The sequence below is a fragment of the Argentina anserina genome, chromosome 3, assembly GCF_933775445.1.
Source record: "Argentina anserina chromosome 3, drPotAnse1.1, whole genome shotgun sequence".
Lineage (NCBI taxonomy): Eukaryota > Viridiplantae > Streptophyta > Magnoliopsida > Rosales > Rosaceae > Argentina > Argentina anserina.
The window spans coordinates 6,921,329-7,054,205 of NC_065874.1; the positions used below are offsets into that span (position 1 = coordinate 6,921,329).

A 132,877-nucleotide genomic window follows, 5' to 3' on the forward strand; every position below is an offset into this window, starting at 1 on the left:
GGTGGATAAGGTTGCATGCATTTCTCGTACAAAATTACAATCCTATAAATGCTGTGAGCTTTCAAAGGAATGCAAGAAATCCACCATAGTGGATGTGTTCTCCATCCGGGGCTCTAATCCTAGTGATCTGGAGGGGGGGGGGGGGGGGGGGATAGAGAACGAGTTTCTGAAAGGTTCACTCTCCTAAACCAATTATTTAGAGTTATTTATATAGCCGCTAGAGAAAACCCTAAACTCTTCCAACTTCCCCTTTCAATCCTACAGATCTAGCAACTTACCACTGGCTAGGGTTTGGTCAATTATTTCCCAGTTCACATAAATTTGGACCATCGATCAGACATTATTGACTGATCAGACAATGAGATTTGAGTGATCTCTTTAAACTGCTTATTTGTGACAGTGACCATGCACCTTGTGTGAGTTGGACGGCTAAAGAGTCACATGGAAATTATTATTTGGATGGCCAATGCAAAGTTCAAGAGAGTGCATGATCATACCAAGCTACATTTTTACCAAGCTAAATAAGATGGACTGATGGAGTGCTAGCTGCTTTGGTTATCGACAAAACAAAAAAAAGTTATATCAAGGAATGTTTGAAAGGACGATCATATACACTTTGCTTTAGGGTACATTTTCAATCTCAATCACTTAAGTTTGAGTAGATACAGTGTGTAAATGATTAAACCTAAGATGAACAACTTATTTAGTGACATTCATGACATTATAGAGTATAGACACTCTTATCACCCCTAGCTGCTGCTAGATTTGAAATCTTATTATATGATGATCACATAAACCTATTGACTTGATCATGTAAGTTAGTGGGCTGCTTTATCTTTCAAGTTTTGGCCGGTGATGGATGTGCGTAGAATAGAAGAATTAGCCTCCCGGCCGCTCTCCATGGTGTAGTGGAAGACAAACTTGGATTGGACATAAAGCAACTATATATATATATGATTGTATTTACTATTAATGTGAGTCTCCTGAGGGTTTTATAGGATCTATTAATCTACCACACAAAGATTTATTCAATAATAATTGTTGCCTTTCTGGCCATCAATATGATGACCAATGATTAACGAACACCAAATTTGGGTCTTAGACAGGGGGAGTGCCGATCACCTGGTCAGCTGTTAAGCACCAGGTGACACTCAACAGCCGTCCGATCTGACTGTTTGACAACTGTTTAACTAGATCAGACGGCTGTTGAGCGTCACATGATGCTCAACAGCTGACCAGGTAATCAACAACGTAGACAGAGGTGAACTAATGATCTAGCTTTTCGGGGAATGGAATCAGTTCAACATATATTGCATAATCAAGATAACATGAGTTATGCAATCCCCCAACACACACATATATATATATATACAACTATTTTTATTTTTAATGTATCGAGCAAGATTGAGTGAAACGTCACGTGTTTATTTTCATTTTTTATTAGGAATTTGATACATATACTTTCTTTTTTCAAAAAGAACAATACAATTCTAAGTTGTGATATCGGTTTGTTTTGCATTGTGAATAAGACAAAATAATATAAGTGAAAATCATGTTTTTCATTGGATGAAATTACACAGGTCAAAATCGTGTTTTGAAGGTATTCTATTTTTGTGTGTATATATACAGACATATTATAATGCGAACGTCACATCAACATCAATACATCATATTGAGGGGATGCAGGTGTAAACGCTGACGTTACATATTATTATACAAAGTAATTTTTTTTCTTCTTCTGAATTTGTTTCCAACGCTATGACACGATCATTTGTGAAATCACACCCTTATTGAGTTGTTACTTAACCTCTTTTTGTAATGCTATTTGTCGGCATTACTAGCATGAATTAATATCTGTCATTATATTTGGTCGTATGCTCTCAATTTTTGTTTTCTCAATGGAACTATGAAAATTTTAAAACCCTGATCAACCCAAAAATCACCAATGTCATAAAAATAGGCCATCAGATCAGATTAAGACAGAAAACCGAAAATGAAATGACAAGAAAAAGACTTTCAACCTTCAAATCCCCAGTCGAGTTGGTTTTGACTCTTTTGGCTTATTTCCACAGACAACTGAAAAACAGAATAGAAAGCGTCGCAGCCTCGCAGGGCCACACCCATCTCTCTCTCTCTCTCTCTCTCTCTCTCTCTCTCTCTTAAATATATAAACAAAATCTCTCTCTCTCTCTCTCTCTCTTAAATATATAAACAAAATCTCTCTCTCTCTCTCTCTCTCTCTCAATTCCCAGCTCTCCCACTCCAACTACTCTCATTCTCTCTCTCTTCAATTCTCTGCTTCACAAGGTCACTACAGATCTGAGACCTCCATGGTCTCCACCCACCTCACCTCAATTTCCAAGCTTTAACATGTAAGCTACTCCTCTCTTTCTATCTTTGGTTGCCCACATAATGTGGTCAAGAAACTTTTGGAGATTACAGTCAAGATTGAACCTTTCGTGTTTCTTGAGCTAATTGTAAAAAACCCACATTTTCTCTGCACCCAAATCGATGAATTTGATATTGAATTGTGAATTACTCTGCTTTGCTGCTGTGTCTACTTGGTCTGAGTTGCTTGTTTTGGATCGTTTTGCTTCTCTGTGGTGCCAGTGGTTTGTATTGGATTGCGGTTGTGAAATGCTCTAGTGTAGAACATAGCCTACATATAGCTATAATAGAGCTTTAATCTCGATTCTCGAGTAGTTATGAATCAGAGTCTAGGTCTTGTTAGTCATTGGTTTACAATAAGGAACAATGAAGCTTAAATTATGGGGTAGCTTAAGGAGCTGGAAACCCAAAATGTCTGAAACTCTGAATATATAAGCATGATTTTAACTGTTTAGTTGCTCAGAACTAAGAGCCATAGAACAAAAAGAATGCTGCTCTTTACATTTGTACTTTGTCAGTTAACCTAATACCTATGGTTTTCTTAATGTAAGGGCGGAATGCAGAGCAAAGTAAAACTTTACTAATTATGATGTGTCATCTTATGTGATCTGACTTTATAGCGAAAATTTTGAATGCAGACAAGTTTGTGTGGTTTAGCTAAGCTATGGCGAAATCGAGACAGCATTTCTCTAGCCAAGATTCGTCATTGTCACCGGCTTCTGTGAGATCAAGAGAGTGGGAGGGTCCATCGAGATGGACCGAGTACTTGGGTCCAGAACCCACGTCTCCCATGACTTCTAGGAGCTCCAGGAATGCAGGTCCTGATGGACAGGTCCAAAGTGCAGGCGTTCCTCACAAAGGTTTAAACATGCAGTGGGTAGTTCAACTAACTGCAGTTGGGGAAGGTCTTATGGCTAAAATGTATAGGTTAAACCAAATTTTGGATTACCCGGATCCAGTTGGCCATACATTTTCAGAAGCCTATTGGAAAGCCGGTGTGTTCCCCAACCATCCCAGACTTTGCTTGCTACTTTCAAAGAAGTTCCCGGAGCATTATAGCAAGTTACAACTTGAACGTGTAAGAATTGATTGTTTGTTTCCTTAATTATCAGGTTTATTTTGTAAGTCAGCCTTAGTTGACTATCTGAATTCAATCAATTTATTAACTGTCTAGACAATTGAACAAAGTACTCCATGAATTCTCTAATTTAGCCCTTGAATCAATGGCAGTAGAGTTACCTGTGATTAATCTGGTACAACACTAATGCAGGTTGATAAGGCTGCCTTGGACGCCTTGCATGATAATGCAGAGCTTCATTTACAAAGCCTGGAACCTTGGATTCAGGTAGCTAACAAATTTCAAGAGCTCGTTTTATCTTATATCTATATATTGAAAGTGACCGGTTTAGATGCAATCCATTAATCTATTTTTGTTTTTGTTTTTCTGTCTCAATCAGCTGCTTCTTGACTTGATGGCATTTCGAGAACAAGCTCTACGACTTATATTGGATCTAAGCAGCACTGTAATTACCTTGTTGGTGAGTATCGTGATCACTTTGTGATTAATGTGAACTATAGGTTATAAATGGGACAAGGAAGTTGACAATAATTTTTCTTACTCTATATAATAGGCCAAACACTTCAATTCTCCAGACGGATAAGATTGATGTAATCTAGTAATGGTTTTCCTATATCTCTGTCTCATTTACTCACTGATCGTGGGACAAGCGTAGAGCCGTAGGCTGAAAAATAAAAATATACTTGTATGTAGGCTAAAGTTAACTTGTAAAAGCAGGTTTATCTGATTAGTTAAGTTTATCACTCAACTTTTGTGGAAACCAGATGTTTAGTGCTCGTTAAATTCAGACTTACGTAGATAGAAATACATAATATCCAGCAGGTAAATATTCAAATCTTTTAATTCAGTTTTTGAATGGAATAATCTTGCTGTGTATCTTGTACTTTTTTCTTTCACTGAGACATACATGAAAAATCCTATGAATGATATAGTGCGGAAGTAAGGATGGTTGATTAAAACATCCCAAATACACTTTTGGACTAATTAAAAGTTAAATACATGGATTTTGGCCATATTTCACAGGGAGTTTTTACAGAATTAAATTTTCCTTTTGTAGTATTACAGTTTAAGCTTCTAGACAATGTATGTTGACAAAAACTTAAGCTCTGTTTCTACATGACATCTCTAATAACGTGGTGCAGTATTTTGCAGCCTCACCAGAACTCACTTATACTACATGCATTTATGGATCTCTTCTGTTCATTTGTCCGTGTTAACCTATTCTCTGAGAAGGTATGTTAACTTGCTATACTTTCTTTTTAGTATCTAATTTTTATTTATCGTCCATTCGTTGAAGAAGTTTTAGTTGATTTGTCTTAACTCTTTATGCATTTAGTTATGTAATGAAGTTTATAGCTGTGCTGCAATTCTACTAACACTATCCTTATAACAGATACCAAGGAAAATGATGCTACAAATGTATAACCTTTTGCATGCAATATCAAGAAATGACCAAGATTGTGATTTCTATCATCGGTAGGTGCTGTCTATAAGTTGATACATTTCTCTGAATCATTAAATATGCAATTCTCTTTGAAAGATTTAACATATGTCTTCCCATTCTCTTAAATAAGCACATGATATTTCATTCAATGATTTTGATATATATGTAGAGTAGAGGAGAAGAGGAATTTTAAACATCATGATTGAAATCCATAAAATGTTAGGTGGTGGTTATTGTGTCTTCCAAAAATTATTCAGGCTAAGATCCTTGCATTGTTATATCCATATGAATACAATGACGTCTTTTACTGTTTATGGAAATCTTTATTCTTATTAATTCTAATAAACCATCAGGCCTTATGTCAATTCGTCTGTTGATTACAGGTTGGTTCAATTTATAGACGGTTATGATCCACCCTTGAAAGGATTGAAAGAAGACCTAAATTTTGTGAGCCCCCGTATTGGAGAGGTTAGTGTGTCCTAGAATTGATGAATGTGGTAGACCCTGGTAAAAATAAGCAGTCCCCAGTTCAAATCCCTCTTTGTGTAATTGTCATTATTGTTCTTGCAATTCAAAAGAGACATCTTGTAGGAACCTTCATGCTTGCATCATTCATAGGCATCTCCTGTAATAATTCGGAGTTTGTTATAACCTCAAAATCATTATGTGGGTTATTTTTAACAATTTTACTAACAGTTCTAAATTTCTAATCATCGTCATTAAAAAAAAAGGAATAGTGGAATATTATTGTGAAAGAATCATTATCAACGATCTTGTTATTCCCTTCATACAAAGAAGTTTCCATTAAGAAGATTATCCGAGTAAGAACACGGTAAACAGATGAAGCGAAGGTGGATGTTGTTGAGGGAAAGTTAACTTTATAAAGTATTACATTGCTTAATAGATGTCATGGCCCTGGAGTACTATGGCAAAAAGTACTTTAAAAATTTGTGTTGGTTGTTGGTTGATTAAAAGTAAATTTCAACTTAAGCTTTAACAAATTTAAAGTAAAATTGTGTTGGTGTTTCACCAATAGATAAGCAGTCACTTGGTGGGAGCTTGTTTAAATCGTTATAAATACCTTGAATTATGTTTCTACGTCTTACGGTCCAGTGTATAGTTACAACCTCATAAGGTGGAAGAAAAGAAACTCTTTGAATGATCGACTCTGTTTCTGTTCAGTACATGAAGCATTATTTTGAGCGTCATTAATAAGAATTATGTTGGAAAGGCTTGATCTTGAATATTTAATACCATTCAGGTGCTAGAGGCTGTGGGTCCTATTATCTTTCTATCAACAGATACAAGAAAGCTCAGAAATGAGGGTTTTTTAAGTCCATATCATCCTCGATATCCAGACATCCTTACTAATTCTGCACACCCAATGGTACACATTCTCATTCTGATTAACTTTAGGGTTGGTCAACATCTGCCATAGTTGTTTATCCTATTTCTGTATTGGCTATTTTGAATGTTATGTTTAATGCACTGTTATTACAAACTACACTATATAGTCCTCTTCATGCTCTATCTGCAGAGAGCTCAGGATTTAGTAAATGTCACCTCGTATCGGGAATGGGTATTATTTGGGTACCTTGTTTGTCCAGATGAGCTTCTTCGCGTCACTAGCATTGATATTTCTCTGGTAAACACTACATTATGCAAAACTTGTATTTACTCATGTTAATATATTGAATTTAGTGGGTAGTGATGCTTTGTATTTGGCATGCCTAATGTTCTACTATTTTGTTTGCATTTTATGGCATGCAGGTCGTCTTGAAAGAAAATATAGTTCTTACATTGTTCAGGGATCAGGTGAGTTTTTCTGATTGTGTTCTGTCCTTAAAACAGCTTCGATAATTTTCATTTGAAACTGTTGCAACTTCAATGCGTGCAGCACATACTTTTGCATGAAGAATATCAGCAATTTGTCCTGCCACGTATTTTAGAATCAAAGAAGATGGCAAAATCTGGACGTACAAAGCAAAAAGAAGCAGATTTGGAGTATAGTGTAGCAAAGCAAGTTGAGAAAATGATAAGGTATGTACACAAATTGGAGCCTGCATATAACAAGCTGAACGCGGAACTTGGAGTAGATGGATAATTTGAGAAATTAATGCTTTTAATAATTATACAGACAAAATCTTGAAATTACAGATGTAGGCCGTCTCCTTATTTGCATATGATGCAAGATAACCATTGAATCTTTGATTACATATGCAAATTATTGTCGTGTTAACACTATGTTTAGATTCTGTTTGTGAGGTGATAGAGGATTTAATTAGGATGGCTGGGAGGGACATAACAACCAAGCAAACACATGACACCCTAGTACTGGTCAAGATCCCCTTTTCATCATACCATTTTTCTGTAAAAAGTTAATAACTCTTTAGCACGTACAAAGTTTTTCCCGTAATCATGAGTTGTTTTTATTCCTCAACAAAAGAACTTTCCTACTGTTTGGTGATGTATGTGGACATTGTGGTGCCATGTGCATTGAACAAGCTAATTTCCTTAGTTGATGCAGTGAAGTGCATGAGCAAGCATTACTATCATGTGATGCTATCCACCGTGAGAGGAGGATATTACTGAAGCAAGAGATCGGAAGAATGGTACTTTTTTTCACTGATCAGCCTAGTTTGTTGGCCCCAAATATACAGGTATATAAGCTTCTCTAAATGTGCTAAAAGATATAGCGCAGTTGCATTTTTTTTTTACTTCAATTGTGTTGGTTTTTTTCTGAAGTAGCTTATAGAGCCCGAGTTGAATGTGTTATTACAACAAAATGTGTCTGATTCACTGGGTTAGATGCTCCTACTGGTATATAAGTTAGTTCATAACAATGATATATGTAATGGGTTCTGGAGAGGGTGGGAATTCTGGGAATTTCTAACGGACATTATGTAACATTTGGAGAACCCTTATAATCTCGTACAAACACATTTAGTTATTTTGCGACTAGGGTAGCATTTACTCTGTAAATGTGTGTTTCCGGTATCATAAAAGCTGCTAAATTGCTGAGCATACAGTCTTACAAACGATGATAAACTTGTCATCTGAAAGTAGTTTTGTGGTTACGTAACTAATATTCTAGTGGTTTTGTAATTATTTAACTAGTGTACTAGTTTGAGTTACTTTGTAAGTCTAAAGCCAATTAGTTGTAGTGATAACAATTTGATGATTTGATGCGTCCTCAGATGGTGTTCTCTGCCCTGGCTTTCGCTCAATGTGAGGTCCTCTGGTATTTCCAACATGTTGGAATTGCATCATCTAAATCAAAAGCCGTTCGAATGGTGTCAGTTGAAATTGTAAGCCAAGTTTCATGTATATGTCCAAGTCTGTCACAGTTAATTTAACCTTTTTTAGTTCCAACTGAGAATAAAGTGCTTGACTGCCACTTGTGATTTCGTTTGTAGGATCCAAGTGATCCAACTATTGGGTTTTTGCTAGATGGAATGGGCCATCTTTGCTGTTTGGTACGCAAGTACATTGCAGGTTAGATTGAACATGATTGATGCCATTTAGTTAAAAAAGAATTATGGTAGCTAATTTCCATTTAAAGAAATCCCTGTGTTTTTTTTTCCATACATATACATGCATATATACAGATGTGTGATTGTGGGCGTGCACACTATTATACTACAGCTTTTACAAAGGCCTGATCATAAATAAGAATTTTTAGTTGTTTGTCTGGTTCTGGATGCTATGTCTTTCAACTTATTGAGTTTTGACCAAGTCACATACACGCACAAAGGCCTGAACTTGATATTAAATTGATTGTGTTTCAATCTATCACATAGGTGTTGCATGTAAACTCTGTGCTTATCAGCAGTTCTACAGCACTTTTCGCTCTGCTTTAATAAATAACTTCTCTGGCATATGTATGGGCATCTCACAGCATTAATTGTAGACTATTTTAGTACGGAGCACATGGATGTGCTGGCATGATTTATTATCAGAGTACTATTTCATTAAAAGTTTGTATATTTATTTTGTAATTTTATATGCAGCAATTCGAGGTTATGCATTGTCATACCTTTCTTCCTGTGCTGGTAGAATCCGGTTTTTGCTGAATACCCCAGGGATGGTGGCTCTTGACTTAGATGCAAGCTTGAAAAGTCTTTTTCAGAAGATTGTTCTGCACCTTGAAAACATACCAAAACCACAGGGTGAAAATGTTTCTGCCATTACATGTGATCTATCTGTAAGCTACTCTCTCTCTCTCTCTCTCTCTCTCTGTAGTTATTTTCCTTTTTAATATAGAATAGAAGTCTTGTTCTAGTTTCACATGTCCTATGATGCACCACAGTATATGCACCAGATTTTCTTTTTGTAATCCACATTATAGTCTAGTTTTTGCAATCAAGGGCTTGTAGTTTTCGTCAGGTAGCATACTTAATGACTCATCATCTGTTGTACTGCTCAAAATAAATGTTCTTACCGATGCCCATGACACTTTATATATGAAATAGATATCATTATATCATTATTGAGGTCTCAATTTGCAACTTCCAATCAGGAATTTCGCAAGGATTGGTTATCAATATTGATGATAGTCACCTCATCCCGATCATCTATAAACATAAGACATTTGGAGAAAGCTACAGTATCTACAGGAAAAGAAGGCCTACTATCAGAGGGAAATGCCGCCTACAATTGGTCCAGGTGCTCTTTTGTACTCTTTAATTGGGGTTTGAGGGATTTCACAGTCCCTTTCTAATACTTTTCAGTATAAATATTCTTATAAAATCTATGAAGCAAGAATGGAAAATTCTAAAGAAAATTTGTATTGGTGAATACCAAGTGTTTTAGAGTCTCTATCATTTTGTTTCTAGTATTAGGGCTTATGGTAATCGTCTTCTCTTTATGATAATATTGCATGGAAGATTAGCTGCTCAACAGCACTATGCAAACTTCCCTAACGTATTGAGTAAAGGCATTACTGTAAACCACAGAGTAAAAGCTAACTTGATATTTGAAGGCTAGAACCTGTGTCAGTAATCCATGCACAGAGGTTCAGAAAGATTCAATTTGTGACTAAATGTTGCTAGGAAAATGGTTCTGCCTATAATTGATCAAGCTGTAGTTTTTCACCTCAATACAAATAAATTGGCCTTGAAGGTCCTTGCGAAATGTACCATTTCATAAGACAGATTGACAGAATAGCAAACAGCCCTTATTTTTAGTGCCCTTGCAAAACTAACTATTGTTGTCTATTGACCATTATATGATCATGTAGTTTCTCAGGCAATACTTGGAAATTTTCTTTTTACATTTGCTGAAGCAATAAACCTCTTTCATCTTCAGCAAGCCATGATTATTTCATTGCTGTATACATATTATGATATTACTGTATCAAATTAATAATTATTGCTTATGTGTACTTTATTACACTAGATGCGTCGATGAACTGGAATTTCAGTTATCAAAGCATGCGAGTCTCAAGAAGTTGTATTTCTACCATCAGCACCTTACAGCAGTAAGCTCTTGCTTTCTTTGCTTTAACTGGTTTGCTAAGCTTCTTGCAGTGTCAGTAGTAACTTGATTGAAGTAAATAAGAAAACTTGTTCCTTCTCTTAATTAGGTTTTCAGGAACACTATGTTTGGCCCAGAAGGGCGCCCACAACATTGCTGTGCATGGCTTGGCGTTGCAAGTAGTTTCCCAGAGTGTGCTTCCCCAATTGTTCCGGAAGAGGTAACCTATAATCTGAATTCCTTTTGCCTTCTGAATATTCATATACTTGCATGTTTAGAATTTTTCTATTTATCTGTCTCAACATGCTAACGCTATTAGTTTGGCATGCATCCATGTTGGGACAAAAACAAGTGTCGTATGATGTTAGTTTTAAACTGCATTCTGTTTAAATACTTGCAAAGTAGAACGCTGATCTTTTCTTTTATGAGCTTTTATCTCTTCAAGGTAAAAGGTGATAAAGATGAGCTGTCATCATTTATTAATACCAAGTAGGGAAAAAATGAGAATGCTATCACCTGAATGCGTTTCGTGCTTGATGAAACAAGGGCAATTGGATGTTCAGGCTCCCTGAAACTTGATAATGATTGGTAGTCACTAATCGGTCATGACCAAAATTATGATGTTGTCTCATATTCATACTTCACAAAAGAATTTTTGTAGCGTACTACTTATATCCATGATTAGATCCTCAACTTGGAGATGAATGCATGAATTCAGAATTAAATGATTTGATTGAATCTTTAATGCAAGCAGTTGACCAAGATTGGCAGAGATGCAGTCCTTTATGTTGAATCTCTCATTGAATCTATAATGGGGGGATTGGAGGGATTAATTAACATCCTTGATTCTGAAGGAGGATTTGGTGCCTTAGAGACCCAGGTAGTAACTTCTCATCTGATGTTATGATAAGAAAATAGTTGAAATTGGTTTTGCTCTGTAAAATTGATCTTGTGGGAAATCTCAGCTTCTTCCAGAGCAAGCAGCTTCATATATGAATACTGCATCAAGAATATCAGTTGCTTCAACTAAATCTCCAAGGGGAGCACCTGGTTTTCCTTTGCCCGGCCAGGAGAGTCGTCCTGAAAATAATGCTTCTATCAAGATGTAAGTTATCAGTCATTTCTAATTTCATATGTATAATATCTTCAAATTCTATTTATGAGTCCAGAGTTGAAATGATTGCCTCGCAGGTTAGAAGCTGCCGTGCAGAGATTGACCAACTTATGCTCTGTTTTGAATGATATGGAGCCTATATGTGTTCTAAACCATGTATTCGTCTTAAGGGAGGTGAGGCGAGCTTTTACATATTTTCCTATATTTAAAGCTTTTACGTACAGCTAAAATACATAAATAAATGACCACTTGACCATGTCAAATATTGTATTTAAAAAGCATTCATAATTTCTGCTGTCTTGAGTCCAAACGTCGAATTTTGACAGGATGCAAATTTGCATCTCTAGACTTCAACCAAACTCTTTACTAATTTTGGAAATAGAAGATGAGCTAGAGGTTTCTGTTGACATGCTATAATGGAATGAATGGGTCTACTTCTTATGGCTGTAAATTTTATATTCTTCATTGTTGCTTTATTCCACCTCAAATTGTTGAACCTGCCTAAATTCACATGATCATGAGGTTGCATGAGATTGGTTATCAGTTTGTGCAATTCTCCACAATAGACATGCATTATGATTTATCACAAGCCCAAAAAACTGGTTCTGACCTGAAGTTTCTTACTATGTCATACTCCACAATACACATGCATTATGACTGTATTAAAGTTTCTTACTGTGTGACTAATATTTACCAATTATTATTCACAGTACATGAGAGAGTGCATTCTTGGGAACCTTAGGAGAAGAGTGCTTGCAGTACTGAAAACTGACAATGACCTCCAACGGCCTACAGTTCTTGAGTCACTTATTCGCAGACACATCAGCATTATCCATCTGGCAGAGCAGCATATTAGTATGGACTTAACTCAGGGGATTCGAGAAGTTTTGCTCTCAGAGGCCTTCTCAGGACCAGTTTCTTCTTTGCATTTGTTTGAAAAACCAGAAGAGCAACATACAGGGTCAGCCACTGAAGCTGTCTGCAACTGGTACATTGAAAATATAGTCAAAGATGTATCAGGTGCTGGAATCCTTTTTGCTCCAATTCACAATTGCTTCAAGAGCACAAGGCCTGTTGGTGGATATTTTGCTGATTCAGTCACTGATTATAGAGAACTAAAGGCCTTTGCTCGCATCTTTGGTGGGTATGGAGTTGACAGGCTAGACAGATTGCTGAAAGAACACACTGCTGCACTTTTAAATTGTATTGATACATCACTGAGATCAAACCGTGATGTGCTAGAGGCAGTTGCTGGTAGTCTGTATTCTGGAGACCGAAATGAAAGAGAGGCTTCAATAAAGCAGATAGTCGATATAGACACGGTGATTGGGTTTTGTGTTCAAGCTGGGTTGGCCCTGGCTTTTGACAGATCTCTAGCTGAAGCTGCTGGTACAGTACTCTTTGAAGGTGCACCCTTAATACATTCATTATTGGCTGGAATATCAAAGCATATACCTGAAGAAGTACCTGAAAAGAAAGAAGTCAGGAGATTGAGAGGGGTGGCAAACAATGTTGGTGTAGTTGAAAATCATGATTCCCAGTGGGTGAGATTGATCTTAGAAGAGGTTGGGGGTGCAAATGATGGGTCATGGAGTCTGTTACCCTATTTCTTTGCCACCTTCATGACATCTAATATATGGACTACCACAGCCTTCAATGTGGACACTGGGGGATTCAATAACAATATACATTGCTTGGCAAGGTAAATTTATGTTTTCTCATATCTTGAAGGCAAATCATTTTCATGAAAGATAATATTAAATGGGGTTCCTTAATCCCCAGTCAATTATATTCAGTCCTTCACTTGGCATATATCTCAGTATGTTGCTCTTTTTGCCAATAGATTAACATCTGGTATCAATAAATTTTGCTGGCAGGTGCATCAGTGCTGTAATTGCAGGAAGTGAGTTTGTTAGAGTGGAGCGTGAATATCAGCAAAGACAATCTCTCTCAAATGGCCATGTTAATGAATCAGTTGACTCTGAAATACAAAGTCGTTTGTCAGCTGAAGCAAGCATAAAATCCACAATGCAGCTGTTCGTCAAATTCTCTGCAAGCATCATACTGGATTCTTGGAGTGAAACTAACAGGTAAATTAATTTACATCTCTTTCACGCCATAAGTAGATGCATAGAAATGGCCATGCATAAGAACATCTCTTCAGATTTCCATAATAAACTTCACCTACTTGGCCATTTTCAGTCTGCTAACAATTTCAATAATTTCTTTCTGCAGATCTCATCTTGTAGCACAGCTAATTTTTCTGGACCAATTCTGCGAGATCTCACCTTATCTTCCAAGAAGCTCTCTGGAACCACATGTTCCATATGCCATTCTTCGTTCAATATACAGTCAGTACTATACGAACTCTCCAAATACACCACTCGCATTACTAAGCATATCTCCCCGCCATTCACCTGCTGTATCGATCTCACATGCATCTCCTGTGGCACGACAACCCCGTGGCGACTCCACTCAGTACGATTCAGGTTATTTTAAAGGATCATCATCCCATGGCCAAGAGCATAGTTATGATGGTGGAAGTTCACGTACTGAAAGCAGGCAACAGAACTTTCGTCGTTCAGGGCCTTTGGATTATGGCTCAAGCCGAAAAGTGAAGTTTGTGGATGGCTCAACTTCAGGGAACACTGGTCCCAGTCCACTACCAAGATTTGCCGTCTCAAGGTCTGGTCCAATATCATACAAGTAGAAAGCCGAGTGAAACATGTGTTACTAGGATAGTAACTTATCTGTTATTTGTGTTATTATTAAGCAGCAGTTATTCATAAGTTTGATAGGGCAGATGAGCTAGTTCATACAAATTTTGTCAAAGTGTGTATCTAGAATCGCTCAACATGCTTTCCCACTTATAAATATAGTGTGGCCTTGATGATGATGTAAATTCTTTGCCATTAGTAAGATTTGGTGTGCATTCTCTATTATGGAGCTGTGCATGTACATTGGATGGTTCAGGGCAATCTCGAGTTTTGTTCTCCAAGTCATAAAATCGCCCCTGGTAGTGAGTTATATGAACTTATATCAGTTATTGTTAGCTGCCGAATTGACAAAAGTAAAATCAAAGACTAACAGATGACAGTTGAACCATGACTATGTAACCCGATGACCGCAAAGGGGTTGATGATAACTTGATAAGACAAACTTCCGAGGAGGATAAAACTAAGGCAAATATGGCAGTTGGATTTAGTCATGATGATTTAAAGGGTGCACCAAATGAACCAAACGCCGAGATGGAAAACATATTTGATCACTATCAGTAGTGATCATTGATCAGCCATCCGCAAGAAGCTGAATAGCATAGTTTTCCTGTGGTCAGCTTGTAGCATCAAATCAATTTGGTCAGTCCTGCGGCTGGTCAATGAGTAAAACTTGCGGATGTTAGAGACTTAGAGTTCCTTCCATTCTCTGGGAACTTAAGGAATGGAAGTTGGTGTTTTAAGCGATAGGCGAGGTTTTTGGCAACGAATGTAGCAGCCAAACTCCATGATTTACAAACAGCACCAAAAGCAACTAAATCATCCAAGGAATCCAGTTGGCGCTGTGCAATAGATGTGACAAGGTCCTCAGGATTCTTCCTGAATCAGGCATCCAGGTAGAGTTTTTAGCTTTTCTTCTTCTTGTTGTTCTCGTCTTTCTCTTCATGAAGATTAGTGAAGAAGGTAATTTGTTTAGGCCTTCTTGTTCTCCTTGCATCCGCATCCATGAAGAATTACCTGGTAGTTTGGTAGATGGAGGGAGCTAAATCGACGGTGCTTTTTAATTGGAAGGGGGACCTCGTGCTGGTGGATTTATAAACATATCTTGTTTACTAATAGGGTTCCTAGCTGGCTTCTTTCTTTAACTTTTCCTATGAGAACTAGGAATCGAGGATAGGAACACTAATTTAGGAACATTACTACCAATGCAAGAAACCACTGTCATATCAGACATCTTATTTGTATATTGAATAACAGCTGCTTCCACATATTCACACAGTGATATAATCCTTCTCAATGCTAAGTATAACAAGTCTGTACAACTTACGGAAGGGGCATATGATAATAAATGCCCTACAATTACTTATAGTACAATTGAAGATGTAGGAAACTGATCTTGTTCAAGCTGGGAATTAACTTTGAAGCATAAGCCACTAGAAATTCAGCGAAGGTGATGCCTGCAAGATGAATAAGACTGTTATGAACTCTTCCAGGAGAAACCAGTAAAGCTGAAAAAGAATACTAAGATAGGGCAAAGGTACCGGAGAGTTTCTTTTGTCCCACGTCGAATTTTGCAACGTATTGTTGGAAGCCCAAGACGCTGGTGAGCTTCATAGCGATGACAGCCAGAGAAACCTACCAGAATATTGTACTAACGAGCTAAAATTACTTCAAAATTTATGAACTGAGCACTACCATGGTTTGTAACATAAGGGAGCAATAAAGAATATTTAACTCTTGATGAGAACAATGACAAGTGCATACCATAATAAACTCCATCGACCTCAAGTACATCAATCTGCAATGAAGAAATAATTAGCCATACAAAAAGTGATTTCGGGATGTGCACGCATATATGGATTTACCACACCATCTGCTCAGAAAGCAAAACCTCTCAAGTATTACACAACATGCTAGGAGTTCAAAGTTAAAAGATCCACTAGTAAGAGATCCTATCTTTTGTCTTTGGTCTGGCATCCTAGTATGCACATCAGATTTTACCAGCATGGACCAAATTCTTTCAGTTTCAAACAATGACATACATTTTCCTTTTGGTAGAGTAAGGAACTGTGGTTCAAAACCAGTTTCAGAATGAGCAATCAGCCAAATTATACATGAAAATTCACTTTTGAATTGATCTACAAACCAAAGTGAGGTATAGCAGATAATTGCACTCACCCCATGTTAGCATCAAGTTCCTAACCTGTATGTTAATAATTTTTACATAATTGGATCGAGGTGGGTGCTGGAACACTAACTGTCTAACTTAACTGATAAATGCTTTCCCATAAACAACTAACGCGGGTGATATTTTTGTTCCCTTCTGAATTATTGAAATGCGGAATTTATCTCCTCTGTTAGCATTACATTACAAAATACATGAAGCCGATATGTAGATATGTAATGATGATGTCCTAACTCAATAGCATAAGCAGTACATCAAATGCAGCCAGATATTTTCCTATATTCGAAATTGATAATGTCAGGCTATGAGTGCAGAAACTTCACTCCCTTATCATGTTCACTATCAGAAACCACCAATACTCCAAAGTTCACAATGAATCCAATACGAGAACGATGATCAATAAAAAAAACATACACAACCCAATAGAGCAAATTACGAATTGGGATTGTTACAAATGCTTACAGGTACTTGAAGACCAATTTCACTTATGCTATCCATAAGTTCTTGAACCTTGACCGGATCATTAGCTCTTGTTCTCATCAAAGGCCTCCTTATCTTATCAACAGGAAGCTCCAATATCACAGGACCACCACCCCCACCACTACTTGCACTATAACTCAAAGGAGGAGACCCTGAAACACAAAATTCTGATTAAAGATCAAACCTTTATCACAAAACACTACCAAATAAAGCTGACCCATCAGTTTTTCTTCTACCATTAGATGAAGCAGAAGCTGAAACAGTTAAGCTTCTCACGCTATTTGGTACTTGCAGAACAAAATTGGCCATCTTGATTATCCTAGGCTTCACTCTCTTGTCTGTTTGTATCTTCCAGATAAATGGAATTGTGACGGTGCTAAAATTATAAAGGTGAAAGAGTTTTTGGGTCAACACCCAACTAGTTCGACTGTTCTACATATTAGCTAGTGTGCGCTGACTGCACTCTATAACACCTCTGGACCCTCATTTCACTTCTCTAGCTCCGTGGGTGTAAATACCTGATTTCAATACTAAAAGAGTGTTCCTTGTGTGTTCCCAATGGCTGAAGTTACCTCCTTGTCACTCTTGCGGTAGTCTCACACTGTTTATGTCATTGATTTTATTGAGTTGTTTGTGTTAGTCTTTGTATATGAATGTTCTGGTTTTGGATTTGGTTTGAAATGTGGAACAGGAACTGTGCAGCTACAACTGTGAGAGCTTTTTGTGACAGTGAAAGGCTCTGCTCTTTTGTCGATCTCTTTGTTGTTTACGGTCTCGTTTACAGTTTTAAATTTCATTGGGCAAATTGAGATTTCTGGAATTGATTTGTGTTTGGCTTTTGGTAGACCGGTACTTTTCATCTGTGTATCTGTTATATTATCTTGAAATTTAGGATTACGGAAAAATGACCTTGCCAAAAAGCTTGTGTCAATGTAATCAGTGTTGAAGTAGTCTTGGACTTTGGGGGGGGGGGGGGGGGGGGGGGGGGGGAGGAGATGTTGGCTTTAAGAGAAGAATTATGGGCCTTTTTGTTCTAGGTGTGCTTACGTTCGGGTTTAATTTCCCTTCTAGCAAAGACGGCAGCCTTTCAATGAGAATTGTTTCCTGCACATGCAGTTTCTGTCAGTTTTCACAATGTAAACATTCAAACCAGAATGCCAAGCCTCCACAGTCTGCACTCTTCTGGCTATATGGGGTATGTTGATGTTTTGGCCTACTGATACCCTGCATGCAGACTATAGGTTCTATTGTAAGAACAGAATGTATGTTCATCTGTTAGGTGCATGATAATGATGCTCTAACCAAGTACCTTTTAGTATCTTGCTTAATGCATAATTTGGTACGTAAAATTTATGAGCTATATTCTTAAAATGTACGTGCTACCTTCCACAATAAAACGTAGGCTTCCCTGTTCATTTCACAACCAAGCAATTTCCCGCTCCGTTCCCGCCGCGCTGTGTTTATACTTGTCACACTATCCCCAACAACCACACATCTGTAAAGCTTTATGAAAATAAAAATAAGCACGGGTGGTGGTGGTTGTAAATGAAATGTGATTTTTGCCCTACACCTTTCTGTTACCTGCTCCTTTCCCTCTCTCTATCTATCCCCTCCTATATAAGAAAACCAGCCTGATGTAACAAGAACTCAGACATATATATCATCAACCAATTAACTATGGCCGGCCAAAACCCTAAACAACCCACAACTCAGTATCAGCACCATGTTGCCGCCTTGGCCTTCCCTTTCGGAACCCATGCAGGCCCTCTCCTAAGCCTCGTTCTTCGGCTCGCTGCCGCTGCACCCGACACAATCTTCTCCTTCATTACTACTTCTAAAGCCAACAGCTCCCTCTTCTCGCCCACCTCCAAGGCCTCGTCCTTCCTCAATGTGAAAGCTTATGATGTCTCAGATGGGATGCCGGAGGGTTTCGTGCCCTCCGGCCACCCCGAGCAGCTTATTGGCTTCTTTCTCAAAGCTGCCCTAGCCAACTTTAGGATCACGATGAAGGAAGCTGAGGCGAGCTCCGGGCTGAAGATAGGGTGTCTGGTGACTGATGCTTTCTTTTGGTTTGCCGGAGATATGGCGGAGGAGATGAAGCTTCCCTGGGTACCACTTTGGACGGCTGGATCTCGTTCGCTTCTTGTTCATACCGCCACAGACTTAATACGACAAAGGGTACTTGGAACCGGTGGTAAGGATCGTTTTGCCAATTAACCTTAATTAGTAGGTCATTATAGCTCAAATTAAAGAGTTCATGCGTATTTGAAACAGGATCTATATCTAGCTAGTGTGCTATTTGTTACTTACTTAATTTGCTCTCACCGGGTTTCCTCTTTTGCCCACTTTATGCTTAATTATATATGTTTATAAACAAATGCCATTATTACTAGTCATAATTGCCAATTTGGTACTCTAAGAGATATATTAGTGTCAATTTGCTACCTTAAGTTTGATTTCTGCCAATTTTCCACCATAACTTTATAAAACTCGCAAATTTGCTACCCTAAGTATTAATTTTGTCAATTTACTAACCTTAAGCAAAATTTACAACCCTAGGGTTTTCAAGATTGACAAATTGGTTTATTTGGATATATTTTCAAATTAATTCACTTGTTAGGGAGAAGTGAAAATTTGATACGACAAAATGATAGCAAAATAGCTAATTTTAGAAACATGGGATAAAAATTTGGCAAAATTAATACTTTGAGTTGCAAATTGACTAATTATGAAAATCTAGGATATCAAATTGGTAGAAATAAAAGCTAGGGTAGCAAATTCACACCAAGGTGAATCTTAAGGTAGCAAATTAATTGGCTATTAAGCCATATTACTACAGTAAACCTTTTTTTTTATGGAAAATAAAATTAATTAGATCTTCTCTGTCATCCATGGTTAACCCTAATCATCCCTGTAGCCTTTCTTTAGAGCAAGTTAATTGCAAACTGCCACTTTAGACGTAGCTAGGGATAATATTTTGGTGTAGATATTATCGTAGGTTCTGAAATTAAGGCATTTAGAAAATTATAGCGTTACTGCTTGTCCTTCTTATAACTAAATGCATGGATTCATTATGTTTTGTTTGTGGAAATGTAGGTAAAACCCTCGAGTTCCTTCCTGGATTTTCCAAACTTGAGGTCGGTGATTTACCTGAGGGAGTGGTATCAGGGAATTTAGAGTCACCAATATCATCCCTGTTACACAAAATGGGACAAGAGCTGCCAAAGGCGGCAGCAGTTGCAATTAACTCATTTGAAGAAGCAGAGCCGGACGTTGTGAACGAGCTCAAATCAAGATTCAAGAAGTTTCTCAACATTGGACCATTCAATCTAACATCGCCGCCGCCGCCGTTGCTCAAGGATGAGAGCGGTTGCTTGGAGTGGTTGGACAAGCAGAAGCCTGCATCTGTGGTATATATTAGCTTTGGAAGTGTGGTGAGACCGCCACCTAATGAGCTAGCAGCATTTGCAGAAGCTTTGGTTGAAAGTGACTTCCCATTTATTTGGTCATTTAGGGGCAACCCAGATGAGGTATTGTGCAGTGCGGCTGATAAGAGTAGACTAAATGGAAAAATAGTTTCATGGGCTCCACAGGTACAAATTTTAGAGCATACTGCCATTGGAGTTTTTGTGACACACTGCGGGTGGAACTCGATTCTGGAGAGTATAGCTGGTGGTGTGCCTATGATAGGCCGGCCATTCTTCGGGGACCAAAACCTGAACATGAAGACAATGGAGGCTGTTTGGGGGATTGGTGTGGGAATTGAGGGAGGGATCCTTACAAAACAAGGAGCAATTAAGGCCTTCGAACTCATTTTGAGGGGTAAAGCAGGGAATGAAATGAGAGAAAAAATAAAAGTTCTTAAGAGTCTAGCTCGATCTGCTGTGGAAGGTGAAGGTAGCTCTTCCAAAGCTTTTAATACCTTGGTGGATATAGTCACCAAGCGTCCAAGCATGTAAAAGTTTGATAAATATTCTCGTTCTCCACTTTTATTTTTGAGATTTGTCAATGGAGCAATTTTTTAGTTATTCTTTGGCATCATAATTCGGGGCATCAAAAGCTTGTGGGTTGGATGGGGCGGAGCCTGAACATGAGGATCAAAACCTGCTATCTTGAGATTGGAAGGATGATGTATTTTCATCTCCAATTTTCCCTCTCATGATTAGCTACATGAGCCTAATGTTGTGTATTTCTTGTGTGTGGAGAATGATTCAAGGTCAACTTGAAAGTATAACGTCATGGACATTATTGTCACATAAATCTTTGAGATCTTTTATCAGCAAATATTTACGCGCTAGAGTATGATGAATAACACCTTAAATAAGTGAGTGTAAAAACCTTGGTATGAGTACACCTAAAATGGGGTAAAAAAAAAACTCAAATTCAGCATGATCAATCTGGCAGAGCAGCATATTAGTATGGACTTAACTCAGGGGATTCTCAGAGAAGATTTGCTCTCAGAGGCTTTGTCAGGACTCAGGACTAGTTTCTTCTTTGCATTTGATTGAAAAACCAGAAGAGCAACATACAGGGTCAGCCACTGAAGCTGTCTCTGCAACTGGTAATTGAAAATATAATCAAAGATGTATCAGGCACTTGGAGACCAATTTCACTTATGTTATCCATAAGTTCTTGAACCTTGACTGGATCATTAGCTCTTCTTCTCATCAAAGGCCTCCTTACCTTATCAACAGGAAGCTCCAATATCACAGGACCACCACCCCCACCACTATTTTCACTAGAACTCAAAGGAGGAGACCCTGAAACACAAAATTCTGATTAAAGATCAAATCTTTATCACAAAACTCTACTAAACGAAGCTGACACATCAGTTTCTTCCACCAATAGATGAAGCAGAAGCTGAAACACTGAAGCTTCTCAAGCTATTTGGTACTTGCAGAACAAAATTGGCCACCTGGATTATTCTAGGCTTCACCCTCTTGTCTCTTTGTATCTTCCAGATGAATGGAATTGTGATGGTGCTAAAATTATAAGGTGAAAGAGTTTTTGGGCCAAGACCGAACTAGTTTGACTGTTCTACATATTAGCTAGTGTGTGGTGACTGCACAGTATAACACCTCTGTACCCTCATTTCACTTCTGTAGCTTTAGGGGCATAAATACCTGATTTCAACACTGAAAGAGAGTTGCTTTTTTGTTCCCAATGGCTGGAGTTACCTCCTTGTCTCTCTTGCGGTACTCTCACACTGTTTATGTCATTGATTTTATTGAGTAGTTTGTGTTGGTCGTTGTATATGAATGTTCTGGTTTTGGGTTTGGTTTGCGATGTGGAACAGGAACTGTGCAGCTACAACTGTGAGAACTTTTGTGACTGTGAAAGCCTCCAAGCCCAATATCAAAGCTCTCCTTTGTCCTCTTCAATCTCAAAGGTACACACTTCTCTCCCTCTCTCTGCTCTTTTGTCTCTACAAATTTTGCAGTCTTGTTTCTAGACAATTGAGTTTTAATTTCATTGGGCAAATTGAGATTTCTGTTATTGTTTTGGCTTTTGGTAGACCGGTAATCTTCATCTGGGTATTTGTTAAATTATCTTGAAATTTAGGATTAGGGAAAATGACATTGCCACAAGCCTTTTTATCCATCATGTACTTAGTGTTGTAGTAGTCTTCAACTTAGGGGAAATTGTAGGCTTTAAGAGAAGAATAATGGACCTTGTTGTTCTAGGTGAGTCTATGTTCGAGTCAACCCTTCTAGCGTACAGCAGCCTTTCAATGAGAATTGTTTCCTGTACATTTTCTGTCAATTTTCACAATGTAAATGTTGAAACTAGGATGCCAAGCCTTCAAGTGGGTGTCTACAGTCTGCAGGCTATGTGCTGCTTTGGCCTACTGATACGCTGCTGATTAGCAGTTCTATTGTAATGTTAGTATGTTCGTTCATTTGTTAGAGTCAGTGACATTTCAGCGCTTCTAAAAAAGTCACTGTTGGTGCTCATTGCCTGAAAGGAGACTTGTGTTCATAACCATCATAACTCTTCCATTTTATATTTTGGCTGCTTAAGATCCAAATTGTGATTAATTTGAGGAGATAAGAGGGTGTTTAAACTAGTGAGTTAGAAAGATTGATGTTCGATCAAGTTGAGGATCTGTAAGTCTGCCACTGAAGACTTATTGTATCTAACATTTTTTGTTTTCATACGATGTCATTGGAAGGTTTTGTGCTTGCTTAAGTTACTGTAGACAGTGTAGAGTCTAATTCTAATGAATATAAAGCTTCCTGGCATATAATATGAGTTACACATGGTTATTAGGTCCCTGTGTTGTGTTCGCGCTACAAGCAATGAAGAGACTGCTGCCAAGGTAGCTGCAGCTAACGCCGACAGTGGCACTCCAACAATGTATCGTTCTTCACATCATAAAACTGGTTTGATCTCACTTTCAATATTAGGGCATACTTTTCAGTTCAGAAATATTTTATCTAAAATATTGAAACTTGGTGATGGTTCTGATTTGAGGAATGTAACCAGTGAGACGAAATGAATAACTGTTCAATAATTAACTTTGGAAGGACTACTTACAGAAGATTTAAAAGCAATACGTTTTCCCCTATATTCAGATTTGACAAGATTATAGCAAAGGAAATCCCATCAAGCATTGTATACGAGGATGACAAGGTCCTGGCATTTCGGGATATCAACCCACAGGCTCCTGTGCATGTTGTAATCATCCCAAAGATTAGGGATGGGCTAACAGAGCTAGGAAAGGTAAGTTCTGGCCATATTTCTACCAAACCATGATGGTTGTTACATTATTAGTCCTTGAATCAACATAACCAAACCCATTTGTATAGTATATGTTTTGTCAGGCTGCAGAAGCAAAAAAAAAAAAAAGGCTTTCTTTTGATTTATGCATTGTCATTGCAGGCTGAATCGAGGCATGTAGAAATATTGGGTCAGCTTATGTATGCTGCAAAAATAGTTGCTGACAAAGAGGGTATTCTTCATGGGTTTCGCGTGGTTATCAACAATGGTCCAGATGGATGTAAGTCATCATTGTATAATGTTTGTTTGTGCCTTCCCTTCACATTTGTGCAATGCTAGCTTTGTTCACTTTAATCATCAATGTTCTCGCTTCATCCAGGTCAATCTGTTTATCATCTCCACTTGCATCTCCTCGGTGGGAGACAGATGAAATGGCCACCTGGTTGAACATGCGAATTTGATGGACTGTAAGAGTAATCTTATAGTTACCAGATGAAGAATCTGAATACTAATACAATTAGCTGTGTAAGCTTACTTTGTTTGGGTATTGTTTCTCACGGCATAGTTTAACTTAATATTGAAAGATGGTATCGTTTCATAAATTACCCGTTCAATAGCGCACCCCCATCTTGAAATATTTTGATTCCCTTTTACAGTGAAGTGTTAGTGGCCTTAGTACAGTGTATATAGTAGGCTGTACTCATCTCATACTAATAGCCTGAACTGTACTGCATGTAATGTTTGAAACCATGCCTAGAGCTACAGTTAGCTGCTCATGGTCATCGTTGAAATTGGCCTTAGTCGCCTTCCCTGTCCTCACTTACCTTCTGCATCCCTACCCATCTCCTTGGCATTCAAGTTACTACTACTGCCTCACTCACCAACAACAATCTTCTTTTGAACACTCCCATGGAAATCCCAACAAGTTTTTCGACATCTGTAACAAGAAAATCAACCTCTTGATGGGAGCGGCAAGTTTCAACCCCCTTTTACGCTTTGTTACTGCAGTTATACAGTACTTTGAGTTCAAAGGGCTACCGGAGGAACTGAAGACCACGAATTAAAGAGCTATTCAGAAGAATAATAAGCTTGGTGACATGAACATTGTTTATCAAGCTCTATTTCTTAACTTCTATGCAAGCTCGAGGAAGTAGTTGAAGGCTACATGTAACTGAAGGGGTCATTCGTCGACCAACATCACTTTTGAGACCACCAAGTGCAATCCCCATTTTATCTTACTCGATTTCCCTCTACAATATGATTAACAGTGAATTAGTTAAAACAGCCAATCAGATCCAAAAACACCAGAAAGAGAATAGGGAGACGGATATTTCGGAGAGATGCTACTCTTGTTATGAATCCCTCTTTAACAAAAGCCTTGATGAAGGTGAGAAATGGTACACCATCCTAGCATTCTCCAGCGCAGTTTGCTTCTTTAAGACGGGAATATACTGCTTCGATCAGGACATGATCTTGTATTAATGTTGATGAAAACCATTTCTAGCAGCAAGTTAAGTTGCTCTTCGACATCCTTTGTGTCTGATCATATCACAGTGGTTCCAAATTATCTTGTGATAAAGCTTTCTGTTTGCTAATAGATGATAGGTCGGTTCATTCAGTGTACAAGAAAATGAAAGCCACATCTAACTGTCCAAGCAACTGAAAACCACCGATTCCGGTTCGGTTTGAGGAGTTTGGGTTAGGGGGTCTTCAATGATTTCTCTCAGAGTCACGGGTGGTTCTTTCTGATATCAGGAAACCAAATCCCTTTGTCATTAGGAATGAAAACTTCAGTTGGATTAACCAATCAGGAAATCCTTTTCTCATAAGGAATGAATATTTTACTTCTTTCCTCACAAGGAATGTAAATCCTTTTCCCAAATGGTTTAGTAAATTCACTCTAAACCAGGCAGTTTTCTTCTCTATATATACAAGCCTTCTCCTGCCTTCTCTTAATACCGTGAAGGGACATACATATATTGGCCTCCATATAGTTGATGAAGATCCAAAGGTGTGGAGGACAAGTCATGAAGATTTGATATGCAAAAGGAGAATTGAAGTTGTTTTCTAATTGGACTACGAAAAGAATATGGTTTGTTTTTCCTACCATAGAAGTCTCCGCTGATTGTTTCTTCAAGGGTAGTTCAATATATTTGGGAATATATCTTCAAATGTTTTAGTTAAATGGTAATTAGAAATTGTTATAGAAAAGGGTTTTTGTTTAAAGGATATATTCCTTATTATTATGGGTTTTTTCTTTTCTATGTGGGTTGTATTAGGAAGGGATTTGGGTTAATTGTCTAGTGGTTCTAGGATTAAGAGATGGGCTGCCGTATAGAGAGTGATATATAGAGGCAATATGTTGGCTACCCCAATGACATGCACGGACAAAAAAGAAAAGGTGAAAGTAAAGAGAAGAAATTCACATCAAAGAAGAACTTTGTGCTATGAGATTTTAGTGACTCCATTGAAAACCTTCGTGACAACATCGACAAGCTTAATGAAGTCTAAGTACGTGTGATTACAACGATTTTAGTGAAGTTGTATCGACAATTGAAACAACGATCTTAGTTAGGTTGTTTCATACTTGATTGTGACTATCAAGTAAAAAATATTTTTACTTTTTAGAATAATATTATTATTGATTAAGGTATAATCATTGTAATATCGTTTATTCAATAAAAAAGTAAAAAATTTCTACATATTCTGCTGCTATTACTCGTTGTTGTTTTATCTTGTATTTTCATAACGACACCGGAGACCTAACTGGTGGTAGCAGTAATAACATAAATAACCCACACCGGCCGGCAGGTTGTCTCTTATTGTTCAGCATACAACTTTGATTGATCTCAACCATGGCGGACGTTGCAGCAGCCAGTTGCTGTGCAGTTGTTACCAATTTAGTGCTTGGCACTTTCATATTCATTTTGTGTTACTTCCTCATTTTTCCCAATCACCCTGGAGTTCATATAACCGATGCCTCGCTCACCTCTCCTAACACCACCCACCACCACTACGATCTTGCCCTAACCATCAAAATCAAAAACCGCAGCGGTTACTTCAAAGACTACAACAAGAACATCAAACTCGTTGCTTTCTGCAACAACAACCTGTACAAGCCAATCGGCACGGCGGAGGTGCGCCCCTTTGGCCAAAACAGAAGGAAAACGAAAGTGTTTACGGCACTGACATTCAAAGGGGAAGAAGGGGAGGACTTCCAGGCTTGTGGAATAACAGCAAGTAACAATGGCGAGTACGATGACATAGTTGTCAAGGTGTATATTTCCAATGTCTACTATGTGATGGGGCCGAATGTAAAGATAGGCGACAATTGGCAGATGGAGAGCGAGTTCACTTGTAACTTGAAGGTTCCTTTGATCGATGCTGGTGCTGATGCTAGTACTACTAGCAGTACTCCCAAGAGTTTTACGGATACAAAGTGCAAATCCACTTTCGAACTCTATCACTAGAATATAGGGTTGTTTCGACTTTGTATTTTACACATTCGTCATTTCCGGTATTATGCAAATCCACATTCGTTTCTTTTGAATCTAACGCAACTTCATGTTTAGTTTTCATTCATGCTTGGTAAAATTAAGTTTTATTACAACTAAATTGTTACAATATGACTCCATTGATTGCTATATTGGAAGTTGATGTTGAACCAATCTAGGTACTCTGGTCAGTACTTTTACCTTCTGCCACTACAATCCGGTGCAATTCCAACAATTAGATTTCAACTTCAACCCTTGTCTTATATTTTCTGTTGCTTCTGATGATGATATGAGGTGTGATTCATGAATAATTCCTAATATGTAGTTTAAAACTTTCAATTCATGCCATCTTCATTTCTGCGAAAGACCATTATATGTTCGTATCGTATCCAAGGATGCAGGCTTATGCGAAAATTGAATTTAGTTGAAGTTCTGATACCCGTTAAATCACCTTGCATATTAAGTAAAGGGTTAAATCTTCAGGTAGAGCAGCAAAAGATTAACCAACAGGAGCATGTTTAGAGGGTTTTCAATCAGTTATAATAGCGAAAAAGAGAAAATCATATATCTGATGCTTATTCTCTAACCAATATACAAATGAATTACAATTACGTGTAGTAATTTAATTTTCCAATTGCTAAGCTTCATGACCAGAGTAAAAACAACAGTATCTACAGTATAGCCCTGTCTGTAAATTCCATTACCCCTGGCCTTGATTTCAGAACGCCCGTCTGTTGAAGAACAGATATTTTTAGTGATCACATATCTGTTTCTGCAGCTTATAGCAGAGTAGCTTCTCAGACGCATAACAGAATCCCCCATCGATGATACTCAATTCCAGGCTTTTGGAACTAAATTGACGCTCCTAAGAATAGAGTGATCACTCTGGATCTCTGATTAAAAGAATGTCAGTGGCAAAAATGTCATCATAAGCTGGTTATTATCCCAGTCTGGTTTGAGCAGACACAAGAGCAGTCCGGTACATTCAGATCCCTCTTGACAAGGCGTTTGTCACGGTTGATTGACAATTTGATAAAGGGAAGCTTTTGTGCTACCTGGCGCCATATTTCTTTCACTGATCCATTTGGTACTCCATATTGAAAATAATGCTTCACCTGAATCAAGGATTTATACAGAACAATGTTCAGAACAGAAGTTGCCATGTCCGCATTAAATTGTTGCAACTTACCCAGGTATAAGGGCAAAATGAAATAAGATCTACTTCTAATTCTATCTGCCTGGAAAATATATATGAGGTCTTTTAATATCCTGTTTGAGATTGTTTTGCAAAGAAGACGTCCATTATTCATTCAAGTACGAGTCTGATCCTTACAATGACTAATCAATGTGTCTTTAAGCACTTGTATTGAAATCTGTCATCGTGTCATCTCAAATCATACAAGTTTCTTCCAAGATATACACATACAAAGACGCCTAATGGTCCAATTTCAGGAGTCGCATCTCAGATGCCTAAACATGATGTTAATTGTATCTTTTCTCATCCTTCCAACCCCCATATAATCAAAAGAAGAAAACATTTTACTATACTTTCTGTTGTTAGTTCTTATGTTACCATCATCTTTATCAACACTGGTCGAAGGAGCCTGAATAATTAATATATAGCATATTTGAAAACCAACAAAAATGTGATAGCAGGGAGAGCATTTGACAATCAACAGCAAGAAAAGAAAAATTAAACCGCCAAAATATAGAGAAATTTATATTTACCTCATTCAGCTGTTTCTGATATTCAAGTATTCTCTCACTGGTAATCTCTCTTAGCATCGAGACCAGGAATCCCGGCTTCAAAGCTGTATTGGATTCAACAAATATAGCTATCTTCCTGTAGTCTATAACATCTTCAAACGGCAGCTCAATGCTATCACTGATTACCACCGGAACACACAAGCTAACTATAGAGTCAAAAAGCCGGCAAGCTGATGGAGTATCACCAGCAGGATTCAAACAAAACTTCGACGTATGCATCCCATGTGTAGCAGCCCGCCGACTCTCCCTGGATTGAGTTCCATGCTTCACAATCACATCCTCTTCATTCTCAAGCAACTGGAAAAGCAAATCTCGAATCTTTCCCCCCTACAAACACAAAACCCAAATAGCATATCCACATCATACACTATCATCAATCAGTCTTTAACACATATCTCGATTCACATTGTCCTCAAAACCACAAGTAATCCTGACATTTCGTATCGAAAAGGCAACATTTACATACAGGAACAGACAATGTACCTCCTTGCGAAACCGGTTGCCCATGAAGAACAACAAAGTGTTGCGATTTTCGACACTAATGTCGCCATTATAAGTGTTGATGCGGTGCGAATAGGGCACAATGACATCCTTCACCAGCGAGCCCTGGTCCGGTTTGAGCCGGCCGAAGTCACAAACAAGCAAGACTGCATTTTTAACACTATCAAGCACTTTATACAGAGCATTGGGATCAGAGGCCATGATCACATGGTCGCGTCCACTGTTCCTCTTCCAGTACTCCTGCGCCTCCAGCCACTCCACCAGCGCCACCTGGTTCTCCTCGTCGCTGTACGCCGCCGGAAGCTCCCCCGATCCGGCGGCCTGGCGGTTCGTGTTGACGATCAAGCTCAGGGAGGAGAAGAACGGCACGAAGAACAGGTCCGCGTCGTCCGGATCCAAAACCCTAACCACCGGCGACCCGACCCGGCCGGATTCGGGCTGCAATAGGTCCTTGAAGAGGTACCACTCCCCCATGTGCTGGTGGCCGGGGTACTTGAGCGACGAGAGGTCGTCGGAGGGGCGGCCGCCGCGGGCGAGCGAGTGCTGCTGGATGATGCCGTAGGTGAAGCGGGTGGGGAGGTCGTAGAGGAAGACCTTGACGGCGGCGGCGGCGGCGGCGGAGGGGTGAGGAAAGAGGTTGAGGTCGGAGTCGCGGGAGAGGGTGGAGAAGGAGGGGAGGGAGGGGGAGACGGCGGCGGGGGAGAGGAAGGTGTTGAGGAAGGCGTAGAGGACGAGGACGATGACGATGGTGGCGAGGGCTTGTTTGAGGAGGGAGGATTTGCGGGCCATGGAGAGGAATCGGGTCGGGTTGAGGGAGTTGTTGCGGTCGTCGGGTGGCGACGGAGAAGCCGACGGCGCTCTGGGCTTCTTGCCTTTGTTGAATCGGAGAAGCTCAGTCGTGCTCATTTCTTCTTCTTCTTTTTCTTTTCTTTTTTGGAAAAAATTGTATGCGGGTGCGCACTAGTGCTAACGTGCGCTGGGGTCTAAGATTTTGAGATGCACCATAAGGTGGTATTTTGTTTCTAATAACTAATAAGAGTTTGATTGATTCATTTAGGTGTGGCGTGACAAAAAAATCACATCCAATGATATGATAGCTCGTGCTGACAGAATTGAAGTTCTTACTTCTTATTGAAAACCAGAATTGAAGACTATTTGAAGTTCAAGATTCGGAGACGTTTTTCATGTGATTTGTAATCTAAGTTTCAACTAATTGATGTGATTTGGCCGGTGAATATATAGAAATATATACGTATGGGCGGAATGGCGTACAAGGATGACACATTGGAATCGGAAGATATATGCATTATTTCTGTAATTATTTATGTGGTAATGACGATGAAAATATAATTTGATTCCATTCTTTCTAAACAAAAACAAAAAGTAGATCTACCATCTTGCTATCTATTTTTAAACGTACTCGAAGTCAATCTTAGATTCTTAGTGATAATCTCTTAGCTAATGAGATACTTAAATAGGAAAAGTAGTGGCAACACTGACAAACAAAAAACTACAGTGTCTTGGCCGGTATTAGTTTTCTTTCTTGGTGATCAAGGCAAATGTTCACATATCGATTCCATCCAAATGAAAGGTGAATTATACACATTCTAGATATAATGGGAAACTACGTACGTATGTATACCACTAGCATAAATTTTTTTGGGAAAGTACCACTCATTTGAATATTGATGTTTGCACAAGATGAACAAGCTCGATCGATCATTGGAGTTTTTTGTGCTAATTAAGATCCGAATGTACTAAACTGGACCGTGAATTGGGTCGGTGTTGGTTCCATTCATCGCATTAGTGTCGGATTATGAGATATACATTAATCCAGATTCGAGAAGCATCCCTTAAAACCAGTATGATCACGTACATGCATGCAGTTCACTTATAGGGTTGTCATTAAAAATTGCTAAAATTGAGGGAGAGAATGGGTGCATTTCTTAGAACATACAAGTACAAATTATATAAATATAGATAAATTTGGATCTGGTACTTTTTGAAAATTAACCATTGAGCAATTGTCGCATATATATATAAGAAAGGATTGAACGTACATCCACTTTTGCTAGAGAAAAGGAGATCTATCGAGTTATATAGGAAGACTCCAAATGATCGAAGAACACAAAAGAAAGTCGATGATATTCTTATGATCTTATATAAGTCCATACGTATTAAGCCTTATAAGATGTACGTTAACTAGCTGCTAACTGCATAACCATAATCCCAGCGAGCATGCCCTTGCAAGCTGAAGCCGCTCTCATCGATTATTATCACTCTGCAAAAGAACATCTTAATGTCAGTAATTAATATTGCAATATATATCACTAAGAATGACTTACTTGAAACCATTAATTAAAAATAGCGAGGAGGTTGATTACAGAGTGAGATTAATTGATTGGGAATTCGCATCGATCAGGATTGGGTTTATATTATACCATAGAGGGGGGTGTTCAGACTGAACTCGTGAAGTTGTGGCGGATTAGGCGGGAGAGAACTCGAACTAGCCTGGTAAGCTGCAAACTGGGGCTGCATGGAGGTAGTTGCAAGCTGAAGCAAAGGCTGTTCTTCACCACAAAATGGGAATTGCTCCATCAGATGTCGATGCTGCTCAGGTTTTGGCTCCATTTCAATTTGCTGCTGATAGTGGTGCTGATGAGCAAAGATTGCAGCCTCATGCTCCTTAATCTGATAATTATGCTGAACACAACATCAATTAATCACGCACATGAAAGCTCATGCTAATTATTCATTGAAAACGTGAATCAACTCACCAAATGGCATAGTTCATCATTCTGCTCTTCCCTCTGTTTGGTCTAGTTATATGCATATAGGTATAGAAAGACCGAAAAAAAAACATCATTAGTTTAAATTAAAAATGCGATAGGAAGAGATGGAGATCTAGATCTAGGTTTCTCAGTGTTACATACACTTATCCGAAGGTTATGAACCTCTTGTTGCAAGATCTCAAACTGCAAACCCAAAAAAAATAGTTATATATATGGAAAAGAAATAGGAAGAGGTTACTATATCACTATATGTAATTAATAAGAGCACAGATTGTTACATGTATATATATCACATTTGATAGCCAGCAACTTAATCGATGAAAACTTTAGTGAATAATCGAGATGCAATGAGTAATGCTAGTACTAGGACAATACATTCGGTCATTAATTTCTTGAAAATTATATAACGTTATATGTAGCACGCTAAATTAATAGCACATACATTGATGAGTTTTATTTCTATAACAGATGTGTGGATTATCATGCATAAGTTCAAGCTAGTTTGGGCGTACATTGAACAATTCATCCTAAATCGCCACGCCAACAAGCGAATGGACAGATCATGAAATGATTTTTTTTATATAAGAGATCATGAAATGATTGAACTAGTAGTAATCATATATAATAGTAAATGGCAGACATATATACATGAAGTTGGCACGAATTTATAAATGGTACTACTGCACTACTATAACTAAGGTTCTAAAAACCAGTAATGAAGATCACAGTTTGTACCTTTCTAGCTCTAACCTTGTTGACAGACTCCTCTAACCGATTTTCGAGCTCCAGCAACTCCTCAAATCTCACACAACTCAAATCCTCACCAGTATAGCGTTGCAAGCTCAAATGGAGGTCTTGAGTTTCTTTCCTGATTTTTCTCATTTCAGCATTCATGATTTCCTAAAAACATTCATTTGAAGGGTAATTGATTCCAGCAAATTTAATAATTCAAATAGACTATATTTTTTGGATATAAAAAATGTAAGTGGGGGAATAAATAGACTATATTTCAATACAAAAACGAGTTGAGGTTTCTATATATATTATACCGCGTCACTGTTTTGTGGAATACGATTCCCTGAAGCATACTGGTACCTCCTTATAATTTCCTCCATGCTATAAAATCATACGAACAATAAGTTACAGACAAAATAGACCAGGTACTGAATACAACGTACAAACAAACACAACAATATGTATGCATGCATATGCACTTGTTAAAGTATATATACTTGCACAACTACATATCTTTATGGTGTAGTATATGTACATTAATTGTGTTATCTGACTATTACTGGCTAGCTATGTACTATCAAATAAATTAATGATATAAAAGGAAAGCCTGAAATTTGTTAACAAGAAACAGAAAACAAAATTCAACACTGCAGTGGCCAGTACATATCAACTTCTGGGACGTAAATCATAAGCATGAGGAAGTCTTTGCTTTTTGACTGACATACTAATCATGAAACTGACTTGAAATTCTATAGACGATTATATGAGTGAAACCCTAGTTATGATCCCCCAGATCTAAACCAATTTAATTCAAAATCAGCTCATTTGGTCAAATCTGATGAGGCCAAATCTGGGTTAACTGATAATTAAACATAGTACATATATATATATAGTACCGAATTGCATGTTAGACTGTTCCTGTGGTGGTCAGAAAATAAAAGAAAGGAATGTAAAAAAAAAATTTTAAATGTAAAAAAAAAACCTATTTGAGAGAGAGAGAGAGAGAGAGCTAGCATTATGAAGAACAGATCACTAGAAAATCTTCAAAGGACAAAACCTTATTGGAAAATTGAATAACAAAGCCATTACATGAAATTTAATATACTGTATAATTAAGAAAGAAGGAAACAGGTAGCCTATGAGAATCAAAGTAAGAGACGAAGTGAGAATTGTAATACTGAAACAGAGAACCTTGTTGAGTCACTGCAATACTGAAACATCTTCCCAGTGCTGGAGAAGATGACAAGGCCGATCTGGACATCACACAGCACAGAAAGCTCATGAGTCTTCTTCAGAAGGCCAGCTCTGCGTTTCGCAAATGTCACTTGCCTTGTGGTTCGGTTCTCTATCCTTGAAATATGTATCTTTCCCCTTCCCATTTATGCAAGTCTTATTATCTCTCTCTTCTGTTCTTGGTATGAAAAAAAACAGCTCTGCCCTTCTCAGTGTGCCCAAATAGCTGAATAAGATCCACGGAGGAAACAATGTAAAAAACCCCAAGAATTAGTTTCTGGAAATTTAATGTACTCCAGCAAAGATGGGTTCAATTATTAGTAATTATTAAAAAAATGGCTAAAAGGGTAAAGGTTTATACTTTGTTCAGTTGTTGGATGAAAATTAAATGATAAGCTAATTGTATATACAGAAGGGAAGTTCTAAGAGAGAAGCAGACTATAAACAAAGACTTCACTGTAATAAGAACTGGGAACCTAGCTTGTAGCTATAGTTTTCTAAAAACCCTAATGATGACATAGATATGATCAACCATTTCTTATGTTTCGTAGACAGAGAGAGAGACAGAGAGTTGAGTTTAGAAGGAAGGAAGATCTTGAAAGAAGAAAAGAGTTGGAGACATTGCTTTACCTCTTTTCTGTTCTTGCTGCTTTGCTTGTTGGAGGCCGGCCTCGATTTTCAGATTTTGGCAACAAGAGTGAATCATAACCATCTGAATCAAGCCTCTATATTTAGCTACTTTCTAATCCGTAAATGCCCGTCTTTTTTTCGTTTTATTACGTAAACGCCACGAGTCGTTCTTTGCATGTGATCATTCATAGTTGTACTATTTCAGAGTATTGAAGTACTACAGTAATATGTGATACTGGGATTAAAACAGTTCAGAAATTGACAATGAATACTTCAATAACCAGACAGATGTTTCACGCTTTGGTTTTGAGAAATTTATCAAAGAAATTACCTCGATGAATTAGGAAAAGAGACCACTCGAAGTGTCGAACCAAGTTCCTATGCTCCTACATTTAGCAATCAACCAATTTAAACACTATAATTATGTGTTGCGGATTATATGTGTTTAGTTTCACACTCCACCTTCTAATAACGGATGTAACTTCCAGTTTCAAAATGGAAACAACTGTATATACCTCTAATATGGTTTGAAATCGATCAGTGTTATCAAATGATACCTCACCAAGGAGACTACACGTACAATTATAAATGCTTACTATATGCATCTGATAAAGGATGCGTACTATACAACCAATTAACCCAAACTATAACACTTAACACCTATATCAGCAACCACGTACGTACAGTTGCACATCAGTAAAACGTACTCTAAGGTTTTGGCAAGCTCGGCCGGATTATTGCTGCAGTAGTTATATATTTAGTTGATGTACATGTAGCTAACAACACACATCGATCATCAAAGTTAGTGATAGAAAATCGTTATGACTCTAAATCTGCAATTTAGTAAGCAATGAATGTGTACGTTGAGATAAAATTTATGGTCCAAACTAAAATGTATACTGATCCCAGAAAAACAAAACGATCCTAATAATTAGTCTTAGTAAATTAAAGGCTTCAGAGAGTGGAAGTACTAGAGTGGCATAACTGTAATTCCAGGCATACTGCGAATGATGAATCTCTGGCTACAAAGTGGTGGGTAGATCTGCATTTACATGGAAACTGCAAAGGAATACAGAGTAGTACTACTGTTTAAGAATTGCGACTGTTAACTACTACTCCAGCCAGAGCCTTGTGGTCATCAAAAGCCAGCTTTATGAACTTTGCCAAATTCGGAAACCCTAGCCTCTAAAGTACGTAGTGAGACAGCAATGATTTACCTTAAGAAACAAAGAAATGATGAAGAGCTTGGCCCCAACACTTTTGACTGCACAAATCAGTTTCCATGTCCACCAAGGAACCCTAATTACGTTTAAGACGGGGTATTACTGGTGCTAATCACATACTTTACGTATATGGATTACTCATGAAGCATGATGCTTATTGGGAGTACTAAGCTGCTGGCTAATAATTAATTAACGTATCTGCAGGCTGCAGCAATTTGAAACCCCATTTCCTAGAAGATGTGTTCCTGTGGGTGTAAACCATTACCAGCATGATAATCTTTATCGAATATTTTGAATTCTATGTATGTATACCTTTTGACCATAAGAAGTGATCCCCCAACAACTCTTTCTATTTCTTACAACTTCTGTATCACTACTCTTGGTTACTGTCTGGGCTTCTTCTGGTAATTAATGAAAACCAACTAAGAAATGTGAGCAAATTGTATGTCTGTTTCATAATAAATTCAAAAATATGTTCTTTTTTTTTCGATCTTCTTATTCGATCTCTGAAATAAAACCAAAAACCATGTGAAATTCATTATACAAGTTTGATGAAACTCTAATCAGCTAGCTGCTAAAGTTTGAGGGATGTCTGTGAGGGGTTCAATAGTAATTTAATTCCTAGCCCTAACCCTAGTTGAATCAGAGTGAGAGATTTCCAAATTAGGGCACTGGATGGTTTAATAATTGGGTCTTGTGGTTGATTGGTCCCCTACAAATAATGAAAGCCTTTGCCCCCAGACCTTTAGCAGCTTCCAAACCCTTTCTCTTTCACTCTCTCTGTGTATGCAATGACAATATGATCTCTTTTACTTCTTCTGCTAGGTTTCTGCAGAAGATCAGATTCATCATCAGATGGGTCCTCTTGCCATTATGTACCTCAATTTCACCCAAATCAATTACCACCATGTATCCAAAGTCTTGGTAAATCTCATGGTCATGAACACTTGATCGATATGACATCGTTTTTCTAAAGCTGAAATTGACAGATATGAGACTATTACACATCTGCAGGCTAAAGATTAGCATGAGCTCCTCAAATGGTTAAAAGAAACAAAGAGTTGTAATAATTTGTAGAATTGTAGTTTTTCCGGAACTAGAATTAAGCTGTTTCACGTCCTCTTCATTGCTGCAGTCTTCACATGCATGGAATTCGTAGCTCCAAAATAGCCAGAATGCTTTATTTTTTTAATAATAATGTTAAAAATTACTGGTTATGTTCAATGTGTATAAAATGAGAACTTGAGAAGCTATAGTGGACTTGCTAACAACTTAAGATCGACATGGTGTTACAACAAAAAATGACTATGCATGTTTGACTCATTAGCTAGTTCATTTTATGTCACGACCTGGACCGCTCCGCCGTAACACGATATTGTCCGCTTTGGACATAGCTCTCACGGTTTTATTTTTAGGAGCTCAGAAGCACCTTCACAGTGGGTCACCCATCATAGGATTGCCCTGGGCCAAACATGCTTAACTTCGGAGTTCTTTTCTCCTCCGAAGCCGTTGAGCCCCCAAAAAGCCTCGCGTTAAATAGAGGTGGGCATGTACATATAAAGCGCAACACCCCTTCTCCGTTGGCCGATGTGGGATATTACAATCCACCCCCCTTAGGAGTCTGACTGTAATAACCCGAATTTTTAGAAACTAAATGTCGAGTATTTTCAAAGTGTTAAACTTGTGAAATTAATTCAAGACGACAATTGGAGGTTTGCGACATTTCGAAACGAAAACGGAAACGTTCTCGGATCGTTTAATTAGAAAACGTAACGTTACCGCAACGTATAAATCGACTTTTATTCCGTCGCTCGGTTGCGAAAACTTCCTTCACGAAAGTCGTAGAGCTCATCGATACGAATTCATAGACACGTCATGCGTTCGAATCGGACTTCGGACGCGAAAGTTATTAACGTCGGAAGCTCGTTTCCGATTTTGGAAATAGTATAAAAGGAAGGAGAGGAGATTATAAATCAGAAAATCAGCTCGGGTACTGTTCACCCGAGCTCGGGTACTGTTCACCCGACCCAAAAACCTTCTCCGGCCGATTTCTCCACCATCCGACGTCGCCTCGTGTCGTGCCACCTATCAAACTGACGGGCTCGATGAGCTCCATCTTTTGGGCTACGCCTTGCACTCCGGCGACAACCACACGCGGTGTAGCAACCGCCGGAAGTTACTGTTGTGGCGGCGCCGCCTCCTCCGGCCACCATGGCTCGAGATTCTTGGGGGGTTTTGCTTGTCTCAGTCCCAGCAACATTCCCACAAAAGGAATCGAGCCAAATCGAAGTGTAAGTACCCGAATCAAAATTTCAATTTCTAGGATTTGTGAATAGTGCCGATTTCATGTTCTTCGTTGTTTGGACTGTTTAGACTCGGATTTAGACGTTGGTGTCAACTAGGGAGTTGTTGAAAATGTTGTTTAGGTTGTGGTGGTGAAATTTGGTGATGATTGGTGGCGGTCGGTGAACAGTAACGCCGAATGAATAGTAACTGTGAATAGTAACTCCGCATGAATAGTGATCTGTAACAGTAAATGTGAACAGTGTCATGGTAAAACAGTACCCTTTTAAAAAGTGTTTTGGTAAAACAGTAACTGTGAACAGTGGTTTAGTAAAATCAGTGATTAGTAAACATGAACAGTGTTCCGTGAACAATGTTTTATGAACAACATTTAGCTGTGCTGAACTCGTCACCTGATATTTTAAGTATCATTTTCTAAACATTTATCGTGCTATTAGGTGACTGACGAAACGAGTGAGGAAATTACTTTCAGGGTCGTGGAAGTTGCACGCAGGAAAGAATGTGAGTAAAATCTCACTTATTTACGAATCTACCATTGCGGTGATTCCAAGATTTTTGCAAGAGTTTTTAATATTGAATTACGACACGTATACAATATAGTGGATTACGTATATATCGTATAAATGGTAATAAGTACATATATATATATATAGTTTGCTATATTATATACTGTTATGAATTCATTGGAATTGGTCATTTCGAATGACGAGAATTAAATGTTGAGCATGTGATGTGATTTTTGTACAATATGAGGTGTGATTATTGTACGTGGTTTTAACATGACTTTGTTAAAATGTTTTGTCTTCGGACGAGTTTTTGTCTTCGGACGTGTTTATGAAATATGACATGTATACGATATAATGGATTATATATATATTGTATAAATGGTAAATATGTACATATATATATAGTTTGCTATATAATATATTGTTATGATTTTATCGTGATTTATGTCATTTCGATGACGAGATTTAAATATCGAGCATGTGATTTTGATTTGTACAATATGATGTGAGATTATTGTACGTGATTTTAACATTGAGTTTGTTAAAATGTTGATTTGTCTTCGGACATGATTTTTGGTACAATATGATGTGAGATTATTGTACGTGATTTTAACATTGAGATTATTAAAATGTTGATTTGTCTTCGGACATGATTTTTGGTACAATATGATGTGAGATTATTGTACGTGTTTGGCAAGTCGGAACCTAGCCTTTGGCCGGGCGAAAGTTACGATACAGTTAGAGCTCTAGTCTGTCTGCCTTATTACTGCATGTGAGGTAACGGGTGGTTATCTGCTCATGGGTACTCAGATTGTTTTGGATGTTGGGTAGCATGTGGCTATCCAATATCGGCGGTGTATTACGAGAGGGGTAACAGATGTGTACCAGCGTTCTTGGTACCCGTATTATAAATGCATTTGGGTAACCAGAAGGGTTACTTAATTTCTCATGAGCGCTTCTTTTCATATTTCTTTGGGACAACCAGATGGGCCGTCCATTGACTCATGAGTGCATTTATATTTGTTTGATTTGTGGATTTTCGTATATATATTAATATGCGAGTTGTATTTTGATTTTACTCATACGAGCTGTAAAGCTTACCGGGTTTGTGTTTACAATCCCGGTGCACCAATTCGATGGTGTAGTGGATAACTCCGCAGGTGTGGATTAGCGGGAATTGACGGACCGCTCAGAGGACTTGAAGTTATTTATCTCCAGCTTGTGTGAGTATTTTGTGTGTGACTATCTTGTGAGTTTGTTGTGAGGATTACGCAATTCTATTTGTTATAATATTGAATTATAATTTGGGTTGTAATAATCGGTTTAACTGAGTTGTATTTTGAACTCACTGATGATCCGCTGTGGCATTTTAAATGATTTCGATTCGTCGAAATTGTTTGGTGTTTAACGACTTTGAAATTTTGAGTTTTTAAGCTTGAAATTTTGGGGTCGTTACACTGACGCATTCGTCGGCACACTCGCACCATACGGCAGAGTGGCTCTTATACTAAATATCACGACCCGGACCGCTCCGCCATAACACGATATTGTCCGCTTTGAGCATAGCCCTCACGGTTTTGTTTTTGGGAGCTCATAAGCACCTTCCCAGATGGTCACCCATCCTGAGATTGCCATGGGCTAAGCATGCTTAACTTCGGAGTTCTCCTCTCTTCCGAAGCCGTTGAGCCCCCAAAAAGCCTCGCGTTAGATAGAGGTGGGCATGTACATATAAGGCGCATCACCCTCTCTCCGTTTGGGATATTACATTTTACTTCAATATAATCATCTAAGATAAAGATACTGTAAATAACCAAACATTACTTCTTAAATTCTTTTTCACTTTCCACTACTCTACTCTTCCTTTTTCTTCCTCACCCTGCAAGCATTGGCCATCCGCACAGCTAACATCAGAAGAGATGAACAACTAAATTAAAAACGGATGAAATCATGTCACAAACTGCTAGATTCATTCGCTGATGGAGATTACTAGCTAGAAATTATGGCGGCCAAGTTTGTATTGTCAACTGATACATGTAAGGTTTATCTTGCAACTGATTATGCATTTATTCCGAAAGCAAAATGTAATAGTTAACAAAACCGAAAACTAGTGTGACCTAAGCGATCTCTCATGCATTAGAAATCCTGGAATTGATCGAATCCTACCAATTTAGTATATCCATCTAAGTAATTAGCCTAGCACATTTTTTTCACCCTAGGGAGATTGAAAGAATAAAATTTATAGAAATCCAAACTTCGAATCAAAGAGAACCTGGCCTACCAGGTGATCGGACTTAAGCACCTATTATCTTTCTCCAATACATTTTTTTTAATGAAAATGCAACCATTAATCAAATTGAGATGAGAGTACATCAATATCACATTAACAATAAGATACACAGGTCGAGCACCCGGCCTCAATGCCTCATACATATTCTTGTGGCAAGCGATACCCAGACATGGATATCTTGTCAGCAAGCATTTTGCCCGTCTTGGGCATGACATGCCAGTACAAATCGATATTTGTTTGAAGTATAAGTCTGAAATTTGGAATGCTCCTTGGAAGGTATGATATCATCCCACAGAGGAATCTGACTCATGTGTTCTTTGGGGTTTCATACTCAGCAGCTAGAAAAACAAAAACCTGCTCCGTGTTCCATGTAAACAATGACTGCAAATCGATATTTCTTCTTCTTCCTCTTCTTCCTCTCTCTTTTGGGATTCTTAAAGACTTATAATCATAGTCTTACAATAGAGGGTTATATAGAAGGTTACACAATCATACTACTTCAAATTTTTTTTTTGGGTCAATTACTTCAATTGGGTCAGCGCACAAATTAAGCAAGTAAAAGAATCACTCCTACTTCAATTGGGTAAAAGCCTACAATTAAAGCCCTTTGTATCACCCGCCCACTGAATTGTAGCCACGTACGTGGCCTGTCGCCTGTATCCCCAAAGTGAAGGTCATGCGTATCGATTTAGGATCGAGGCCGATTCTCTAATACATGTAAATGAAAATGCATGTAAATATTTGAAATGAGAACATATAGATTGCATACCGTTTAGGATCATGAAAAAAAGTAGTAATTATGTTGTCTTACAACTTCGATTAATCTAAACGCTCTTTTGTCACAAAAATAAAAAACATTGGGGACAATAGTCGCAATACTCAAATTAGTACAAATTGGTGACATATTCAACTCAAATACAGGCCTCCCGAATAAGACCTATAGCTAGAGAAACGTACACAAAATTGAAAACGAAGATATGAGACATCCAACAGCAATCCAAGGATTCAATCGTTCACCTATTCTAGCTGCTTTCCAAGGAATCCCCGCAAACCCGGGTTTTCCTTTCTCAAATATCTTAAGGATATACTTCTTCAAGTAGGTGCAGAGAGTAATTGTGAGCAACAAGAGCGCGAAATACAAATTGAACTCGATAATCGTCGAGTTGAACAAGAGTGTTGCAATGCAGACAGTGTTCAACCCGATGAGAAGAAAATTGAGAAGGCGGACGGTATGCAAGGCCATCATAAGCGCAGCCTCGACAATTCTCCTCCATCTCCTCCTCCCTCCTCTCCAATCTCGTTCTCGTAGCGCCGCCAACGGGTCATTATTCCATCGCAATGTGTACCCTCTCGGACCAAGGAACCTCTCTTCATTCAATATCCCAAACGCATTGAACAACATCACCCCCGCAACCCAAAACCTCCACAAAAATTCTTAGTGCGTCCATCAAAACCATCGGCATCATCAACATGGTCGTCTCAATCCCACAAACCCTCTAGGAAAAGAGAAGTAGAAATTTTCCAAGTGATAGTGAATTAGGAGATCGATTATTTTCTCAAAAGAGAGGTTTATTTATATAGAGAAGTCACACAAAGCAAATCAAATAGGTAAGTAATTTATCACTCCTACTGCTCTTTGGATAAGATATTAAGACAAACCCTTTGCATCACTCCTCCATTCTGAATCCGCCACGTGTCCTCCAAAAATTAATTTTAAATCTAAGTCACCTAGAGTGAATGTAACTAAGCTTTAATTTTGATTGATGGAGTTAATTTTATTTGACTATTAACTGCGGAAAATAGTTGCCGACATAAGCTTCTGCCTTCTGCCACCTATTCTTCTTTCTTCTTCGTCTACCTTTCTTCTTCTTCTTCTTCTTCCCCAAATCTCTGTTTCTCTCTCTTAAAATCTAACCCCCTGAGATTTGAAGCTTAATCCTGAATCGGACGATGGATCTGGCGCCGGAGGAGCTTCAATTCCTATCCATCCCGGACATTCTCCGAGAATCAACAGCAATCCCAAAACAGTCGCCGAAAACATTCTACCTGATAACCCTAACCCTAATCTTCCCCCTCTCCTTCGCCATCCTCGCCCACTCTCTCTTCACCCAGCCGCTCCTCAACCAGCTCCAAGGCCCATCCACCGACCCGGCCCAGCTCCACCACAAATGGACCCTCCTCCTCCTCTTCCAATTCTTCTACCTCATCTTCCTCTTCGCCTTCTCCCTCCTCTCCACCGCCGCCGTCGTCTTCACCGCCGCCTCCCTCTACACCTCCAAGCCCGTCTCCTTCTCCAACACCCTCTCCGCCATCCCCAAAGTCTTCCGCCGCCTCTTCATCACTTTCCTCTGGGTCACTCTCCTCATGGTCGCCTACAACCTCCTCTTCCTCGCCTTCCTCGTCCTCCTCATCGTCGCCATCGACTCCCAGAACCCCCTCCTCCTCCTCTTCTCCGGCCTCGCCGTCTTCCTCCTCTTCCTCGTCGTCCACGTCTACATCACCGCCCTCTGGCACCTCGCCAGCGTCGTCTCCGTCCTCGAGCCCGTCTACGGCTTCGCCGCCATGAAGAAGAGCTATGAATTAATGAAGGGCAAGACCGGCATGGCGTTCGTCTTAGTTTTCGGCTACCTGACCTGCTGCGGCATCATTGGAGGGGTCTTCGGGGCGGTGGTAGTGCACGGCAGTGATTACGGCGTTTTCGTGAGGATTGTCGTCGGCGGGTTCCTCGTCGGGCTTTTGGTGATTGTCAACTTGGTGGGGCTGTTGCTGCAGAGTGTGTTTTACTACGTATGCAAGAGCTACCATCATCAGGGGATCGACAAGAGTGCTTTGCATGATCATCTCGGAGGGTATCTCGGCGAGTATGTGCCGCTTAAGAGCAGCATTCAGATGGAGAATTTGGATGCCTGATAAAGGAACCTGAATGCCTGATAAAGGAACGAAAGAGTTTGATGTGTGTAAGTTTGTTTTTCTCTACTAAATGGTGTAAAAAACAGAGAGGAAAGAATGGGGTAAAAGAATTGAGACAGCGTTATTGGAACTCTGTTGTGTTTCGTATAAAATTTTCAGTTAGATGTTGATTCTAGTCTGTTGGGATTTACATTTTATTGTGTTGATAATTCTGTATGTCACTGCACTTTCAATAGAACAGGGATTTTGATACCATCTTGAATTTGGCCATTATGTCTCTGCTTGAATCTTTCGATAAGTACTGCTACCTAAATGGCTGCTTAGGAAAAGATAAAAGTATGAGTTAATATGTCTTATATATTATTGTAAAGAATTTGCTTGGATACTATCCCTTTGTCATTTCGCATTTATTTTGGAATTTGCTAGTTAAATTTTGGAAACTATTGTATGGATCTAGCTAGTGTTTTACATCTAGTTATGATGTTTTATTGCTTCATTGCAATTCGGTTGTTCATAGGAGGTTTCCATATTAACAGAAAACGATAGTTCTATACCTTCTTTGTTTGTACACACAATCTTAGTGTATCGGATCATTTGGATGGGTGGAGTTAAAGCTGATTCTGTATTAATTTCCACTGGATTAGACTCTATGTATTGGTAAGTGAGTAATTAGTAGCTGATTCCGTATTTATTTTCACCTTGGCCGATTAATTGGACTGGAAAAAGAACAGTTACTGTAATCGTATTGATTGACTTCTTCACCAATTAGAGATCAAATGCATTCTATATTTGAAATAGTAGTGCTTTGGCTTGTAACATGCTTTACCAAAGAAATGTTTGTTGGCATTGATAAAAAATTGTAGAATTATGTATACAGGCTGTATCACATACATCTAGTACCATACTTGTAGGCTTGGGTTATTGCTAATGTATGTGAATATGTTATGATTACTTGTTCAATTCATATGATAATAATTCTTCAAGGTACACACTTGGGCTAGCCAGTTTGCCCATCGAATTGTTTTCACATCAATTCACTGCCTTTGCAGTCGTTATATTTATATATAAACTTATATAGCTTTCCATCAAGGGAGCTTTGTGCTTCCAATGAATTTAGGTCTTGCTGTCATTTAACGTTGAAGAGATGACTTGCTAACATATCTCGCATATCATGCTTTGTAGTCTATACATCCTATCTGACATCTGTAGTCTATACTAAATTATCATGCAGTGGTTCTGTCATCTACGCAGGAATACTTATGCAGCCACTCAGAATATCAACTCCAGTGCTTATCAAGGGCTTAATTGTTTGACAATTTCGAAGGAAAGTGAAGCTTACTAGAAATTTGCACTAGAATTGATTTGATTTTCTCAACTCAGTGGCAGCATACATGGTACTGTGGGTCTGTACGTTTTAACTCGAGTCCCTGTGCATGTATATGCAGTGTGCTACTACCCTTCTGCATCTTAAATTGTCCACATTATCATAGAAGGCTGAAGTTTTCTATTTTATCCAACCCACATAAACTCGCAACCTTATAGATCAGGCTCAAGAGAGCATCAGAAAAGGGGTTTATGCCCCCCTGCTTCAAGTTATGTACCGAGTGAAATACGTAATGTGGTCAGATGTCGTTTCAGAGAATGCGATAAGATTAATCTACTCCGGGTTGGCCTCAGAGTATATGGACTTCTGATACATAAACTGCGTAGAAATGTTTTTACTTTGAGTTGGATTAGGTTAGAGATCAAAGAATCCAACAAAATTTAGTCAGGGAACAAACTTCTCTAAATCAATTACACCTTGTGTGAAAGAAGTAATACTGGGAATTTTAGTCAGGGAACAAACTTCTCTGAATCAATTACACCTTGTGAAAGAAATACTGGGAATGGATCGCGGGAGTGAAGAAGGGCAATGCCGCTTGTAAAGCTCTTTCGTACAGCGCACAGGGCTAGTCTAATGCTTATGTTACTCAATTAAGCTAAGGATTAGCACTGGAGTCGTAATGCTTGTGTTATTTAGGGTTCTCCCTTGAGCTATAAGCATTGTGTTTGTAAAATTCTAGAACATGTATATATTACATGTAATGTGTAGTATGTCAAGATGAATATTACACCATCAAACAATGTACTTATTCCACTGGTATTGCTTTGAGTAACATTACATTAATATGTTGAGGGTATGTTTCTTACCACAAAAGGAATCCACAGAATAAGCTGAGTACCATGTTGAGCAAAGCAGTAAGTGGCATGGTTAAAGCCTACTCTTTGCAATGCCAACTGGTTCATTTCTGGACCTTCGCTCTACAGCTCGGGACAGTTGCTTTACCGCCTCTTTTGGAAGACGGGATGGTTTGGCCAACCAATCTGCCCCATCTACCACCAATGTTGTTCCGTTGATGTATTTCCCTTTAAGCATCAAAGACATGTACAAGGTCAGGTTACCAATAGAGGTGAAATGAAGGAAAACACAGGCTGTATTTAGGATCTTCAAATTCTATATGAAGTTCTAGCTTCAATTGGTATAAAGGAAAATGCATCAGATATGAAGGGTTTGTTATATGCGTGTAGTCATTAGAGATGACATGTTGTCCAATGAGATTTCTAACCTGCAGTAGACGCGAGATATACTGCAGCCATAGCAATATCCCACTTCTGTCCCACTTTTGTTAAAGGAGCAATATCCTTTAGTTTGCTCACTATCTCCTGAGGTAAGAGCTTACTAAAACCAGCAGTATCTTCAATAGGTCCTGGCGCAATACCATTGACTCTTATATCATAATCTGTTCCCCACTCCAATGCCAAGCTTCTTGTAATGCTATCAACAGCAGCCTGGTATAGAAGAAACAAAAAACTCATATCAATCACATCAGTCTTTACACAAGTACTACTTCGTACCTCCCATTTTCAGGGGAACATATAGAGTTTCTACTGATTGGGCAAACCTTTGCTGCAGATACATGAATTTGATACCATGTAGCAGTGTAATGCAAAGTCGCACTTATGTTTATTATTGTTCCACCAACAGATGAGTTCTTCCCTGGTGCCCCCTTCTTGAGATACTTGAGTGCTTCATGACACATAGTAAAGGTGCCTACAGCATCTATATCTAAAACTGCAATAGAGCCAATAAAGGAATTAGAATCAAATTTAACCTTGTTCTATAGGATTCCAAGGGTAATCATGAGAATAGTAAAGTGGCAGATCCGATTATACAATGTAGAATTGTAGATTGGTTTGATTAAATTAATACTTCTAAAGATACAACCTGTTCGAAATCCATTGGGGGATAGATCCTCAGACGGAACAAGGAAATTGCCAGCAGCGGCATTCACAAGGATGTCAAGCCTACCAAAATGCTTCACAGTTGATTCCAACACTCTAACTGCATCATCTCTTTTGCGAACATCACCCACAAGTCCGATAGCCTGCAACAATACAACAATACAGTCTCTCTTATTCTTCACTTTTTCTGACCATTAAACTCAATGCCTGGATCAAGTAAGTATACACTACAAATATTCATCAATCAACCTAATCTAAAAAGAACAATATTGATTTTATAATAGCAGGAAAATGGAAAGAACATTGATCTTGCTATCTCATGATCTGCCATTGCTTTCCTACTGGAAAATACCAAAAGACAACAATTGAGAATACTAACAGTATGCAATGTACCAAGCTAGAGCAACTCCTGCAGTCTCTCTACTTTACTGACCAATTTTAGGAAATCTAGACAAACTAGTTCTCTCCATCTTCATAAGTTTTGCATTACGTCGGCCGGAACTAGCCCGGCACACTCACAGAAGCAGACAAATTCTCATTCATCTACATGCGCACTGTGGTGAATGCAAGATCATATCTTTAAGTTGGTCAATGTCATATGTCAAACAAACAACTTGAGCCACAAACTACAACGATTTCGACATATAAATAGATATTCTTTGTGTATGCCAGCTTAAACAATTAAACTCCATGTACAAATCGGTCAATGTCTACAGATGCATGTATTCACAAACTAAAAACTCTTGAGCATCACTACTTTTTTGCCTACAGTTGAAAACAGCTCCAATGAAGAAACCCAGCAACCAAAACCAACCAGACAGATAAGAACAGCAAAGACTGAAGAGAGCAGAGGAACAAGAATGTTACAGGAATGCCAAGGGACTGAAGGACTTGAACAGCAGAGTCGATGACGTCTTTACGACGACCCATGACGGCGATGGAGGCTCCATGTTTGCCCAACTGAACTGAAATCTCGTACCCGATCCCCGAGGCGCCTCCGGTCAACAACGCCACCTTCCCCTTGAGTATCTCCGCCTTGAATGGTGACTCCATTGCCGTCTCTCACTCTTTCTATTCTTTGACACTTTCTATTTTTGACTTTTTAACGGAGAAATGTGGGTCGTCGATCTTGAATATTATTAGTGGTGCTGTCGTTTACTGGCATTCAATGGGCTGGGCTGGGCCTGGCTGGGCCGTCGGGCACATTACATATCATATTGAACGAATTGATGAATTATGAACGCCGGCCGGTAAGTTTTCTTTATAGAGAAGACTCTCTTATGTATATGAGATTCTGAGACTGGCTCTCAACAGGGGTGTGGTGAGATTGGTAACTGAGTAAGTACTATCTTGAATCTATTTCCAACTTATCAAATTAGGATTTTTATTAGGGCGGGCACGGGACGGGATGGGACAGGGCTCACACGTCTCATCTCACTCTTTTGAATCGGGACGGGATGAAGGTTTTTAAGAATGCATCTCACTCGGGATTAATCCCGGTTGGGACGGGACGGGACGGGACAAATCTCACATTCCTATGAAGTTAAATAAAAACCTATATTTTTACTTTTTCATTAACAAAGTAACATTCAATAATGAAATTTTAATAAAAAATTGCATATTATGTTAAAAATATTATAATTTACCATTACTATTTGAGTTGATATAATTTTAAAGTTATTAAGAACATAAATTAGTTTTATTTTGATACAAATATATAAGAATTTTTAAGTTTATATTAAAGGTGGGACGAGACAAAGCGGGATATAAATTATTCGTCCCACTATTATGAAACGGGACAGGATCGGGACGGGATCGGGACGGGACGGACGTTTTTAGACCTCTGTCCCGTCTCATCCCGTCCCTATGAATTTCGGGACGGGATCGGAACGGGATCGGAATTTCCGTGTTTTATGCCCACCCCTAATTTTTATCGTTGTTCTAATAATAAACGCACACTACAAAGTTAAAGGTAGATGTTCCCAACTTTCGCGCAAGCAACTATATATGAATGTTATATAGAAATTAACTTACTTAGTACAGCTAATTATTTCGAATGAATTAGTTGTTTTTTGATAGACATTTCATATGATTTAGTTTTTGGAAAAAGTATCTGATGAAAAATATATAAAATGAGAGACTTAAATAAAGACAGGCTCAAGCATATACTAAAGATTTTTTTTTAAGTGACTCAATCAAAAGTGACTCAAATAAAGACAGGCTCTCTCTCTCTCTCTCTCTTCTAGCAGCTCTTTTAGAAGCATATACAGATCTCAAGCATATATTAAAGATTTTTTTTAAAAAAAATTATATCAACAAGTTGGTACAATATTGCCAAACTAGCTAGAGACGACTGAAATGCTTAGCCAACCATATTCTATGAAATGGCCGGAAAACGAAAACACACTTGCAACATATTGCAAAAGGAGATGAACAGAACAGATTACAAGCTAGAGTCAAAACCATCTAAATCAAAGATATCTATAAAAACTTCTCACCAGATCTTAGATCCAATTCTCAATAAACTATGTCCAAATGAATTGCCAATAACTGCATCTTTCCTTTTCTAATCCCATGCACGTTCGAAAATTCATATGAGAAAAATGCTACTATCAAGAACCAGCCACCATATAATCAATTGAGGGATAGAGCTATGTTGGGAGCTTGCTAGGTCAAGCAGCCATCTCGATCTATATTGGATCCAACAATGTGCATAATAGCATATTCGAATGGTCAACCACCCCTACGTCGTACGTCTCCACCAATCCCACCATAGAAAACTTTTATAAGAACAATAGAATGAAAAATAACAAACGAGAAAAAACAAAGTGGAACATGGACTAGCTAATAGTCACACAACATATATGGTTGCTATAGTGTTTTCACAGTCCCATGTAGCTCTCATTGAATTGCTTAATTAAGCCAATTGGCACCTGTGTTTCTTCTACAAGTGTATATTTAACTCACTCAGTTTCTTCTCAACTGTTTTTTCTTTTTAAAATATGATGAACGTACAGTCTGTTTCTTCTCCCAACTAACAGGTTTTTACCTCATTGAAAAAAAAAAACTAACAGGTTATTGCCATATATATGATCTCAAATACTTATTTTTTAAGTAGAGAATATGAAAATATTAGATCCAACATAGAGTATAGACATGAGCTAGGTATGCTTATTCGCATGATTGAGCTCTACGTAATAGAAGAAGAAGTGATTTACCTAATAAATATTCATAATCTAACAGGACATTTTTGCCTCTACTAAACACCAAGGATTCAAACATGCATTTAAAACTGGAAGAAAAAAAAAACATAAATAGAAACGAAAACGATCGATCTCATTTTGTTTTTCATCAGTGTACTATCCATTAGTCCTCATCATTATTTGAAGTAGTTCGATTCCATTGTAGTACGTGGATCATTTTTATATAAATGTATGTGTACATGTGCTTATAATAGTCGAGACATCCGATCCACACGGACTACACACTGTGTGGACATTTTCAGATGATCATCGTACCTCGATTAATATAGAAATCGATCACAACTAATCATGCTTAAATAAATATAGTAATCAACTGAGAACCCATCACTGTCTGTATTATGCACAATAATCACACGGGAATAATGTAATTAAGAACTATATATATTATAAATATCCTACTTAATTACTGGAAGCCATGCATAAACGATAGGAAAGACGATATAATATGTATCTCCGATCCATCGTCGTAATGCATTAGTTTTCTTAATTAGTTGATCGAATACGTACATCACACAGCTAGCTTATTCACTCCACATTACAATGATACTTAATTATTTCACGCACACGAAATAAATGTCCCCTTAATTAGTGTCGTTTTAAAATTCGTTTTTCATGCATTTATTATCATTTTTAGATGAAATATAAGTGACTGAGGCCACGTATTTCCAACCATAGATGAAAGAGGTGTGCCATATATATGGTCCCAGAACTCACATGATCGAAAGGAAATTCATGATGTAGCAAACAAACGCAGATATAAATGGCAGGAGAGGACCACGAAGTTGATTGAAACTGGAAGCCATATATGTCTACTACAGTTCATTGAAAACAAATAACATTTATCCATCTTCATATTGACACAAATTCTAGCTCACAGGATTGGCCTTGTATAATTATATATATGTAGTTATGTACACCCGCACAGAGAAGCTATCAGACCAAGAAGAACATATATATGGCAAGGAAAATTGACATACACAAGAGAACTACAACATCAGAGATCTAACAAGCAAAATCTAGAACTAATTAAAAGCATCTAAGTCAGATTGCTGATTGAATCTGAAATATATGTTGCGTACGTTGAGTGTTACACTGTCATTGAATCTGAATATTCGGACCTAGCTATAGTATCTAACTCATGACATGCGAAATAGTAATTTGTGAACATTCGTACCTAATACTAACATCTTGATATGATGGAGGCGCCGACCGATATTCCGGAAATTAAGCTCCTCAGATGGCCATGGCATGAGATGTTGTTCAACAAAGAAGAAGCATTGAGAGGTATCCCATTTTCAATTGAGATCAGATATGACTCATATTAGAGATGGACAGAGTTGACAGTTGAGCACTAAAGAATAATATTAGGGAAGCAGGCTACAGCTAAATTTCAACGTTCAGTACTTCAACTAATTAAGTTTATTAATTAAGATACTGTTTAATGCAGTACGCAAGCAAATAAACGACGTCCTTATCGAGTCTTAAACTAATAATCGTCAAATATGGAAAAACATACATCTGTATAGATTAGAATAGACATATATATTTGGATAGAATTGTGTGATGTCTTCTAGACGTGACTGCAACCTAGCTAATACTAAACGTAATACGATATACATGTCTATGTTAGTCTTACCTGCCACGCAGCTACTGTATGGAGTGACAACTAAATTGATACAGTCCAAGTATAAGGTGTTTATAAAATGATAATATGTGTTTCCTTGGTTATTAAACTTTCAATAAACTTAGATCCATGTATCAACATTTGGTGTCGGTCAGATCTCTTTATATATGTAATCCAAAGTTTATACTTATGTATATATGCATATTTCTCTTAGTGGAGAACTGGTGAGGGCGTGAGGCCACTCTCAAAACTTGATTTACGAACATCAAAATTCTCTACAATAAACATAAACATGTATTCGTAATTTAATAGCTTTTGAACTACCTTCATCGATCAGTACGGTCAACTATATATAACATCCAATTATAAAATTATGCTTACATGCACTCAAAGCGTTATGAAATATTTTTACGTGGTCTGATAATAACTAGTGTACGTGTAATTCATTTCTTACATCCATATCATTTTGCTGTATCAAATAATAGATGATTCGATTATATTGTCGAATAGAACAAGCCTATAAACTATTTCGGATTTCAATAAAAAAAAACTATTTCGGATTTCAATAAAAAAAACTATTTCGGATTCTGAAAATGAGAAGTATGGGCACTCCAGACTAGATCGATATTGCTCCGCGTATATAGGACGTATACATAGCATCACGGTTATTTTCTGCGCTTCTTCATATGCAACTAGTCCAAGTAGCTAGTAATTATTCGATTCTTCTCCCTTCTCACCTCTTACAATCGTGATTGATTAAATTGGCAGACGCAAGTTAAGTGTTCCACATGGAATTTCCAGCTCCGTACGTACAGTCTGAATCATTTAATTTGACATGCATCAACTATCATACCATGATTTTCGTCGCATTTGACAACAAGAATCTAAGAAATAAAATCTTGGATCCGACATATGACTGTCCTTTATTTCTATAGTTATATTTCTACTTCGATGGACGAAGACGTTGGTAAACAATGAATCAGCTTGATTAACTAGTGGCAATTAATTTCATTATTTCATACTGGAATATGCGGAAAATTCTATGCGGTAGTGTTGTATACGTGCAACGGTCCTAATCCACCGTCCATATATTCCACATATATCACATGCATTTCAAGACACTTTCTATCCACCGCTCGATCCGATATGTATGGTATGCAGCGCTACACATCAATCAAACCCTTGAATATGCTAGTTGCTTGTGCATTACAATCATTACACTATATAATACATATTACAGAATGAGGAGATGGTGTTCGTCGCTTCTGAGAGTCTCAGTTGGAGAACGTCCTCAATATCAATTGATGCGTAGTCATGCAAGTGCTTACGTACGAGAATGAGTGAGTTGACTTTGATTTGTGCTATCTTCAGTTCTAATGCCGCTGAATGTGACGAACGTTGAGAACTTTTCTTCGCTTGGTCTGACGTATCCGACTTGGAGGTCGCCTAGTCTGTCCATGTCTTCTTTTGCGTCTCACTACGAGTCACTATCGATCCTTAACCGCTAAGATGAGAGTAAGCAGAGATCGATACTTAAACGCTGAGATGAGAGTAAGCATGTCACATCTTTGAAATTTCGAATGATAAAAATTCAAATTTAAAACCATGAAAATTCTAAAACAATCTCAAATATATTGAAATCATCTTATAATAACAGTGTATCGAAACTGAGTCCACCAGTACGACTCAGTCGACTTGAATAATACATAACCAGTTTATACCTCAGTATTATAACAAATGGAAATGTAAAATTCACTCAATCCTCACCACAAACAAAAGAAATAAATCTTCAAAGTAAGCCCTTCGAATCTGCTAATCCCCACCTGCATAACTATCCTCTACACCATCGAATTGGCACCGGGATTGTAAACACGAACCCAGTAAGCTTTTTAGCTCGTATGAATAAACCAACAGTATAACATACATCGCATATAAAAGAAATATGATAAATAACGTTTAAAGACAAACGTACTCATGTGACACTGGGCAATCCATCTGTTATCAAATATCATTTAAAAATGTGTAATCATGAGTCACTGGGCAACCCATCTGGTTACCCAAAATCATTTAAAACATGGGAACTCATGAAACCCATGTACCTATCTGTTACCTCTCATGCAGTACACCAACAAACATTTGGCAACCCATCTGTTACCCAATATCACTCAAAATATGGGTACACATGCGACTCAGGCAACCCATATGTTACCCCTCATGCAGTACACCGACAGGCACTGGGTTACCCATCTAGTTACCCAAAATCATTTAAAACATGGGTACTCATAAGACACAGGTACCCATATGTTACCCCTTATGCAGTACACCGACAGACACTGGGCAACCCATTTGTTACTCAATATCACTCAAAAATATAGGTTCTCATAAGACCTAGACAACCCATCTATTACCCCTCATGCAATACACCGACATATAGACTAGAGTTCTAACTGAATTGTAACCGACACCCGGCCAAGGCTTGGTTCCGATTACTGCCAACAACGTCCGAAGACCTGAAAACGTTTTAACAAGACTCAATGTTAAAACCACGTACAATATAACAATTCACATATGTTATTGTACTACAACCAAGCGACTCTTGCACAACAATATTTATATAGTCACCCTAATAATTCATTATACCGGAAGGTACGTTATCTCCATTCCGGTCTCATCCGCCACAATTAATCAAGAACATTACCATCTCATAATTTAAATAGAAACTGTAATATTATATAATTATATAATACCACAACCTATATATATGTATTGTATTTACCATTTTCGTACACATACACAACCCACTATATTATATAAATATCACAATTCACTCTTTCAATAATTTAAACATATAAGTCACCGCCAAGGGTAAACTCGTCATAGTGAGATTTACTCACATTCACCATAGTCCATAATCACTAAAACCTTTTAAAATCATTTATTAAAATAGCGTTTCACTTACCCATGAACCGTAGATGATCAAGTTCATGTAATTTAAACCAAAACATATTTTTTGAACAATTTTTATAAGCTAGTGATGCAATGACTATGTTAACAACTCAAACTAAATTGAATAATTATAATACTACTTCGATCATGATGATCATTGTGAGGTTTACTCACCTTATTTCCTGCATGCAACTTCCACGACACCGAAAGCGATTCTCTCACTCATTTCATCGGTCACCTAATAGCATGATAAAAATGCTTGGAAAACAATATGTAAAATCTCAGATGACGATTTTATTACAGCTAAACACTGTTCATAAAACACTGTTCACAATCACTGTTACTGCGCCGCCACCGTTTTATGACCACCACCAATGAACACCAAATTTCAGCACCACAATCTAAATGACATTCCTAACAACTTTATAGTTCACCACAAAGTCCAATTCCGAGCCTAAACACTTCAATTTAACAAAAACCGAAAAGCCCCAATTTGAAACCTATGATTTTTTTTTAAATTCTCCTGGCACAAAACGATTTGGGTTAAATATTTTGGAGGGTTTGTAGTATGGAAGGAGACCTTAAAAATGAGACAAGAATCTCACCGATTGGTGGCCAGAGGAGGGAGATCCGGGAGGTGAAATTTGGCGAAATGTGCATTTTCGAGGGAACTTTCGGGCTTCACCGTTCCCAAACGGCGGCGAGTGGCGCTGCCACCAATCGACAGGGGACGCAGCAACCTTTCAAACGGGACCAGTGTGCCGCTCTATGGTGGCCAGGCGACGGAGATCTGGTGGCCCAAAGTCGGCCGCGAGGGAGGAAAAATCTGGGTTTTTTTTCAAAGTGAAACAGTTCCTATGGACAGTACCGATCCGAATTTATGATTTTCTCCAATTTTTTCTCTTTAATTCCATATTTATACTATTTTCCAAAAATGTCCAAATATCTTTTGATTCGTAACTTCTTCATATAAACTCTGATTTAGGTGTGCCGCGTGTCCACAAATTCGTATTGACGAACTCTACGCCTTTCATAAATGAAGTTTTATGAGATTCCTAACGGATAAAAAATCAACTCTTGATCCATCACGGTAATGTTTATGTGTATAAATCGATCGAACACTTTCATTTTCTCCCTCGTACTATATAATCAGATCACCACCAATTTAAATATTTCCGAACAATAATTAGTAAATAATTATAAATTTCTAGGATATTATAAAGCAGGGCGATAGTAAGTAAATTGGGTGATCTTGCTAAGGACGTGAGGTCTTTAGCGGTTTGAAAGTTGTTCACAAGTTGCCTCGAAAAGCTCTTGAGAGTAGGGTTTGCCCTAGAGGTCTTGTTTAGCAGTTGTATTGATTTGTATGTTGAGAGTTGTTTATTCTTTTGTGCTCTTCACCCCTTTATATAGTGATCCGATTATGGTTTCAGCGATTTATTTATCTTCAAGGATTATAGATTTCCTTACATAGAAAGTTTGATTCTGATTCCAACAATGATTCTCACTTCCTTGTCGACTTTGACAACTCATGATTACTTGCGATCTTAGCGAACAACTTTCTTATGCAAATATGATTATGTGGATCCTGTTAAATAAAAATAATAAAAATTAGTTTGGACCGTAAGTATCGGCTTTTGGGTGAAATCGCTTAGAATTTAACATTTTATTAAATTGGGCTCAAATAGATAGAGGACCATTTTGCGGATCCGGAAGGCAAAACATTGTTCTAGCTAGCTAGCTGTTTGTAGCTTTTGGATTATATTTCAATTAGTTGGCATCTTTTTTCGATTTATAATTCTACCAGGTTAAGTAATTTTTCGAGAACTTTCTACACATGTATCAAACTTGTCGTATGCAAGAACAGTGGAACTCGTTGAATTTTGTTTTAATCGTTAGTTGGCATTTTGTTTTTCTTGGTTTAGAATTCTATTAGGGTAAGTGATTCGAATAATTACCGAAATTTTCGGTTTTCAAGAACAATGAAACTCAATTTTTTTCTTATAAACGGGCGGGGAACTTAACAGTTCATGTAAAATGTTTCCTATGTCTAAATCAATAATTTCAATTCAGTATGGACATTATAACAACCAATCGCTCAACACACTAGCTATTAGTAAATGCCTAATTCACGAAAGTTGTGTGTACATCAAAAAATAACCGGTACATAAATCTACGTGGCGTACTCATTTAATATTATTAGTCTATTTTTATCGTGTTTGTTTCTGATTAGTTATTATATTTAAATATATTTTTTCTCATTTCACCGCGTACATATCTATTACATCATGGAATAATATGATTAGCTGGATATATCATATGACAATGTCACGTGATGTTTCGAGTACACAAAATAATTACTCGTGCACATCATATGCTTAAATGGTAAGTGACAAACGAAACTAGATGATTAATGTGATACAATCGCCAAAAGATGCAATGCCAAGTGGAAGTAACTTTGAAAGGTAATTGAGATTGAAAACAACGATATAACTGGGGTTCTATTGTTGTTTTAATCACATGAAAATGATATACTCAAATTGTCTTAACAAAGTCTACATACGAGTTGTAGTCTTATGATTTTCCTATTGTCAACTTCTCATCCCCCGACTTGATTAAAACTAAAACAGATGCCATATTTGTTACACGTAATCATATGTTGTAAAAGGAAAGACATATATGTGCTGAGTTTTGCCCACCCTATTTTACAATTTGCACACCCCTCACACTTTTTTACATTTTTAATACTTCTTTAGGATTCACAATATATCTATTCCAATACTACCCCTCTTTCTCTAGAAGCTGCAGGTGCAGCACGAGCTTCTTCACAAAGGAATCACACATTTGGATAAAGCTACGGGTGTAGAGCTCACCAGAGAGGGACCGGAGCACGTACTCCCGCCCAATTTGGGAGTAATCGAAACTAACGACGTTGGGAAAAGTGGAGAGCAGAGGGAGGTGGCGCTTGCCACGTGTTAGGGGGTTGACAAGGATGACAAGCCAGTCGTGGGAGGAGCCGCAATGGCGCTTGCGGTGGGAAGCTTCAGGAATCAGGAAGGTGGAGGAAGTGAACTCTGGTGTTGGAGAGGTTGTAGAAGGCGTGATGTGATTGGTTGGGTTGGGATTGGGGGAGCATCAGCCATGAGAGCTAAGGAGGGATGTGGTTTGGAGTTTTGGGGATAGAGGACTGCTAGCTGTGACACACGACTTGGAATCGGAGATAGTCCGAGTAGATTTTGAGCTTTTTGGAGATTGATTCTACGAGCTCCGGTGGAAATTGGGTCCAATCGGCGGCTATTTCCTCCCTAACCTTAACAAATTCAGGTTGGATTTTATGCTTAAAAAAAAAAACCAACCCTAGCAACTGCAGAATAGAGATGATGAGATATTGTGAATGGAGATGATGAGATAAATAAGGGCAATTTGGTAAAACTAATATAGTGTGTCAAAATCAGCCCCCACATTTTATTCCAAACGAAGCAAGGGTAAACAGAAAACACCATTCTTATGCATGTTTGCCCTATAACCATCTCTAACTCATCCTAAGTTAAGGGCTAAAATGATCTTATTTAGTACTTTCCATCTCCAATCTCCTTAAGTTAAAGGCTAAAAGGAATTACGTGAGGACTAAAGATCCTTTAAGTGAATTTTGATTTCATTTGTTTATTCAGTATGTCTCCCACATATAATTCTAATTATCAACTACATCTAATTATAATTATAATTTTATATTAATATAATTAATTTAAAATTTGATGATTAATACAATTTAATTTAATTTTGATGATTAGTACAATAAATTTTAATTTTGAGGATTAAAATTAGATTAGATTGAAACAATAATCTATATGTATGTATGTATATATATATATTTAGTTATTCGATAAAAGAGGTAAATGAATTCGTAATGTCACTATTAAATATATACTATTACGTTAAATATATTTGAACAATTGAAATGAGAATCAATAATAATTTTAATTAAAATATATAATAAATTTATTAAATTAATTTTTTAATTATGAAAATAACATATTTACTTAAACGAAGAATCTGCATTCTCTGATCACATTTTGTGGATGAAAAAAGGTAGGCAGATGTGGATTACTACACACTCGGGTGGATGTGCCCCCAAAATTCAACACAACCAATCAGTAAGGTGGGACCATTGGCCCACTAATGTACCACAAACATTAAAAACTTTATAGAATCGAATTTTACTGACAAGTGACAGCCTTCCCACAGTAGTAGTAACTAATAACCACCATTTCTTACCAGTCACTCTTTGCTTTTTGTTAGTTTTGGACCTTTAGGTACCTCAATTCCCTCTTATTAATATGTCAAATGATCAAGGCCGATTCAGTCAAGTATTTATAGAAAAGTAACAACCAAACAAAGTAAAAACCAGAACAAGTTCTTCTTCTTCTTCTGATTGTGTCTGTTTTCTGGATTCTATCTTATTAATACCGAGATATGCTTTGTGCGTAAAGCTTTTGTCTTTAAAGAAAACTGAGAAAAGCCGCAGTGTTTTCTTTCTGAGACAAGGCTCAGACTTTTGCGTCTGACTGGTAGAAGCAGCCAAAAACCGCCCTCTGAAACCTGCAGACAAGAAGAACAAAGAAGTCTCAGAGCTTCTGTTTCAACCTCCCCACTTGTGTTTTGCTTCATCTAATAGTACATGAGAGCTGCTTAGTGAATCTGTGGCTAAGACCGAGCTGACCCCACTTGGGAGTTGCAGTTGCAGAGCAATAATTATGAGGTCTTTGTCTCTTCCCTCTCTCATTACTTACTTTCAATCTGTGTGTCTTGAGCTGCTCTGTAACTCAACCAAGTCTCTTTGTTGTGATGGGATTTGTTTCCTTTTATCAAAGATGGCGGTTTAGTTAAGTTTCTGAATATGGGTTTGGTTGAAGTTTGAATCTTTTAGCTTTTGATTGATTTTCAGCTGGTTTTGGTTGGAGTCACCAAGGTTGAAGCTTTGGTTTTGGTTCTTTCAGCTTGGTGGGTGTCAATTTATTGAGCTCAGCAAGGGTACACCTCATACTGTTGTCAAATTCTGAATACTGTTTTGATTTTGAATTGTCGTTTGTTGTTTTGAAAAGATGATCTTGACTTGGGACATATCAGCTTAACATTCATTATTTGTTCTTTTCTTCTTTGATTATCAGATTCTGTTGAGTAGCTTTTATTCATAGTTGTGATGGGATTGGATTTCAAGTGAAGATCAAAATCTGAGGATCTGGGATTCAGTCATCTCTCTAGTGATTTCATATTGGTTTTTATAAGCGTATTGGTAGCGGAAGCCAATTTGGAGAGGGGATATCAGAGGAATAGCTTTGTGAAAGTCTGCATAGGGAAGAATCATTTCAAGTAGTCCCAATGAATTTAGGAGTGGAGATTAGTGAAGAAAATGATACCAACAAAGGCAGTATGTGGGTTTTGGATCAGAAGCTTGACCAACCCATGGATGAGGAGGCCGGAAGGCTTAGAACTATGTACAGGGAAAAAGTACTATCTCTCTCCCTCTCTCCCCTTTGTTTCTATGTACTTATGTTAGTCTACCCAGTACAAATATAATTTAATCAACTTAAAAGAGCACTTCCTCCTTGTCAATACATCAACATACAACCTTCAGTCTGGTATGTAATCCCAATTGGAAAGCTTTCAAGTGTGATACTAGTGACTGTAATAGTTAGGCTATATAAGTTGAGTCTATAAACATGTTTTCTTAATTTTCTTGCTGATGCAATCTTTATTTCTCCAGACATTCTCCTCGTTATTGCTTCTTCGGTTTGCTTTCCAAAGTCTTGGAGTGGTTTTTGGAGATTTAGGCACTTCCCCCTTGTATGTTTTTTACAATACATTTCCTCACGGAATCTCTGATCCTGAGGACGTGGTTGGAGCGCTTTCATTGATTATATATTCTCTTACTCTTATCCCACTCATCAAGTATGTGTTTGTTGTTTGTCGGGCAAATGACAGTGGGCAAGGTAAACTGAATTTTGTATATGTTAACTTTTGTTCCTCTTGAGGCTCCATAAGGTTTACTGTTTTACAGAACTTAAGGTTTCTGTGGTGCAGGTGGAACATTTGCTCTTTATTCATTGCTGTGTCGGCATGCAAAAGTAAAAACTATTCCCAATCAGCATCGGACCGATGAAGAGCTTACAACATATAGTCGCTCTACTTTTCATGAACAATCGTATGCTGCAAGAACGAAGAAGTGGTTGGAGGGACAGGCAGCAAGGAAAAATGGTCTTCTTGTTCTGGTCCTTGTTGGCACTTGTATGGTTATCGGAGATGGGATTCTTACTCCAGCTATATCAGGTACACTATCTTTCCCACTGGAAGCAAAATTATAACCTGTGTCCATATGGTCTAACGATGCATTCTGCTTGCCTACCTATTTTATTCGATAAGCATTTATTTTGTAATCAAAAGGCTCAATGTGGCACAACCCAGGTAAAGATGAAGTATACACAAGAATGACTTAATGAATCAAAGATGATGTAGAAACCGATCATGAGATATTGGGGTTAGTGTAGTTATTGACACCATTATCAATCTCAAACTTCAGCCTTAGGTAAATTTGTATAGAGTGCTTAGCTTTAAATGATCTGGGATTTCTTCCACATGGATCCAAACTGAATGAATGATCTTACCAACAAAAAGGCTATGCCAAGAAGAAAGTGCCCAAGAAAGCTTGTTTGATCTCCTAATAACAGTAAGGAAAAGGCTTACTACTTGTATCTTACATGACAATGTCACACAGGATGCGACTAACGTGACAGGAGATAACTAGTTAGTACACATACAAAACCAATGGCTGCCAATTCCTTCCCAGTTCCCACCTAAAGTCTTTCCAAGATTTTTCATTAGAGTAAAGAAGGATACTTTATGAATAGGAGTTATATATCCTGTCAATTAGTGGCCAATTATGCAGATTTACTCCAACTCTTACTTTCAGGATGGTATTAAACTTGCCAAGTGTCATGGCTTACTTTGCTTGTTACCTCATGGTGTACTTTCTAGAACTCAATGAGCATTTGGTCCATGTATAACTCCTGATAATATTTTTTTCAACAAAGTAAGATTTCAAATAGTTAACTTGGTAGATCATTTATATAAGCATGATTGGGACTTGGTAGATCAACTTGGAGAACCCATAACATGAGTTATCATTTGCAACTCAATTTTACAAAAGTGACACATCAACATTTCATAAAGTTTTTATATTTTCCCCTCTTTCATTATGGATAGTTAACTATGTTTTGTTCTGCAGTTCTATCAGCTGCTGGAGGGATCAAAGTGAACAGCCCTCAGATGAATAATGGTACCATCATGTTACTTGAACTAAGCATTCTGTAGCTCTAATCTACTACTTGAATATGTATTTTACTGACACTTTATATTTTGTGGTACAGATTATGTCATACTTGTAGCCGTTGTGATATTAATAGGTTTGTTCAGCATGCAGCATTATGGGACAGATAAAGTTGGTTGGCTCTTTGCTCCAATTGTGCTGCTTTGGTTTCTCTTAATTGGAGGTATTGGCATATTCAACATCTGGAAGTATGACAGTAGAGTTCTAAGAGCTTTTTCACCTGTGTACATATATCGATATTTTAAAAGGAATGGGAAAGATGGTTGGACTTCCCTAGGGGGTATTATGCTTAGTATAACAGGTAATATTTCTGTGTCTGATTATTTCCTTCCAGCCCTCTTCAGGTTTCATTAATTTTTTTTTAAAATCATCTTCCATTTTTGACACTGGTGACAAATTATGAAATACTACAGGGACAGAAGCACTCTTTGCCGACCTTGCTCATTTTCCAGTTTCAGCCGTACAGATTGCTTTTACCACAGTTGTGTTTCCTTGCCTTCTTTTAGCCTATTCTGGACAAGCTGCCTTTCTTGTAGTACATCATGGTAACAATGAAATTGTGACTCAAGCATTTTATCGTTCTATTCCAGGTATGCTCGAATCTTAAAGGATGCTCATGTCATGTAATCTATTGAACAAAAAGAAATAGTTCACCTACATGAGTGCTACATTTAGGCTCTTTGAAGTTTTTTCTCTGAGCCATTTTCTATGATTATCAACTCATAAGCTAAGGGAAAAAAAAGGCGAACTCCTAACATTATGAAATAGAAAAGTAGCATCTTTTGTTTCAAGATGCTAAAAGCTTTATATATTGCAGATGCGATATATTGGCCAGTCTTCATTGTTGCGACTCTAGCTGCCATAGTTGCAAGTCAAGCAACTATATCTGCAACTTTTTCAATTATTAAGCAGGCTCTTGCGCATGGGTGTTTTCCTAGGGTGAAAGTTGTACATACATCAAAGAAGTTCCTCGGCCAAATTTATATTCCAGATATTAATTGGATCCTTATGATTCTTTGCATTGCTGTGACTGCTGGATTCAAAAATCAAAGCCAAATTGGAAATGCTTATGGTAAGTACTTCATCATCTCCTATATGTTCTGAAACTTATGCAAGTCTTGTAGCCTACTTTGTGCTAATAGGCTTAAGCAAATTCAATGCTTTTGTGAAATAAAAAAGACCACATAACTGAAAAGGTTCTATAGATTACCTAATAAGTAATAACAAATAAGAGGGAAATGGGGAGCCTACGAGGTGACATAAATGGAGGAACGTGATCAACTTGTAGTTTATTTATTTATTTTAGTAGTTTTCCGTTCTCCTACAATCTATGTTATGTTCACTAATTGTGTGAGAAATTATTGATTGGTTTTCTGGGGAATAAATTTCCAGCTATTCTAGTAGCGAACAATTTTGTAGCCAATTGAGAAAACTGTGTAGGTTTATGCAACTCCTAAATGTCTTCTTTTATAGTTCCTTCCATTGCTGTTTGTGAAATGAGCTAATTATGCATCATCAAATAAATAAAAAGAATTAATTGATACGGCTCTTACTCTTCAGTGCTCAACCCTTGTGTTCCATTTGAAGCTTGCACTAATGGCATAATACCTCATGTTATAACAGGGACCGCGGTTGTTGTGGTCATGTTGGCAACCACTTTTCTTATGACTCTGATCATGATATTGGTGTGGCGCTGCCATTGGATTCTTGTTGTCATATTCACTGGTTTGTCACTGCTTGTGGAGTGTACGTACTTTTCTGCTGTACTCTTCAAGGTTGATCAAGGGGGATGGGTCCCTCTTGTAATAGCAGCTGCCTTTCTTCTCATCATGTATGTATGGCATTATGGATCATTGAAACGTTATGAGTTTGAAATGCACAGTAAGGTTTCAATGGCTTGGCTTCTTGGACTTGGCCCCAGTTTAGGACTGGTTCGAGTCCCTGGGGTAGGACTTGTGTATACCGAGCTTGCTAGCGGGGTACCCCATATCTTTTCCCACTTCATCACCAACTTGCCTGCTATTCACTCTGTTGTTGTCTTTGTCTGTGTGAAGTATCTTCCTGTGTATACTGTTCCGGAAGAAGAAAGATTCCTTGTAAAGCGGATTGGCCCCAAGAATTTCCACATGTTCCGTTGTGTTGCAAGATATGGTTACAAAGACCTCCACAGGAAAGACGATGACTTTGAGAAAAAACTGTTTGATAACCTTTTCATGTTTGTTAGACTGGAGGCCATGATGGAAGGGTGTTCAGACTCTGATGAGTACAGTCTATATGGCCAGCAAACAGAGAGGTCGAGAGAAAACCTATTCAACAATAATGGAAACACTTCCCCATCCATTGGGGACTTTACCATGTCAACAGTGGATTCTATTGTGCCTGTTAGTACTCCAGCGAATGGACACACAGTCACTTCTCAGATGAGCAGCCAGACTGAGATGGATGAGCTAGAATTCATGAACAGTTGTAGAGACGCTGGGGTGGTGCATATACTTGGGAATACGGTAGTGAGAGCAAGTAGGGATTCCAGGTTCTACAAGAAGATAGCTGTTGATTACATATATGCATTTCTTAGAAAAGTGTGCAGGGAGAACAGTGTGATCTTCAATGTCCCTCATGAGAGTCTTTTGAATGTTGGACAAATATTCTACGTGTAAGTTCTTTATACGATTTTTTGGCACCATAATTGATCAATAAAACTGAGATCATACCCGTATCAAACTTGTAAATGCCTACCCCATTTTGCTAGAACTGTAAGAAGATAGTAGTATTTATTAGGATTACCATCAAAAAGTGAAAGATTTGTAGTTTTGAATTCCTGAATGGCTATGTTTTGACATCTAGCCTTCATAGGGATGATGTGAACTGTAACATTTGATCTCAACATTTTCTTTTATATATATATATATTTTTTGTCAACTATCATTTTCTTATATCTGTGTGTGTGTGCGCGTGTGTGTAAATATATTCTGAAATCAATATGCAGTATTTCATTGCATATACAGCAGCCGGAAGAGTAGGACACCCAGAATAGGAAGAGAGTTATAAGCTCCGCACATTGTAACCAAAGCTCCCGGAAAACAATGAGACTAACACAACTCCATCCACAAACACTTTGCCCCAACTCACTCCCAAACACAGAGCAAGTTCTGGGGTCGCAGAACAATAACCAACGAGAAAGAAAAACAAAAATCTAGTTTCAAAAAAAAAAGAAAAAGGAAGAGAAATCTTGGAGATGAAGTTGTAAAGGGGAGGATAAGGAGAAGAAGCTTTAGGTGAGCTGCAAAACAATGGCTGAAGAGGAACGCCCTAATAAAAAGGGTGGCGTCTGGGTTTTGGACCAGCAACTTGATCAGCCTATTGATGTGGAGGCCAAGAAGGTCAAAGAAACGCACATTCATCAGGTGTTGTACTACAAATTGATCAAATTCATCATGTTCTTTTTTGGTAGTTCGTTCATGTTTTTGTATAGGGGTAATTGAAAATGTGAGAAAGATTGGATCTTGGTATTGATGGGTGATCGTTGCTTTTTATTGTTTCTCACCAGAACTGTTCATCAACGATGGTTCTGCAACTTGCATTTCAAAGCCTTGGTGTGGTCTATGGAGACTTGGGGACATCTCCCTTGTATGTTTTCGACAATACATTTCCAGATGGGATTGGTGACAAAGAGGATGTAATCGGAGCTTTATCTGTGATTATTTGGTCTCTCACATTTATTCCACTTCTGAAGTATGTCTTTATTGTCTGTAGAGCAAATGACAATGGTCAAGGTAACTCATCTCAACCCATCGAAGTTGCTTATTGTAGTTCTATATAATCAATGTATAGGTCGGCCATTACATTGAATGTTGTGGTTTGATAGTTAAAGAAAATTGCTGAGGAAGACAATATAGGCTATCAGGTGTCGCATACTCAAAACAGTTTATATTTAGTTAAGGTTTCTTTGAGAAGCTAAGCACTGGTTTTGACTTTTCTATAGGCAACATTTACGGGACAACGGTCTGTAGTCCTTTATGTGCATCATTCATGCAGCTGCACGCCTGCACCAAAACACAATAAATTGAATGAATGGTGATACTATTTTATGGTAGATTTACAGTAGGTCAGATAAATAATTTGATAAGAATGCCGTTCTTTATTTGTCTTCTTTTAAACTGTGGAGAGTAGTCTTCTCATGTTTGATCAATTTCAACGTCTTTTGCCCTTATGATCTCAACTGCGCGGCCATTCCACTAATAGTTTAAGCTATGACAGCCTAGTTAGCAGTTAGAGAAGGGAAAACACTATTTTGAAATTATAGTTGTACTAAAAGTTTACTTTGATGTAAGAAGAGTTCTGTTTAAGATGCAAAGTGATCTATTTGACTATATAGTATATAGTATATGTACTATCTAAATGGGGGGAAATTCAGATAATTTTCTGGTGAGCCAAGTACTTTCTGTAAACTGAACCTTCTCATATTTTCCAGGTGGAACATTTGCCCTTTATTCACTACTTTGTCGACACGCAAAAATAAAGACTGTTCCCAACCAAGACCAAACCGATGAGGAGGTAACAACATTTAGTCGTTCTACATTTGGTGAGAAATCATTTGCAGCAAGAATCAAGAGAGGGTTGGAGCGACATGCATTCTTACACAACATGCTTCTTATCCTTGTGCTGATCGGCTCTTGCATGGTGATTGGGGATGGAATTTTGACTCCAGCTATATCAGGTATAAATCTTCATGTTACAGTATCATTCTTCTGCCTATCCTAAGTTGTCACGAATAATCTGCGTACAGTCACAGATCCTTCTGTGAGTAGGTTAGAACCAAACTGTGGAAAAGATGGTGCGAGTGGTAAATGAAGTTTGATATATAAGTGATGTATAAACTATTAGAGCTTAGGATGCTCAGTGAGAACAGATTTCTTGTAGAATAAATGGCAAGTTGTTGGAGATCAAGCAAGTTGGAGATCAAGCAAGTTGTACATATATAACCATATTCATAAAAACCATAAAAGAGGGTCATATACATATTGGGTCTTAAACAGCAGTCATGCAAGATTTGAGGTCTCTTGCATTACTCAATCAAATGTCAGACAGGATGCCTTTATTAGGGAGCTTCTTGCAATGGACTTTATCCTTCTTTTTATCTAATCCACATCTGTTTCTAGTTTTTATTTTAGGAAGAAGAAGAAAAAAGTTTAAACAGCAACCTGCCTCCAGTTAAGGGCTTGATTCTGGTTTTTTAAATATTTATTATTGTTTTTTTAATTCTGGTTTCTGAGTTCAAAAGCTGTGGTATAATAGATATACAGAGGGTTTGATTCTAGTCAGACGACACACTAGGTTTAACTGGTTTGATTCCAAGATGAAAGATTGAAAAAAGTCACGAAGTGTGATATAACTATTGAGGGTTTTAAGTACCAGACTATTTGTTCATCCCTGAATCTTCTGTTACCTCTATTAGTCTCAGTATAAGTCATTTAAGAGGGCCCTTTTTTGTAGCATCATTCATCTCCTCTTGATTAACCTTTTCTTACTAATGATTAATGTTTTCAATAATGTGGATGCGGTTTTATGCTTAACTATGCTATCTTTGCAGTTCTTTCAGCTGTTGGTGGGATGAATGTTCACCACATGTGGATTAGTAAAGGTACCGATTTTTTTAATTTTTAATTTTTTATGCATAGTCATGTTTGGGACTCAATCTATGCTTGTCTCCAAACCTAACCTTACGTGCACCACTTTTTTTATGCAGAAATGGTTGTGCTCTTTGCCGTTGCCATACTGGTACTATTGTTTACGATGCAACAATATGGCACAGGCAAAATTTGGTGGCTCTTTGCACCGATAGTACTTGTTTGGCTTCTCTTAATTGGAGGAATTGGCATCTTCAACATTCTGAAGTATGATATTAGTATTTTGAAAGCCTTTTCACCAGTGTATGTGTATCGGTATTTTAAGAGGAGAGGTCGAGCTGGATGGGAGTCTCTCGGAGGGATTATGCTTAGCATAAACGGTAAAAGTAACTTCTCCAATGCTGTTATGGCATCCCTTCTCCTTGTTCTGGTAAATAGTAGTTTATTCTAAAGATGCAAGCAAGGTCATGACTTTAGTCCCTAATACTTACAGTTTGTGAACCATTACAGGAACAGAAACACTTTTTGCAGATCTAAACCATTTCCCAGTCCTGTCCATACAGATTGCTTTCACAGTAGTTGTATTTCCTTGCCTTCTTTTAGCATATTGTGGTCAAGCTGCGTACCTCATAAAAAATTCCACCAGCGTAACTGATGCTTTTTATCATTCTGTTCCAGGTTTGTTTCATCTTTGAAGTACAAGTTTTACATGAGCACTGAAAAAGAAAACTAGAAAAAACGTGCATCTTCCTTTTGTAGGGGGCCAATTGTTACTTGCGTAGTATTTGAAGGATATTAACACCATGTAGAAACAAAAAGTAACTCTGAAAATTATAGATGATTTATTTCATGGGTTGCAAAATCTATTTCTCAAGAATGTCCTTAAATTTCAATAAATTTTTTCACAGAAGCATTTATTCTGCATGTTCAATATGATTTGTTACTGACAGATGCCAATTGGTAATATTTGCAGACGTCATATTTTGGCCTGTGTATGTCATTGCAATTGCAGCTGCTATCGTTGCAAGTCAGTCCACTATATTAGCAACCTTTTCACTAATCAAGCAGGCCCTTTCACTTGGCTGCTTCCCAAGAGTCAAAGTTATATATACTTCAAGGCACCGCCACCAAATATATATTCCAGATATTAATTGGATTCTAATGATTCTCTGCATTTCTGTGACGGCTGGATTTAACCAACAAACTCAAATAGGAAATGCTGCTGGTAAGTTTAACTCGCTTGAATATTAATGAATTACATTCAGTCTGTCTTGTTTGAATTTGCTATAGCATGTCTCACAAGAGAGTATATGATTCTGTCAGTGTCTTCAGCTTCTAATTTACTGATCAAGCATTACGAATCCAACCTGCATACATCTTGATATCACAATACGGCCAAACATGTCCAACATGATGACAGGAATATCTTCTGCGCATGCGTGCGTGCAGAGCAAGTGACATAATTTTTTCAGAAATTTATTTTAACTGCAGTAGTTGGCCTCTCCCAGTGTGTACAACTGACTTGAAACTTCTTGATCCGTGCATTTATCTGCTATTCTCTTGGTTCATCTATTTTAAGTGATCTTTCATGGTTTAGATATTTTGATAATAAGATTTTACTCCATTGTTTCTAAGACAAGCTTTTAAATCATTATGTATGGAAGTTTTCCTCCTCCTATCATTCTCATCTTGTGGAATCCCCCAATACAAACACAAAAAGACATGTGCCATTGATAGCATAAATGATAACCTTTCAATAATAGTTTGAAGATAGCTTAAATCGTAGAATGATCACTTCTTTGTTTTTATCATTTGCTTGCCATAAGTCATTTGAAGTTTTCTGGGTTAGATGGAGATTGAATCAAACTAACAGATCTTCATGTTTCAACAGGGACGGCGGTTGTTATAGTCATGTTGGTCACCACTTTTCTTATGGTTTTGGTGATGATACTAGTGTGGCGGTTACATTGGATGCTTGTCCTCATCTTCACCAGCTTATCATTATTGGTGGAGGGCCCTTACCTATCTGCTGTACTGCTTAAGGTCGATCAAGGTGGTTGGGCTCCTCTTGCGATCGCTACAGCTTTCTTTATCGTAATGTACGTTTGGAACTATGGGACTGTAAGTCGCTATGACATTGAAATGCATAGTAAGGTGTCAATGGCTTGGATCATTGGACTTGGCCCGAGTTTGGGACTGGTTCGAGTACCTGGCATTGTGCTTGTGTATTCTGAGCTTGCTAGTGGAGTCCCCCGGATCTTCTCTCACTTTATCACCAACCTGCCTGCCATCCATTCAGTTGTGATATTTGTCTGTGTGAAGTACCTTCCTGTCTCCACAGTCCCTGAGGAAGAACGGTTCTTTGTAAAGCGAATTGGACCAAATAACTTCCATATGTTTCGTTGTTTTGTGAGATATGGCTACAAAGATGACCACAGGAAAGATGATGATTTTGAGGAGAAGCTCTTTGACAGCCTTTTCATGTATCTCCGGCTTGAGTCCCTAATGGAAGCCTCTACAGATACTGATGATGCGTCTAGTATACTTGACCATCAAGGTTCCGAATCAGGAGAACACCAGTTTAACAACTTTGGTATACGTTTCTCCAATGCAGACCTTACGATTACATCTGTGGAGACAATATCGCCGGAGGATGTATCGACAAATATGAGTCGTGCAATGACAATGTCACGTCGGGAAAGCAATCTGAGTCGTGCAATGACAATGTCACGTCGGGAAAGCAATCTGAATGAGATGAATGAGATAGAATACTTGCACAACAGCAAAGATGCAGGGGTAGTGCACATGATGGGAAACACCGTAGTAAGAGCTAGGAGGGATTCTAATTTTTTGAAGCATATAGTTATAGATTATCTATATTCATTTCTTAGGAAGATTTGCCGGGGAAACAGTGTATTGTTCTTCGTTCCCCAAGAGAGCCTCTTGAATGTTGGACAGATTCTGTATGTATAAAACATGTTGAAAATCTTACCTAAACATGTTTTTCTATATGTAGCAAGCACCCTACCTGATATAGCTGGACAAACTCCATACAAAGACTCTTACCCAAAATGATGTCCGTACCAACTCCAAGTTAATCTTAACTCGGCAAACACTACTACACTAGTCCAGCCACACGCTAAAAAGAAGAATCCAAAATCATAAAACTAATGACCTCTGTCACATCTAATGTATAGTAATTCTCATGTTGTTTTTACTTACGAGAAACTTTTTACGCACCGATTAGAAACCCAATACCTAAGAAATGATACTTTTTTTTTATAAAAGGTTGGTGCGGCTGCCTTCAAGTCTCTATTAATAAAACCGTCGAATACAAAGGGGGAGACATGAAACCTAAATCCATGGTTATAAAGACTTGAAATAATATCAGAAATCCTTACAAATAAGTACTTAACAAAACATCAACTAGCAAAAATTATTACTTCAATAACGACTCTATTTGTTTTGAAAGAGCAGTGACATAATGGGAAACATAATAGACATGTAACACGAGTACATATCCTAATGTCCAATAATACAACTTTCCAACTATATTGCCACAAGAAAATAAACACGACAACACCTAGTCTCACCATGCCACTAAGCGGTAATGACCATTTAACTGACCTAGAGCAGACAAGGCGCTCTGGGTGCATACACAGACACGAAGTCTGACTCGCCTTACACAACTAATGTAAGGACTGATTGCTGATTGCTCGCCTATGGTGCATAATAACTAAAACACATAAGTAAATAAAAACATAATTAAAAATACCAAAGGCTGAGCCCAAATAATGAGCCCAACTCCTTATTCCAGCCCAGATTGGGCCCACTTGCAAAAAACAGCCCAACAACTCAAACCAGCAGATGGGTCTTCGTTCAACCCAACCCAAAGCAAATGGGTGATGCCACCCATGTCCTCCCTTCCAGCTCCACCGTACGCTGCTTCCTCACCATCATCGTGCAAACGCCGACGGGTCTCACCAGCAAGCACCACCCCCACATGAGACAATCAGCTCAAAATCCAACATCCAAGAGCCACTCCGACTAGCCAAAGACAGCCGGCAAACTCGCCTCCGAGGTGCTCCCAAGATCTCGCATTGTTCCTGAACCATCTCCCCGACACTGATTTGCTAAACGACCAGATCAAACAAAAAGAAAAACCACCTCCCAATCCTAGATCTCGGACTGGATTCACTCCCACAAGACGAGCCACGCGTCCGGCCACGCCCCATGTGCAGCGGCAAGGCCAGAGGCCATCTCCTTTGCGAGGACGAAGCCGGACAGGAACAAGGACAGCAGATGACGTTCTAGAGCTCTAGGGTTTTTCCTCTAGAGAGACGACTAGGGTTTTTTTTAAAAAGAAATGATACTAATTAACAATAGATACTTGTAGCATAAGAAAAAAATCCGCTTTTTATACATCAAAGTGGGTCAACAATAGAAGTTAATAATACAAGTGTACATTGGTGCAATGAGTCCACTATCCGCCCTTATTTACTAGGCAAATTCTCTAGTAGAGTAATAAATGCTTTGCAAAATGATGAGACAACTAGCGGTAAAACTTGGCTGTCCGAGTGTCAATCAGGAACTCAATCTCAAGGCATCCATTGGAAAACTTACTCAAATCATGATTGACTTACTGTCAAAGCCTGGTTGGTATGCAACTGTCAACTTTCCTGTTTTACCAAGAATCTCCACATCATGTTTGTCTTTCTCAAATCTTGTTCATTTGCTTTGGTCACATGAATCATGTCATGAATGATCTTGATGTTGTTGTTGGATGTTACTGTTCCCTCACCCATCTCACTCTACATAGCACCCACCTCAACTCTATGTTCCTCCTCCTCTTTGTATTGAGCAATGACAGTTCTTCATCTGCTGTGCCTCGGTTGTTACCTGATATCTGAGCCCAAACCCAGTTTGTAACCGTGAAAAAGAAGCTGAACCCACTTGGAAATTCAGAACAATAAAGTTTTGATCTTTTTGTTGTTTTGCGTGGTTGGTCTTCTGGGTTTATCTTCTTTCTGGGTCAAGCGGTTTGGAAACTTTTGGGATCAAATAAAAGCTTGGATTTTTGGTTTCCGATTCGACTTGTTCATTAGAAAATCTGAGGGTGAATTTTAATCATTGGGATTTGGCTATGGCTACCACTGAAGAAAATGGGAGCAAAGGTGGAGTGTGGGTTTTGGATCAGCAGCTTGATCAGCCTATGGATGAGGAGGCCAAGAGGCTTAGAAATATGTACCAGGAAAAGGTACTCTCTTTTATCTCTCTTACCTCGTGCTTCTAACTATTGAAAGCTCAATCCAACATTATAAATTGATATGTCAATTCCAGTTAGGATTTTGAGTTTATATTCTGATACTAATTGACTGTTTCTTGTATATGCTCACTTGGCTTAGAGATAAGAGAGAGATTGTGCTGAGTATTGTATTCATTTATATTTTAGATGTAGTCAGACTTTTGTGAATGTTTGTGATTCCGTTTCTATTAAATATTTGAGTGTAGCTTTGCACATGCCAGGCATGGTCTGAATCGAGTTAAGAGAGATTGTTTGGTATCAAAGTGATTTTGCTCCTGTTGTTGATTCCATTTCCTTCCCTCCAGAAATTTTCGACAGCAATTCTTCTGCAGCTAGCATTTCAGAGCCTTGGTGTGGTCTATGGAGATCTAGGGACATCTCCTTTATATGTCTTTTACAATACATTTCCGAAAGGAATCGACGATCCGGATGATTTACTTGGAGCTTTGTCTGTCATCATATATTCCCTCACTCTTATTCCACTTGTGAAGTATGTTTTTATCGTCTGTAGAGCAAATGACAATGGTCAAGGTATTTAATCTCAAACCCATCAGGTTACTGTATTTTAGTTCAGTTGAGGCATTACCATTGGTCTCTTGCTTATTACATTTAATATCTAATTGACCAGAAGTTGGGAATTCTGGCTTGTGTAATGGCAATGAAAGTATCGATGTCATACAAAACTGAGATGGCCAATAATGGCATCTGTATCTACTATCTATTCTTACCTGTAATGACATTAACAAGTATTGCTAAAATATTTTCACCATTAATGTAATAGTCATATGACCGATGCATGGGGTGGTACTTACTCTTTATAAATTCATTTTATAATTCTAGCAGCCTTTGCCATAGGTCAAGTGATTTACATATCTTGTTTTAATGCTAGTCTTAGTAGCAAATATATCAGTGATGAAGGTTTCCCTATTTGGTTCTGCCACCAGATTAAGTGCATCCTTCCTCATGTTACAGGGGGAACATTTGCTCTCTATTCGCTGCTCTGTCGACATGCCAAATTAAAGGCTATTCCTAACCAGGACAGAACGGATGAGGAGCTAACAACTTTTAGCTCATCTATATGTGGTGAGCATTCGTTTGCAGCAAAAACCAAGAGATGGTTGGAGGGAGATACATTCCTGAAGAGCACACTACTTATTCTTGTTCTGATTGGATCTTGCATGGTGATCGGGGATGGGATTCTAACTCCAGCTATATCAGGTAGGGTGTCTTGCTACATATAGAAAGATGGAAATTTTATTTCATTCAGAATTTTTTTGGTCATGTTGATTAAAATTGGGGATTCATTATCAATACCAGTTGCACTATTTGGGGCAACAAGGTAAATAAAATGATATTTCACGGTCCAAGCATCATATGATCAGAATTGATAGATTGATTGTAGGTCAACTAACTGAGTGATGAATCTACAAGAGAGATCTAGGAGAGTTTTATATAGGGGGATGGTTGTCACCCGAACGAGTCCCTACACAGCTAAAATACGAACTTCATAACCAATATAGTTTTATGAATTTTTTTATGCTACTTGATTACTGTTTCAAAAAAAAACTTGATCGCTTATTTATCCCTGGTTTGCTTTATTTTGTTGTTGAAGATTTACTGTAAATTCATGTTTTACTATTTCCTCAATGTTGTAGAAGTGAGAGGAATTCTTACTCGTTGTCACTTTGATAAGTGTAGGGAATACTGAAGCATTCTATATTTTTGCAGTTCTTTCAGCAGTTGGTGGGATCAATGTCCGTCACTCTCAGATTAGTAATGGTATCTCCTTGCCTGGATACAAATATCATTATCTTTGTCATAATTGAAATTTCTTCAAATCAATTATAAGTATGACTTTTATTATGCAGAGGTAGTCGTGCTTTTTGCTGTCCTTGTCCTGGTACTTCTGTTTACCATGCAACACCACGGTACAGATAAAGTTGGTTGGCTTTTTGCACCAATTGTGCTCCTCTGGTTTCTCTTGATTGGGGGGATTGGCATGTACAACATTTGGAAATTCGACAGTAGCATTTTGAAAGCATTTTCACCTTTGTATGTGTATCGGTTTTTTAAGAAGGGAGGAAAAGATGGGTGGACATCTCTGGGAGGTATAATGCTCAGTATAACAGGTAAAAATTCTATTAGGCTGTTATGGTGGTCAATCCATCTTCCGTAATTCTGATTTATACTCCTTTTTCTTGTATATATATATATAAACATATAACTTCAAGAAATAGCAATACCTGTTGCAATGCATTAGCTTCAGTCTCTGAAGACTAGTTATGAACCTTTACAGGAACAGAAGCACTATTTGCTGACCTGTCCCATTTTCCAGTGCCATCAATACAAATTGCTTTCACATGTGTTGTGTTTCCGTCCCTTCTGTTAGCTTACTCTGGTCAAGCCGCCTACCTCATGAAACATACTGATCACGTGTATGGTGCTTTTTACCATTCCATTCCAGGTTTGTTTAAACTTTAAATTTAATATATAATGTAAACATTTGTAGTTTCCTAACTGATTCAAAGTCAATAGTTATCATCATATGTCAGAATTACCGATTCAAATAGATACAAGGAAGCATGTAGAAAACCATTATAATGTTTTGCCCTTAAATGTGGTCTTATTAGAAACTTGTCGGTGAATGTCTCAACAAGATATGGTATACTACACTTATTCTTGTCTGGGTTCAATTTTAGAAAGGAGGTTGTATAAACTATAGAATTGACACATGTTTTATTTCACAAACGTATGGGAAATATACATGAAAATAATACTCTAGGTAGATGAAATCAGTTTCTCTCACATGCTCTTTAGACTTTACATACATTTCAGAGTGGCATGAAGTTCCGGGTTTTATGGTACTGTATTTAGTTTCTGAAAAGAGGCAATTAAGGACTTGAGAATTTCTGCAGAGAGGATATATTGGCCGGTATTTGTTATTGCTACTGCTGCTGCTGTTGTTGCGAGCCAGGCCACAATAACTGCAACTTTTGCATTAGTTAAGCAGGCCCTTGCACTTGGTTGTTTCCCAAGAGTCAAAGTTGTACATACATCAAGGAAGTACCGTCACCAGATATATATTCCAGAAGTTAATTGGATTGTTATGGTTCTCTGCATTGCCGTGACTGCTGGATTCAAAAATCAAAACCAAATTGGGAATGCCTCCGGTAAGTTTATCTTATTATGAATCTACCAAATTTTTATTGGTTCTCCTACAGTGATTACATGGCAAATATTATTGACAATTCTGTTCTTGAACTTCCGTTTGGACCGTGTCCTCATATTTCATTCGAAGTGGCTTCAAATAAAGATTGCATCAACTAACCTAATCATTCATGCTGCAACAGGGACAGCAGTTTGTATAGTTATGTTAGTGACCACATTGCTTATGATTTTGGTCATGATATTAGTGTGGCACTGCCATTGGATTCTTGTCCTGATCTTCACTGGCTTATCATTTATAATAGAGGGCACTTACTTTTCTGCTGTACTCCTCAAGGTCAATCAAGGTGGTTGGGTTCCTCTAGTGATATCAGCAGCCTTCTTTATTATTATGTATGGCTGGCATTATGGTACTGTGAAGCGCTATGAGATTGAGGTACACAGTAAGGTTTCGATGGCTTGGATTCTTGGACTTGGTCCCAGTTTAGGACTGGTTCGTGTACCTGGTGTAGGCCTTGTCTACACTGAGCTAGCAAGTGGAGTTCCCCGTATCTTCTCTCACTTTATCACTAACCTACCCGCCATTCATTCTGTTGTTGTCTTTGTCTGTGTTAAGTACCTTCCTGTCTGTACAGTCCCAGAAGAAGAGCGGTTCCTTGTAAAGCGGATCGGACCCAAGAATTTCCACATGTTCCGTTGTGTTGCCAGATATGGGTATAAAGATCTCCATAGAAAAGATGATGATTTTGAGAAAAAGCTCTTTGACAGCCTTTTCATGTTTCTCCGGCTGGAGTCCCTGATGGAGGCATCATCGGATTCTGATGTATCTACTCTACTTGACCAGCAAACTGAGCTATCAGGAAATGGCCTGTTCAGTAATAACAGTGATCCTTACTCCATTGTAGATCTTTCAGTTGCATCGGGGGATTCAATTATGCCAGCTGATTCTCCGCTGGGCGCAAATAATGCTGTGATATCCACCCATCAGGTGGGGGTGGATGAGATGGAGTTCTTGAACAACTGTAAAGATGCAGGGGTGGTGCACATACTGGGAAATACTGTAGTGAAAGCCAGGAAGAACTCAAAATTGTGGAATAAGATAGCTATTGATTATCTCTATGCATTTCTTAGGAAGATATGCAGGGGAAATAGTGTAATGTTTAACATTCCTCATGAGAGTCTCTTGAATGTTGGGCAGATATTCTATGTATGACATTCATTTCCAGAATTGAAGTGACCAAACTCTGCCTTCCGCTGTATTGTGCATTAGCAACTTCAAATCAGACATGGAAACTCTATACAGGTTGATCTTTAGACTTTAGCCAAAGGACAGGATAGGATGTTTGCATGAGAGTTAGTCGGTGCTCTCTCTCAAATACCAACCTACATTTGAAGTTTTTGTGCTGTTTCTTATCCAGGTTACCAAAGTAAATCATCACAAGCTTCTATTCAAAAATAAATAAAAAAGTGATCAAGCTCAACCTTCTGCTTTATTATGAATTAGCACCTTCAAATTAGACATGGACGCACAGCAAAGGTTAATCTTCAGCCAAAGGAAATGAAAGGAAGGGATGCGAGAGTCGATTGGTTCTCTGACTTCTCTCTCTCTCAAATTCCAAACTACGTCTACTACAAGTTCTCAAGTTCATACAAATAGAATACATTATGGACGAATATAAATCACAAGAGAATAACCAAATTTACACATGCGTTAACGTGTGTGAAGGGACTAGTACTTAATTATTTGAGTAATTAATTAAGTAGAAAGTACAGTTTCTTATCTCAAGTTGTCAGCATACAGTTTCTTACAGTATTAGCTTAATTATTGGGGCAAATTCGCTCTGCATTAGATTCTTGATTATAACAAATCTCTAATTTAATCCTTTCTGTACTACTATGACTACTTCACCACCTCTATTTTCTAACTGTATGTACGTACTAGTGATGTTTGTGGGCACTCCTGATCATGTTCATCGAGAGTATATGTGCATTTGCGGTTGATGTTCATCACGATAACAGAGAAAAACTATGAAATAGTCAAGAAATTGTATTCTTTCACCAAACATGTGCTTGTCTTTATTCAATTCTTAATCAAATTGAATAGGACGATCCTTCCCATCATTTTATTGTTTCTGACTTTTTGCTGTGTAAATGTTTCAAGTCAAGAAAAAAGAATGCATGAAAATTATATTAATCATAAACTGGTGTTGATAAAATTAGTGGCTTCGTGTGATGACCTCCAATCTCTCCTACGTTTTCTAAATAGTCTTTGACTCTTTGTGATGAAATAATAGTGTATGCAATAATGCAAAGTTTAGACGGGTATAGAAGTCTTCATTTGGTTAAAGCTGGAATATCCTTTTAAAATCCTAAGGTTGGTCCAGTAAGAAGATTAATAAAGGGTATAAAGAAGCAAAGATGGGAAGAGGAAATTCTATGCTACCATTTTTGCTGTTGTCACCAACAGACTAGGAGCAGAGGGAATGCTCTCTCTTAAAAAGTTGAACGGCTGTTATTGTTACATGGGGAGTGAGCAATAGCTTTAGTAAGAATAAGAATTTCAAGAACAGTCTTGGTGGAAGTAAGCAGAATCATTTGGTTGCAAAGTAATGGCTACTGATGAAGGAACTGAAAACAACGGACCGGTGTGGGTTTTGGATCAGCAGTTTGATCAACCCATGGATGAAGAAGCTAGGAAGCTTAGAAATCCATATAATGGAAAGGTATTGCCTCTTTCTTGGAAGTACTCTCCTTTCTGCAGAAAACACTTCAAAGCCTATCACCTTTTTGACTTGTTGATATCTGAGGCCTGATTGGTTACTTTTCTTTTTCTCAATAATACAGAAATGATAATTATGAACCTTTCTTAAATTTCTGTGGTTATTGATCCCTTAGATGGAGGCATAGATTTGTTCTTGATTGTATCCATTTTATACTATATGGTGTTGGAATACTTATAATGAATTCAGTACCAGCCATTGGGTAGAGACAATGAATAGGTAGTGATGTTGTATAATTTTTCTGAACTAGCTTTGCTCTTTTTGCTGATTAGTATCTGTTTCCTCCAGAAAGTTTCAGCATTTATGGTTCTGCAGCTTGCATTTCAAAGCCTTGGGGTGGTCTATGGAGATTTAGGCACATCCCCTCTCTATGTGTTCTACAACACTTTTCCTAATGGAATTGGTGACCCGGAGGATTTAGTTGGAGCTTTATCTGTGATCATATATTCTCTCACTCTAATTCCCCTCCTTAAGTATGTTTTCATTGTCTGTCGAGCAAATGACAATGGCCAAGGTGATTACCACTTTACTAGCTTTCTGCAGTCCTAGAATCTATTTCCCTTCATACCCATTGCTAATTTTAGAATTACCACTGACTTTATTGTGTGACATAAATCACATAATGATTATATTTGATCTTTATTTGGTTTTTTATTCCATGAGATATCACATCGAAATACTATGATGCCTTTGTTACCATGTTGTGCCAGTAGTGCAGTTCATTAGCTTCTGCTCTCTTCACTGTCTTAAAGTTAATTTGTATCCTCTGTAAAGTTAACTTTGCTTACAAAATTTTGCTCCTGATGATACCATACGATAAAAATTTAAGGATGAGCTTCTTCCATATGTTTCTCTAATGCCATTTACTATTGGGATACTTGGCCATATGCGTCATAGCGCAGATTCATAGTTCCAGAACCTCTGGTGAAAGTTAATTTGGGACTTAATCTATGGTTTCTAATTAATGAAAATAAGCTCCTGATGGTTGCAGGTGGAACATTTGCTCTTTATTCACTACTCTGTCGATATGCAAACATAAAGGCTACTCCGAACCAAGACCATACAGATGAGACTATAACAACATATAGTCATTCAACATTTGGGGGGAAATCGTTTGCTGCACGAACCAAGAGATGGTTGGAGGGACAACCAATGATGAAGAACACACTTCTAATTCTTGTTCTGGGTGGCTCTAGCATGGTGATTGGGGATGGGATTCTGACTCCAGCCATTTCAGGTATGCACATCTACTATAAATAATACTTATTTGTGAAATTTTAACAAACAGGCCTACATGATAGAAGGATGAATTGAAGACCTTTTGATTTAAAGACTGTTTGAAATGGCATGCGTCATTGCATCCTCCTGTTGAGTTCTTAGAATAGAAGTATTCATCAACTTTTTGTAGAAAGGACTACCATAAGGTTAAGTGGTTAACACTATTTATCTAATAAAGTTGATGTGCAATTTTTCGAACAGGCAATGCACTTGCACCCTGATCAATTAGAACATTGAACCCTACTTTTCCCTTAGTTGAATAGTTGTACAGTTGTATTTAAGAGTCCTTTACTGCAACATTTTATACTATATTCTGTGATAATTCCTAATAGTATGATTTTCTCTCATTTTATTAGAAGCTGCTTAGCTATATTGAGTCAGTTCGGTATACTAGATAGTAACTATACATCTTTTTCAGTTCTGTCAGCAGTTGGTGGGATCAATGTGCGTCGCTATGAGATTAGCAATGGTATTTTCATACATTCAGATATTTCATTTGCTTTATCAAATTTGCGACTCAATCTATCAGTTTTTCTGAATCAAATTATCTGCATACTTCTATTATACAGATGTAGTTGTGCTTGTTGCTGTGGCCATGCTAGTACTACTGTTTACAATGCAATACCATGGTACAGACAAAATTAGTTGGCTGTTCGCACCAATTGTGCTCCTCTGGTTTCTTTTTATTGGAGGGATTGGCTTGTTCAACATTTGGAGATATGATAGAACTGTTCTAAAAGCATTTTCTCCTGTGTATGTATATCGATTTTTTAAGCGGGGAGGAAAAGATGGTTGGACATCTCTAGGAGGTATTATGCTAAGCATAACAGGTATATATTTTTCTTGCCATTTCGGCACTAGACCAATTTTCCATTTCCTGATTTATTCCATTTCTTTTCTTTTCTAGTTTTCTAATTTCTGTCAAGATATTCAAGCAATTTTTGAACCTTTGCAGGAACAGAAGCACTTTTTGCTGATCTGTCCCATTACCCTGTCCTGTCGATACAGATAGCTTTCACATCTGTCGTATTTCCTTGCCTTCTTTTAGCCTACTCAGGTCAAGCTGCTTACCTCATGAAGCATCCTGATCAAGTGTCCAATGCTTTTTACCATTCTATTCCAGGTTAGGTCACTGAAGTTTTATTCATAACATAACATATTTTTTTGCTTAGAACATGTTTTATAGTACCAAAACTGTACAAAGTACAAAGTAAATTCTACTTATGTAACATGTTGACGCATATCAAATTTTGCAGACAGCATATATTGGCCAGTGTTTGTTGTTGCTACTGGAGCAGCTGTCGTTGCAAGTCAGTCCACCATAACTGCAACCTTTTCACTAATCAAGCAGGCACTTGCACTTGGTTGTTTCCCGAGAGTCAAAATTGTACATACATCAAAGAAGTATCGTCACCACATCTATATTCCAGAAGTCAATTGGCTCGTTATGATTCTTTGCATTGGTGTAACTGCTGGCTTTAAAAATCAAAACCAAATTGGTAACGCCTCCGGTAAGTTCCTCCTCTTTAAACATTGTGAAGTACTCCTCTTTCTGCAATTTACATTTGGGACAGCCTTAGATCTGATCTATCAGCATGCATTCATTCAATGGTTCAAACATTGTTCTGTTGTTCATGTATACCCTCTAGCTTCACCTTCATCAAATAGTAGGGAAATACCAAGAAGTCATCGGTTGGGATTATGTAGTTAGAATTATATATTATGGCTTGGACATCCATAAGCATTGAGCTAAGTGTGTAATCTAGAGACTCGGCAAATGTGGTTCACATTTGTCTTCTTTAACCATTAGGGTGTTCTTTAACCTTCCTGATTAATTTTTCTGACATGTTTCAACAGGGACGGCAGTTTGTATGGTCATGTTGGTAACCACATTGCTTATGATTTTGGTCATGATTTTGGTCTGGCGCTGCCATTTGATTCTCGTCCTCCTCTTCACTGGTCTATCACTAGTAATAGAGGGCACTTACTTCTCTGCTGTACTACTCAAGGTCAATCAAGGTGGCTGGGTTCCCCTTGTGATCTCAGCAGCCTTCTTTGTTGTGATGTATACTTGGCATTATGGTACAGTAAAACTTCACGAGATTGAAGTCCACAGTAAGGTTTCAATGGCATGGATTCTCGGACTTGGCGCCAGTTTAGGATTGGTTCGCATACCTGGGATAGGCCTTGTATACACTGAGCTAACGAGTGGAGTGCCTCGCATCTTTTCTCACTTCATCACCAACCTACCCGCCATCCATGATGTTGTAGTCTTTGTCTGTGTCAAGTACCTTCCTGTGTACACTGTCCAAGAAGAAGAGAGGTTCCTAGTAAAGCAGATTGGCCCCAAGAACTTCCACATGTTTCGCTGCGTTGCGAGATATGGCTATAAAGACTTGCACACAAGAGATGACGATTTTGAGAATAAGCTCTTTGACAGTCTTTTCTTGTTTCTCCGGCTTGAGTCATTGGCAGTAGCATCTTCTGCCTCCGATGTATCTAGTGTACTTGGCGACCAAGCTTGGCCATCAAGAAGTGGTAATAGTAATAGCAACATACCTTACTCCACCGAAAACCCATCACTTCAGTCGAATGACTCAATCGTGCCGGGTGGTTCTCCACTACATGAAAACAATGCTATGACATGCTCTGATATTCAGGCAAGCAGCCAGGTAGTCCAAGACGAGATTGATGAGACAGTATTCTTGAGAAACTGTAGAGATGCAGGGGTGGTGCACATTCTTGGAAACACCGTAGTGAGAGCCAGTAGGGACTCAAACTTGTGGAAGAGAATAACCATTGACTACCTATATGCATTTCTCAGGAAGATAGGTAGGGGAAACAGTGTAATGTTAAACGTTCCTCATGAGAGCCTTTTGAATGTTGGGCAGGTATTCCATGTATGACCCGGCCAGCCTGAGTCTATCTAAGGAGTTAGGACTATGCAGACTAGATCCAGGCCTATTCAGGCCTCCAATGTAATATTATATAAAGAAAAATGACTACATCTGAATCAACGTTCCAGTCTTAAAGAAGCAAACTGAGCTAGAGAATGCTGGGATGGACTACCATTTTCCTCCATCGAGCTCCTTGTTACATGTTTTGGTTAGTTCTTCTGTTGTTGTTTAGGGTGGCCTATGAAGGCTTTTCTCTAGGGGGATTTATAACAAGAGTACCTTCTTCGACAGACGTGGTGAGATATTTTAGATGTTCTTACTATAGATGGCTTACTGCGACAGGAGGTTGACGTTTCTGTTGCAGCTGTCGTAATACTTGTTGAGATTTCCAAGGGAGATGTTTAGGAGAAGGTTGTTAGTGAGCGAAGCATTAGTAATTTGAATGTCAAGGAGACGGGTAGGGATGCAGAAGGCAACCCAGGATGGGGAAGGCGAGTAAGGCCAATTTTAACGATGACCCTGAGCAGTTGAGAACAAAATACTGTGTGCAGTACAATAAGGACTGTTCGTATGAGATGTGTAATGCTTACTACTTGCACAGTATAAGCATATTCTGAGGCCACTAACTCTTAATTTGAAGTTTTGAACAGTCTTAAAACAATACTCAAACTAAGTGAAAGCTTACACAGCCTCTTGTAAGCTTGTGTAAGAATGAAGGAGACAAGAACTAGGAACCACATTTACCGAGCTCCAAAGAAGCCAGAATTAGACTGCGATTCTTATATACTACCAAATGAATAGGAATCTTAGAAGGCTCATCAGGTTTCTACCCAAAGTGATACCAACATGGCAGCACGGCCAACACCTCCACAAATAAAAGAGCCATCAGAATGCGGAACAAAAACTTCAAACATCAAATTATAGAAAGCGGGGAACATAAATTTATGCAAAAATAGTTGAAGAAAAACATGGTATACCGACAGCAAAAACTTGTCCATAAAGTCTAACCAGTTGCAAATCTATTTAAACAAAATATCTGCTACACCGTGACCAAAATTAATTCATTCTTTGAGCAGCTTCCTTTGCAAGGAGCCTCTCCTTGGCCTTGGTCCTGGCCTGTGATTTGGAGCCCATGATGCCACCACCCCACTTCTTCCTGTACTCCTCATACTTATCGTTGAAGTTGGCCTGCGTTACAAGTGAAAAACCAAGCAGATTAAACAAAGAAACCAACAGAAACTGCACTTCAGTCTATCAATAAAACACATTGGGGAAAAGCCACTTCATTCTAACCCACCTTGATAGCCTCCAAGACCTTGCTGAACTCCATTTTGTCCTCATTCTTGACTGTCGTCAGGCACAAAACTGAGGCAGTTTTCTGGTGAACAATCTGGCAGAACAGAAGATAACAGTTCATTTCAAGTAGCCTTGGCATGACAGAACACAAGGAGACTCAAAAATATAAATGCAAGGAGAATTACCGCTCCCAAACGTGCTTTTCCCTTGACAATGCAGTACGGGATTTCCATCTTCCTGCACAAAGCAGGGAGCCATACAACCAGCTCAATGGGATCGACATCGTGAGCAATAACCACCAGCTGGGCCTTGTTCTGCGATATTAAACAAAATGCACATACTACAAACAATCGCCACTCGAACCAAACATCAATGACAAGGGAATTAAAACAACAAATAGCAAAAGGTAGAGGAATAAAACCTGCTCAATGAGGTAGGTGACATGGTTGAGACCATACTTGACGACAATGGGCTTCTTGGCCTCCACAGTCTTCCCCTGGAACTCGGCCTCCGCCCTCTTCAAAAGACGCTCCTTCTTCTCCGCCTTGTCTTCCGGCCTGTACTTGAGCAGCATTTTAAACAGGCTTGTCGCTACACACCACACAACACACGCAATGAAAACTAATTCACTTCGATATCGAGAACAAAAAAGAACACAACAAACATTGTAACAAGACAAGAGAATCGAAACAAAACCGATACCGAGGTTCTTGTCGAGGGTCTTGGTGAACTGATTGAGAGCAGGAGGGACCTTGAGGCGCTGCTTGAGGATGCGCTTCTTCCGCTGAATCTGAACAGCCTTGGGCCATTTGACGAACCGGGTCAGATCTCTCTTCGGAGGCAACGCCCCTCCGATCCCGAACTGCTTCGGACGCTTCTCGAAGAGCGGGTTCACCACCTTCTCCTAATTAACCAATCAATCCAACGGCCGGAGTCAGGTTACAATCTCAAGCACGGTAAAATCATTACAAACGTGAAGAGAGTTAATTAGCTACCGGCTTCTTCTTGGAAGCTGCGACTGGGAGCTTGGCGCCTTTCTTTGGACCCTGAAATCGTTAGCGAAATTAGATACATGTTAAGGTTGCTGAAGAGAGAAGAGGAGGAGGAGGAGACGGCGCTGCTCACCATTTCGGTTCGATATGTGCGGAAGCCGTAAAACCCTAGTGAAAGGTTTTGTTTTGCGCCATGATTTGGGCTTTATAGTAGCGAAATGCGGGTTTGGGCCATAGCGAAACCGGCCCAGTAACAAGCGAATGGGGTTAAAGCTCTACGGTAATCAAGTCTTGTGTCCCTAATCAATAAATCATCATATTCTCACTCTGTTTTTTTTTCTTTTGAAACCATCATAATATGTGCCATGGTGCAGTTATGGTTACACAAGGGAGGATATATTGGAACTCGGTAACTTTTATCTATGTTTTACGTAAGTACACGGTGTAATCTTAGTCATTTTTAGACAAAACAACATACACGAAGCCCGAAATTCACCAAATATAGAGAAGCTTAACAGATAATTTGCTGCGATAATTCTTGATGTAACTCTTCTGAAGTTGATGCAGACAAGTTTTTGTATAATAGGTCTTTCTGTTTTGACACTGAGAAACTGGAAAACCTGAAAGGTAAAGCAGCGAAAATGGCACTCTTGACAAGTGCTCTACATTTGAAGCCCTCTTGGGCACTTGTATTGGCTAGTCAATACCCCTTGAAGACATTTGATGTACATAATGCCATACACCGCGCCAAAGAATTTCTCGAGTTACCAAGGTAACCCAAAAACAAAGCAAGAATTCCTCTACATATTACTGTATTACGTATGCTACACTATACAATGTCAGGCAACTAACTGTGCCTCATCAATGTCAGGGACTACAATATCAAGCCTCATCATTGGCTTGTATTTCTCAGGCACCCCAGCACCTGCTTGCAAGCACAGCTCTACCACTGCTGGCACCTTCCCGTAAAACTTCTTCAGTGCACCGCCCTTCATTGGAGGCCCTTTGGGATCTTTGACATGCCATACATAATTGGGAGGAAAAACTTCATCCACTGTTGCATCCTGCCATCCATGCTTCCCATCCCTCCATTGGTGCTTAAATTCTCCACAGAGCTTTGCATTGTGACCCCAAGGTCCTACATGAACCTCCGGGCAATACCCACATGCCTTCACACTGCATTTCTTCATTAGCTTTGTCACCCCATACTTGACAGTTTCATATGCATCTAGCGTCTCCTGTGCAATCTTGGGAATATCTGATGACAATGGAGGTCCAAACCGTTCAGAAGCCCCATGAGTATCAAGATCGGCAATAGCAATTGAAGATGGATTTGCAGCATGCCATTGCTCAGGCGCTTCAACAAATCCACCCCGATCGATCACTTTCTTTCCAATCATTCGAATGGGTTTGGTTCTTCGCCGAGAAGGGTACTCAGGTATGTCCACACCAGCTTGGATACACAGCTCTACTATTGCTGGAATCCTGTCATATTGGAATCTAGTCTCATGCTTAATGCGCCGACCAAAAGGATCATAAAGATGATATGCTTCAATGGGTACAAGTACATCATTGATTGAACCCTTCATCCATGAGTGGAAGCTTCGGCGCGTAGCATTTGATGGACCTAGACAGTCCTGCATCTGATGGCCAGACTGGGCTACATGAACCTCAGAGCATTCACTGCCAAAAAAGTTGAAACAATTTTATGTTCCATTTATGACCTGCCTCGCTAAAACATACAGAAATATGGACACAAAGGACTTTTAAAACATACTTACAGGCAACCATATACTGGAATAACATGCAACAGCTGTGCAACGCCTTTAATCAAAGTTTTCCAGGCATGTAGTACTTGATGAGCAACAGGAATCAGATCAGGGTCAACTAATCCGTTTTTTGGAGGTTCGAGCGGCCTTTCTATACCCTTTTCTGCAAGTTTTTTGATCACCTTTGAGGCCTGCTTTATCTTTTTTAAAGGAACAGGATATGGTTTTTTCTTTTGCTTAGGTAGTACAGCCGGAAGATCCACATTTTGGGGAGATGTGTTTCGCTTCCTGAAAGGTGGTTCTCCACTGGGCTTCCTACTGACAGAGCATATGGTTCTACATGTACTTCCCCCTTTACAAAGCTTTCCATGCTCAAACTGCATTTCAAACAAAGCTAGAGCCAGAGACTCAAAACAAATCTAAATTCACATCATCACCTAAGTAATTCCATATGCAGCACGTTAATATTTTCAAAGTACCTTTACAATCACAAGGAAGCCTAAGAGTGTAACATCACTAGGAACACACACAGTTATTAAATCAACTAGTAGCACTGTTATGCATAGGGTAGACAATGGCAGCTAGAGTTCTAGCTCAGCCAGCTGACTTAAATTCTTGACAAGTAACATCTTTGTACTTGTTACAATGATAACATAACCGTATAATAGGTGGAATACATTGTTATCAACCAGTTATCTTCTAACTCCACTTCAACTTTTGCACCAAGACAAAGGGAAGCAACTAAATAAGACAAGTCTTTTCCGTGTTCAAAATTTAGCCTGAACATTTGACATGCACTTTCATTATAACCTACAACAAAAGGAACAGAATGGAACTGACAAGAGGTTATCAAACCTTGAAGCCAAGATTATATGATCTCGCAGCTGATAACTGAGGTAGCTTGAAATCTATGGTACTGAGGCAAGAACCTAAGAAGCATCACATACACAGGTTATTATCAAACCCGTATCTAAACAAACGAGCTAAAGAATGAAAGAGCACCTTTTGGAGATGGTTCCCACAAAGTAGAGGATACTGTCGGAGGCCTCAGGAACATCTATATATGTTGGAGTCAGCTCTCTCCTGGGAAAGTTAAGTGCAACCTAATATGAAAATCAAATGCTTGAGATGCTTTAACTAATTATAAGGTGAAAACAGCTATCCTTGATGTCAAGTCAAACCCAAAGTTACAGAAACTCAGTAAAATTATCAAAGGGTGTGCAATAATAATATATAAACCCAGAAGAACTCTAGCTTTCAACAACACCCCCACCCAAAAAGCCTATGCAAAGTTTGCAGCTTTCACATCCAAAAAGCCCTAATTTTCAGCACCCAATACTTCAAGAAGCTAAAAGATTCCACACCAAGCTCACCCAGGAGCTGAAAACCATGGAGTTGAAGTTTGAAGAGTTCACTGAGGAAGTTCATCGAACAGGTGGTGTGCGTTTGATAAAACAAGACCCAACTAAACCAAAATCCAGTTCTCAAAGTACTACAGATATGCGTGAAAATTGCTTACTGAAATTGGGAAATTGATGGATATGGGTGAATAGGATTAAGATAGCTTACTGAAACCACTTTGCAGGTTGGAAATACTGGAACTGGTTTGGTCTCTGGGTTCTATCAGTATTACGTGTAATATTAACAGCAATAGGCCAATAGAGCTACTCTTTGTTGCTCTTATAGAAAGGGCATGCCGGTCAACAAAATATCTACGTCAGGGTATAATAGCTCAACTGTGAAAATTTGTCCAAAAAAAAAAGATCATAGTGTATACAATGGTCCTTGAAGCACAAAACAATTTAAATATGAGATATATTTAGAGCCTCATTTGGTTCACGGAAATGAGACTAGGCCTTAGTATGCTCTTAACAATTTTGAGGGGTTTGGAAGTCGCAACTCGCAATAGATGGTCATCTTTCCTCCTTCGGAATAACCTAAGAATTCTTGTTACGCAAGGTTTTAGCTAGGCAGCCATTGGCGCATGTTCTGGCTTTCGTGCAATCTTCTTCAAAGTGAATATCAACCCGTGCGGTAAAACATTTCAATCCTTTCCGCTAATGGGATCGATTGTTCCAATCCCAACGGTTGACGTACCCTACGTGATGCTAAATTGTAAAAGACTTGGAGTTGGTACACTAGGACCAAATCATGAAACTTTTGATCATGGTGAATGTGGTGACCTAGTGTGGCATTGAATGTTGCTCTAGACACAAATGCCAAAAAGAAAGTATTTACTATGCACACAAATAAATAATTTACATGTCAGCCAATTCTTCCCCCTATTATGCACCAATACACAATCACGCTGTCCGACAATATTTCTCGGACCACGCTTTACTACGAGAGACCTTCTCCCCACTCTTATAACACACGCAACCTATACGGAGTATATCTATATATATAAAGTCTTATGTTCATGGCGTGGTAAATGTAAGCTTGCATGGGCATCATCCCGACACGGCTACTTGGCTACCTGGTTCTGCTGCTGCTGCGGCTTAGTTTGGCACGCTGCAGACATCACACGCAACCGTCTGGCAATTTCTGTGAATGATGGGCGGATAGTTGGATCAGGAGCCCAGCATTGTTCCATCAGCAACTTCCATTCGGCATCACAATAGCCAGGCACATGTGGCCTCAATGTATTATTGACAATGCCTCCTGCAAGCGAGAAGAGAATGCAAACTCAAGTAAATGTTTTCTGTAATTGCAGTGACGAACATCGTACATATAAAGGATAAAGACTAAAACCAATTTAAATTGTGGCTTTGGCATTTCAGTGCAAGTCAAAAGATAAATGATACGTCGCTTGAACATTGGCCTGAAGGCCAGTGAACATCATGAAGAGAGGTTAATACAAACCTATGATTGCTCCATAATGCATATTGGCATAAGGCTCCTCACCAGTAAGAATCTCCCATAAGACAATGCCAAAGGAAAATACATCAACCTGCCGATAAGACGTATATTAGGTACAATACTGCATCATCTTTATAAGACAAAAACCAAAAAAACAAAACATAAAAGGAATGAAAACTACAAACAATCAATAACTGAAGGTTTTTATGCTTAAAATTAAAGAGACAAGGGTCGGTAACTAATTTTCTTCTTTTGGGTCGGATAACTCATAACTTCTATCCAGATAAAGATAACATGTATTGGTTATTAAACTACTCTGCATCATAGAGAAGCACCATATCACACCAAAATTCCACTAGAAACAGATTTAAGACCCCTCTGTTTAAGAAGTACATGGTTCAAGTTTCTATATAACACTGTGCAGTGGCGGAACCAGGATTGAAAAGTGGATAGGGCTAGTTTTAGTCCAGATTTTTTTTTATATAGAAAACTAAATACCTGAAGAATATGTAAATAATATGTTGTAACTAAAGAAACATAATGAGAAAAAAATGGGGAGATAATAGAAATAAATTAATATAGAGTTTAGAGATAGAAAATAGTAGACAAAGTTGTGAAGTATAAGGATAGAGGAATTTTTTTGAAAAGGTAAAAGAACTGGGAAGGAAGAGGAAGAGGAAGAAGAAAAAAAAAGGAATGAAAAAGCAATATAGAGTTTCTATCTAAAATAGTAGACAAAGTTGTAGAGTATAAGGAATTAAGGATAGAGAAAAAAATTAAAAGGAAAAAGAACTGTGAAGGAAGTGGAAGAAAAAAAAAAGGAATGCAAAAAGCAATATAGAGTTTCTATCTAAAATAGTAGACAAAGTTGTAGAGTATAAGGAATTAAGGATCGAGAAAAAAATTAAAAGGAAAAAGAACTGTGAAGGAAGTGGAAGAAAAAAAAGGAATGCAAAAAGCAATAAAACTCTATAGTATACAAAAAGTGGAAAAAACTGGGAACTGGGAAGGAAGAGAAAGAAGAAAAAAATATGAAAGAAAAAGGCAGAATAAGGAGGGTGAGAATCAAACCCAGTAACACTTGGTAGGACTGAATTTAAAATTGACAGTTAGCCAACTCGACTAACTCAAACATTTGAACATATGACATATATACTAAGTAATATTTGCAGGTGTTTTTCGGTAGGGCTATAGCCCTACTAGCCTTACATGTGGTTCCGCCCCTGACACTGTACTATTCACTTAAGCTAGTGAGAGTTTCCTGTATGGTTTTGAGTGCATATAGCCAGTGATTTTACACTAGCATGATTAAGGTTCCAGATTCATTCAATTCACAACCATGGTACAAAATTTTCTGTGTCTCCAATAAGCATAATAGATGAACTCTAGCATACCTTTTCTGAAACCTTACTGCTGCTACCACTAAGAAGCTCAGGCGCCATCCATGGAAGGGTTCCTCTCACACCACCTGTAACTAGGGTATTTCTTTTGATTTTAGACAGCCCAAAATCTCCCACCTGAAAACAATGAGCAACTTCAGCTAAAATATGTTTTCAATGAAGAATAAACAAGACGAAAAACTAGTGCTTTGCTAATAAGCAAGTTTCCATAACAAATCTCTAATTCAGTAGTGCGTTTAATAATGTCAGCAGAGATATATATAGAAACCTTGCAAATGGGTCGTAAAGGGTCTTTCAAGTTTACAAGCAAATTGTCACATTTCAGATCAAAATGGACTATATTTTTTGAATGCAGATACTCCATTCCAAACGCTGCATCCATAGCAATAATGAGCCTTTTACGACGATCAAGATGTCTGAACATTCAAACCAAAAATGAAATGGAGAAGGTTACAGTCAGTGCCGCATCCACTGCAAAAAAGGATTAAATCCTTTTTTAAATAGTAAAGACAGAGATTTCACCTCTCTTTGCTAAGTAGCACATGCCTCAGAGAGCCATTCACCATGAATTCCGCAACAGTGGCCATCGTTGCCCCTGGTCCGTCCTGCACGACCCCATAAAATGCCACCACATTTGGATGGTGAAGTTTTGATAGAATTTCGGCTTCACGCCAGAATTCAATTGTCTGAGAATAAATATATTAATTAGTAAATAGACACAGAGCGGAAGGTTACTATAAGTCATATAATCACTGGTTAATGAGCACCATTCAGCAATTGGTTGCCACCAAACAGACTAAAATGTTCATTTGAAAAAAAAAACTGACTAAAATGTTATCGCGAATCAACTTAGGTTGGAATACCAGCCTTCTTTTAGAAAAGCTCCTGGCCAAGATATTGACAAAGAATGTAACAGATAGTCACACCCACATGACTCAATATGACTCACTGTGCTTATTTACTTATTGAATACGAAAATAATATGCTCTGACTCACCAATCTTTCTTGCTCTGATGAGCGCCCTGTGAAACAACTCTTCTTTATTCGCTTAATGGCAACATCTGTTCCCCTCCACTTTCCATGATAAACAGTCCCAAACGTGCCAGAACCCAATTCCCTAAGCTCTTCAAGATCTTCATTGCTTATGATCTAATAATGGATTCATAGATGACAATAAGAGATTTTCTAGAAACTTCGATAAGATCATCTCATTAATAAAACAGGGTGCTTGGATAAAGGTGTTTTTTGGTCATTAAATATGATAGCATGGACTGTAAATTTTTCATTAAACTTTTTACTGGCAAAAGTAAAAAAAAATGAAAACTAGCACAAAAAGACAAACCTTTAATCAGGGTAGGAACACAAGACAGAGGATTCAGATATCAATAATTTGTTTGCATACTGATTAGGGTTCAAATAGTTGTAAACATAGAGTTGGGGGTGGTTCGAAGAAATTCGGTCAGTGCTAAGCCAGTGATGATGGTGTGTGGTAGCGGAAGAAGAAAAATAATATAACAGATGATGCTCAAGATATAGTGGTTTCGTGGTGAAAGATCTACTGAAGAGAAACATAGTAGGACTGTCAACTAGGCCACAGGCAGACGCATGATTGAAGAAAAACTTCTGCTTCCAAATGAAATATAAGTGCACTACTAAGATTTACTTGAGCATTGTAAGTAGGTTAAACAAGGATATTGAAGATTATATACCCAAAAGATTAAAGGAAAAATTGATCTATATGCATTGATTGACAGGTTACGGAGGTATCCTTTTTTTCTTTTCTTTTTTGAATAGTCGGAGGTATCCTTTGACAGTTCCAATTTTGCAGATAGAAATTCTTTCTTACCTGCAAAGTAGTAATATCAAAAGTTTCCAGAGAAAGATCTCCATGTGGTACACCTGTGTTGTTGTTATCCAGCTTGTCATCCTAAAAGTGAGGACATCAATCAAAGTTGGTCAGCGGAGTCAATTTGGTAAAAATGCAAGTCAAAAGAAAAAATGCAACAGATAGAGATACCTCATATTCTGATTCTTGTACTCTATGATTTACCCCATCCACCTGCTCACTTTCAATTCCCTCAGGTAGAGAAGGATTATCTGCATTGATGGTGGTGGGTCCTGTTATAGATGACAAATCTTGCCGAATATCCTCATCAAAACTGATATGTGATTCATTGTGACCAAAAAGAACTCCAGCAGACTTTAAAGGTGGAAAGCTGTAATCAACTGGAGCTCCTTCTCCAATACCTGTCAGTGGGGATATAAAACCCAGGTGGTCCTGATCCATAAGGGATACATCTTTTCTCACAAATTCATTCTGAGCCAAATTTCGGAAGTACGACCAATGCATAGGTTCATGATTCTCCATGTTCAAGCTCAAGCCAGCACCATCCCCAGGAAGTGGACTGACACCAGAAGGATCTGTCTCAGCTTTGGAAAATATATCAGACATAAAATCACGGGGAAAACGATCATTGATATCAATAAGAATATCTGTAGTCCCAACACCAGCAGCTGATTCGCCATTACCACCACCTGTAATTGAGTTCTGTTTCTGAGTCACAGGATTTACATGACCCTTGCCATTGTTTCCATAGTCCTTACTGCCACTTATCTCGGTCCATTCATATTCTGGTGGAACTGAAGCAGAATCATCTGTAGGCTTGAGAGAAGTTTCCTGACCAGCTCTTAGTTGAGTCAGTGCTGCTTGTTTATCATTGATAGATCTGTCTCCGTAATTATCTTTTAGCCTGCCCGTTTCACGACCATCACCTGAATTGGAAACTACATTTTTGGAGTCAGATCTTTGTACATTTTGGTCAATGCCCTCTTCAACTGTCTGAGGATTTTTGTACACTAATTTGGAAGGTAAGACAGGCTGCTCAGACTGCAAAGAAACATTCTCATCATGCAATTTCTCAACGGATTCCATGCTTGGTTGTTTGTGATCAGAATGTGCCTGAGCTACGATAAATGGAGAACCGAAAGAATCACCAGATTTTGATAAACGGTTCAACCCTAACTGCTCCCTGGGGATTCGTTCTGAATGATAGACACGTGGAGGAATCACAGGTTGTTCAAGATAGCTAAAGTCCATAGAATCAACCTCAGAGCCAGCATATCTAGAGTCAACATCAGAGCTGGCGAATCTAGGATCAACTTCAGAGCCACCATATCCAGGATTAGACAGTTGACTGGCTGCTGTGTGGAAACGGTCATCTCCATTGTTCTTTTGCCCATCACCTACACCTTCAGAGGTTGCTGAATTCTGTCGAGGTTCCAGGAGCTTTTTGTTGATTCTTGTCGTCAATAAGGGTGACCCTGTCTCTGCCACTGAACTGCCAACTGAGACTTCATCCCCGGTAATGCAATTTGGAACAGAACCATCATATGGATTTACCGAAACAGAGTTCTCATTATCTAAATTTCGAACTTTATCAATTTCATTTATCTTCTGGAGAGAGCTCTCCCTCGTCATTCTTGCTTCCTTCAGTGGAGTATCCTTTGCCAAAGGTTGAACATTTTCAGCTCTATTTAACTTTTTGTTGGAGCTATCTCTTTTCAATCCCATATCTTTTATGGGTAGTTCTGTATCTTGCCCATGTATTCCAGCATATACCCGATCTTCAATCACACCTCCTTGTTGAATTGGCTGTCCAAAGATAGGCATAGAACCGACATTTTCTCCAATTACGTAATTAGGAGGCTGAGAACAGAAATCATACAGCGCTGGAACAGATAAGAGCACTGAAGTTTGTTCATCTTGTGCAAGGAAGCTCTCCGCAGGGTTCAAAGCTGACAATGGATGTTGTTGGGTGTCTCCACTATGCAATTGTTGTCCCTGATAAAGCTGTGAGTTGTTCTCATAAGCACTTGAAGAACCAGGAACCGCTGAATGAGAAGATTGGTCAACTGATGAAGTCACTTCTACCACTGATGGAACAGCACTAGCCTGCATTGTATCAGGTACAGTGTGAATGCTGCCCTTTGCAACACTTAGACTGAGTAACTCTTCCAAATTGTTGCCTAAAGAACTTCCCAGAGCAAGAGAATTCTTTTTTGAACCCAGGTCCATCCCGTTTACAGCAACAACATATTGAATTTCAGAATCCCCCTCCACGCTTTTAGATTCCTCTACATCAACACTAGAAAAGAGGAACATCCTAGGCCTCTGTGATCCTCCATCTTGTAGGCATTCCTCCATCATGTTTTGCAGATCCTCGTCAGATGAAACAGAAACTAATGCATCAAGATCCTCGCCAGGAAGCTGATACTTTATTGTATGAGTTTGCTCATAAACTGCTAACAGTTTCTGCATAAGATCCTGCCAAAAGATATCCCTGGTTATCCGGATGATACGTGTTTCACCTCCAACGTATCTAAGCTTTCCATCTTTAGGACGAGGCAAGATTTTACCACCAAAGCTGCACAGGAACTTCACTTTTCCCAATGAGCTATCAGACACTCCTGAAGAGGCATGAGAAAGTCCCCGATTAATGTCATTTCTTGATGAGGGTTGTGGTGACCGTACCGAATCATAATAACTCTGATTTTCAAGAGGAGATGTCTTTCTATCATATTCCTGGACATGATCTTTCTCTGCTAAATTCACCATAGAAACATCAGACCCACTCTCTGAGCCTGAATTGTTGATTGCAAGTATGCTTTTTAGACCCATAACTCTAGAAGCACTATTAGGATCCCCAGAGGCATGTGGGACTAATAGATGCTGCCTTGAGTTCACCCTTTCCCGCATAAATTCAAGAGAAAACTCCTCGCCAGTCTGAATAGAGTAATTTAATACAGGTCTGGTTCCAACAGAAACATTATACTCTGGAGGTCGCATATTAATGTTCATATTACTTGATGGATCTGGGAAAAACCGTTGATTGGCTGACCCATAGCCATCATTTATAGTTTCAACAGAGCTGTATTTTGGTTGATCCATTGCACCTTTACCCAGATTTCTATCCATAAGGAATAACTTCACCAGAACAAACAACCAATACAAAATGCAGTAAACCTGGTACATGGACATGTTTCCATGGGTAGCCAACTGCAATTATTTCTAGAACAGAGCATTCTCCCAACCCAGCAGGTGTTTGAAGAAGAGCCTAATGGAGAAAAAGAAGTATCAATAGATCAGTTAACCATATTTATAGTCTCTAAGCCACAAAACAGAAAGATGTCCCAAGTCAGTTTGAGCTCAACATCAGGAAAAGAAAACGTTGACGCCTTAGTTACATAAATTCAGCTAAGACCCTAATGAAAAGCTACAGCATTTAAACTTATACCAAGCAATCCGATTTCAGAAATTCCCTTATTCGCATACATGCCAATGATGCCATCATAACCACGGCATCAAAGCACACACTCTGTAACAGAACGAGCGTTCTACAACAAAAAATCTATGTTTTCCCTCATATCATCAGTGGCTTAACAAACCACAAGTCTACCCAACTACAAAAAGACTTCTACAATTTGCAATGCCTAATCCAACACAAAACTGCATTAACAATGTTAAAACCAAGTTTCCGACTACCATCTGGATAGCTCCCTCATTCATTTTCTTAGCAACAAAAAGGTTCACACATCCATTACAACAAAAACACAACTCAAGCTCACCTTCTTAATAAAAATCAAAGCTTTACATGGATAACTACCAGAATTGACCAAATTAGAAAACTGTTAGACTAAATCAGATTCAACCCATGTTCAAAACTACCAACATCCAACTCAGATCAAGATCAAAACCCTCAAAATTCACCTTCTAGAAACCCCCAAATTGATCAAACTCCACCACCAAAACATCCAAAACCTAAACCAACTGGGTCAAAATTCCACTCCATGCCCACAAACCCAATCGACTAGGTGGAGATGAACCCTAAAACTCACCCCCAAACTCCCACAAAACATAATCAAGACTCAAACTTTACAAACGACCCAGCTCAATCCAGCACAGTAGTAATTAGAAATCAAAACAAAACCCACAACCCAAAACAGAGAAGATGAATCAGAACACGTTTACCTTGCTAAAATCAACAGTGGTTGGATCAAAGCTCCTCAGCTCTCTCTCCGTGCAAGTGTCTGTAACTTTCTGTGAGCTCAAAGTCTCCAACTTTGTTTTTTATTTTATTTTCAAATTGATTTTTGTGTTTCATAGTCTCTCTGATCTTACGGCCTTTCTCAGAACGGTAACGATTTTTTAGTTTCGGGGGAGAAATGGCGGTCACGCGGGATTCAGCGCGTATTGGACATGGTCCGTCCATTTGGAGGGAACGAGCGGATATTCCTTGGCGGGTTCTGGAGGTGCTGACTGTTGTTGATTGGTGAGAGTGGGGAAAGTAGTGGCAGTGTGTGACTTGGCGACTCGGAGTTTGACTGGTTGCGTTAAAATTACATTCTCTGATTTTTACCATTTACAACTTGTTCAACGTCCCCAAAACAAAAAAAAAACTTGTTGAACGTTCTTTACCGCATAGTCCACTTGACCATAGAGATGGTGTCGTGCCACGTCATACGATTCATAGACCTGACATGCCAATCATTGGCCTGGCCGGTTAGAGCTGTCATGCCACGCAATTGGTTGGACCGGGATTTAAAGAGAAATTCTTGGGTGCGTCAAACGCACCACGTGGATGGTATCCCACCAATCAAAATATGCCACATAGCAAGAGCATCCGTAAAAGCTTCCTCTTCCTTTTCCGTCGTCGAGCTGAAGCGCACTCTGCACCATCACTTCCATCATCGGGATCATCTTCCTCCTGATTTTCTTTCTACCTCATTATTGCTAAAAACCCAAAACAAAAAATCAGAAAGCTCAAATCTTTCTTCTTCATCTCCTTTCAGAGATCTTTAACCTCTTAAATCTCTCTCTCTCTCTCTCTCTCTCTCTCAACATCGCTAAATTAAGTAAATTTCAAGAACCCAAAACGTATGGGGTTAAAAAAAAATGAAATCCATAACCAGAATACAATCAGATCTTAGAGTTGAGACGAACACACCAAACCAAAAAATTGAACTAATAAAGGGATGTAAATGTCCTCAAACAGAACATACAAAACCCAGAAATCTTTTCAAACCCAACTGAGAATTGAGAAGCCGAAGAAGTATGAACGTACGGCAAGTTGACTCATTTGGGTTTGATGGAGCTCCAACTCATAGAAGCTTCCTACAATCCTGCAAAAATCAACGGGCGACAGTGAACCTAGGTTGAATCAGGAGGAAGATGATCCCGACGACGGAAGTGATGGTGGAGAGTGTGCTTCAGCTCGACGGCAACAGAAAAAGAAGAGGAAGAGGAATCTCTTATTCTCACCGATGGTCATGCTACGTGGCATATTTTAATTGGTGGGATACCATCCACGTGGTGCGTTTGACGCACTTAAGAATTTCTCGGATTTAAATTACCACAGTCCACTTTACCGAAAGGATGGCACTTCATAGCGGCGTCATGCCACGTCATTTAGTATTAACTAAAAAGAGTGGTGTTTCATAATTTCTCTTGTGTGTGTCAAACGTACCACGTTTATGAAAGAAATTTTTCAATCCTCTTAGAGAACTACGTGCAATATCTAGTGGTCATCCTTAATTGTTATATTTCGACATGTGGATTTATTACACAAAAATTATAATTTTACATATTTTTATTATTTGTCAAATGACAATCATATGTATTGATGATTTTAAACTAGAATTTCAGATTTAAAATTTAGAGTTTAGGGTTTAAGGTTTAGAGTTTAGGATTTAGGGTATTATAGTGTAGGGTGTATGGATTATGGTTTTAGGGTTTAGGATATTAGAGGGTATGGTGTATGATTTTAGAAAGAAACCTAAAATAGTTTGATAAAATAGCTTAAATATGATTTTTTTTTAAACCATATGTGTCAAATTGTAATTGTAATGGAGTATCACTGGACATTACAACGTGATTCTCCGCGAGGACTAGAAAATTCCTACATGGATGGTGCGACCCTCCACACACACAGGGACACATATCAATTTATGTCCACCTCAACGTTGCTAGAAAAGAGACGTCAAAATCAGTGAAGCTCGGCAAGGATCTCCTGAAGTTCAAACACAACCCATTTCTCCAGAATCCAAGGCCTCATTTGTGTCTCACCACACAATCCACACGTATAAAATAAAATCTCGTGTTTCGATGAGTTAGAGCTCCACCAAATCCAAATGGGGTAACTTTCCGTGCATTTTTGCTTCTCCGGCTTCTCAAATCTCAGTTGGATTTGAAAATATTACATCCAATTTTTGGGTTTTCTATGTTTGATTTGAGAACAATTACATCCCTTTATTGGTCTTGTTTGTTGGTTTCGTGTGCTCTTCACAACTTTAAGATCTGATAAATAAGTGCAATTCAAATTAATTAGTATTTTGTCATGGATTTTAGTTTTTTTTTTAAACCATAGGTTTTGGGTTCTTGAAATCTAGAAATACTAAGAGAGAGAATTAAGAAGATGGAGATATCTGGAAGAAGAGAAAGAAGAAAGAGATGAGCTTTCAGTTTTTTGGGTTTTAATAGCAATCTATGAAAATATCTGCAAAGCAACATAGCAATCTAACATACTAAAGAGTCAAAGATCGAGGAAAAGAGGACAAGACTGAGAGAAATCTGGGTTAGAGAATAGAATTGATGATAGATAGGAAGGGGGATGAGATGCGAAATTGAAAGATGCATTGGTGGTGATGAAAGTTTGTTTGTTTATTTATTTGTTTTGGGTTTGGTTCTACAAATCTCTCACCGGGATAGTTGATAAGTGCAATTTGTGCGACGTTTTTAACATGTTTTTACCTCCATTTGTACTTTGCTTAGCCCTTATTGTTGTAATATTGAGTCATTGAGTCGTAGTAAGAGTCTTGGGCGGTATTTGATGCATTTTTGTGCTTACATGAGTTAAAAACGCAGAATTTGTCTAGAGTCCTAGTTTGAGTAGGAATCCTTGTAGGACTAGGAAATCTTGTTGGATTAGGAGTCATCATCTTTCTACGTTTTGGTCGCATTGGCGATATTTTGAGAGTCCTTCTTGCATTAGGAATCATTTTTAGACTAGAAAACGTACCATTTGGGAAAATCTTATTGAACTTAAACTTGTATTCCGTAACTTTCCTAATCTTACTATCCTATTATATTAACTTACTTGATCTTTTTATATGAATTATCTTGTCTTTTATTATTTTCAGATTGTACAATGAAGGAAAAAATAGAGGAAAATCAAGCAAATGAGGAAAATAAAGAAAGAATGAGACACCTACAAAGGAGAAAAAGAAGGAATTTATCAAAGGAGATTGCACCCACCAATGACAAAAATAAGTGAAAAAAATGAGAGAAATAAAAAGAAAGAGAATAACAAGAGATAACGCAAAATATAAAGAATGAGACACCTACAAATGAGAAAAATAAGGAATTTATCAAAGGAGAATGCACCCATTAATGACAAAAATAAGTGAAAGAAATTGAGGAGAAAGAAAAAGGAAGAGAATAAAAAGAGATAATGCAAAAGAGAAAGAATGAGACACCTAAAAAGGAGAAAAATAAGGAATTTATCAAAGGAGATTGCACCCACCAATGACAAAAATAAGTGAAAGAAATTGAGGAGAAAAAGTCCAAGCTATAATATTCAAGGAGTCAAAACTCTTCTATAAATAGCACATCATTCACACAAAAAAACTATCACTTCTCATTAACATTTAAGAGCCAAAACTCTACCAAAACATCACCATAAACTTCCCTCACAAATTAGCCAAGTCGTCCACCCCAAAACCATCATCATCTCCACTGAGTTTCACTTATTGCAGCCGTAGCTCTAAGGTTTTTACAACGTGTGATTCTCACAACTCATCTCCACGGCTTTGTCTATTTGTGTTAATCTACAATTCTTGGTATATGAAGATTGTAAGTTGTTGCTTATGTGGAAATATTAGTTTTATATTTGTTTTAGAATTTTCAGATTGTATTTGATATGTTTTTGAGACTATGCCGAATTTATTCTTATAATTATTGAAGTTTGTATTTCTATTGTTGTGTTCTAATCATCTTTCTCATATTTTTAGATAATTTTCAGATATGTGCATATGAATTTAGTGCTTGGATGCAGCCCCTAAGATTGTGTTTGAGTGCTAGATTCATCAACCATATTGACACAAATCGAATCATGCCCTAAGTAGATTCGGTTTGTGTTGATTAAAAGTGGTAACAATTCTGGAAATTTGGATGTGAAACCATGGTGGGTGACGTCATACATGAAATATGTCTCCAACAAAGTTTTGGTGCTTAAATGTAATCTTGTTTGATTTCTACCCTAAGTGTTGTTAAACTTGATTGCATGGAATTTAGGTGAGACCCTAAGTCAACCTAAACGTCAATATAAATCTTGCATGAATAAATGTTCCCATAAGACTCTAATTGTATTGGTGTCTAAAATTATGTAATCAGATGAATTAGAATGCATGATAAAACTAAACTTGTAATTATGTGGTGCATTGGTGAATTTGGTTTAAGTTTGTTAAAGATAAGTCGATCATGTAAATAGTAATTTGGGTTTTATTTTAGTAGTTAATAATCAATCTCAAACCCCCCATTATTTGTTAACACTAAAAGTTTAGAGTTCCCTTCAATTCCCCGGAAAGAACGATCCCTACTTATTTTATACTAAACGATAATGTTTTACATGGTTTATTATAGACGTTTTAATTAACGCTATATCAAGGCATAATGGGAAGTGGGGGAGAGGAGTCTAGAGGACGCCGAAGGAGGAGGTGTTGTTGGCGGAGACTAGAACAGAGGGAATTAGATCTGCGACAGAGGATTTGACGATGGGGTAGAGAAGGTGGTGGTAGTGAGAGAGATGCCGCGGTTGGGAGCGGAGGAGTGGGGGCTCGGGATTTGGGGAAGGTTAAGGGGTTGGGGTTACAGAGAGATAAGCTTATGGGAGAGACAGATGAGCTTGTGGTTTTGGCCTTCTTCTGGGTTGAAATTTACAGAGAGAAGAGAAAGAGATAACTTTGTGGGGACCAACGACTTTGACTATTTCTTCATGGTTTGTAACGACCCTAAAATTTCGAGTCTGAAAATTCAAAATTTCAAAGTCGTTAAACATCAAAACAATCTCAACGAATCGAAATTATTTACAATGCCACAACGGATCATCTCTGAGTTCCAAATACAACTCAGTCAAACAGATTATTACAAACCAAATTTATAATTCGACATTACATAAGATGGAAAATGTAATAATCCTCACAATCTCTCACAAAGCTCACAAATAAATTCACTCCAATTCTCACACACAAATTCACCCTAGAAATCTCACCACAAACAGGATACGAACGACTTCGAGTCTCCGGAGTCGTCACTCAATCTCCACTAATCAGTACCTGCGGAATTATCCCCTACACCATTGAATTGGTGCACCGGGATTGTAAACACAAACCCGGTAAGCTTATAGCTCGTATGAGTAAAATGACAATACAGTTCACATATCAATATATACGAAAAATCACAATCAACAAATATAAATGCCCTCATGAGTCAATGGACGGCCCATCTGGTTGTCCCAAAAATATATGAAATGACAGTGCTCATGAGAAATTGGGCAACCCTTTTGGTTACCCAAAAACATTTATAGTACGGGTACTAGTGAACGCTGATACACATCTGTTACCCCTCATGTAGTACACCGCTGATATTGGGTAACCACCCGCTACCCAACATCCAAAACAATTTGAGTACTCATGAGCAGATAACCACCCGTTACCTCACATGTAGTACTATGGCAGACAGACTAGAGCTCTAACTGTATCGTAACTTTCGCCCGGCCAAAGGCTAGGTTCCGACTTGCCAAACACGTACAATAATCTCACATCATATTGTACAAAATCAATCCGAGGACAAATCGACATTTTAACAATTTCCGTGTTAAAATCACGTACAATAATCACACATCATATTGTACGATTCAAAATTATGCTCGGCATAATCACAATAAAATTATAACAGTATATTATATAGCAAACTATATATATTCGTACTTATTTACCATTTATACAATATATATCTAGTCCACTATATCCTATACATGTTACATCTCACAAACACATGCTCTCTACACAATTTTTCGTCATCGAAATAACCATTTCTAATGAATTAATAACAGTATATAATATAATGAACTATATATATATGTACTTATTACCATTATACAGTATATATGTAATCTACTATATTGTATACATGTTGTAATTCATTATTAAATACTCTTGCAAAATCTTGAATCACCGCGAGGGTAGATTCATAAATATGTGAGATTTTACTCACCTTATCGTCTTTAGCGAAACTCCAAAATTCAGCAGCTCATTCCTTTTTCTTGGTTTATTGATCACCTTGAAAAGACAAGAAAAGAATTTAGGAACGTTTCGTAAACCTTTAAATGCCGTAACAGTAATAATCGGTTACTGTTCAGCAATTTCCGGTTTTACGAATTTACTGTTCACAGTTACTATTCACGGCTACTGTACAAATACACAATAAGACGTATTTCTGTACGTATACATATTGTTTACGTATTTCTGTACATATACATACTTTTTTGTATTCTTTGTATGTATACATAATGTTTATGTATTTTTGTCGTATACATACTATTCAAAAGTAAATACAATCTCAGTAAATAAAATTTACTAAATTACCTTTTACAATTTACTTTTTACAATTACTGAAAGTAATTTATATTTACATTTACTGTAGGTAAAATTTAATTTACATTTACCGTACGTAAGTAAATTACCAACATACCCTTCTGGAATACTATTCACGCGCCACCACGTGCACGCGCCACCTCCGGCAGGCCGCGCGTGGGGCCCACGCGCCGAGCCCAAAACCGGCGCGTAGCACGCCACCGCCGCCCCAATTTCTCTCTTTTCTCCCTCCTCCACCCCTGTACGGCCCTAGGCCACCCCTACGCCACCTCACACTCCCTCACGCGCTGCTTAATGCGGCGGTAATCCACTCTCCCTCTCCAATCTCCACAAAAATCACAAACAACCAACAATCTTCAATCACAATCACTCAATTAATCGATCCCTTACCTCAATCGTTCCTCAAAGTCACTGTGATGTCGCCGGAGGAGGTAGAACCATGCGAAGGTGGAGGTTGAGCCGAGGGTGTGATGGTGACTCGATATGCGTCTCAATTGGTTGCAGGTGGTGCCAAGGAGGAGAGGCGGCGACAGTGAGCTAGTCCCCGTGCCTTAGCTTTGCTGGTGAAGATGTGATGCGGCGGGGTAACCTCTGAGCTTCGGGTTATCCCAACGAAGCTCTATACGACGATGAGCGGTGCGGCGAGCCTGGGGTTTGGTGAGATTGACCTCGCAAAGCCGTAGGGAGTAGCGGTGTATAACACGACCGCCTGGATATAGAGATCGCCGGCGATGAAGTTTTCGAAGGGAAGGAGGCTCGGGAAGGTGAGAGTCGAGAGGGAGAGAGAGAAGGAGGGAGGCGGGCCGAAGGGAGAGAGAGGGTTTCCAAATTTGGAAACCCTAATCTCATAAATACTCTATTTATACTAGTTTCCAAATCGGAAACTAACTTCCGACGTTAATAACTTTTACGTACGTCGTCCGATTAGAACGCGTCACATATCCACGAACTCGTATCGACGAGCTCTACAACTTTCGTGAAGAAAGTTTTCGAAATCGAGCGACGGAATAAAAGTCGATATAAAAACTTCGGAAACGTAACGTTTTTCAAATTAAACGTTCCGAGAACGTATCCGTTACTTGTTTTATAACGTCGCTACCAATCACACTCATTCTAATTAAAATTCGAAATTTTGTAGAATCCAAATCAAACTAATATTGTTTGAAATTTTAGGGTTATTACATGGTTAGTCTTGAATCATGGATGGACAAATTAAATCCCACCATTTTAGCAGGATTTCAAATGAAGGTTTGATAAGATTAAACTTTTCCGGCAGCAAGGTATCACAATCTCCAAACAGACTGATTGGCCGGATTGGATTTATATTTGTCTATCTAGTCCCTATATCAGGGCAAACAAACACGGCCCAAATTTTTGGGTTCTTTGAAGGAGGATGGAGAAAGAGAAGATCGGAGATGGTGTTTCGTCAGAAGCAAATTTGTCGATCACCATTTTTGTGTTCACCTTGTGCCCACCTTTTAAAACTCATGACATGTGTCTTTTCTCAACTCATATTTAAATAATAATTGAGCAATTTGACACATGTTATGAGTTTAAAATGGTGGACACAAGGTGGACACAAGAATGGTGATCGGCAAATTTATTTCATGTTTCGTGGTCTATTTCTATTGTTATACCCATAAAGATATATGGCACACGTGTCAACATGGGGGTGGCCGGTCGCACGAGACACGTGGTGCGGCTGCCGCACGCAAGATTTTCTTTTCATAAGGTGGCCGTGCCACATGAATAGATTCATAGAGCTGTCAAGCCACGTAATTGGACGAATCAGTATGTGGTGAGCTACGGGAATGTGGGTATGAGGATGGTTTTTGGTTTCCGTAGCTGAACTGTGTTGTGTTGTGTTGTGTTGTGTTTTTACCAAGTTTGTATTACGGTTATTGAATTGAAATCCAAAGGTGATTGAGCATAGTTTTAAAACTTCATTGCGTGTGAGTCTCTTGCATTCCATCTGGAGTGACATTGTCCCATACCAGAAGCAGTGACAGCCTGACAGGGATCTTACACCTATATCCCTATTAGGCTATAATTAACAATATTTTCATGCATTTACAGCTTGTAAACTCAATTTACATGTCATAATATTCTCTTTATGTACACATTATGCTCCAAGACATAGGTAATGAAGCATTTCTATTCTACCCAATTGATGTCCAAATGCTTTAATTTTGAGATCCACTTCTGTGTATCTTGAGATACATAGGGATTGGATGCTGCATCTTTCGTACCTTTTACGTTAGTAGAGACTGCATGGTCACTTTTTACATCCCGGGCAGGGTTCAGCCGTCTGTTGGGGTGCCTCACATTGAGTGACAAAAGGCGTGAAACTTCATGAAGGCCACCCCACTTTTCTAGCGCACGAGCAATGTCATACCGCCCTGCCAGAGGTTGAAAACAGATGTGGTTTCTATAGGGTAGATAAAACTATTGATATTGATCATATATGGTTATTTCTCTCTCAAATTAACATGTTATGGTACAAAAACGAGAAAGAAATCTGTAGAATATACAGCATCTACACTGTTGTTGGCCATTTTGACTCCATACCTGCACGTTCGAATGACTTCCTGCTGGGCATGTATGAAGGGTCCATTCCCCAGCTCCTCTGAAATCGACTAATCTGCAATATGAATTGGAGTTGTATTAAAATCAGGCACTTGTCATTTTAAGTATGCGAGAGATAGAGCATGTTAAGAATCACCATTGTACATTGTACATTGTCCCCCAATACTAATATTGGTTAGCTTTTAGTGATATACAAGCAAAACTATTTGAAATGCTATGCCTTCAAAGAAGAAATGGGAAAAATTGTCATAGTTTGCAAGCAAAATTACCTCTTCCTGCAAATTCTCAAGACTATCCCAGTAACCCTTTGGTTTTCTATGCTTATAAGCAAGAGAAAGATTCATCAGGGTTGCAATCTTTCTGAATCCACCCATTCGTGTGATTGATTTCTCAATATCTACTCTTCCCTGTAAACGAAGTTGCTTTCTCATGGGCATAAATCCTTCCTGCCCATGCTCTGCAATAAATTTCAGGAGCTCAGCTTTCAAAACTTCAATATCCTTTTGCAATCCTGGGACCCTTGGCCTTTGTGCAGATGAACTCTGAACATTGGAATCAGAAAATCGGTCAACTACTATACAACCATCATCAGTATGGTCAGTACTGGATGAATCAGTTTGTTCCTCCATGTGTATACTTTCATCACAATTCTTTGATGACTTCGCTTCCTCCCTCTTTTCTATGTAGTCTCTTATTGTACATAAATTTGAAGGGAGATCTTCATATATAACCTACATCTCATGAAAATCATATATTAATCAACTGTTTCTTGTCAAGGCTCACATGCAAATTATGATAAAAAAAACAGATGCAGACTGATCTTGTCAGTTAGTGATTCCATAATAATTGATTTACATGGAAATTCAGAAATAAGTATTCTCTTCAGCAATGTAGAATTTTTACGTCAACAATGTTCTCCAAAGACAATAGACTAAGCAAAAGCCAGGTTAGTATACCAACCTCTTCCATGATAGCTTCAGAGAGAAAAGTATCTTTGCGCATTTTCGATTCAACCATGTACTTCAACAGTGTGTGATGACTTCCCAGCTGCTCAAGAACCCATTTACCCCGAAATGAATCGAAGTCCCCTTCAACTTGTTCAAAACTTATCTCCTGTTCAAGTTGTTCACACAAGTCTAGGACAACACGTGCATGAAGTACCATATAAAGCAAGCCCTTACAGCCTTCCTGCATATTAAAAATGAGTCACGTCAAGTTCTGCATACGATTTTAAGATAAACACTACTTTCACTGTTTCACACCAATGATACAGAGCTACTGGTACTGTTGTAATACTGGAGGGATATATATTATTGAGCCCTAGACCGGTCACAATAACATAAGAATTTGAAATCTCTCATTTCTTTGCTGATAAACTTTGTTCCATGTTTGAAATCAAAAACTAACATAAGTACATAACTGCGATGTAATCTACCTTTTATGAGAAACAAATGGATTAACCTTAATAGAAATCAAAGTGGGCATGTCTATAGCAGTTCACTTTTATAAGCTGAAATCCTCGATTAACTAAAGATCCTGCTTCACTTTACATGTGAAGGCACCATTTGTACCTGTAGAATTCGGACTTTGTTGTTTTCTCTTGATAATATCCGACTAATAGCCAAATTAGGAACTATCCTGAAAAATAAATTTTCATTAGGTAAACAATACGCTGCTGGCCTGCATGAAATCTTCAAAGTAACTTACAAAAACTAATAGCTCTCTCCTTTTCCTTTTCTCCATTTTGTTACATAACTATTTTATTATTATGTCTTTTTAAATAAAGTCTTCAAATATATTACTTGATTTCAGTAATTCACGCCTAGGCAGAATTATGATTGATAGTTCAGGTTATAAGTACCAACTTACGACAACTATAGTTGATAGTTAGAATATCTACCATGTCACAGATTATAAGATAAAAATGATACTGAAGTTGTGAATCCTTTTACCTTATCCTAAGTTATAATACGGATATATAGCTCATTAAGCTCTGATGGATTATATATACTATGGAGTATGGATCATGAATTGTTTTTCATTTACGTATGATATGATCATTCTACCAACCTTTACACAAGTTACAAGTATAAATGGTAAGTAATGGTGCTGAAAAAAATTCAAAAAATAAAAGCAGCTTACTCAGGAAGACTTTCGTAAGCTGTCAAAACACTCCATACTTCACGAACATGAGCTTTAACTGTTATGCTGGCAACAACACCACGATGGACGCCTCCATTTTCCTTCAACCAAAATCATTATATTATCAATTTCTATGACAGAAGAGGCTCTCCCTAGGTTATATGAGAATAGTCGAGAGCTAATGGGTTACCAATAGACCATCGAATCTCCGAAGATGAACCTCATCCACCAAGCAAGGCCTATCAAGTCTGCAGACTTTTCCAAAAACACCCCAATTACTATTCAACTCAGTAGAAGCTGGGGGCAACGAACTAGAAGTAGGGCCAGAAAAATTCTCTTTAAATTCATTAAGTGGATAATCCTTTTCACACTGTGAACCGTCCATATCTTTTTTGAGTCCATTTAAAGTGCTAGACATGGAGCTTTCTTCTATTGCTATCTTCTGTTCCCCTTCAAAAGCCTTTTCAGACCTACAAGCCAAGGCCCGAAGATTGACAGGGAGATCTGATCTGATAATCCTCTCCAGGAAAATGGCAGGGAAGTTGAATCTCGGTATCACATTTACTTCATACGATAAAATAGTGGATGACGACCTGAAATCATGAGCGAGAAAAGAGCAAATCAGCAAAAACATGACTTCAGTAGCTCATATCACATCAGTAATTGTATATAATGTATTCTAATTGGACATAGATGATAGATAGCTAAACACCAGAACTGAGCTACATTGCATTGAACTTGCTAAGATTTATGTCTCTAAAACACATAACAAATACTAATCAGGCATGGTGGCATAAAGTACTGGGATCTATAATTATTAAAGTGGAAAGAGAAAAGAAAAACCTAGCATGGGATGAAAGATCAAATTATATGTGTGTTACTGCAGCAAAAAGTTAAACAGACAGATATGATTTCTCACGAAATTTAGAGGAAAACAAATAGTAACTAGAAAGAGCAACTATATTAAAACCAAAAGATGGAAGGATACTGTAAAAATCTCTGTAACTCACAATCAAAGTACCGCAATCCTTGTATTCAGAAAAACAAAATACCTCAATCCTACCTTATCCCGCATTTCACAGACCATTTGCCTTCAAATTTTTTGAAGTCCCCGTCAACCATGGAAAAGTGAAGCTCACGATCATTACCACCCTACAACACAGACCACAGCTAAACATTACTCATTCCAACAACATAAAATCCTCAAACATCAGAAATTTACCAACCCACTTGGAAATTTAATTATACCAGTAATACCACCAAGAACCCAAATACTATACAAACCAAATGGCAAATGATAAGCACCAAAAAAATCACAATTGGGTTTCGATTTAATCCTAACCAGATTGGGAAACTCCTGAAGGTCCAAAACAACTCGAGCTTCGATATGCCAGTACAAAGCTCTCTGCAGGCCTCTCTGCTCCAGCCAAATACGCCCGGGATGTGGACATGGAATCCTCCCACTAAAACCATCAAAAACCAAGTAAAGATCCCAACTTTACCAAATCACCAAAAACTAAACTGAACTCAGAGCTCACTGAATACCAAACACAACACAAAGCTGCCACCTTTACCAGATTACCAAGAACCCAATTGAGTTCAGAGCTCAGTGAATACCAAACACTAATCAAAGATACAAACTTTACCAAAGTTGGGGAGATTCCTAGTCCTACCTGGAAACCAGATTGGGGATGAAGTCAGCAAGACGCTCGTAATCCGTCAGAGCATTCCAGACGGAATCGACGTCAGCATTTACGGAAATCTCGGCCTTGACGCGGCGTTCCCGCCAAGAAATCATATTTACTTCACAGCTCACTCTTCTCTCTCCTTCTCCTCCTTCCTCCGCCGCCGCTGTCTCTTCCGGGTTTCTCGGTTTCTTGTACACGGCGTCGTTTTGGTTGGGGATGAAATGGTGGGAGTGGTTCCATCTGGGTGCGTCGGCGGAGGAGGAGGAAGAGAAGACCATGAAGAGGTGGGAGGGTGGGCTCTTTATGAGGACCCATTTGGGTGGGAAGGAGAGGGGTCTGTGGGTTGTAAAGGTTGAAGCTTTGGAGATGATCATGGGAGTGTGGATGAAGTGAGCTGAGTCGGAGTGGGTTGGGTGTAGAGCACTTGAACTCCTCCGACCGTTGATTGGTGACCACCAGTTTCTTTTGGTGGTTTGGTTCCATGAATTGTGTGGCAGCTGTGACATTAGGGGTGTGTTCGTCATTTTATTAGAGATTGTGTGATTTGACTCTGATTTGACTTTCCTTTTTCCGGCGGCGGATGCCGATCGGAATAGGTCAACCATACTTGGTCAACTCATACACTTGAGAACAAATTTTCAGTGGACATAAATTCGATGGTAAAGTGTTTTATATGATAGTTATCAAATTGAATTTATGTACGTATTTCGGTTTTGAAGTCATCTTTATTTACTTTAGATGAATAAGTCCAAATTTGAGGGTCGCAATTCGAATCGTAAGACACCTTGTTACTTATTGATATTTTGTTGGTTTGAGGAGTTTGTTTACATGAGAAATGGTGATATATGCATCTCCTTCAATCGCCTATAGTATATGCGTTATTTTCAATTTTGTCACAATGACGTCAGTGGTCTACTTGTCTGTTTCCTTTAAAATGTTTTAGAAATGTGAATCGAAAAACATATAGACTAGTGTGCATACTCAAAATACTGATGTAAACAATTTAAGCTATGGTGAGGATTAAAGTTGTAGAACTAAAGACATGCTAAACTTGTAGCTGAAAAGACCTAAATCTAATGAAAGTCGGATTTTTATAAACAAATTCGACATTAGATCATCATATAAAAGATTAATTATTTTATTTTTATGCAGAAAAGGAAAATTGTACTATTAGTGTAACTTAATTGTAACCACACTCTCTACCTTTTCTTAATACTCGAGCTAATCACAATCAAAGTCTTGTAACGTGAGGGAAGTTGACTTCGTTACACACATATGGTAATAGTCATCAATCTCATTTTCGTTAAATTTGAATCTCAAGATTAAAATACTTAAAAATCGTGAATTAGAGAAGTGTTGAGGAATCGCACTTGATTTATAAAGGTGGTGATTAGTGTGAGACAATTTTAATTAACGAAGTTAAATTCAAAAACATGGTGCTCTTTAGTTAAGGATTCAGTTTGCCACCAAAATGCGAGAATGCAGAAGAAACACTCTCCCTCTTAGCTTGGATTGATTCATTAATCTTAACCACATTTTGGACATCATACTAGTGAAAAGATTTGTACATGTACCTTGTCATATATTAAACACTAAATCACCTCATTTGAAAAGGCTTGCCAGTTGCCATATATTTGAAAAGGGTTTGCCATTATTGTCATTAATTTATCGGGTCCTGGTTGTTTGAGAATATGGCAAACAACCACAATTCGCTCATATAGCCTACAAAAATTATCTTAGAAAAAAAAGGAAGGAAAATAAACTATGATACATGATAATGATAATGGCAAGTTTCAATTATCGCATTAAGCTCTTTTAAAATGCTCCTCGTAGAATAAATATGGTTAATGTTATAGCATGAAAGGCAATAAGAACGCGGTAAACTATTAAAATATAAAAAACGGTTAGAGCGCGCTCAATAATTAAAAAATATGCGCGCTCTTAGGAAACGGTTGATGTATATGATGTAACTAGAGTTCATACAATAATTAACGAGTAAATTTCCTAAGGATATAATTAAAAATTAATAGATGCAACATAATTACAATATCAAACCGAACTAATATTTTTCCTTGAGCTTTAGTACAGCCAATTCCAACCTGCCATTGCACCATTGTTTAACACTTACTCAACTACTTTACTTATTATTGAAGATGGGGATTCCAAACCGTTGAAGCTGACTGGTTTTCATACTTCATTGAATTGTTGAAGATACAGTACACACTTGTTACAGTATGAAGCTGATTTCATTTACTTTTCTGATGAACCAAAAATCTGATGATGAACAGAAAAGATCAAGTGTGAAAAAGAAGGGAGGGGCTGCAAGTGAATAGAGAAGCTTATAGGAAGAAACCAAAAATTACAAGCACTGTGTTGAAAACCCAGCTTGCAATTCATAACCAGTGATCATGAGAATAGAATCAGAGCTAAATAGAGCATAAAGACTCCACCTTTGCCCTCCTATCCTAAACACTTCTCTCTCTAGAAGAGAGTTCGATGAGGAGAAGAAGAGAGAAAAAGGTGAGGGGAATATGGGTAGTGAGATGGAAACTCCACGTGTCTGGAGCTGAGTGGTTGTGAGTTTTAAACAACAGAGGCAAACACCAACGTTAAACAAGAACAAGAAGCACCAGCTTCTCTCTCTATCTCTCTCTCTCTCTCTCTCTTGCCATGTCAGAGTGGTGTAACCCCGTCCTATGACCCCGGCGAATCCGTATTGCTTTCTCTCTCTAGAAATCTCAACTCTCTCCCTCTCTCTCTCTCTCTCTCTAAAACCCCAAAAGAAAATATGAAAAAAAGGGAAAAACAAAAACTATCTCTTTCCCCTTCTCCTATTTATTTCCATTTGTCTCCCTTCGCTTTCTTCTCTCTCTCTCTTTCTCGTATCTCCCCCCCCCAACAGCCTCTCTCTCTCCTCCTTGCCCTAAACCCCCATATCCCTCACGCAGCTCTCCTCTCTCAATCTGAGCCTCTTCCTCTGTTTCTTGGGCTTTTGATCCATTACTTTGATTGGTAGGCTTCTCAATCCATCTGGGCAACTCCTTGATTCCTGGCTTCTGGTTTGGTTGGTGCTTTTGTTTCTCATATGTGAATTTGGGAACTGACCCTTGTGTGTTTTGTTGCTCATTTTCACTTGGGTGTTGTTTGATTGCTTAAAATTTTTGTCTTTTGAGCTTTGATTGCTTAAAGATTGTAGCTTTGGTTGGTTGGTGTTGTTGCATAGTGATTTGTGTTCGGAATGTGGGCTGTGAGTTGTGGATTGGTGTTGAAATGGGGATTTTTGGTTGGGAGTAGCTGAATGTGTGTGCATGGTTGGGTTTTGTTTGATTTGATGGTTGGTTTCATCACTGTGGTTTGAAAAGGTGATGCAATTGTTCGAATTTTGGGTGCATAGTATGTTGAAATTGTGTGTAATGTTGTAGTGTACTAGTGTTTTCGGCATTGGGAATGTCTTGTTATTGGGTGCTGCTTCAAATTTGGCATTTGGTGTCTGGCAATGTACCTTATATCATATTTAAGGGAATCTGAACTCAGGTAGCTGTGTTGAAGATGTGGTAGCCTTCTCTTAGACCTTGGTTAGCTTGGCTGTATATTATGGTATACTAAATCTGAAATGCTGATCAATATACTATTGTCGGTCTAGGCATCTACATTCGTTCCCATTGATAGTTTGTGTAAACAAATGGTTTTTAACATTAAATGTTTGTGTCTGTGCGACTCTTATTTTTCTTATAACAGTTGAACTGTGTTTTTCAGAAATTGCAGTGCCCAAATGAGCGTGGAAAAGCTATGATGCCCTGAACAACCTCAATTCATGATAAGCTTGTTGTCTTTGTTGATCAAGTGTAAGAGTCAGCTCTAGAAGATGAAGGATAACAGCTCGTCAACAAGTACAATGCTTAACAGAAACTGGGTCTTGAAACGGAAGCGTAGAAAGCTTCCTTATGGACCTGCTGTATCTAATGGCAAAGAAGACGCTTCAGCAGCATCAGAATGTCAAGGGAAATCATCATCTTCGGCTAAACGGCGGCTGACTAATGAAATTATTTCTGATCGCCTTTCTTCCAAGAAGAAAGGAAATGATGGGGTGAGTTATCCCTTTTGTCGTTTTCTCCCCTGCACTAGTAAATAACTTAATGTGCTTGAAGTATGTTCTGACTTCTTGCAACTTTTTTGTCTTATCTTATGTCCGGTCGTCCAGTATTACTATGAATGTGTGGTCTGTGACCTCGGTGGTAACTTGTTGTGTTGTGATAGTTGCCCCCAAACCTATCATCTGCAGTGTCTTAATCCGCCTCTTAAGGTATATATATCTTGTTAGTGTATTACCCTGTTTCTTTCCCCATTCGCGATCCATTTCTTCTTGTTAGATGTACTAATGTCCATTTGCCTTTCTTCATAAATTCTATAATTCTGGAATTGCAGCGAATTCCAAATGGGAAGTGGCAGTGCCCAAATTGCTCTCAGAAAAGTGATAGGCCAGAGCCTTTGAATTATCTAGCCGATACCATTTCAAAACGAGCAAGGACAAAGGTTGCCACTTCTAAAGCCAAAGCTGAAATTAAGTCACCTGAGAGAGAGAAAGTTTCAGCCCTTTTTGGGAACACCATTGTTGCAAAGAAAAGGTCATCAAGCAAAGGAAAAGCTCAGGGATTTAAATCCTTCAAGAAGAAACCATTCTCCCAGATTGATTTATCTTCTAGCACGAAGGTCAGTCATTCATCAGCTGGCGGTTCGTTGGAAGGTTTCTCGCTGTCTGTGAATGTTGGGGAGGAAAATAAATCTAGCCCTTCCCCGCCAGATGATTCCACAACCATAAAGTTGATCTCTCCTGCTAAAGAAGTTTCATCTCATTCTAAAGAATCAGAGACAAATGAAGAAGCTCCAGAGGCAGCTGTTACAACTGGAGAAGCTCCTGAGGCATCTGTGGCAAATGAAGAAGCTCCTGAGTCATCTGTTCTTCCTGAAGTGAAGCCTAACCTCTCTTGTGATGATGTGACTCCGCGTAAGACCATTGTTCTTGCCATCAGTGCTGCTGCTGGCAAGGCTAGAAAAAGAAAACACAAAGGTAATAATGACAAGAGTAAAAAAAAGCGCAGGACAGAGAAGAGGAAAACTGTTATCAGTGTTTCCAAACACTCTGGGTCGAAAGCAAATACCTCAAGCCCCGGGACTCATATTCGTAAAGCACTTCGCAGGCATAAATCTCTCAACCATGGGGTTTCTGCATCTTCGTCAAGGGAGAATGTTGCAACCAAGAGTTCAGATGCCCAGATAAAAGATGAGGTATTTTCCAGATGTTCATTCTGTGTGCTTTACTTCTTGTGTGTGCTACTGCTTGTATGGACAAAATTTGCGTTCTGTATGTATGCGCACAACTTTTGTGTTTATTGCACCTTTTTTGGAGACATACTTTGTGTTGCAATCTGTTTCTTTTGGTTGCTATATGAGGATGATCATTCTTTCGTCTTCACATGTGAGACACAATTACTCAATAATTTGGAAAAATAACCATCCATGAATGTATACTTTTGACATTGTAAAAGCTCTCTAGATCTTAGACTGATTCCCAACTTAAATGTATTTTCCATCCCTCCTTGAACTTCAGTCCTCAACTTCTGGCTATTGTCCTAGATCCACACTTAAGACAAAGGTTTAATGCTATCAGCACATGCTTGAATTAAGGAATAGCCAGACATGGCTTTACATGAGATTTTTTGCTGGTGATTTGTTAACATTTTTCTTAGTCATGCTGACTTTAGATATCATGGTTATCATTCAGATAGCAGCATGAGATAAAACTTTTCTATTGTCCTTGTCTGTTTACTTACATGTGAATATGGTTGGTTTTGTTTCAGGATCTTACTGAGGAAGCAAAAGAGCAACCTCATACTGCAGATGAAGCTGGAAATTACGGAGTGGAAACAATAACGCATAATGATAGTCTTCCTACCGAACTTCTGCAGGTAAAGGAGATTTTCAGAACATCTTTTTAAAAGAGATTGGATGTTCTATAATATAGTGAATGTCCTTTTTTTTATTATATAGATGCAGAGAATGTGTTTTATATTTCGTTTACTTGACATTGCAGTATTGCCTTAAAGATCACTATATTGCATTGTTTATGTCATAGGTCGACCGGGTTCTGGGATGTCGAGTTCAAGGTAATCATTCTCGTCACTTATCTGTGACAGCTGCCCAAGATCTGAATTTTGATGATGTAAAAGCCACAGAAAATTTTAACAGACTATCAGAGGAGAATACTGCTTGTGAAACTGGCATGGATGTTGGGGCTGTTGAAAATCTCACCCATGATTGTGAAGAAGGGCTTAAGGGTGTTATTGGGGATGACAACACTAAAGATGATATAAGAGTGGACAAACTACATGTGTATAGAAGGTCTATGAACAAAGAAGGTAAAAGAGCTAGTTCTATGGATTTGTCAAGGAAAGATACTAAGGAGTCAGATTCTGCTGGCATAACTGATCACAGCCCAATCAAATCAGCTGTGAATGCTGATGATCCAGGAAAATCAAATGAAGTAGTGACTGTAGATAATATTGATAAATTGAACAGTAATGATGAAGAGAAAGAAGAGGTTCTGGAAATTTATGAAGCACATGTTTCTGTGGATACCAATGATAAGACAGCTGTTAATATAGAAAGTGGAACTGATGTCTGTGCTGAAAACAAAAGTGAAGAGCCCACACTGGCAGAATGTGCAGGTGATGGTGTTGGGAAAGTGTCGTATGAATTTTTAGTAAAGTGGGTTGGTAAGTCTCATATTCATAATACCTGGGTTTCAGAGTCTGATTTAAAAGCCTTGGCGAAGAGGAAACTAGAAAACTACAAGGCAAAGTATGGAACAGCTGTTATAAATATATGCGAGGAAAGATGGAAGCAACCACAGAGGGTGATAGCTCTGCGTGGATATAAAGATGGCTCAGGTGAAGCTTTTGTGAAATGGACTGGTCTTCCTTATGTTGATTGCACTTGGGAAAGATTAGATGAGCCTGTCATGAGAAATTCTCAGAAACTGGTTGATTTATTTGGTCAGTTTGAGCACCAAACATTGGAAAATGACGCTCTTAAAGTGGATTCAGCTAGAGCGAAGGTTAGCCGACAGCAAACTGAAATTCTTGCTCTGACAGAGCAGCCCAAGGAACTGAAGGGAGGTTTGTTGTTTCCCCATCAGCTTGAAGCACTCAATTGGTTGCGGAAGTGCTGGCATAAGTCAAGAAATGTGATACTAGCTGATGAGATGGGGCTTGGTAAAACTATATCAGCTTGTGCCTTTATTTCATCATTATATTTTGAGTTCAAAGCCACTCTACCTTGTTTAGTCTTGGTTCCACTTTCCACGATGCCTAATTGGTTTGCTGAGTTTTCATTATGGGCTCCTGAATTGAATGTCGTGGAATACCATGGGTGTGCCAAAGCAAGAGCCATGATTCGCCAGTATGAATGGCATGCTAGTGTTCCCAACGAGTTGAACAAGAAGACATCCGCTTATAAATTCAATGTTCTTTTAACTACATATGAAATGGTTCTTGCTGATTCCACACATCTTCGCGGGGTCCCTTGGGAAGTTCTCATAGTTGATGAGGGCCATCGTTTGAAAAATTCAGGAAGTAGACTTTTCAGCTTGCTTAACTCATTCTCTTTCCAACATCGTGTACTGTTGACCGGTACCCCTCTTCAGAATAACCTTGGTGAGATGTACAACTTGTTGAATTTCTTGCAGCCAGCATCATTCCCTTCCCTGTCTACATTTGAGGAGAGGTTTAATGATCTGACAACTTCAGAAAAAGTGGAGGAATTGAAAAAACTCGTTGCCCCACATATGCTTCGTAGGCTCAAAAAGGATGCTATGCAGAATATTCCCCCAAAGACCGAACGAATGGTTCCTGTTGAGTTGTCCTCCATCCAAGCTGAATATTATCGTGCAATGTTGACAAAGAATTATCAGATATTGCGGAATATTGGGAAAGGGGTTGCACAGCAGTCAATGCTGAACATTGTAATGCAGTTAAGAAAAGTTTGCAATCATCCATATCTGATACCAGGCACTGAACCTGACTGTGGGTCTCTAGAGTTCCTTCATGACATGCGGATAAAAGCTTCAGCTAAGTTGACACTGCTGCATTCTATGCTTAAGATTTTGCACAAAGAGGGTCACAGGGTCCTTATCTTTTCCCAGATGACAAAGCTCCTTGATATTCTGGAGGATTATTTGGCCATTGAATTTGGACCTAAAACTTATGAAAGAGTAGATGGATCTGTTGCAGTGGCTGATCGTCAATCTGCAATTGCACGTTTTAACCAAGACAGAAGTCGATTTGTCTTTTTGTTATCAACACGCTCTTGTGGCCTTGGGATCAATTTAGCAACAGCTGACACAGTCATTATTTATGATTCTGATTTCAACCCTCATGCTGATATTCAAGCTATGAATCGAGCACATCGAATCGGACAATCAAATAGACTTCTGGTTTATAGGCTTGTAGTTCGTGCTAGCGTTGAGGAGCGCATCTTGCAGCTTGCAAAGAAGAAACTTATGCTTGATCAGCTATTTGTGAACAAGTCAGAATCCCAAAAAGAAGTGGAAGATATTCTTAAGTGGGGAACAGAGGAACTTTTCAATGATTCTCCTGGTATGGATGAAAAAGATACAGGTGAAAATAATAGTAACAATGATCAGGCAGTGCCAGATGTAGAGCATAAGCATAAGAAGAGGATTGGTAGCCTGGGGGATGTGTATGAAGATAAATGTACAGAAAACGGCAACAAGATTGTTTGGGATGAAACTGCTATTTTAAAGTTGCTTGACCGTGAAAATCTTCAATCTGGACAGACTGATAATGCTGAAGTAGATATGGAAAATGATATGCTTGGCTCTGTAAAGGTAAAATATTTGAACTTTTCTTCTAAAAAAAAAAGAAAGATATTCGAACTTTACATCTAATGCATTTGTAAGCTTTATGCATTTTGTTGCATTCATATCAACCCTGTTATTCTGCTTTATGAACAGGTTGAATAATATTGTTATATATTTCCCCTTTTCTTTTTTTCTGATGTTGTCCAACCTAATGTTTAACCAGTCTATTGAATGGAATGAGGAGTCACTTGAAGAGCAGGTTGAATCACCTCCTGGTGCAAATGATGATGTATGTGCTCAAAATACTGAAATGAAGGAGGATCATGTGGTCAATGCTATTGAAGAAAACGAATGGGATAGACTCTTACGTCTTAGGTAATAAAATCTTCTAACGTCACCCATTTTAAGTTTTTCCATGTGTTAATACTGCTCTGTCTTAACTTCGTTTGCTTATATCTATCAGTCTACAATCAAAGTTAAGGCTTCTTAAGAGATTTCAGACTGCAACTGTGTTTCATATCCTTTTCTTTGGTTTGTAGATGGGAGAAATATCAAAGTGAGGAGGAAGCAGCTCTTGGTCGCGGCAAGCGAATGCGGAAAGCTGTTTCTTACAGGGAAGCATATACTGCACACCCAAGTGAAACATTGACTGAGGTACTTCTGTTTGACTTATGTTTTAATGAAGTATATTGCTTTTTCTGAGTTTCTGGTCTACTTTCATTTGTATTTGCTCTTTCACGTTGATTCTGTAACTATCACTAAACACATTGTTCCTTTTCTTGTCTGTGCACTTTCTTGTATGTGGTTGTGTACCAGCAAAGTTTGTTTCGGGTCTTCCTCTTCTAAAATTTAGTCTGTCATGCATGAAGTTGCAACTCTTAAAGGAGTTCTCCCTTTTATCCCTTAAGCACCTGAATTATCTGCCAAAAGATGCTTATCTTTCTGGCTTTCTAGCTAGTTGATTATATGGAGTAATTCAATTTTTTATGGTTTGTATTAGCAGAGTGGTGGTGGTGAAGATGAGCGTGAACCCGAACCGGAGCCAGAGCGGGAGTACACAGCCGCAGGACGAGCTCTTAAAGCAAAGTTGTAAGTTCAGATTCTCTTCAAATACTTCTACGGTTCTACCATAATTGCTTGATTTGGAGTGAAGATTGAATTAAAAGTATAGCACTATTATCATCTTGAATAGGCTGCTTGCAAAAAACTTAGTTGTTAACATATACATGGACTCATAGCACTATTCATGGAAGTACGACACTATTATAAATGTCAAGAACTTACTGTAAATTTCAAAGATATAAATGTGTAATTCTCATGCCTTTGAGGCATGTATGACTCGTTTATGTCCCGCATCTTGGGTATGGTTTTTTATTTCTGAATTCCATCAGATTTATTTATGGGGTGGGATGGCACTGCACACATCTCATGGAATTTGAGCACTCTCTTCAAATAACTTGATGATTTTGGAGTGTAAACTATTTCCAATTTTAGGTGACGATTGGATTGTAGGCATTATGTTTGGTCATACTTTCTAAATTAAATAGTTGATCATGAAATATTTTCACAGTGGATGCAACTAATTACTGTTTCTTTTACACAACAGTGCTAAGCTCCGTGCTAGGCAAAAAGAACGTCTATCGCAGAGGAGTGAAATTGAAGAACCTCGTCCCAGTGAGGGACTGCCTATTGAGTCACATCCGCAATGTCCCATGGACACTGCCGAAGATGTTGATCAAGCGACCAGGGATCAAGGGGCTGGATTAGTTCAATTTCTCAGTGAGAGTTCTGCAGTAATTGACTTGGAGGACAGCAAAGATGCTTCTATAGCTAAGACTGACTCTCCCTTAAGATTGGGCAAGCTATCAAAGCATAAAAGCAGTCGCCTCGATCTTTCTGTTAATCCGCTTGACTACGCATCTCCTGACATTTTGTTTCCTAGACACCAACATCAAGGAACAAGCATGACTCATTTGGTCCCCTCAAATAATTTGTTACCTGTTCTGGGACTCTGTGCCCCCAATGCTAGTCAAATAGAATCATCAAAAAAGAACTCGAGGTTGAATGGCAGACGAAGAGGAGCTGGACCAGAATTTCCATTTAGTCTAGCTCCTCAATCTGGGACGTTGCCTGAAACAGAAGTCAATGATGATGAAGTAAAGCTATCAGAAGCATCACAACATCTGAAGAGTAGCATTCCAAATGGTAGCTTGCCATTTAGACTGGTACATACACTTCTACCTCTTTCATTATCTTTTTGTGTCTGTGTTGTGTGTGAGCGTGTAAGATGATCACTTTATGCTTTGTAGAATACATAATCACAATTATCTCTTTGCAGTATCCCCCGGCTTTCCAAGGAAAAGGTTATGATCACCCTGAAAGTTCTGGTGCCACATTTTCTGAATTCCAGGAAAAGATGGCACTGCCCAACTTACCATTTGATGAGAAATTGCTATCAAGATTCCCGCTTTCATCTAAAAGCATGCCTAGTCCACATCTTGACTTCTTACCTAACTTGTCCTTGGGTAGCAGACTTGAAACTGTCAATGGCTCCTTGCAAGAGCTTCCAACAATGCCACTGTTTCCCAATTTAAAATTGCCCCCACAAGATGCACCCAGATATAATCAGCTAGACAGAGATGCGCATCCCACCTTGGGCTTAGGCCATATGCCACCTACATTCCCATCATTCCCTGATAATCACAGAAAGGTGCTGGAAAACATAATGATGAGGACTGGTCCTGGATCAAACCACATGTTTAAAAGGAAATCAAAAGCGGATACCTGGTCGGAAGATGAACTTGATTTCCTCTGGGTTGGTGTCCGTAGGCATGGTAGGGGCAATTGGGATGTGATGCTTAGAGACCCAAGGTTGAAATTCTCAAAGTTTAAAACTTCAGAAGATTTGTCAGCAAGGTGGGAGGAGGAGCAACTCAAGCTTTTAGAAGGGTCGGCTTTTCCGGTGCCAAAGTCATCAAGAAAGACTCCCAAGTCCTCACAGTTTCCAAACATATCTGATGGAATGATGGCCCGGGCACTTCATGGAAGTAGACTTGTTACACCACCAAAGTTCCAATCCCATTTGACGGACATGAAGTTGGGTTTTCCTGATCTTGCGTCTGGCTTTCCACATTTTGAAGCATCAGATAGACTTGGGTTGCAAAATGAGCAATGCCCTCCAATTCCAACTTGGTTTCATGACAAATTCCAAGGAATTTTTTCCAGAGATTCTGCTGCTGGATCTTCAGACAGACCAGGAACGTCTTCCAATGCACCCACGGAGCAGCCATTCGTTGTCACTTCTTTTGGGAGCAGTTGCTTGGGTTCATTAGGTTTGAATCCCTCAAGCAGCTATGATTTGCAGCAGCAGAAGGAAACTGAACAGGGTTACTATGGGAAATTGCCTAGTCTCTTGGATAGATCGTTGAATGTTCTGCGTGATATGAATAATCATTTTGCAAGAGGTGAACCCAGTGCTGGATTCTTTCCAGATCCCAGGAGAGGATTTTTTAAGGGTGAAGATTTTTCTGGAAGTAGTTCAGCAAAGGACAAGCTACCTCATTGGCTACGGCAAGCTGTAAGTACACCTGCCAAGCCCCCAGAACCTGAGCTGCCTCCTACAGTATCAGCAATAGCTCGATCAGTTCGGTTGTTATACAGGGAGGAAGAACCGACCATTCCTCCCTTTGTGATTCCAGGCCCACCTCCCTCACTACCAAAGGATCCAAGACGGAGTCTGAAGAAGAAAAGGAGACAGAAGTTACAATTCTTTAGGCGAATTTCCCAAGACATTGCCATAAGCAGCCACTTAAGTGAAAATGCTTCAAGCTCCATTCCTGTGGCCCCATCATTTCCATTCCTTTCACAATCAATGCCACCACCTCCAGGCTTTTTACCTATGGAATCTGACCTCAGTATGCCTCGGAGTTTACATATGTTAAATCCATCGGCCTCATTACCACATCTGAATCAACAGATCAAAACAACCATGGGGCTTACTCCTTCCCCTGAAGTGCTTCAGTTGGTAGCATCGTGTGTTGCTCCAGGTCCACATCTACAAGCAGATTCCGGCAAGACAAGCTCAAGCACCCCTGATATGAAGCCATCATTGCCAGATTCAACCGACCACGTAGGACTCTTGGCCTCACAAGCTACGTTGGCAAAAGATGAGGCAAAAGCTACCTTGGCAAAAGATGAAGCAAAAGCTTCATTGGCAAAAGATGAGGCAAAAGTTACACTGGCTAAAGATGAAGCAAGAGGTGAGGCCAAGCCAAGTTCGCCTCTTAAGGAGAATGATTCACCTCTGAAAGAAAGAAAGTCTGCTACTGAAAGTGGGGATTCCAGCAAGACTCGGTCAGATCCCAATAGAACAGAGCGTCCTGATGCAGGGGAAGTATCTTCTGAGGGCACTGTTTCAGATCACCCTCAGAGTGACCGGGAATCATAGCTGTTATGTGGGAGTGAAGATTATAACATAGTTATTCTTTCATGCTACTCGAGGCTCCAATGTGCTTGAATTTTTGTAGCTTTATGTAGTTTGCCACAAACTAGCCCGACATAGGATTATTTAGGATATATTGTGTAAAGCTTTTGTACCAGAATGAAATATAGTGTTGCCTTCTCAGTTTGCATTGTAATTTATCCATGCAGACCTTGGTGTTTCGCACATGTCTCAATTACAGAGACAATTTCTGGATATTGTTGCTCAATCAGTCTGGTGATCGAAAGATATTCGCTGTAGTCATCCTCGGTGTGATTTGCCGCAGTCAGATAAGTGAATCTCTCACTACCTGCTTCTGCAACTGTTTTGGTCATTTGAGCAACTGATCCTGTTAGTGCAAATTTTAGAACCATCCCAGAATTATTGAGATGGGACCTTCATGTCTTCCTTCTCCAGGACACTGAGCGGTGAGCTCTTGCTTGTATTCCCACTCGGACACAGGCCGTCGACAGGGGTGGAAAAACCCCATCACCCCCTTCATTGTCGCTGAACTTCTCAGGCTTCAATAATTCATGCTACATGCCTACATTTTTATGTTGTGGCAAAGTTACCATGCCAATTCTTTAACAAAAGAAACTTACTGCATGCTGATTTTACTTTTGGGGCAAAAATATTCATCATGTTACTTTGAATCTCAGCACATGACAGATGTGGGATCATGTGGGATGTTTTTTTTTTCCAGGCTTGCTGATAATGAACCTTGCAACATTAGCAGCACCAGATATTGATTAAGCAAGTTTAAATTCTACCTTGATATCTTGTCCTGGTGATCTGATTATGAACTAAGACTTATATACGTAACTAGTAGTCAGCAAAATGAAAGAAATAGAAGAAAAGAAAATGAAGAGAGAAAGATCTGATTGTATCATATCCACTAGTCAGCAAAATGAACTACTAGTAGACATGAATATGGCTTGTTAGCCATCAAGGTGGATAAACACTCTTTCTCTCTCCAAATCTCAGATGCCAACCTCTACTAATATACAAAATACCCATTACAGCACAGAATCATCACTAATATTCATCTCTAATCTCCAAAAGTCCTTGATTTTTCTAATGAGTGGTGGTGGTGATTAGTCTTGGTCTCTTGGACAAGAGGCTCCTGATGGGTTGGCCACAAACCTTGAAGAGAAGGCATAGAACTTGTAGTAGTCTTGGTCATCTAACAAGTTCCCATATCCACTGGCATCAAAGTTGAGAGAATAGCTCAGTGGATCATACCGGCATTGGAATGAAGAAATTTTTGCACAGCCTACCCTTCTTCTCTGTTTCCTCAGCTTCCTCACCAGTCTGGCCAAGCAAGTACAGTGAGAAGCTGATGGTGAGGCTTTGATGCATTTGGTGGTGGAGGTGGCTGTGGCTGTGGTGGCTTGAGGTTCATGACCACCAATCTTGGTGGAGCATGTGGTCTTGGGCCATGAAAGATGCCACATTGTTGGGGTACCTTCAGTACTTAGATGTCTTTGCTCTTGGGAAGAATGTGAGCTTGAAAACTGGAAATGAGCTACTTGCAAGTGATATGGGAGATGCAAAGGAGTTTGAAGTGTGTGTATATATAGGAAAGAAGTGAGCGTCCTGAGGAAGGTGTTATCTTAATTAACAATTAATATTTGCAACAATAAAAAAAAATAGGGAAAAAAAGAAGAAAAATTTAGAAACGTCATGCAGAGCCAAAGATTGAATGGTTTTGGTGTACTTTTCAATGCATCAACCACATGCCATTTGACAGAAGGCCATTGTGAGCCTAAAGGTAGGTTTCAAATGGAGGAGAACTATTATATTAAGGAGAGGTTAATTAATTTGAAAGAAAGGTTAGGAAGGTCATTAGCAAATCACAAATAAGAGAGTGAAATGATTAAAGGTAGAGATTAGCAGTGGCAACCCAATACCCAACATATATAAGAGAATCTAAAGATTGTCAGAGAGCAGAGAAATAATTTGACTGAGATGAAGATCCAAGTGGAGAGCAATAATATTATTCTCCAAGGAGTCCCACCTTTCAACTCTAAACTGTCAACTCCAAAGGTCTAATCCCATGATTTGCTCATAAAGTTGTTCAAAGAATTTTAATGATTGTTTTAGCCTTGTTTTATAGCAACATATCATGTATGTAATGGTTGTTGTAGAGCAACACTTGTATTGATTTTGAGTGTGGTTTCTTTGTTGATGTGCAACTGCATACTATTGAAAGAACTTGCAACTTTGCTAGTGAGTGGCAAAGTGATCAAAAACCTCCATTGATGGTTTGCAATGAAATATGGGAGGAGCCAAGGAGGAACATATATATACAGTGTCTGATTCACAAAGGGTAAACTGTTGTGAAGAATAAACACTTCACTCAAATTTAACATGATAATTTATAATTTAAAAGTCACTCTTTTATAAAAAATTTCTACCCAAAAGGTTGTGAATTAAACTGGAATCCTATCAATACATTATCTTGTTATACAATATTCGCTTGGAATCTAAAACTCCGACCGATCAAAGAAAAGGGATACGAATTGTGTAACTTTTGTCCCTCAATGAACATGAGTCCCCAATTTAGATTCTCAATTCACCATTTCTCTATCACCAGACTAATGCAAAACTATGGTCCAAAACTTCTAATACATCACTAAGGAATAAGAATCAACATGACCTATAACTAATCAACTATATTCTCTTCATTTACGGCCAAAACTTGAAGCTTGAAAGGCACTAAATCCAAAATCCAAGTAATTTCCAAGTCCTCTTTGTATATCAATACATGTCAGAATAAGGATATGAACAAAAACATGCAAGGATGGCATAAGTCAAATGGGTATGTGTGTGTAAGAACACCAAAACCCTAAAGTCATGAAAGAGGTCTATTGGGGCCTCATCTCCTTCTCCTCCTCGCTCCTCACTCACCAGTCTTCACGTGGGTGGCTCTGCGGGTTATTTACACTGAAAAAGAAAGAGAAGAAAGTCGAAGATAGCATCACTGCAAGCACATGGCTTTCTTCTTCCCGATCATGGCCTCATGAGGCTTGTTCTGGGTTCGAATCTATCATCACAGAGACGATAGGTAGATATGTCTCTGCTGAGTCGACTAGCTAGCCCTGACGATGATTGTGTGTCTTTTTTCTTGCCGAGAGATTAACTGGGACATGTTCATTAACTGAAAGTGAAAAAGGCCAAAGGCCAGAGACCAAAATATGTTCGCTGCGTCTCTTAGAACTCTGATCGACTCAGCCACTTTTGCATGCATGGCAAAAGATTTGAGATCAGGCATTTCAGACCAAGCGTTTGAGAGATTTTTGAAGCTTTGTTTTGGACCTTGTAGTCTTGTACCATAACGAGCACTCATGTACGTAAATTCAATGATTTTGCCTGGCATAAGGAAATGAAAAATACATGGCATCTATATTTCTACTGAATTCAACGGCTGAAAACTAGAAGTATTATTTTTATTTGGGTCAACATGATTCGTGAAACATGAGAACTTGAATTTTAGAGAGAACCATAATAGGGGTTTTTCAAATTGAACAATTACTGGATCAATCATGCATAATTTGTTAGTTTCCATATACCGAACAAATACATAAGGTTCTTTTTCTTTTTTTTCTTTTCTCAGCCCTATGTAGCCAATCATACCCAATTGGAGGTATGCCATATTGTGTTGTTAATCAAGACTCACGACTAGCTAAAAGTTTGATTTAGATTCTAAAAGCATGCGCACATATATAGATTTGCATTTTCTGAAGAATTTATAAATGATAAAATGCTAGTCACTTCTTACAGTTTTACAAACTCGATAGTTTATTCTTTCAAGTTTCAATTTCAACTGATCATTCCTCATACTTTTCAAATTCGAACAATCTGGTCATTCTGTCATATTTCCATCCAATTTGGGTGTTAAGTTCATCCAATTTATGTTTGCCCAAAAAACAACTTAACACTCAAATTGGATAGAAAGATGACGAAATAACCAGATTGCTCGAATTTGAAAAGTATAAGCACTGGTCAGTCGAAATTGAAACTTAAAAGAGTAAACTGTCGAGTTTGTGATAGTTTGAAAAGTGAGTAATATTTTGTTCATTTATAAACTAATAACATTACATGCAGTAAACTAAGATCGATCACGCTGCATTTCATACAGTTCCAAAACTTTCAAGTTCCAACATGTGAAAGCATGATATATTTTGGATATAGTATTCGTATAGAGGCGAGTGTAGTGAGGTTCTAAAGAAAAGGCATGAGATATGCACTCGTATATTGGTATTATATGATCATAGTTTGAGTTTCATGCATGATTTCATCATTCAGTGAGTGCAAGTTGCAAATAGTTAATTTGATCGATCTCGATCTGTACGTTTTAACTCAAAAGTTAGCACAGGCCGGTGTTATTATAATCACTTCATCAACATGCAAGCATTACTGAAAAAAAAAACTACAGTAATTGGCCAAAATTAAGATGAATTGATACTAATTCGTTACCATCGAGTGTATAATGGTCCAGCAGATCTATTCATTTGAACTGCGAAGAAAAAGAAATAGAACAAATGCTGCAACTTTGTTAAATCTTTGAGACATCCAACGTAAATCGACCGAAGTAAAACCATTACTATTTACAAAACGAGAGAAAATGACTTCACATTCATACATCGACGGATCGATATTATATATTTACCAGCATTTGCTTGCATTGACCACAAAATTGACTCCTTACAACAAGGAAAGAGAGGTGGAAATGTCTCCTTGCATGAGAAAGAGAATATATATACTACATTGTTACAATACGTATGCATGCATGGAACACTTCCCAGAATTCTTCAGGCTTCACTAGTATTATTGTCATGGTTTTGCACATCCCTTCACTAATTTCCTTTATTTAGATTACATAACCTATGTTTAAAGGGTGGATCACTTGATCGATGACCCACTTTTTGTAGTCAAAATAATATTGATCATGAGATTAATGTATCAATATTTAACATATAACTGGCTTGATTGGTCTGGTGCTCATCAAGATTCTCTTATTGACTATTTATAGGGCTTTTGGATAGAACATAGGTATTGAGTAGTGACTAGTATCTGAATTGGATTTTTGGTTGAACTACCAAACATTTTATAATTTCATTCTCTCCCTATATGCATGTGGTTAGAACATGCTCTTGGCAAACCATAGAATATAAGAATACAAATACATCGTACTTATATTCTCATTCATGTTCATGGTGCACAAATGTCTAAATTTTTTCATTCTAAACAACTTCGCATAACTTTCTGGGGTTAATAGAGCCGGATCCTAAGTTCCTAACCGTAGATGAAGTAATTTGAGCTTCAACTATATGGTGACTATGGGAAGAGTGTTTAGGAAAAATATGTACATAAATTCATGAAACCAATAAGGTTTAAATTTCATAATCCACATTCCAAGCCAACCGACCACTCTAAAGATTGTGCAGGGTATTGACTAGTGACTCATATATATAATTAAGAGTAATAAGAGGGAACCAGCATGCCTGGCTTAATATTGTCTCTCCCGATATATAGACTATAGAATATAACACAATCACCAGGCTGGGAGTAGCTAGGCAATACCAGCGAAGAGCTCAGACCACGGATTGATACCACCAGTAAAGCAGGAAATGGAAAAGTTTAAATGGTTAAAATGTGAAGCATGACCTGTGCAAAAACTAACGCTGGCTGAAGTATTCTGAATTTCCTTTGTTTTTTTAATACACCTGAATTTCAATGAAGATGAAAGAATTCAGTGGCGGATCCAATATTTCAGCACGGGGTGGGCTTGAAAATTTTTTATGCTATGGAAGTGAGAAGAAAACTTGGAGCTTTATTAATATATATATACATATGAAAATAGAAAATATATTACAACTCATCCAAACTATTTATTGAGATGCAAAAATTAAAAGTTCATTCTAATAATATTAGATAATCAATCATTATAAAAGAGATTTTGGAAAGAAAGAAAGAACAATATTTTCTTTGATTGATTATCTACTGAAAAGAAAGAAAAAAGAATATTTCCAAGAGGAGAAGAAAATGATGGACAATACTCACAATAAGATTTGAACCTAGGCGGACTGGTAATAAGACTAAAGACTTACCAAGCCTGCCACACATCAGATATGCATACAAATTATATGGTAAAAAATGACATCCTTAAATCTCGGTTGGGCTCAAGCAACCACACACACATATCTGCATCTGGAAGAATTGAAACCTTTTTATTGTGGTTTCATTTTGATTTTCAGACCAATATTGGTGATTCAAAAATAAAAATAGAAACTGATGACAAATACATGCATGATGAGAATTAAGAGCAGTAATACTGTAAATTTGCTACTGTAGCTTTAAAATTGTACTCTGTGAAACTATGTATACACGACACATGTATCTAGCTGCGGTTTTACATTATATATGCATCGGGACGAGTGGATGACGAGACTGTTGCGAAGAGTATAAACAAAGTAAGAAAAAGATACTATATAGACCGTCAAATTAGGTACGTATATATATACGGGAAAGACTTCATATTTTTCATCAAGTTTATTATAAATGTCATGAACATGCTGAACAGTTCGTTGAGTCCTTGAACATAAGATCGATGACAAGGATAAGCTTATATATGGTGATGAGTGGTCGATGATACTCGGCATATATACATGCATGTCTTGCCGTCTTGGTTAATTAAGTGATGATCGACCCACTGAAAACTGAGAACAACGTACGTAGCCAATAAGCAATAATTCAATAGTCATTCTGGTTCAATTCATCACTTCCAAATTAATGTTAACGTAAGCTTCTAGAAAAATCAAAAGAAGAGCTAACGGTTTCATGGGTTTTAATATGCAATTCGATCGGAGGAAACACATCGTGAACTTAAGTAATTACCGTCGACCTCCATAAACTTATATAAAAGGCGCGGCAGATGCATTGTTCATTACCAATTGTACTATTCTCCATTCTTTGGTAATCACCTTGAAGGCTTGAACATTGTGTTTGTTAACTGAAGTCTGAAGGTTAAGCAGAATTAGTTAACTAGCTATCTAGTAATATCCATCTATGACCATATATACAATAGTAAATAGCAAATTCCTACAAATTATTCATACGACATATGAAGCAAGGGAATTGAAATAGATAATTCAAAATAAATGAAATTTGTTCCCTCAAAGCAATTATATCTTAACTTTTTTTTTTTGAATAAAAGGTTTGTGCGGCTACCTCAAGTCTTAATAAATGAAACTGTTGAATACAAAGGGGAATGACATAAAGCTTGAACCCCTTGATTACAAAGATTTGAAATAATATCATAAATCTTTACAAGCAAGTACTTAACGAGACACCAACTAGTAAAGAGCGCGCTGATGCCTACTCTATTTGCTTTAATGTAGCAGTGTCATACCTGAAAGACAACTCGACTACTACGAAGCATAGTTACCAATTGAACAGCTTTCCCACTATGTTGCCGCCGAAGATTAGATCCGGCGACACTTAGTTTCACCATGCCACTAGGCGGCAACGACTATTTGACAAAATAAGAAACTCGTCGCCTACCTAAAGCAGACAAGGCACAAAGAGTGCACACACAGACACAAAACCTGACATCTCCTACGCAAGTGACTTAGGAACTTATTAACTTAAACACACAACATAAACTAACGAAAACTAAAATAATAAACACACATAGGGTTGAGCCCAACAGAGAAGCCCAAACCCAAACTTTATTGCAGGAGGAGGAAACCGCCGACTGTGCCCACCGCCTCCTCACATCAATGCCCGTCGGAGAGCAGCCGTTTGCGCCACCCCTCCTCCTCAGCAGGGTCACCACCTTTAATGGCTCATCAATGGAGCCGCTCCATGACTTCGCCATCCCACACCCCACTGCACCACACATATCGACTCCAATTTCGTCAGATCTGTGCCTCCATGGACTCGCCACCACTAGACATTCCGCAAGCCGATGACACATGCACTCCCCGACAGAAACCTTGCGAAGTAAAAGCCAAACCACAACCGACCACTTCTCCCCTCCTCACAACCACACACTCTCCCAAATACTAAATACTTATTGGTAGTCGAGCTGAAGCAACCCTAGCCGCGCGTGAGAAAAGGCCTCGGTGTAGCGCCTTGTCCGGCGCGACGCGCTTTTACCGTCGTCAGACGGGTACTGTTTGGTTTGCTTTGTCTGGTGTCCACCGATCCCGTAGCCTGATATTATATCTTAACTTATTAAGTTGCATTGATATCAAAATGACCGAGTAAATGAACGCCTAAGGATATCCCTCTATTAAAATACCTTTTGTTCGGAAAAATCCATTCGGTTAGCTATAGTCCCATGAAAACAATCATTTAGACAAAAAACCATGCTTGATTGATAATAGATAAACTTGGTTACAAGCTCAAAAACCCATTAGGCAAAACTTATAAAAGCCGTAACTGATTGAGCTGGATATAAACTCCGATTACAAGCTCGAAGAGCCATTATTGGAAATGAGATTTTATTTTGGTTAATTGAATTAAACAGATTAATTTTATA

The 132,877-nt window shown here is 38.4% G+C and overlaps 18 protein-coding genes and 1 long non-coding RNA gene across 24 annotated transcripts; 10 read left to right on the top strand and 9 right to left on the bottom strand.

Annotated features, from left to right (window-relative positions):
* Window positions 1-2,229: 2,229 nt before the first annotated feature.
* Window positions 2,230-14,457, top strand: LOC126785659 (protein NAP1). The gene is made up of 24 exons (XM_050511274.1): window positions 2,230-2,372; window positions 3,027-3,466; window positions 3,659-3,733; window positions 3,846-3,926; window positions 4,619-4,699; window positions 4,860-4,942; window positions 5,294-5,378; window positions 6,172-6,297; window positions 6,448-6,555; window positions 6,681-6,725; window positions 6,808-6,950; window positions 7,438-7,570; window positions 8,108-8,218; window positions 8,327-8,405; window positions 8,921-9,114; window positions 9,430-9,575; window positions 10,308-10,389; window positions 10,495-10,605; window positions 11,140-11,265; window positions 11,351-11,490; window positions 11,577-11,673; window positions 12,210-13,201; window positions 13,377-13,589; window positions 13,735-14,457. The coding sequence occupies exons 2-24, from the start codon at window positions 3,053-3,055 to the stop codon at window positions 14,207-14,209; spliced, it is 4,140 nt and encodes a 1,379-aa protein (XP_050367231.1). The 5' UTR covers window positions 2,230-2,372; window positions 3,027-3,052; the 3' UTR covers window positions 14,210-14,457.
* A 952-nt stretch (window positions 14,458-15,409) lies between these two features.
* LOC126785681 (sulfiredoxin, chloroplastic/mitochondrial) lies at window positions 15,410-17,242 on the bottom strand. Its single transcript, XM_050511307.1, has 5 exons — window positions 17,115-17,242; window positions 16,861-17,030; window positions 15,978-16,011; window positions 15,755-15,848; window positions 15,410-15,670 (listed from the first exon to the last, which is right to left on the bottom strand). Exons 1-5 carry the CDS (start codon window positions 17,185-17,187, stop codon window positions 15,655-15,657), a joined length of 387 nt encoding a protein of 128 aa, XP_050367264.1. The 5' UTR covers window positions 17,188-17,242; the 3' UTR covers window positions 15,410-15,654.
* Window positions 17,243-18,555: 1,313 nt separating this feature from the next.
* LOC126785669 (anthocyanidin 3-O-glucosyltransferase 7-like) lies at window positions 18,556-20,955 on the top strand. Its single transcript, XM_050511289.1, has 2 exons — window positions 18,556-19,072; window positions 19,975-20,955. The coding sequence occupies exons 1-2, from the start codon at window positions 18,556-18,558 to the stop codon at window positions 20,835-20,837; spliced, it is 1,380 nt and encodes a 459-aa protein (XP_050367246.1). The 3' UTR covers window positions 20,838-20,955.
* Window positions 20,956-21,960: 1,005 nt separating this feature from the next.
* Window positions 21,961-24,219, top strand: LOC126785679 (14 kDa zinc-binding protein). The gene is made up of 6 exons (XM_050511304.1): window positions 21,961-22,073; window positions 22,175-22,267; window positions 23,149-23,235; window positions 23,454-23,601; window positions 23,761-23,878; window positions 23,978-24,219. Exons 1-6 carry the CDS (start codon window positions 22,042-22,044, stop codon window positions 24,043-24,045), a joined length of 546 nt encoding a protein of 181 aa, XP_050367261.1. The 5' UTR covers window positions 21,961-22,041; the 3' UTR covers window positions 24,046-24,219.
* Window positions 24,220-27,611: 3,392 nt separating this feature from the next.
* Window positions 27,612-30,306, bottom strand: LOC126785668 (probable arabinosyltransferase ARAD1). Its single transcript, XM_050511288.1, has 3 exons — window positions 29,343-30,306; window positions 28,821-29,186; window positions 27,612-28,207 (listed from the first exon to the last, which is right to left on the bottom strand). The coding sequence occupies exons 1-3, from the start codon at window positions 30,264-30,266 to the stop codon at window positions 28,019-28,021; spliced, it is 1,479 nt and encodes a 492-aa protein (XP_050367245.1). The 5' UTR covers window positions 30,267-30,306; the 3' UTR covers window positions 27,612-28,018.
* A 1,330-nt stretch (window positions 30,307-31,636) lies between these two features.
* Window positions 31,637-34,266, bottom strand: LOC126786921 (MADS-box protein defh21-like). The gene is made up of 7 exons (XM_050512878.1): window positions 34,079-34,266; window positions 33,202-33,268; window positions 32,888-33,052; window positions 32,294-32,335; window positions 32,138-32,179; window positions 31,802-32,051; window positions 31,637-31,641 (listed from the first exon to the last, which is right to left on the bottom strand). Exons 1-7 carry the CDS (start codon window positions 34,264-34,266, stop codon window positions 31,637-31,639), a joined length of 759 nt encoding a protein of 252 aa, XP_050368835.1.
* A 3,704-nt stretch (window positions 34,267-37,970) lies between these two features.
* LOC126785682 (uncharacterized) lies at window positions 37,971-40,002 on the top strand. Its single transcript, XR_007671115.1, has 3 exons — window positions 37,971-38,264; window positions 38,715-38,778; window positions 39,929-40,002. It is a non-coding gene; the product is annotated as an uncharacterized LOC126785682 (long non-coding RNA).
* A 2,928-nt stretch (window positions 40,003-42,930) lies between these two features.
* On the top strand, window positions 42,931-43,984 carry LOC126785672 (uncharacterized). Its single transcript, XM_050511297.1, has one exon. The coding sequence runs from the start codon at window positions 43,021-43,023 to the stop codon at window positions 43,978-43,980; it is 960 nt and encodes a 319-aa protein (XP_050367254.1). The 5' UTR covers window positions 42,931-43,020; the 3' UTR covers window positions 43,981-43,984.
* Window positions 43,985-45,966: 1,982 nt separating this feature from the next.
* On the bottom strand, window positions 45,967-48,348 carry LOC126785673 (peroxisomal 2,4-dienoyl-CoA reductase [(3E)-enoyl-CoA-producing]-like). The gene is made up of 5 exons (XM_050511298.1): window positions 48,130-48,348; window positions 47,246-47,405; window positions 46,923-47,092; window positions 46,587-46,809; window positions 45,967-46,386 (listed from the first exon to the last, which is right to left on the bottom strand). The coding sequence occupies exons 1-5, from the start codon at window positions 48,313-48,315 to the stop codon at window positions 46,232-46,234; spliced, it is 894 nt and encodes a 297-aa protein (XP_050367255.1). The 5' UTR covers window positions 48,316-48,348; the 3' UTR covers window positions 45,967-46,231.
* An 11,120-nt stretch (window positions 48,349-59,468) lies between these two features.
* Window positions 59,469-65,379, top strand: LOC126785663 (potassium transporter 11-like). The gene is made up of 10 exons (XM_050511282.1): window positions 59,469-59,854; window positions 60,041-60,126; window positions 60,264-60,603; window positions 60,860-61,085; window positions 61,177-61,422; window positions 62,378-62,428; window positions 62,520-62,780; window positions 62,893-63,069; window positions 63,297-63,551; window positions 64,103-65,379. Exons 3-10 carry the CDS (start codon window positions 60,475-60,477, stop codon window positions 65,134-65,136), a joined length of 2,379 nt encoding a protein of 792 aa, XP_050367239.1. The 5' UTR covers window positions 59,469-59,854; window positions 60,041-60,126; window positions 60,264-60,474; the 3' UTR covers window positions 65,137-65,379.
* Window positions 65,380-65,598: 219 nt separating this feature from the next.
* Window positions 65,599-71,079, top strand: LOC126785662 (potassium transporter 10-like). The gene is made up of 8 exons (XM_050511280.1): window positions 65,599-65,883; window positions 66,027-66,252; window positions 66,951-67,196; window positions 68,070-68,120; window positions 68,226-68,486; window positions 68,617-68,784; window positions 69,080-69,331; window positions 69,998-71,079. Exons 1-8 carry the CDS (start codon window positions 65,770-65,772, stop codon window positions 71,077-71,079), a joined length of 2,400 nt encoding a protein of 799 aa, XP_050367237.1. The 5' UTR covers window positions 65,599-65,769.
* Window positions 71,080-72,702: 1,623 nt separating this feature from the next.
* LOC126785665 (potassium transporter 10-like) lies at window positions 72,703-77,861 on the top strand. Its single transcript, XM_050511284.1, has 8 exons — window positions 72,703-73,363; window positions 73,717-73,942; window positions 74,384-74,629; window positions 75,140-75,190; window positions 75,280-75,540; window positions 75,708-75,875; window positions 76,327-76,581; window positions 76,762-77,861. The coding sequence occupies exons 1-8, from the start codon at window positions 73,250-73,252 to the stop codon at window positions 77,787-77,789; spliced, it is 2,349 nt and encodes a 782-aa protein (XP_050367241.1). The 5' UTR covers window positions 72,703-73,249; the 3' UTR covers window positions 77,790-77,861.
* A 1,099-nt stretch (window positions 77,862-78,960) lies between these two features.
* LOC126785664 (potassium transporter 10-like) lies at window positions 78,961-83,976 on the top strand. Its single transcript, XM_050511283.1, has 8 exons — window positions 78,961-79,299; window positions 79,645-79,870; window positions 80,348-80,593; window positions 81,053-81,103; window positions 81,204-81,464; window positions 81,590-81,757; window positions 81,891-82,145; window positions 82,492-83,976. The coding sequence occupies exons 1-8, from the start codon at window positions 79,186-79,188 to the stop codon at window positions 83,538-83,540; spliced, it is 2,370 nt and encodes a 789-aa protein (XP_050367240.1). The 5' UTR covers window positions 78,961-79,185; the 3' UTR covers window positions 83,541-83,976.
* A 446-nt stretch (window positions 83,977-84,422) lies between these two features.
* LOC126785674 (60S ribosomal protein L7a-2-like) lies at window positions 84,423-86,001 on the bottom strand. Its single transcript, XM_050511299.1, has 7 exons — window positions 85,953-86,001; window positions 85,823-85,873; window positions 85,530-85,731; window positions 85,249-85,418; window positions 85,013-85,141; window positions 84,829-84,921; window positions 84,423-84,719 (listed from the first exon to the last, which is right to left on the bottom strand). The coding sequence occupies exons 1-7, from the start codon at window positions 85,953-85,955 to the stop codon at window positions 84,588-84,590; spliced, it is 780 nt and encodes a 259-aa protein (XP_050367256.1). The 5' UTR covers window positions 85,956-86,001; the 3' UTR covers window positions 84,423-84,587.
* Window positions 86,002-86,498: 497 nt separating this feature from the next.
* On the bottom strand, window positions 86,499-89,242 carry LOC126785671 (APO protein 1, chloroplastic). 4 transcript variants are annotated; one of them, XM_050511296.1, is made up of 5 exons: window positions 89,158-89,214; window positions 88,591-88,671; window positions 88,444-88,517; window positions 87,601-87,965; window positions 86,499-87,502 (listed from the first exon to the last, which is right to left on the bottom strand). In XM_050511296.1, exons 2-5 carry the CDS (start codon window positions 88,643-88,645, stop codon window positions 86,659-86,661), a joined length of 1,338 nt encoding a protein of 445 aa, XP_050367253.1. In that variant the 5' UTR covers window positions 88,646-88,671; window positions 89,158-89,214; the 3' UTR covers window positions 86,499-86,658. The 4 variants fall into 4 exon arrangements, with proteins under 4 accessions (XP_050367253.1, XP_050367249.1, XP_050367250.1 ...); XM_050511292.1 differs by having other exon boundaries at window positions 86,500-87,502; window positions 88,591-88,691; window positions 89,158-89,242; XM_050511293.1 differs by lacking the exon at window positions 89,158-89,214 and adding an exon at window positions 88,962-89,147 and having other exon boundaries at window positions 86,500-87,502; window positions 88,591-88,691.
* A 563-nt stretch (window positions 89,243-89,805) lies between these two features.
* LOC126785660 (uncharacterized) lies at window positions 89,806-98,024 on the bottom strand. The gene is made up of 9 exons (XM_050511275.1): window positions 97,876-98,024; window positions 93,865-96,961; window positions 93,694-93,774; window positions 92,844-92,996; window positions 92,370-92,533; window positions 92,116-92,263; window positions 91,842-91,964; window positions 90,451-90,538; window positions 89,806-90,249 (listed from the first exon to the last, which is right to left on the bottom strand). Exons 2-9 carry the CDS (start codon window positions 96,883-96,885, stop codon window positions 90,053-90,055), a joined length of 3,975 nt encoding a protein of 1,324 aa, XP_050367232.1. The 5' UTR covers window positions 96,886-96,961; window positions 97,876-98,024; the 3' UTR covers window positions 89,806-90,052.
* Window positions 98,025-106,605: 8,581 nt separating this feature from the next.
* Window positions 106,606-111,495, bottom strand: LOC126786922 (uncharacterized). The gene is made up of 10 exons (XM_050512879.1): window positions 110,957-111,495; window positions 110,626-110,746; window positions 110,347-110,435; window positions 109,474-109,876; window positions 109,284-109,384; window positions 108,713-108,779; window positions 108,102-108,329; window positions 107,411-107,872; window positions 107,124-107,196; window positions 106,606-106,954 (listed from the first exon to the last, which is right to left on the bottom strand). The coding sequence occupies exons 1-10, from the start codon at window positions 111,493-111,495 to the stop codon at window positions 106,710-106,712; spliced, it is 2,328 nt and encodes a 775-aa protein (XP_050368836.1). The 3' UTR covers window positions 106,606-106,709.
* A 2,346-nt stretch (window positions 111,496-113,841) lies between these two features.
* LOC126785657 (protein CHROMATIN REMODELING 4) lies at window positions 113,842-124,870 on the top strand. Of its 3 annotated transcripts, none has more exons than XM_050511271.1 (11): window positions 113,842-113,983; window positions 114,728-115,058; window positions 115,173-115,274; window positions 115,397-116,257; window positions 116,830-116,937; window positions 117,105-119,876; window positions 120,073-120,224; window positions 120,389-120,503; window positions 120,850-120,938; window positions 121,456-122,074; window positions 122,188-124,870. In XM_050511271.1, exons 2-11 carry the CDS (start codon window positions 114,837-114,839, stop codon window positions 124,294-124,296), a joined length of 7,149 nt encoding a protein of 2,382 aa, XP_050367228.1. In that variant the 5' UTR covers window positions 113,842-113,983; window positions 114,728-114,836; the 3' UTR covers window positions 124,297-124,870. The 3 variants fall into 3 exon arrangements, with proteins under 3 accessions (XP_050367228.1, XP_050367230.1, XP_050367229.1); XM_050511273.1 differs by having other exon boundaries at window positions 120,853-120,938; window positions 122,188-124,869; XM_050511272.1 differs by having other exon boundaries at window positions 113,863-113,983; window positions 114,737-115,058.
* A 490-nt stretch (window positions 124,871-125,360) lies between these two features.
* LOC126788883 (uncharacterized) lies at window positions 125,361-125,797 on the bottom strand. Its single transcript, XM_050514896.1, has one exon. The coding sequence runs from the start codon at window positions 125,781-125,783 to the stop codon at window positions 125,424-125,426; it is 360 nt and encodes a 119-aa protein (XP_050370853.1). The 5' UTR covers window positions 125,784-125,797; the 3' UTR covers window positions 125,361-125,423.
* Window positions 125,798-132,877: the final 7,080 nt, after the last annotated feature.

What these genes read in the sequence shown, in the direction of transcription:
- LOC126785679 (XM_050511304.1), top strand. Translation starts at nt 22,042, where the DNA reads ATGGCTGGAGTTACCTCCTTGTCTCTCTTGCG. An exon ending in TGTCCTCTTCAATCTCAAAG is followed by an intron (nt 22,268 to 23,148) that starts GTACACACTTCT and finishes CATGGTTATTAG; the next exon opens with GTCCCTGTGTTGTGTTCGCG. An exon ending in CAACAATGGTCCAGATGGAT is followed by an intron (nt 23,879 to 23,977) that starts GTAAGTCATCAT and finishes CGCTTCATCCAG; the next exon opens with GTCAATCTGTTTATCATCTC.
- LOC126786921 (XM_050512878.1), bottom strand. Translation starts at nt 34,266, where the DNA reads ATGGGAAGGGGAAAGATACATATTTCAAGGATAGAGAACCGAACCACA. An exon ending in TATTGCAGTGACTCAACAAG is followed by an intron (nt 33,269 to 34,078) that starts GTTCTCTGTTTC and finishes ATGATTTTATAG; the next exon opens with CATGGAGGAAATTATAAGGA. An exon ending in ATGATGAACTATGCCATTTG is followed by an intron (nt 32,052 to 32,137) that starts GTGAGTTGATTC and finishes CATAATTATCAG; the next exon opens with ATTAAGGAGCATGAGGCTGC.
- LOC126785662 (XM_050511280.1), top strand. Translation starts at nt 65,770, where the DNA reads ATGGCTGAAGAGGAACGCCCTAATAAAAAGGGTGGCGTCTGGGTTTTG. An exon ending in CCACATGTGGATTAGTAAAG is followed by an intron (nt 68,121 to 68,225) that starts GTACCGATTTTT and finishes TTTTTTATGCAG; the next exon opens with AAATGGTTGTGCTCTTTGCC. An exon ending in GATTATGCTTAGCATAAACG is followed by an intron (nt 68,487 to 68,616) that starts GTAAAAGTAACT and finishes GAACCATTACAG; the next exon opens with GAACAGAAACACTTTTTGCA.
- LOC126785660 (XM_050511275.1), bottom strand. Translation starts at nt 96,885, where the DNA reads ATGTCCATGTACCAGGTTTACTGCATTTTGTATTGGTTGTTTGTTCTG. An exon ending in TACAAGAATCAGAATATGAG is followed by an intron (nt 93,775 to 93,864) that starts GTATCTCTATCT and finishes CCTCACTTTTAG; the next exon opens with GATGACAAGCTGGATAACAA. An exon ending in TTGATATTACTACTTTGCAG is followed by an intron (nt 92,997 to 93,693) that starts GTAAGAAAGAAT and finishes ATCCATTATTAG; the next exon opens with ATCATAAGCAATGAAGATCT.
- LOC126785665 (XM_050511284.1), top strand. Translation starts at nt 73,250, where the DNA reads ATGGCTACCACTGAAGAAAATGGGAGCAAAGGTGGAGTGTGGGTTTTG. An exon ending in AGCAAATGACAATGGTCAAG is followed by an intron (nt 73,943 to 74,383) that starts GTATTTAATCTC and finishes CTCATGTTACAG; the next exon opens with GGGGAACATTTGCTCTCTAT. An exon ending in TATAATGCTCAGTATAACAG is followed by an intron (nt 75,541 to 75,707) that starts GTAAAAATTCTA and finishes GAACCTTTACAG; the next exon opens with GAACAGAAGCACTATTTGCT.
- LOC126785681 (XM_050511307.1), bottom strand. Translation starts at nt 17,187, where the DNA reads ATGGCCAATTTTGTTCTGCAAGTACCAAATAGCGTGAGAAGCTTAACT. An exon ending in AAATTGGTCTTCAAGTACCT is followed by an intron (nt 16,012 to 16,860) that starts GTAAGCATTTGT and finishes TCTTCATTGCAG; the next exon opens with ATTGATGTACTTGAGGTCGA. An exon ending in GGTCGATGGAGTTTATTATG is followed by an intron (nt 15,849 to 15,977) that starts GTATGCACTTGT and finishes ATATTCTGGTAG; the next exon opens with GTTTCTCTGGCTGTCATCGC.
- LOC126785657 (XM_050511271.1), top strand. Translation starts at nt 114,837, where the DNA reads ATGAAGGATAACAGCTCGTCAACAAGTACAATGCTTAACAGAAACTGG. An exon ending in TTCCTACCGAACTTCTGCAG is followed by an intron (nt 116,938 to 117,104) that starts GTAAAGGAGATT and finishes TTTATGTCATAG; the next exon opens with GTCGACCGGGTTCTGGGATG. An exon ending in ATATGCTTGGCTCTGTAAAG is followed by an intron (nt 119,877 to 120,072) that starts GTAAAATATTTG and finishes ATGTTTAACCAG; the next exon opens with TCTATTGAATGGAATGAGGA.
- LOC126785659 (XM_050511274.1), top strand. Translation starts at nt 3,053, where the DNA reads ATGGCGAAATCGAGACAGCATTTCTCTAGCCAAGATTCGTCATTGTCA. An exon ending in CCATTACATGTGATCTATCT is followed by an intron (nt 9,115 to 9,429) that starts GTAAGCTACTCT and finishes ACTTCCAATCAG; the next exon opens with GAATTTCGCAAGGATTGGTT. An exon ending in AATAATGCTTCTATCAAGAT is followed by an intron (nt 11,491 to 11,576) that starts GTAAGTTATCAG and finishes ATTGCCTCGCAG; the next exon opens with GTTAGAAGCTGCCGTGCAGA.
- LOC126788883 (XM_050514896.1), bottom strand. Translation starts at nt 125,783, where the DNA reads ATGTGGCATCTTTCATGGCCCAAGACCACATGCTCCACCAAGATTGGT.
- LOC126785673 (XM_050511298.1), bottom strand. Translation starts at nt 48,315, where the DNA reads ATGGAGTCACCATTCAAGGCGGAGATACTCAAGGGGAAGGTGGCGTTG. An exon ending in TTCAGTCCCTTGGCATTCCT is followed by an intron (nt 47,406 to 48,129) that starts GTAACATTCTTG and finishes GTATTGTTGCAG; the next exon opens with GCTATCGGACTTGTGGGTGA. An exon ending in CCCCAATGGATTTCGAACAG is followed by an intron (nt 47,093 to 47,245) that starts GTTGTATCTTTA and finishes GCTCTATTGCAG; the next exon opens with TTTTAGATATAGATGCTGTA.
- LOC126785672 (XM_050511297.1), top strand. Translation starts at nt 43,021, where the DNA reads ATGGATCTGGCGCCGGAGGAGCTTCAATTCCTATCCATCCCGGACATT.
- LOC126785668 (XM_050511288.1), bottom strand. Translation starts at nt 30,266, where the DNA reads ATGAGCACGACTGAGCTTCTCCGATTCAACAAAGGCAAGAAGCCCAGA. An exon ending in GCAACCGGTTTCGCAAGGAG is followed by an intron (nt 29,187 to 29,342) that starts GTACATTGTCTG and finishes TTGTGTTTGTAG; the next exon opens with GGGGGAAAGATTCGAGATTT. An exon ending in ATCAGAAACAGCTGAATGAG is followed by an intron (nt 28,208 to 28,820) that starts GTAAATATAAAT and finishes TCCTTGATTCAG; the next exon opens with GTGAAGCATTATTTTCAATA.
- LOC126785674 (XM_050511299.1), bottom strand. An exon ending in GACCCTCGACAAGAACCTCG is followed by an intron (nt 85,419 to 85,529) that starts GTATCGGTTTTG and finishes TGTGGTGTGTAG; the next exon opens with CGACAAGCCTGTTTAAAATG. An exon ending in GAAAAGCACGTTTGGGAGCG is followed by an intron (nt 84,922 to 85,012) that starts GTAATTCTCCTT and finishes CTGTTCTGCCAG; the next exon opens with ATTGTTCACCAGAAAACTGC.
- LOC126785669 (XM_050511289.1), top strand. Translation starts at nt 18,556, where the DNA reads ATGGCCGGCCAAAACCCTAAACAACCCACAACTCAGTATCAGCACCAT. An exon ending in AAGGGTACTTGGAACCGGTG is followed by an intron (nt 19,073 to 19,974) that starts GTAAGGATCGTT and finishes GTGGAAATGTAG; the next exon opens with GTAAAACCCTCGAGTTCCTT.
- LOC126785663 (XM_050511282.1), top strand. Translation starts at nt 60,475, where the DNA reads ATGAATTTAGGAGTGGAGATTAGTGAAGAAAATGATACCAACAAAGGC. An exon ending in GAACTATGTACAGGGAAAAA is followed by an intron (nt 60,604 to 60,859) that starts GTACTATCTCTC and finishes TTATTTCTCCAG; the next exon opens with ACATTCTCCTCGTTATTGCT. An exon ending in CCAAATTGGAAATGCTTATG is followed by an intron (nt 63,552 to 64,102) that starts GTAAGTACTTCA and finishes ATGTTATAACAG; the next exon opens with GGACCGCGGTTGTTGTGGTC.
- LOC126786922 (XM_050512879.1), bottom strand. Translation starts at nt 111,495, where the DNA reads ATGACGAACACACCCCTAATGTCACAGCTGCCACACAATTCATGGAAC. An exon ending in TTCAGGAGTTTCCCAATCTG is followed by an intron (nt 110,436 to 110,625) that starts GTTAGGATTAAA and finishes TCTGTGTTGTAG; the next exon opens with GGTGGTAATGATCGTGAGCT. An exon ending in GAAGTCATTCGAACGTGCAG is followed by an intron (nt 106,955 to 107,123) that starts GTATGGAGTCAA and finishes AACCTCTGGCAG; the next exon opens with GGCGGTATGACATTGCTCGT.
- LOC126785671 (XM_050511296.1), bottom strand. Translation starts at nt 88,645, where the DNA reads ATGTTCCTGAGGCCTCCGACAGTATCCTCTACTTTGTGGGAACCATCT. An exon ending in GTGGGAACCATCTCCAAAAG is followed by an intron (nt 88,518 to 88,590) that starts GTGCTCTTTCAT and finishes GATGCTTCTTAG; the next exon opens with GTTCTTGCCTCAGTACCATA. An exon ending in CATATAATCTTGGCTTCAAG is followed by an intron (nt 87,966 to 88,443) that starts GTTTGATAACCT and finishes TTTGAAATGCAG; the next exon opens with TTTGAGCATGGAAAGCTTTG.
- LOC126785664 (XM_050511283.1), top strand. Translation starts at nt 79,186, where the DNA reads ATGGCTACTGATGAAGGAACTGAAAACAACGGACCGGTGTGGGTTTTG. An exon ending in TCGCTATGAGATTAGCAATG is followed by an intron (nt 81,104 to 81,203) that starts GTATTTTCATAC and finishes TCTATTATACAG; the next exon opens with ATGTAGTTGTGCTTGTTGCT. An exon ending in CCAAATTGGTAACGCCTCCG is followed by an intron (nt 82,146 to 82,491) that starts GTAAGTTCCTCC and finishes ATGTTTCAACAG; the next exon opens with GGACGGCAGTTTGTATGGTC.